We start from the raw sequence: 144,179 nt of genomic DNA on the forward strand, positions 1-144,179 counted from the left end.
GTCAAATTAATTCTATTAACTCATTACATGATTTGACAATACAATTGCTTATTTTCTGATAAATCCTCCAAATTAATCAACCATTTACACTTTATACCACTGAGATTAGCAGGGCAGAAAATGACAAGCAACACTGGAAGAATGAAAAAAAAAAGCCTCAGAACTAAGTCGTCTCCCCGTATTTTTCATAAACAATTACTTGAAAATACTCAAATTCTACATTCATTCAATTGTTCATGTACAGCAGACATTTTTTTTTTTTTTTTTTTTTTAGAAACATTGAGCTTTTGTATTTCCTTCTCTGGAGATGATTCCCTTCGGGAGTCAGATGCCTGGTGTGATGTTTCCTCCTGTCACAGATCTAGGGTCAAATCCCCTCTCCTCCAGTTCCCAACTTCACCATTACAGGGGGAAATGCAAAACCTACCTCGGATCAGCACCCGGGAAATACAACCCTTCCCCATATGAACACTCTGAAGAGGCACAACCATCTTATCCAGAGCTAGTGACAACAGGGTGGGCAGACATTTTCATATATTTATATTTTTATAGATATCCTCAACCGACAGGACACTCCGTCGTCTTTCATGACCATAGAAACATAAAAAGACTGGATGAGTTCTCACTGTATTGCCTTACCCACCTGTCATGTCCATACAAATCAATGGCTGTAGGGGAAAGGACACAAACCATGACCAGGGCTCAAACCCCACCATAGCACTGTCTACGCAGGGTGTTTAGTTACAGTATCGATCCTGTCACGTCCACAACACCCAGGCGCACACACAACCTTCATTCCCTGTGGGTAACCAATGCGTGAACCTGACCAAGAAATCCATATTCCCTAGTGCTAAACCTAACCATACTCTAACCCTAACCCTATACTCAATAACCCAACTTGAATAACCCAAACCTAGTCATGCTGCCTAACCGGAAATACCTAAACAGTAAAAGTAACCCCAAGTTTAACTCTGCGTCCTATTGTCAGTCTTCCCTAAACTTAACTCCTAAGCCGGAAATCAATTTTGCCTACTGGGGACCTACCAAAAAACCTTACAGGGACCGATTTGACAAGTTCTTCTATATTTTTTGGGGACATTTGGTCCCCAAGAGTACGCATTGTGTGGATCACGCTCACTGCCAATTCTGAAAGGAAAAACAAAAACACACCTGTGAGGTCGCCCTGGTTGTGGTTACTGTTTCTTCACAACACACACCTACCAGTCTAGGACTTAATTTGACCATGGGGGAGAAGAGCTGCTACTTAAATACTGCAGACTGGGGTTTGATTACATCTAGCCCTCTGCTTGGGACAGTAGGCAAACGGAGAGGAGCTTCAGAAAGACCAGACAGGCTTGTCAGATCACAACATAAATCCAGGATCTATGACAGAGGAACAACAGGGGTCCGGCCTGGCACAGTGGGGGGGGCCTCCAGCTCAAGAGAGGGCCCTAAATCACCAGTGGTTTGAATTAAAGGGGGACTCCCCAAGTTGGCACCTGCTACACATATGAATGTCACAGAGAATGCTAGACTTTGATAGAAATTACTACAAAACGTTGTCTGTATACAAAAGAAACAAACAATTTTTTTTGTTGTAGAAATCCTGCTTTCAAACAGTGGATATAAGACTCAAAATGGTGGACTGTGATGCGTGTTCAGACACTGTACAGCATGTTCGTTTAAAATAGCATGTCAGTTTTTTATGACGGCCGAACTTTGGCACAGTAAAGGCATTACAGAAGATTAACAATGAGTATTAGGGAGATTTGTCAACATCGATGATTTAAAATGAAATAAATACATATTTTAGGAACTGCCTAGACGTCCTCTTTTTTTTATACAGTTCTTTATTTAACATTTTGGCACTTTGTAAGATTCCTTTTTATAATGACCTGTATGTGGTGGATTTTGATCGACTGGACACGCACACACACACACACGCACGCACGCACATGCACGCACACGCACACACACACACACAAACATTTGACATAAGTGTAATCGACATCAACAGAAAAACAACATCAACCCATTGCTCGGAGTGTTATGGTCTCAAGGTACAGTGTGACGCTCTGAACAGGTGTGTGTGTGTGTGTCTGCGTGTGTGTGTCTGCGTGTGTGTGTCTGCGTGTGAAGTCACTGACTGTGAGAAGGGAACACAAAGGCAGCCTCAAACCGTCCTGCATTTTGAATTCTCCCTTTTGAGTCCCTGTTCAGAAGCATCCCACAGATGCTTCCACCTCGCCAATCCTTTGAGCTCGTTCCCACAATCCTCCAAAAAGTCCCTCTCCCAGAGTGTCGGGCACGGTGAGGTGACACATGTTAACACGTCTACATTTCCACAGGAAACATCTCTACCATCCTACCAAAACTGGAGGCCAACACAATAGACTGTAGTTTTGAGTTATGTGAGCGTTTCAGTGTTGTCCTCGACCCCAGATCAGATCGTCTGGCTGGATTTCCACCTTCAGGGGCGAGTCTGACATTTTCTCGACCGTCTACCGTTCACGCCATGGTCTCCTTGCCCGGCAGCCTCCTGTCGTTGAACGTGTGCATGTTGATGACCTCCTCGGCCTTGGCGATTACCGGCGGCTGGGGCTTCTGCTTGAGGCGCCTCTGACACTTCAGGGAGCCGCGCAGCTCCTCCACCATCGCACTGCAAAAGGAGCGCTAGGAGGAGGTGGGCAGGGGAGGAGGGAGGAGAGAGGAGGTGAGGGTAAAATACATACAGGACTGATGACATTAAAGATGCGGTCTGGGAATTTCGCGGGTAACAAACTATTGTTTTCAAACTGCCATATGTGTAATATGTTGTTTATATGCGCATAATCTATAAGTAGATACACTACCATACCTCAGTTAGCCAAGAAATTCTAAGTTTGATGGCAAATTGTTTTAAAGACACGGGGCTCAAAATGGCAGGCGATTTGTGCCGAACAGTCATGTGAGAACTATGTGCATCCTCTGGAAAGATGTACACCATAGACAAATAAAGGAACTGAAATTAACAAATGACACTGAAAGATTGTACTTTACAATCATCGGTTCATATTATTATTATTTTTTACAAAAAAGCTATTTCATAGTGCAAAATAAACAAGTTTAGCTTTATTCTTTCTTTTTGAGACGTTCTGTTGAAGCTCTGCTTGTGTGTTTTGAATCATTGTCCTGTTGAGGGATGTTCATTTCAGCTTCAGTGTTTATTCACATTCTCCTCAAGAATTATCTGGTACAATAGTGGTTGACTTAAGCAATTTTATTTGATAAAGGTAGGTATGTACTAACCTTTCCTCCATAAGGACACTGCATTTCTGTTTATTTTAATTGCATAAATGCATTTTTTTGTGTGATTTGTAACATTGAGCCATCTTAATCAAAGAGACTGGTCTGGATTTAGCTACAGTATCCATGCAACAAATACGTTTTCACATGACTGTACAAGGTTTAACACGACAGCGCCACCTTTACAACCAGAGGCCATAAATCACAAACTGCATCTTTAACTGACTCACAAAATCAGTTTGTGTGATTCAGGAATTAAACCCACAGATATTAGAGGCAGTATATATCACCATTGGTTGAGGATGGTATTAGAGGCAGTATGTATCACCATTGGTTGAGTATGATATTAGAGGCAGTATATATCACCATGGTTGAGGATGATATTAGAGACAGTATGTATCACCATGGTTGAGGATGATATTACAGGCAGTATGTATCACCATGGTTGAGGATGATATTAGAGGCAGTATGTATCACCATGGTTGCGGATGATATTAGAGGCAGTATGTATCACCATGGTAGAGGATGATATTAGAGGCTATAACAACTACTCTGGCCGAGGATATTAGAATCAATAGGAACTACCCTGGTAGAAAGTAATAAAAGGTGTTAAGAGGACAAGGGGAGCAGGGGGAGCAGGGAAGGAGGCCAGAGGACAGGGGGAGCAGGGAAGGAGGCCAGAGGCGTGGAGTGAGGACAGAGGTCAGATCGGGGGAATGGAGAGAGGAGAGGTGGGAGAGTTGTGAGCGAGGAAGCAGAGGTAGAGGGTGAGGGTGAGAAAGTACAAGAAGGCTTGCTGCCACAGGTTACATTAGTGGAAGGCAACTTCGACTCAAACGTGGCGCAGGAACTTCCTGTTTTAGAGTTTAACAGACCGCCTGTGTTACATCTCAGCAATAACTCTGTTGGTCAGGTGTGGTGCTGGGGTGAAACTGTCCCCGTCAGTACCTGATAACCTGGTCATTACAGGATTGATTAACCAAATTATCCAAAAATTATCCATTATCCACTGTGCTTGTCTTTCTGTCCTAAAATAACATGTCATTTCTTTATGATGGGACATTTATGACACCTGGGGATGGGAAATCATAAAAATAATCCATTGCCGTTCCTGACTAAACAATTTGATGATATAATAGTCTGGGTAAAATAAATAATAATATATAATAAACTAATGTAAACTGAATAAATCTTTGGTACAGTACCCTCCAGAAATATTGACATCCTTGATAAAGATGGTTATGAAAAAATGACATTGATGTAATAAAAAGCAATTATGATTATTTCTTGAAAATTAATATTTGATTATATCATGAAATTAATATTTGTCTTAAATGTGATAATTATTGGCGCCCCAGAAATTGTTATGAACTAAATCGAATAGAAGTATATCCAGTACATGCTGAAGAGTTAATCTCTTTTTTTCTAGGCAAAAGATGAAAATGTACTTCAACTTCCTTCTAGCATTCCTCTAGATCCACAATCTCCATCTCCACAGAATCAAGCTTTTGCAACAGCCATCCCACTCCTCTGACCAAAACCACACTGAAACAGCCATCCCACTCCCCTGACCAAAACCACACTGAAACAGTCATCCCACTCCCCTGACCAAAACCACACTGAAACAGCCATCCCACTCCCCTGACCAAAACCACACTGAAACAGCCATCCCATTCCTCTGACCAAAACCACACTGAAACAGCCATCCCACTCCCCTGACCAAAATCACACTGAAACAGCCATCCCATTCCTCTGACCAAAACCACACTGAAACAGCCATCCCCTGACCAAAACCACACTGAAACAGCCATCCCACTCCTCTGACCAAAACCACACTGAAACAGCCATCCCATTCCTCTGACCAAAACCACACTGAAACAGCCATCCCACTCCCCTGACCAAAATCACACTGAAACAGCCATCCCATTCCTCTGACCAAAACCACACTGAAACAGCCATCCCCTGACCAAAACCACACTGAAACAGCCATCCCACTCCTCTGACCAAAACCACACTGAAACAGTCATCCCACTCCTCTGACCAAAACCACACTGAAACAGCCATCCCACTCCTCTGACCAAAACCACACTGAAACAGCCATCCCATTCCTCTGACCAAAACCACACTGAAACAGCCATCCCATTCCCCTGACCAAAACCACACTTAAACAGCCATCCCACTCCTCTGACCAAAACCACACTGAAACAGTCATCCCACTCCTCTGACCAAAACCACACTGAAACAGCCATCCCACTCCTCTGACCAAAACCACACCGAAACAGCCATCCCATTCCCCTGACCAAAACCACACTGAAACAGCCATGCCATTCCCCTGACCAAAACCACACTTAAACAGCCATCCCACTCCTCTGACCAAAACCCCACTGCAACAGTCATCCCACTCCTCTGACCAAAACCACACTGAAACAGTCATCCCACTCCTCTGACCAAAACCACACTGAAACAGCCATCCCACTCCTCTGACCAAAACCACACTGAAACAGCCATCCCACTCCTCTGACCAAAACCACACTGAAACTCTGTGGGATGACCTGAAAAGGGCGAGTCCAAAAACAGGGTCTCCAGAGATTTATTTTGTGTAAGATGGAGGTGATAAACAATAACAACATTTTCTTGCATCCTTTTTGATCCTCTTTACCCTGGGCGCCAATAATTGTAGAGGGCACCGTATATGAGACTGCACACTACTGTTGTCATCACATCACTTCTGACTCTTTTAATTGCCTTGGTAAACAGTTTATAACCGCAATAAAGCATGTTATGGGTTCGTGATATATTGCTCATATACAACGGTTTTCAAGCACTCGGCAGCAGTGTAATGTCTCAGAAGATCTCATGGTACATAAGCCATACGCCACACCCTCTTGTGCCCCATTGCTTAAAAATGTCTACCTTCTCCAGCTCAGCGTTCTGTTTGGACTTATACAGGACCTCCCCGACGGCCACGAACACAGACAGCACGAGCCCTGCGGCCAGCACGATGAAGATACCGCCAATGTTCTGCACCCCCAGAGCGCTGGCCTCCTTATTCTTCTCGTCCTCGGGACAGCCGTTCCCCCTCCACCACTTCTCCTTCATCATGTGGAGCTTCCCTTCCTCCTGTAGCTGCAGGATCGCTATGGTGATCTTGTCTCTGTACGGAGAGCCTGGAGGGGAAAAAAGGGTTGAGCGTCAGGCGACTACAGTGTCTCGTCACGTGACTACAGTGTCTCGTCAGGTGACTACAGTGTCTCGTCAGGCGACTACCGTGTCTCGTCAGGCGACTACAGTGTCTCGTCAGGCGACTACAGTGTCTCGTCACGTGACTACAGTGTCTCGTCAGGCGACTACAGTGTCTCGTCAGGCGACTACAGTGTCTCGTCACGTGACTACAGTGTCTCGTCACGTGACTACAGTGTCTCGTCACGTGACTACAGTGTCTCGTCAGGCGACTACAGTGTCTCGTCAGGCGACTACAGTGTCTCGTCAGGCGACTACAGTGTCTCGTCACGTGACTACAGTGTCTCGTCACGAGACTACAGTGTCTCGTCAGGCGACTACAGTGTCTCGTCAGGCGACTACAGTGTCTCGTCAGGCGACTACAGTGTCTCGTCACGTGACTACAGTGTCTCGTCACGTGACTACAGTGTCTCGTCAGGCGACTACAGTGTCTCGTCAGGCGACTACAGTGTCTCGTCAGGCGACTACAGTGTCTCGTCACGTGACTACAGTGTCTCGTCAGGCGACTACAGTGTCTCGTCAGGCGACTACAGTGTCTCGTCACGTGACTACAGTGTCTCGTCACGTGACTACAGTGTCTCGTCACGTGACTACAGTGTCTCGTCAGGCGACTACAGTGTCTCGTCAGGCGACTACAGTGTCTCGTCAGGCGACTACAGTGTCTCGTCACGTGACTACAGTGTCTCGTCACGTGACTACAGTGTCTCGTCAGGCGACTACAGTGTCTCGTCAGGCGACTACAGTGTCTCGTCAGGCGACTACAGTGTCTCGTCACGTGACTACAGTGTCTCGTCACGTGACTACAGTGTCTCGTCAGGCGACTACAGTGTCTCGTCAGGCGACTACAGTGTCTCGTCAGGCGACTACAGTGTCTCGTCACGTGACTACAGTGTCTCGTCACGTGACTACAGTGTCTCGTCAGGCGACTACAGTGTTTTGTCACGTGACTACAGTGTCTCGTCATGTGACTACAGTGTCTCGTCAGGCGACTACAGTGTCTCGTCAGGCGACTACAGTGTCTCGTCATGTGACTACAGTGTCTCGTCAGGCGACTACAGTGTCTCGTCAGGCGACTACAGTGTCTCGTCACGTTTCTGTTTTACCAACTCCAGTGACCAGTGTTAGGGGGGTTCGCAGGCCGGGTGTTTTGTATGAGCACATTGCGACAGATGCTGATGTAAAAAGGGCTTCATAAATACATTTGATTGATTGATTGCTACCAACATTACTGAGTCACAAACAGCTGAAGTAGGTCCTTGAAGGACTGCAATTGTACCAGACAAACATACAGTAAGTTAATGTAAGTGTTTTCAGAATGGAACCGTTTCAAAGTATTGGCTGTTGGTGACTCAACAAAGTTGCCAGCAAATCCTGCTAACATTGATTGCTCTTCAGCTCGGGATAAAGCGAGAGCGAGTTGAGGTACTTAGGTAATACCACTGAAATAGAATGCATAGAAAAGGGTTTGTGCCTTTACATGTATTTTAATGGTTAATTGGGAGGCCTGCCCAAAGCCTAAGCAAAGACTCCCTAAGAGCCTAAAGGCTACATAAAGGACAGAAGATCATGATCAAAGCTATAGCTAATAAAGGAAATGTCAAAGTGAATGAATCTGAGGTGAATTAATTCAGAGACTAGGCATTCTTCAGTGCTTATCTATTATATAGCATGCTGTGCTATGGTGATGGCATGTCTGTCCTGTTGCTATGGTGATGTTGTTGCCGTAAGGACTGCCTGAAGGGACAAGATGACAAAAAATCAGAACATTTAAAAATAAAAATAAACCTCATTCATTTTTTCCATTCAATAACCATAGCTTTGATTATGATCTTCTGTTCTTTACGTACCCCCAGGTTCTTTCACCTAGTTTTAGCCTTGGCCATAGAAATGCAAGTAAATAGCACAGAGCAGGCGTACAGTATTTCTGTTTCCATAGTGCAGACAAAATTCCCCTTTAGGGATCAAAAACACTTGTATACTTTCTCATTCGATCTTAATTTATCTCAGTCTGAATGAGCTCTTCAGTGTTTTTTTTGGGAACAGTGGGATTAGGGATCATCTGGTCGCCTGTTTATCACCTAACCTGTCATGTTATTGTGGTCTTAAAAGAAACACTTGGTTGTAAGTCCTCGTTCCTCCTATTCACGGCTAATCCTCCCATCTTGGAGACAGCCTCAGAATTAGCATCTCGTTCTCAAGCAGGCGCTACAACGACATGAGGCACTGGCAAGCAGGCTTTGTGTTCTGGAGTAGCTGCGCTCCCGTCAATTCAGATGCATCAGTGAGTGTGTGTACACTGTGAATTTCTCTTTCTGTGTGTGTGTGTGCGTGCATGTGTGCGTGCGTGCATGTGTGTGTGTACATTGTGAATTTCTCTTTCTGTATGTGTGTGCGCGTATGACCACATTGCTGTGCCAAGATGAGCACAGCTCCCCAAATCTGCAGACAGTGGAAGGAGCTGGCATTAGCGGCAGCGCATTAGGACACAGTGGGAGACTGTGAGATCAAAGGAAGAGTAATGGCTTTGGAGTGGGACCGCTGGGTTCCCGCCTACCCCCGCGGGCCCCACAGCACCTCACTACAGGGGCCCAGGTAGCTCCTGGGTATATGCACCCACACACACACACAAACATATGCACCCACACACCCATGCCCGCACCAACACACACAGACACAGAGACACATGCACACACCAACATGTGCACATTTTCACGCAGACACCCACACACACAGAAATATGCGCAGGCAAGCACGCACGCACGCATGCACACACACACACACAACACAACATAACACACAAACATATGCACCCACACACCCATGCACGCACCAACACACACACACAACACACACAAACATATGCACCCACACACCCTTGCACGCACCAACACACACACACACAACACAACACACACAAACATATGCACCCACACAGCCATGCACGCACCAACACACACACACAACACACACAAACATATGTACCCACACACCCATGCACGCACCAACACACACACACACACACACACACACCGTCACGGTGAACCAGCCAAGACCAGATGAATGCTTACTAGGCGTTTTATTTCCTTGTTTCATTAATACACAACAACTTGAAACCATGTTAGTGTTTTTAGAATATTATACATTATTTAAAAGAGGTCAGAGTAAAGTGTGTGTGTGTGAAATTCAGTGCATTATCCCCCAAGTGGTAAATAATATAAACGTATGCCTAATGAACTTAGTTCAACTGTTGTACTCCACCAAAACCCAACGCTTACAATTGTTGCGCTCCAATGTAAAATTAAAGATTGTACCTTTAAAGATGATTAGGTGTTTTTGAAAAATTGGTTTCACAAGTCTCAGGAAGTCAGTGGACAAAGATGCAGGCACCTCTAATTGCAAAAAAAACATTGGTGGTTACCTTCAATGAAGTGTTTTAGAAAAGAGGGTAAGATGTCATGCAAAACAAAAAAGGTGTGGCCAGAGGTGGTGTAGCGGATTAGTTCCACTACGGTGTGGGCTCGGCTCTTCCCATACCATTCCATTAAATCTACATCAACAATACAGAGTCGCTTTCTTAAAAGTGAAATTCCCCTTTAAGACCGTTTAGTATTGGTTCTGATGGTTCCCTTTTCTCTCCGCCGTCTCTGCATCTCTCTTCATTTCATCTATCACTGCCTGTCATCGTTTCAACTGCTCAGCGGCAGCCTCTCAGATGGATGATAAAGTGATGAATCCAGTGTGGAGAATAGAAAGTGTTCAGAGCATTTCTGAACTCTCACCGGCTGTGTGTATTTCTCTTCGTGAAAAGACCTTGATCGTGTGATTGGTAAACCCAGTGTGCATGCATGTGTTTATGCCTGTGTGTGTGTGTGTGGTGTTTGTATTCATGCCAGTATTTCTAGGTCTGTCTGTGTGTGTGTGTGTGTGTCCTCCTGCAGTGTGAGATTGCTTCATTAGGCTTGTCTGCCAGGGTGTGTGTGTTTGTGTATTTATGCTACTACGCCTAGGTCTGTGTCTGTGTGTGTGTGTGTCAGTTACCGTGTGTTTGTGGCTGTTTATTTACTGAATGTCTATCATCTGATGTCATGGCCACAGCGAGTCTTCCTTGGGGCCTGACGCCAAGGAACATGCTACAGCCAGACAGCGCCATCATTTACACACTCATCTTCGATACATTTAGACAATCCAGACTTTAGCGTGCGCGCTGGCGTGTGTATTAGCGTCTGCCTGCGTCTGAGTGTGCATTTGCATGTGCGTTAGCGTGTGTGATAGCATGTGTTAGCGCGTGCCTTTGTGTTAGCGCGTGTATTAGCATGTGCCTGCGTCTGAGTGTGCATTTGCATGTGCGTTAGCGTGTGTGATAGCATGTGTTAGCGCGTGCCTTTGTGTTAGCGCGTGTATTAGCATGTGCCTGCGTCTGAGTGTGCATTAGAGCGTGTGTTTGTGTGCGCCAGTGTGTGTTAGCGTGTGTGGCTTGCCAGAGTACCCGAACGTTTAACCCCCGCCCCAAGGATCTATAATTTCTCCGCAGTCCCTTGATTCTCCCACCCAGCTCATATTTGGAATGATTAATAACGGCCCAACAAAGCCGGTCCTGGATAACGGTTAATAGGGTGGGTCCCAGGAGAGCCCCGATATGGAAACCGGTCTGGGGCTGACCGGAGGCGGAGCGCTCTGCTAAGTAACGGACAGATGACGCCCATCAGTCACTCAGCCTATGACTGGCCTCAAATATCACCGTGATCACATGGGGTGGAGGGGGGGGGGGGGGGTCGAGGAGGTTAGGGGTGGGGGGGGGGGAGAGATATGACGTAAGTGCGCTTGGGGAATAGGAGGTGTGGATTGAACGGCACTAAAACATTAGCACTTATCAAACCGCGGCCTGCTGTTACCGGGCTGTCGCGGCTTAAAGCGGTGCTAAAACGTGGCTTCGAAGGCTTGGGAGGGTTTCTGAAGGTTAATGAGGCTACGGGTTAGCGTGGTCTGTGACAGATAACCGTTGGAATACAGAGCAAGAGGCGCTGGGCTACGTTTCCGCAAGCTCCCCCTGTGTTGTGTAACTGACTGAAAACCACGCGGCGTTACATCGACGCACAATGATAACGTATCCCCCCGCTCACAGCCAAGTCCACTCATCAGTCGACGCCTGCTTTCGATATACAGCAACGCATGCGTCAGAACTGGCACTGGCGAAGCCCTGGCAGGGTGTTCCATGTCATTCCGGTAGATTGCCGGCACTCGGCAGCGCGTGACGCGTGTGTTCTGCAGTGCACAGGCTTTATTATTATTTATTTTTTTGTTGTTGTGTTTACGAGGGGAGAAATGCCGCCGGTGTGTCCACACATTTCATCAGTGGGGGTGGGGGGGAGGGGGGGAGGGGTGAATGTAATCCAGCGGATCTGGATTGACGAACATCGTTTTCCCCTCATGTCGCTACAGCAATCATGGCATGGAAATAACAGCCCAGCCCCATCAGCAGCCCAGAGTACTCTCACAGACCCATAACCACACAACTAGTAATCAACTGTGGACGGGCCTGGACGTGAAAGGAGAGAATTATTCCTCCGTGTTTTCAAGTTATTACGGTGAAGTATGAGGCCATTATTGGGTAGGTTGGGGGTTTATCATGACTGAACTTACCCTGGTGACCCCCCCCCCCCCACACACACACACCCACCCACTTCTGTCTCCAGGGTGTATTAGATGTTCACCTATTATACACAGCACTTGGGGGGGGGGGGACAACAAAATGGTTCTGGTTTGCTTCTCAGAGACTTCTGAAGACCCTGTCGGCAGTCCTTCAACTGCAGTCCTGTACAGGGGCGTCACATCGCCAAGATCTTGAGTCAGATCTTGTTCATTTTAATTAACAAGTTGGACCTGATTTTAGGTTACAGTGAGCAGATGTGTTCTGGCCACAAAAAACTTGGATGTCTACACAGCCGGTCCACGCTGAGCCCGGGCGGAAGTTGCGTTTCCATCGACCCGAACGGAGTAAAACCACACGCAAGAAATGAGTGCATATCGGAATCTTATCATTGGATTTCCAGAAAACATAATTGTATGTAACCCGTCAAGGTTTTTATGTATGTTTTTTCCTGTTAAATTACATCATATTTTGCACACATAGGTGAAAGAAAGAAAGTTGATGTATACTTTGTCCTCACTGTAACCACTGTATGAACAGTATTTCAATGGGTAGAATGTGTTGCGTTCAATTTCATCCTGCCTCTGACATCACTAGATATAATCTCAGAGCGACAGGGGAAACGAAAAGAGGAAATGAATAGTTGAACATCAAAAAATCGGTTCACCGAACTCTAGAGTACCTGTCCTGTACAGCAGAGCGGCGGTTTTCAAACCTCTCCTTGGGAAGCATGACGCGTTTACTAGTCAGGGGCTTGAGGATTAGTAGACAAGTTGAATCAGGTGTGCTAGCTCAGGAGCAATTCAAATACCCAGACCGGCTGGGGGTCCCAGAGGACAGGTTTGAAAACCACTGCTGTCGAGATTCTCCTGGAATTCTCATCGTCCGGAACATGTACATACCTAATATATTAGTTAGCTCCAAAACAGCCCTGTTTATTGTTTCAGTAAAATACTGGATGTGTCAGGTGGAACAGTGTTAACAAATGCAATATCAGAGAAATATTCCGGAATCAATGTCGGGCATTACATTTTCAAAACTGCACACATTCTAAATGTGTCTAAATCTGTCCAAAGTAGGCACAGCCCACATGCATTTATCCATTATTACAATTTGTACTCATAAAATGTTCCCCTGGCACTGCCAGAAGTGGACTGGACACCCCTCAGAGCCTTGCTCCTCTCTAGATTTCTTCCTAAGTTTCTTCCCGTTTTTCCTGACAACTGTGCATCAACCCGGTTGCTGCTTGCTCTTCCGCCTTTCAGGCTGGGTGTTTTGTAAAAGCACTTTGAAACAGTGCATCAGCCCTATCTGTCTCCAACCATTCAACCATCCAAATATTCTCCTTTGATTGGACGTAGGTGCTACCGGACACATGGATTAAACAGACCCAGCTACGTATCTGATAAGCACATTACCCATGGGCGTTCCTACTCCGTAGGCCTTGGAGTCGATGAGGCCCCCAATCTGCGTCAGGTTGCAGTTGCGCTGCGTGACGAACTCGATGGTCGTGGACTCCATGAGGAACGCATAGTCGGAGGTGAGTACGCGCTGTATGCCCGCCTCAATGTCTTTCACCATCACCGACGAGCGCCGGCTGTTCATGAACTCCCACATCTTGTCGTAGGTCGAGATCTTTGTCTTCTGCAAAAAAGAAATTCCATAGGGAGGAGTGACAGGCGATGACGAAATGCAAACACTTCAAATACGACTAGCAATTAGTCGTGTGGCGTTTAACACTCAACCCTCAAGTCCTTCCTGTATGTTAAAGGACTTAGTAGCGGGTTAACAACTTAACACAAAGTGGGGCTGCTAGTTTAATTGAGGAAGATTAACTGATTGAAACCCTTGGGATTGTCCACAACACAGCCCTTAAAACCAGAATAAACAGGAAAGGATACTGCCTAAAGGAAAGGATACAGAATAAACAGGAAAGGATACAGTCCAACTGTCCTGGAGACCCTAAATCTGGTTTGTCCTCTGCACCCTAAAGACACTATACATAAATGAACTTAATGAACTAAATGAAAAGAAACCCCTAAACTGGGGTCCCCACGGACGCATTTCAGGGAAACTGGAAGCTATTTTCAAGATACTAAATCTGTCAAAACCTGACAGATTTGTTTTCTTATGATGGCACTTCTAGGAGTATGTTGTTATCAAAAGAAATACAAGGAGTTCAATATAGTTATCAGTAATCCTATATTGTTATCACCAGTTTTATATGCAGTGCTATATTGTTATCATTAGTATAAGTAGTCCTATATTGTTACAAACAGTATTAAACGCAGTACTGTTTCGTCTCGTTTGTGGTGTTTCCTTTGGTTATAGTTTATGTTCTTTTACTAAACATCTTCCGTTCTCCCTGAGCTTCTGTCCTGCCTCATCAACTGTTACAAGTATTATATCGTTACCAACAGTATTACAAGTGGTCCTATATTGTTATCAGTGGTCTTATAAATAGTACTATATTGTTACCTGTAGTATTACAAATTATTTTGTTATATTTATTATTATTATTATTATGTCTTACATAGTTATCAGTAGTATTGTAGTCGTAAAACGTAACCATCCGGCAGACTTTTGCTCCAACCCAACATGAACAACCCCTGTGTTTGTATTTTCACCTGACAGGTTTCTAGTCTCGATGTGTTTTCCTATAGCAGATACGGTCTGGGTGATAAGTAAAACCACAACACCTGGAAACGGTGCTCAACTGAGGTCAGGCATTTCGGTTTGCCCCCTGCTAGCTACCTTGAAGAAGGTCATGGTGGCCCCGTCCTCCACCACTCCGTACAGGATCTTGGTCTGCTTGGCCAGATCGTCGGCAGAGTCGATGGGCGACTCCATGCGCTCCACGGTGAGGAAGGCAGCCAGGTTGGCCGTATAGGAGGAGATGATGATGAGGGTGAAGAACCACCAGATTCCGCCCACAATCCGAGTGGACAAAGCCTTGGGCATGAGCTCGGAGCCTGGGTTTTGAGGGGAGGAGAAGGTGTGGAGACAGACACATGGACTTCCAGCAGATGCAACAGGGAGGAGAAATCCCCAATAGGCACCTCCTGCTAAGGCTTGTACCGGGTGGTTTCTGTTATGTGTGTGGATCATCAAAAGGGATTTGAATACGAAATGTTGCTAGGTGTCCCAGATTAGGATTACTTGGTGGGAACAGGGAATATCCATTAACCAATCCCAAAGGTGTGCTAATTCAATTTAAATTCTGTCACCATAAATACACTCCCCCCTTCGAAGTTACTTGTTGGCATTTTACAATAAAAAAACTTAAAATAAAAGACAACCAGGTCGGGTCTCACTGCCATGTACTCAAGGCAACCTCAGGTCCTGACCCCACGTCCCGCTCCTCTCTCTGTGCTGATTGGCTGCGGACAACAGGACAGGACTCTGGGTGGTGGACACCTGAATGCCTTTATGTGCAGAATGGCGATATGATAAAGGATACGCTATAGCAACGGGCTCATTGGCTAACCACAACATAGGGATCCAGCTCAGATCATTTACGTCCACCATTGTGTTTTCTTATACAGTTCCAGGTATGGTAAAATAAAAAAAATAAAAAATAAATATATATATATATATGTGTGAGAGGGCTGGATTACGATCCAGAATGGTTTGGATCTCCCTAGTCATGTGACGGATATATTTTACACAGCAATTCTTTACTTAAAGATTTAGCAAAAAATACTGTGGGCAGGATTGCAAGGCGACCTCATTTAATCTATAAATAGTAACATAATTTCAGTCAAATTCCGTTTCAAGAACAGAGGAACCAATCTATATGGAAATGTCTGTTGCAGTATCAACTGAAATGTTCTACTCCGGTTGGGATAATCATTTCAATGTTAAGTTCAAAGAAAAGGATTCACTTCTCCCTGCAGTTTCTTTCTTAGGCCACCTACCATTGCCCAAAATGTGAAAAATAATAACCATTTATAAATCATACACTTTCTTCAGCTTGCTTGTACACTCCATCAGAAAGCAAAGGGTCATTACTGTCGGTTCCACTTCAAATTTCCTGCAACATCTTAGTCCAAACAAAGCCTTTATAGACGCTTATGAGGCATTTACAAATGCCTCCTAACACTTTTCTTTCTTTCCATCTGGCAGCGCACACCCAGAGGCCGACCCCTACGTGTGGCCCACAGCCATGCCTTCAACCCCGGCCGCTGGCCGCCAGAGAGAGAGAGAGCGGGACACAGAGATGTCAGACCACCGGCAGGCTGAGGTAAATACCTTGCTGCATGAGAGCTCCGACGCCGAACCAGAAACTATTGAGCAGCGTGAAATTGTTTTCCACCACGTCCGAGTCCGGGTTGCAAGGATGGGGGTTGTACCACTCGTATGGGCTGAACCTGTGGCCGAGAGAACACAAACAGACAGGTCAGTCAGACAGAATGACATCGCCGGCCGGGGCGCTCTGCTCTTCACACCCCGGCACGCGTCCGCCGGTGCTCAGAGCTGGCCGACCTTAAGACATGACACGTCGGGAAGAAACTGACGATCTTCCGCACGGATAAGACACGAAAAGAAATCCTCAAAACAGTGAGCCGCACCGTATTATTGCAGAAGTGCTGAAACATAAATCGAAGCCGCTATGATCTTTTATCTCCTGAGGGTTCCACAACTCGTCGAGAGACCAAACACAAATAATTTACCCTTTCCCCCACGCCAAACATATTGACGTATTCAAATGTCGGCAGTTTATTGCGAGAGGGCCCGATCGATGCACTGGAATAACACTGTCACTGGAGATAACGTCCCAATCCCTGATCATCTTTGGCGCTCATTGAGATTCATCAACTGGAGGGTCCTCTGGGTTCCCACGTGGGCTCTGTTACAGGCACAAGCACCTTTACCCAATTCAGCAAGTCTGAGTTGCACCATCCATGGACGTGTGTTTACCAACCTCAAGTCCTGCGACCTTCCTCTCTCTGCTGTCTTCCACTCTATTGCTAAGCAACTCCCTCCTTCCAGTCGTTCCCTTTTACCCTGCCCTGCTCAATTATCTGCTAAGTATCACTTCGGATAATGGCTTTCATTCTCTTAAAGATGCACACCGAGATCTTTGGCACACCGACTTGTTACTCATTTGCACAAAATGATTGTGAAAACAGAAATGATCAGTCAAAACGGGGGGCTCAGTAGACAACTGGATAAGGTGGTACATAAAAAGGGACAGATTATTTGTTGTACAAAATCTGTACAATGGTTATTGGGTTAGAATCAGACATCAGAACCTTACTGTAATTGGGTTAGAATCAGACATCAGAACCTTACTGTAATTGGGTTAGAATCAGACATCAGAACCTTACTGTGATTGGGTTAGAGGAGTGAATGACATGGGTGAGCAGCGCACCCAATATGGTTTGGGGGTGTTTTATAAACTAGGAGGAAGATGACCCGATAAAATACAGGCTCTCATCGCCTTTACAAGCACCAATATCAGTGAACTACACAAATAGCCTTAGGGCGTTGAAGAAAAGCAGGGCTTTGTTCCAATGTACAAGATGGAACGTAATCCACAGTCCAGCTCATCGTTTCACAACAAATTATTGATCATGTTAACTGTCGTTTCACATACAGCCGACAGCAATGTCTTCCAACGAGTCCTCGAGTGCCCCAAAATCACCAAGTTTTTCCAGGAGTGGACTGTTGTGGGCTTGACAAACTCACCTGATTCCACAGGCCGAGTCAGTAAAAACGTGCAGGATTGGTGGAGCTCGAGGACTACAGGAATGATTGGCCTACACAGTCAACCGTTGGAAAGGCTCTTCACACAACTATTATGACAAAGCTGTGCTGTTCTCAAGTCCCGTTGTCTGAATGAAGGAAGAAAAATGGCCAAACTTCATAACTGGTTTCATGGACCCAGATTAAGCCTAGACAAGTGCAATGAAGCTCAAACTCAATGGAATTCTCTTTTCTCACAGACTTAACCTGTGTCTGAGAAATCGCCCCTTACATGCTTGAGTGAAATTAACTGCTAACTTAACTCTTGCATAAGACCTGCCTAAAGGCTTGAAATCACGGCTACACTCAACTCCTCCTTCGCGCCCACCCAACTGATCAATGACCAAAAAACCGACAACCGCTGCTGCCCGCGATCACGCCGTTCTGCTCGAGCCCAGACAGATTCCCGTCGTCCAAAACGCCTCCACCGGGTACACTTTCTCTGATTGGTGCGGGCAGCTCTGTGTCCCTGATTTGCATGCACGGCAAACTGTAAACACACTCCACAGTGCGACATTGCTCAGTGTTTATAGGTCCGCGTAATAAAGGGGACTTTTATTCTACAAACATGACAAACGGTAGGCCATTTAGAAGGCCTTTTTTGACGACACCCACAATGCCATGTAACAGCGCACGGAGGAGTCCCAAACGGCACCCTTACAGAGTGCATTTCTTTGGACCGGAACCCTGTGTAGTCTACTTGAGAGTGAATAGGGCGTCGTTTGAGGAGGGTGTCATTAAGCCTTCTCTTTACCGCTGCCCTCTACACCGTCCACACGGGATTCATTTCTGGGGACCACGATGACACGCTATAATTCTTCCTGTAAGCCCCATCAGGCAGCCTGATTGGCCGGAATGTCAATGAGCTCCGTCTCCTTGTAGCCACGACCGCCGGCTGTGCGCGCCTGCTCAAGGTCTCCTGGGGCACTGTGTGTGTGTGTGTGTGTGTGTGAGACATTGCAGTGTGTGACAGTGTGGACCTCATTGTGTGTGTGTGTGTGTGTGTTTGTGAGAGAGAGACAGACAGGGAGGCACAGATTGTGTGTGTGAGAGGTTGGGCTGTGCGACCTTTCGGTCTGCGTTCCGCCTCTGTATTCCTCTGGGCCGTGTTCTGCACACTGATTACCACAGGAGAGGGGTGTCCAACATGAGAATGTGAGGTCACCTCACACACACACAGACACACACTCACATAGACACACACAAAGAGACACACACAAATACACACAGCCAGACATACATCTCAGACAGGGGACATGCCGAGTTCCACACAGAATAACAAAAGGATTCCTGGGTCTCCTCTACTCCTCATCTCATCTGTTTGGTCTGGTCTGATCTGATCTGGTGTTTTTGTCCTGGTCTTGTCTGATCTGGTCTGTTTGTTCTGGTCTGAGCTGGTCTCTTTTTTCTGGTTTGGTCTGTTTGTTCTGATCTGGTCCGATCTGTTCTAGTCTATTCTGATTGGTCTGGTTTATTTGGCCTGGTCTGATCTGTTCTGGTCTATTCTATTTTGGTGCAGAGGGTTTGGTCCGATCTGATCTGTTTGTTCTGGTCTGTTTGTTCTGGTCTGATCTGGTTAGTTTGTTCTGGTCTGATCTGTTTGTTCTGGTCTGGTCTGGTTTAATCAAGTCTGGTTTATTTGCTCTGGTCTGGTCTGTTTGTTCTGGTCTGGTCTGGTTTGTTCTGGTCTGGTTTGTTTGCTCTGGTCTGGTTTGGTCTGGTTCAATCAAATCTGGTTTATTTGCTCTGGTCTGATCTGTTTGTTCGGGTCTGGTCTGTTTGTTCTCGTCTGGTCTGGTCTGTTTGTTCTGGTCTGGTCTGTTTGTTCTGGTCTAGTCTGGTTTTGTCTCCCTGGACACAACAACCAAACAGGCACCATCTAATTAGCAGTCTGTTGGATTCAATTACTCTCTATAGATCTGTTTCCTCACTTTTCTCATCTGAGGGGAGGTGTGTGTGTGTGTGTGTGTGTGTGTAGGCACAAGCCTGAGGTGAGCCACACTGTGATTTGTGCTTATCTAGTGTGTGATCCATAACCAGGAACGACTCCATATGCTCCCATAGAGCCCCTATTGTGCCTGCATCGGCCCGGGTTCTCTGAAATATCTTTAGAGATTCAGTTCGTGCTTTACGATTGTGAATGCATGTGTGAATAGCAAAAGTTGTAAAAAGGGAAGAGCAAAGAATAAATTTAGCAGAAAACAGAGCTAGACTCCACACGACAGTTGAGGTTAGGAACATAAAAGAAACACAATTTTGTGGAATGTAGAAAAGTACTTTCTTTGGGACCTTCAGGTTGTAGTTTGAACAGGCTCTTAAATCCTTGGCGATCTGAAGGTTTTACTACTTTATTAGTGAGATTTCTTCATGTTTAGCTGCACTACTGACTCACTTTCCAGGGGATTAAAGAATACAATATCCCCAGCATAATAGGGACTTAACAAATCAATGTGTTTGTTGAATGGTCAATACTACAATTATGAGAGAGCTCAACTCAGCAAGTTGACGCCTGGGGGGAAGAATGTACGGCGTCTCTGAGCCGCTGCACATCAGCACTCAGACAGAATACAGAGAACAGGTCATCTAATGAAGCAGTCTAATACATTTACTCGGATCAGAACCTGAGTTTTCTTGGATTTTCTTAAACCCTGGTCACGCTACAAAGACAGTTCCAACAGGGAGGCCCGATGAGGTTGTCTGATTTTGCACCAGCGACTCCTTGTGGGAGGTTAATTGCACACCTGCAATCAGCGAGAATGTGTTCTCCTCCAAGTGTTGAGGTGCTGGCAAGCACTTCCTGGATGAGCAGGCAATGTGTTAAGAAGTGGAAAGGCTTGGCGACATGTGCATCGCAGGACATGTCTCAAGTGTTGATACTCGATTCAAGGCCTTAAGCGGAAATTGGACTTCAAAATGGTGCAAAGTTCAAAATAAATATGTTAATTTGGCAGAATAAAAAATAGCAAAACGAATCTAATATACAAAAGTATCATTTTCATCTTAAGGCCATTAGAAAAATAAATTTAAAACTTACCCGACATACCTTGAAAATTGCTGACAATGAAAGAAAAGTGCATATTCTGAACCAACTTGGGTGGCAGTTGTTGCCTTCATCTCAAGTGATCATAGAGCCAAGTAACATCTGAAAAATTGCATTAACCACAGAACTCTCTGGGCCATACCAAAATGGACCTATCAGCTGTCACCCCAGAGTTCTGGGATTAATGAAACATTTTCTATAAAAGATTAGTAAGCAATGCTTCAAACGAGTTGATGATACTAACCAGCAGGTAAAAAAATAATAATAAACATCACAACATAAAATTCTGATTGGAAACCTGTTTTCTGTAAGGAAAGAGGTGAAATAACGAGATTGTAATCATCTAAAGAAAAACATTTTGGGATGTGAAAGAAAGCTTCTAATAAAGGTACTTTTGCAACCAGTGCCACGAATTACTTACGACATGCAAACAACTTTGAAGTAGTTCTGTAAATGCGAGAAACGAAGGTCCTCTAAGGCTCATGAAAACTTAATACAGGAAATGTAATCTTCTCAGGAAATAGGAAAGACGATGGCTATAATGAACATCAAGTCATAAAACAAAAATGTTGAGCTCATTTTTTCCGCTCCTACAATTGTGAAATGCTCCGACCTGAAGGGAGTCACTGAGATGTGCTGTAGCTACTACTCTTAACATGGTTTTGTTTTATTGACTAAAATTAGATTACGAGGTTTCCATCAGACGTCCACGACAACCTACTTGGACAGTAACTTGGCTTGGCTTCACATTATTGTTCCACGTTTCTCTCTGTCTGGAGTTAAGCCCAGGTGGGTCCACCAGACTCTACATGAGCTTCCCTGGAGCTTAAGGACATATACTCCTCCCTCTGTCAGCCGGACATAATTCACACGCTGTCAAAACTCCCCAGAGAGACACAGACTTTCACTTTCACAGGTATAATAAATTCACACTCTGAGCTGGCACTAGTCTCAAGGCGCGCGGGAGATAAAAGCCACTGTCTGTTTGGTGAAGGGGCGAAGGATGGCATGTTACCTGGCTATGACAAACAGCACACAACTGACACCCAAGTAAGCCAGCAGAATATACATCCAGATATCAGGCGAGAGGGGGTTGAGGAACGAGAAGACGCCCGGGTTGGTTCCGTTGGGCTTGCGGTAGAGGATGCTTATCCCCAGGGTCATGAAGGGCTTGGAGAAGTCGATGACCTTCTCCCTCACGTAGGTGATGGCCAGAGGAGCCACCGCCAGATCCGCTTTCTGTGGACGGAGATGGGGCTCAGTGTCAAGAGTCCACCAATCAGAGACTGTGGTGTGACATCAGAGCCAATTAAATTGGTAGTCCACCAATCAGAGGTCAGCACAGGTCAGCAGTTGGTTAAATGGGGGAAAAGTCAGATGGGGCCTTTCAGAAAGGTTAACCCTCCCACTGTCAAATATGACTTACCTGAATTAGGATCTGCACAGGATTGTGGGGGAAAAAATATGCTCCCTCTTAATCAGCGTTGCACAGTTAAGCCCCGTACGGACGGAACAGAACCTGACCACCGCGGAGATGCCGTGCATCCATTACCCGGCCAACCGTATACTTGTGAGCGCGGTAACCACTAATAACCACAGTTACCATGACAGCGGTACCCTCCAAACTACTTACGTGGTCGATGAGCTCCCTGACCATGCCGTTCCATTGGCCGGTGCTTTCCTCCAGCGCCCCGTACTTGCCATCCTCCACCAGGCGCACCTAATAATAATAATAATAATAATAATAATTGACATATGCCATTTCGGGGCCACTCAGTAATAAATGCACTCAGCTTCGTGCTGGTTTCCCGTAGGGATGAAACCTCGCCCACGCGGCCACTGGAGATGCTGGGGGGGGGGGGGCGCTCACCTCATATCGGAACCCCAGTATTCCAGAGAGCTCACGGAGCAAGTCGATGCAGTAACCCTCAAAGCGGTCGTTGCCGTACAGCGGCTTGTCTGACTTCTTGAACATCACATAAGGCTCCACCTGTTCGGGAAATACAGGGATGGGCGGGGAGTGAGGGAGGGAGGGAGGGAGGGGGAGAAAAGGTTCAGAGAGAGATGGGAGAGATGGGAGAGGGAAAAGGATTGAGAGAGGGAGAGGAAAGAGGAGGTGGATGAAAGCAGAAAGGGAATGATGACTGAAGAGCAGAGAGATACTGTATGTTGAGAGACTGTTTCAGCAACAAACTGGGCTGGTGGGTTACAAATGCCAGTCTGCCACTGTTCACATCCTTGAGAGTACTAATTGGGTTAAGTCTCTCATTGCAATGGCTTCAGCTGCGGTGCGCCTGAGTAGGGCCACAGAGGGAGACCCAGACAGATATGGCTTTACCAGGATGGTGGAGACACGCAGGGATTTGTTAGCCAGGGAGTCGGTGATGTTGGTGGTCTTGGTCTTGTGGTTCTCCGTCATGTTCAGACCGCTGGGAGGGTCCCAAGTTCCGATCTGTTGGTGAGAATGATGTGTCAACCTTGTATCATATGAGGCCTAGCTATCTTTGTATACATTCCCGCTCAGATACACACGCACACGCGCGCGCGCGCGCACACACACACACATACACACAGATGCGCGCACACACACGCATGCACGCGCACAGCATTGCTCTTATTGTAGTCATCTGAAGGCCTGCATTATCATTCAAGCCTTTTGGTATAAAATAACTTGACCTGGACTTGACCTGGACTAGAAATGCTGTTATTTTCCCCAAGGCGACGCCACGCCAGTGTCCTCTCAAACAACAGGAAACAACCAAACATAAAGATCCCTCCAAGAACTGCATTCAAGTAGTGCATCATTATTCAAGCAACGGAACAACCCTGGAATGTTAATTGGCTCATTACACAAGGTGGCATTCACATCGCCATGGAGAATGGAAAGAAAGTACGGGGAGAGTTTGTCAGCGACGGAGCGGCCAGTGCAGGAGAGACACCTCGATGACACCTCACCTTCACATCATAAATGGTGTCCAGGAGCTCCTGATAATCCACAAACGCCCCCACCTCACCCCCAACTCGCCGTGCCACATTGCCCAGACTCAGGGAATATAACCACTTTAATGTCACTCCATGCAGTCTAAAATCTCCCAGAGGACAAGCCACTCTTTCCCCGTCTCAGGCACGCTGGGAGATCCTGGGAACACCAGGAGAAACTCTTCAGGTTGTTCAGGAAGGTTCTGTCTTTGGTCTCTCAAGTCTCTGTGGTTGTTTACTCAGACAGAATACGACTGGCTGTGCTGTCGTTCTGTCTTAGGCTGTGCTCTATTCAGGCCAGGAGACACACACTGACTAGAATCTACTTCAGTTCAGGATCAGGCAACTTTGGTTCCACCAGTGAAGAGTGCTCTCCTCACAGTCACCCTTCTCAGATCGCCCTAAACACCGATCGCAGACCGGTTCGCTTTGGGAGGGAGGCTGAAGAGGTTCTACGGAGATGGAGGGGCTCCTCAGTATGTGAAAGCTCCTTAAGCTTCTCTTCTGCACCACATTGATTTCCTGCTCCAGCTCTTTGGTAAGGCCTTCAGCACGCCTCATTGAGAGCTCTACCTCAATGGAGTGAACCAGGGCAGATGATGCCAACACGCTGACCACGAACTCACTCCCGCTCTGCAACTGCCTTGCCGAGCCCTACTGAGTGTTTGATCTATTCAGCCTTGATCACGACGCTCCTGGATCACCTGCTGCACTTTCGCCTCAGTCTCCCCTAGTTTGGTCAGCTGATGAGGTCGCCGGTGAGTTTCACTGCCAGCGATCAAGCACTCCGGGCAAGACTTCAGGGCCTCAAGCTTCCCCACTTCTCCCGGCTCAGCATGGCTTTGGTCTGGGCTTCTCGTAGCACCGTCTTTTTCTGCCTTCCTGAACTGAGCAGACATCTCTGAAATTAAAGCAGTGATGCATGAACCAGGTCTCTTGGTAGACTCTCCCCTTACATATGGGATGCAGGAACATGCTGCTGCTGTTGGTTGTGCCAGTATTTTCAACAGGATGCATCTGCGCTCAACTTTGGAGTGTCTTAGCCAAGGGTCTGAATACATACTTACATCAGATGTATTTCTGTGTTCATTTTGGATGAATGGAAAGAAACGTGTTTTTGCTCTGCCATCGTGGAGTACCCTGCGTAGATCGATGGCAGACCTTTTTTCCCTTTTAATTTGATCAATTATAAATGAAGCTTACGACACAAAACAATCTGGAGAAAGTGAAGGGGCCTGCATAGTTTCCGAAGGCAATGTGGTGATAAAGCTGTGCTCCCCGCACGGTGCTGCCAGGCAATTTGTTAACACTTTCCGGAAGGCTTGCTCTCACAGCGCCACTTCGTTCTCCCGCTCCGTGGCCACGCAGTTCCAGCGGAATGAAAGCTTGAACATTCTAAACTGGAACTTTTAAATCGTTCAAACTGTTACCTTTTGATAGCTTGAAAACACACTCAATCCTGCTATAATAACTCCAAACCTATAACCACCCACACAACAGGTCCAACGTTTTGGATTTCTTTATATGTGTGACACAAAAGACGTCTTGGTGTGTTCAAACCACAACTCAACCTTACGTAGGAGTAAACTACAAGAACTCATGGAGAAATTCTTGGGAATGTTGAAAGGCAGATAAACAGCCCAAAATGTCTTTGGCTGTCGAACACACAAACACATACTGTACATTTTTGTTTATGGGGAAGATAAAAAGATTTTTCCAGTTCCCTACACCCCAATCCTAAACCTTACCGAAACCCTAACCTCTACTGTATAACTTAACCTGCATGCCTTAACCTAATTCTTAACCCTAGTTTTAGACCTAACCTGTAATGCCTAATCCTAAGAGTAACCGCAACTCTAACACTTACCTCAGTTGTAAGGTGTACTCTAACCTAAGACCCCTAAGTTGGACCTAGCACTTTTCCCAGTGGAGACCACAAAATCTTTGAGGGGACCAACTCAGGTTTTATTATATTTTTGAGGATTTCTGGTCCCAACTTGTATTTTTAGAATATCACAACACACACAAACCTTTTCCAGTCCATCCTCCTTCAGACTGATGACGTCTAGGTCAAAGTCTGTCCTCAGTCCATTGGTTTTGTTGAACAGGACACGTCCAGTCAAACCATCCCAATGGGCCTGTAGAGAGTTGGGTGGACACACATAGACACACATACACACACAGACACAGACAGACATTCAAACACACACGAGTCAAAATGTGTAAACAAAAAATTCCCTCAATTACCCATAAGCCCACATGCTCTTTCGTTTTATTCCCATCCCAAAAACCAAAGCCCCACAATGTGTTCGTTAATTAGCAAGACATTTCATTTGGCTGTCTCATGTATTTCTGCATTCAAACACAGCAGCCAACAATAGAGGGGAGAACCACAGGGCTGTTTGACAGGTAGAAAAAGGTCATTACACTCGCAGAAGTTGCCTATGGTTGAAGTTTCACTTCAAAGTGATTGGAGGATCAGAGAACACATGGGGGGAGATATGGTGTGTCTGTGAGTGTGTTTGTGTGTGTTCGTGTGTGTGTTTCTGTGTGTGCGCGCGTGTGGGGGGTGGGGTGTGTGCAGGACAGTGTCTCATTCTGCAAATTACCCACCCTAACACAGAGAACACAATTACTGGGCTCACATCAGGCACAATGGATCGGACCTCAGAGAAGGCTGTCGGAGAGATGTACAATGTTTTTCATGTGGATGCGCTGAGATACTGTTTAATAGTTATATTTTCATGTTGACAGGCCGAGATACAGTGTGACTATGATTTGATTGTCGTGTTTAGATATTGACATGCCAAAATATGATTGATTTCATAGTTATGCTTTGATGTAGAAATGCTGAATTATGGTCATAAATTGACAGTTTTGGTATGATATAGACATGCTGAGATAGGTTTGTGGGTTGACATTTATCGTTCAAAAGGATGGGGGGGGGGGGGGTCCAGCCAAGGTTGGTGGTTCAGTCTGTTTTGTTTAAACCCTGTCAATTCACAAAGTAACATGAAGGCCCAGTGTTTCACCACAACTGACCGATTTGAAATGGAACCAAGAACTCTGTGTTTATACTGTAGTTGGCCATCCAACACTACAGCACATTAGAATGAATAATCGGTGGGCACAGTGCTGAACAGGAAAAGCCGTTTCAAAGGTCAAGCCAGCACTTTAAAGAAGAGAGGCTTTGTGGGATGCGAATAGACTGGCCTATCAACTTAAAAACTTGCAACAGTCACGCTCACTTGATTACATTAAGTCGTACTCACTCAATTCAGCGTTATGACAATGAGACATAATCACAGAAAGCGCTGAGGTACCTCTTTGATGAGACTGATGAAGCGTGCTCCGAAGCGCCAGGGTTTGTGGCGGTTGCACTGGAGCGAGCTGACGGTGATCTGCTGGGACTGCTGCACCGCCACGGCCACCACGTGCACCGCGTCGTACATCAGCGCCGCGTCCGTCTGCACACAGGGGTCACGACGTTAGAGCGTCACCAGAGAGAATATGCATTCACGGGAACCGCCTGTGTCATGGCTGCTTTTGTTGTGTCCACCGTCTTTAGGACTGACCGCTCTGGCGTGACCATTGAGATACAGGGCAGAATTGTGGTCACTCGAAGATTAAAAGCCGTGCCAAGATCGCTCATTTCACTTCTCCTCATAACCAAAGGGATGTTGAAAAGTTTTAATTACTTGAGCTATGAACTCAATCTCGCTCCTTGAAATATTTTCACGCCACCACAAATCAGCGAACAATCCCTTAGCTAGCTATCTGAAGCTAATCATGTTACTGGTAAAACTAACTAGATTTCTTAACATCCTCTGACATAAACAGCTTGCTCAAGAACTTGTGTTGCAGATATGCTACCACTAAATTAAAACAATTTCACAAAACTAGGTGCACAAACCTTTTTCACAAATATGACTTGTTTGTCTATGTTTTTTATTTTCCATTATCTACATTATTTACAGGTTTATTGTTTAAGATTTGTGTAATTTCAGCCTGCACTTAAGTTAAGTGGAATCCATGGCATTTGATTAAGTCAACATAAGACAAGCTGTATATGTCACAGTTGAGGGTAGGCAGGACACAAGGCGCAGAGCAAGGATCATTTCTCTCTCCCTCTCACCCCCCCCCCCCCCTTTTTATTTAGCTTACTATAACAACAAATAAAATGTGGGTAGCAACCAGCACTTAGAACTTAAATAGGGTCCCCAATGAGAGGCAGCGGGACAGCTGCCTCTAATTGGGGACGGCCAAAAGTGAAGTGCACAGATGCTTAGAGGCACCTCTGCTGTCAGGCCCTGACTATAACCCCCAAGCACACAGTGTTGCCTAGAGGTACCCCATAGTCAGGACCTGACAGTGTGAGGAAAAAAGATGAATACCTCATCATAAGGGACATCATGACGTCACATTATCAAGCTTCTGTGTGTGGGCAACAAATATAACAGTTTAAACAATATAGCAGCTTTTCTTGGCCTCGGCCACTGTGCAACTGTGAAGTCACAGAACCAATAGGACGTCATCATTCTGGCATCCACCAGAAAAACACAATGACCCACTGTAAATTTTTCAAGAAATGAAGCCATCAAATTCATTACATCGTTATTTAATTAAGAGGCAAGACAATTAAGTCAAATGCTCTGATGTCTTTCTGTGTACATTCAATGTACATTAGAAAATATAAAATATACCATTCATAGGCAGATGACACTTATATTTAAAATATTCAATACTTCTGCACATATTGTTCATATTCCCATTCTAAACTCATTGAAATTGCTGCTAGTTTACAATGTTACGTATATTTTTGCTTTAAACATTTCTTAATTCTGACTACGTAGATGTCATGTGACAGGAACTCCATTGCTCAGAATGACGCTGTGCAATTCGGTGCATTTGATAAATAAAGACTTTGACTTTGTATTACATTGTTTTAGGAGACCTTGGTCTCTTCCAGAGGAGCCCTACATCTTAGGTGACCTAGTGGTCAGGGCACCTGCCTAGTGTGGAGAAGGTCACTAGTTCAAATCCCGCAACCATCAAAGTGGAAGCTATATCACTCTGTTCCACAGCAAGACACTTAACCCAAATTGCCTGTAATGTTCACCCAGGTCATAAGTGTGAATAAGAATTTATCCTTTAACAACTTACCTTGTTAAATGACACTCAAAAAAACGTACATATATCACAAATAGGACATAGTTTGTATTGTTGTACACAAAATACTATGAATACAAATTAGATTAATAAAAATAAATCATATCTACAAATGAAAAACAATCATGTTCCTCAGCACAAAGGTCTTGAATCAACTCTGAACTGCCCAAGAGTCTTTCCATATACGAAGAGCAACAAAGCAAAGCAGTGTTTTTCTTAACTCTGAAGCTACAGACAATGTCAGTAACAGACAGTCATCCCTTTGATGTGCCACGGTAAACATTTACTTTCACATGGTTTGGTAAAGATGTCAGGTAATGTGGGAGTTTTGCAAAAGGGCTTTATAAATGAATAAAACGCTGTTTTTCCTCCTACGTTTGGCCATCCTTCACCCTGACAGAGCAAAGAGGGCTGAGTGCAAAACCTGTCACCCGTGATAAAACCAGGTGCACTATGGTAAACTGCATCTAACAAGGGCAACCTGGATAATTCAAATTCACTGTAGATCTGCACAGGGCATAGTTCTGAACACAGCACACTGCAATTCAGCCCATACCTGTTCAACATGGGAACACATGCTGAGCTCTCCCCCCGCCTCCCCTGCCTCCCCCTGGCTCTCACTGTCCTCTGAAGGCATAAGAGGCATGCAGCAGCAGAGGTGTTGGAACATAACCATCAGAATAGTCCAGTCTTGGTCTAAGCCAATGGGAGAGGCTGTTGGCCAGGCTGGCCTGTCGCAGCGGTGACTAATGGCTCCTGATATCAGTGCTCACTCCCTAGAGACCAGGGCAGATGGCACACGTGTGACCGCGGCAGTCCAATATGTTCAGAAACAACAAACTAACCACATCCCATGTGGGCACCTACAGACATGACAGTATCAACCTAGTAGACAGGACATGTGCTAGTATATGATAATATCATCCTATTGGGGCAGGATATATGAAAGTATCATCTTATTGAACAGGTCATATGATAGTATCATCCTATTGGACAGGTTATATGATAGTATCATCCTATTGGACAGGTCATATAATAGTCTCATCCTAATGGACAGGTCACATGATAGTATCATCCTATTGGACAGGTCATATGATAGTATCATCCTATTGGACAGGTCATATGATAGTATCATCCTATTGGACAGGTCACATGATAGTATCATCCTATTGGACAGGTCATATGATGGTATCATCCTATTGGACAGGTCATATGATAGTATCATCCTATTGGACAGGTCATATGATGGTACCATCCTATTGGACAGGTCATATGATAGTATCATCCTATTGGACAGGTCATATGATAGTATCATCCTATTGGACAGGTCATATGATAGTATCATCCTATTGGACAGGTCATATGATGGTATCATCCTAATGGAGAGGTCATATGATAGTATCATCCTATTGGACAGGTCATATGATAGTATCATCCTATTGGACAGGTCATATATCCTTTAGCATGACATATGACCTGTTCATTAGGTTATAAGCAATTTTCTCCCCATTATTGTGACATCCAATTCAAGATTAAGGCCTTGCTACATTGCAACAACCTCCAGCAGATGTTGAGATGTGTCTTCCAAAGCACATCTGATGTCATTTAAATTATTTTCATGCTGCATGCTGAACCAAGAAGTATATACTGGAAGCACCAAAGGAAGTGCAGTCATTGGCCTTCTACCTTGATTGATCTCCCTGGCGATGACAAGGAATCACTAGAGCACAATGATGCTAGACAACCATTTTCAATCTAGAATCCCCAAACCTATTTAACAACTAAACTGGCAAAATCCACCCATTTTGAGAATTAAGAAAATTCAAAATTTTCGCAGAAAACTGACATTATTGCTTCACTCAGATAAATGAATTCGCATTTCATATGGCATTTAGAGACTGAGCCTATGAAGCGATCCCAGAGAATCAACAATTTGTTTAAATGAAGTGTCACTGAATGCTCTGTAATACGGGAGGTATTCCAGTCCATATCGCACATATCAACATCTTCATAAAAAATGTTAAACCAAATCTGACCAGGGCTTTGGAACTGTTTCATTGAGACGTCAATGGTGGCTTAATCAGGCCACGCCTCCTTTTAAAACAAGCAGTGGCTCCTGTCTGTGATCTCACAGGAACTCAAGTGAAATCATTTACTTCCAAACTCCAACTGGACTGAAGTTACTGAGGGCGTAGCTCCTTGGAGCTGTCAGTGTAAATGGATCTGTCAGAGGAGGTCCAGGCAGAAGGCTGAGGCGTACAGCAGGGAGCCGACTCAGTCTCCACACCACCGTGTTACTCTCCATTCTATCTCAGCTGGCACAAAGAAGCCCCTGTGTTATCTGACAGACAGCTTGAGAGAAGAAGAAAGACAGGGGGGGGGTATTGGGTTAGAGGGGGGATGGGAGGAGGAACCAAGAGGAACACGGGGGGAGTAGTGGGAGAGACTGAGATGTATACAAAAAGAGGAAGGGAGGTAATGATGGACTGACAGGGAGAAAGAGAGAGAAACGGAGAGGGGGTGAGAAATAGACATGAAGACACAAGACTAGAGGGGAGGAGCGGGGGAGAGTAGGGAGGGAGAGAGAGAGAGGGGGTGAGAGAAAGGACATGTTGGCACAAGACTAGAGGGAAGGAGAGAGGATATGTTAGGGACAGGAGAAATGAAGACAAGGAAGAAAGAGAAGAAAATGAGAGAGCGTAAGGGAGCAAGGAGCGCAGGGAGAAGGGAAAAATGAAATAGGGGAAGGAAAACAGAAGGGAGGAGACGGACAGGAGAGGGGGGAGAGTAGGGAGGGAGGGAGAGAAAGAGGGGAAGGGAGAGAGTGCTGGAGAGGAGATTTAGAATTCACCCCCTATGGGTTTTGCTTTGGAGTGTGAGCCCTCTTGTGTCGGAGCCCAGATCAGACGATCTGATATCTGTCTCTCTATCTCTCCACTGTCCTCATCTCTCCATCTCTGCTCTGTCCTCATCTCTCCATCTCTGCTCTGTCCTCATCTCTCCATCTCTGCTCTGTCCTCATCTCTCCATCTCTGCTCTGTCCTCATCTCTCCATCTCTGCTCTGTCCTCATCTCTCCATCTCTGCTCTGTTCACATCCCCACTGATTCTTTTATCCCCCAGCTTGCTTTGAGAAGAGGCCAGTGTCAAGCCCACGGCCTGTGAGTGTCTGTGTGTGTGTGTGTGTGCGTGTGTGTAGTCACAGAGCTGTCGTCAAGCTCCTACCACTCCCCCAGTCCTTACACACATCCTCTAGTGTCCTAGGGTTATAGCCAGAAGTGTTTTTTTTCCTCCATTATTTGTGGTGCGTGAATATATATTTAAACAGAGAGTGAGACCACAGCTTTTTTGGCAGGTGAGGTCTACAGAAACAACCAGGCCAGGCCAGACCATTACATAACTTTATAAAATAACAATATTAAACCCACAATAATCACACTGAACAATCCTACTGAATGCTGTAAGGAAAACCCAGAACCCTTAATTAAGAGGTCCCTACATGGACTTAGAGGGAGACATTCTTTAAATGTTAGGGTGTTCTGTAGATTGTTCCACGCGGAAGGTGAGGAAAGAACTCAAGTCATACCCTGGGTCTGGGAGTTGGTACTCCTGTAAATGTTAAATATGATGGGGTACGGTAGACATGTCTGTGAGAGGGATTTGTAAAGAAAGAGTGTAGTGCATCTACTTATGAGCCTTTACAGGGTCGGTCTACTTTCTGATACAAAATGCAGTTGTGTGCAAAAAACACTGGCCATAATAAACGGAGATGTTCCATGGTGATCTGCATCTAATGGCTTCAATTCATTTGCTGCTTCATTCACGTCGATGACGCCGCCACAGCCGATTAGCATAATAAATGCTGACTGAATTATTTGTTATTTGAAAGGCACGATCAGCTCCTGTACAGGAAACCGATTTTAATTAAACATTTCATAACTAACTCATCAATACGTTTTTTTTTTATAGGAAAGCCTATAGTGAACCGTAGTCAGATGTTTATACCTAGGGACATGATTAATATGTGCACCCTTCAAAGTAAGAACGCATGGAACAGCAGGTGAGTAACTACACAGAGTACATGATAACTGCATGGTAAAAATGTCCACACCACGACTGAGGTCATTTAGACAGAGACACTGTCCATCACAAACACACAGCTCCCATGTTAACTGCAAACAAAAATGAAGAATCCAGCACCAAGTGAGATGAGATAGACGGGGTGGCCGTCCAAAATCGGCACCTCATTCCCTTCCTAGTGCGCCACATTTGCCCAGAGTCCTGTGGGCCCCGGTGAAAAGCACAGCACTAGGATGCGATTTAGGTCTCGTCAGGGATCAACAGGGAGAGAATCAGAGATGATGGCTCACAGATCTGGCAGATGGAATTCAATTTCACAACAATCCAGGAACAATCTTGATATTTATTACAGAGGCCTGCTATGGGGTCCTGTGGGGCCCTTTTATAAAACGCCCGGAGTGAAAATAATCCTGGCCCACCAGGGACTCAGGGAGGAGAGAGAGGGGCTTAGAATAACACTAGCTAGCTTTGCCCAAAACCCCAACCTTTGTTCTGCCACAACTCTCTTTTACTGTTGTCTCTGTCTCACACACACTTTTTTTTTATCTGTGTCTCTATCTCGCTCACTCCCTCTCTTGCTTTCTCTCTGTAGTTCTGACTGCATGTTTTTCATAGTTTTTCTCCATCTATCTCATTTCCTTTCCCATCTCTCTCTTTCTCTTTCTAACTTTCCAAACTCTTCTTTCTTTCTGCCTCTCGTAATTTCCTTTGTTGCCTCTATCCATTTTCCTCTCTTTCCTCTTATCTCAGGTTCTTTATCCTTAAATTGATAGAGAGGGTTGAACTCTCCAGCAAATTAGAGACTGTCTCACTTCCCAAAATTCCCAAATTCCACATTTACATTATATGGTCTGGTTTCATACTAACACATGTATGATACAAAAGGCACACACATACAGACACAGACACAGAGTTAAGAAAGTTTGCAAAAGTGCATGACTCTTACTACTGGTGTCTCAATCCTGAAAAATGTGTGTCTGTCTTTGATTAATGCTTACATCCATGGGCATCTGTGAAACAGCTGAGCAAACAGTTACAAAAGCTCTCAGTTAGAAGTTCACGTCACCGCCTGATGGAGCCTGCAGGGATTGCAACCATTCAAACGTGATTGGCCGAGTGAACTTGCTGTTTTCACCCAGTCTTGGCTTGGCTCAACCGTGTCAGTGGGACTCTGGTTTCTTGGCTTGTGCCATTGTGGACAGACAACTGCACTGCCATTTTGGGGACTTCCTGAGGCTTTGGCATCATTTCCAGTGTTTGGGTGAGGCTTGTGTTTCTGTGGGGTCCAGTGGCTCTAAAATGCTTTCTCTTTCCCATCCTTTTTCTTTCTATTCCTCTCTCTCTCTCTCCTCTGTCTTTCCTCTCCTCTCTCATTCTGTTCTTTTCTCTTTCCTCTCCTCTCTCATTCTGTTCTTTTCTCTTTCCTCTCCTCTCTCATTCTATTCATCTCTATTTGCCCTCCTCTCTCTTTCTCTCTTTTCTCTCTCTCTCCTGACGTTCGTTTGAAAATGGTTCAGGTCCGGCTCCGTGAAGAGAGAGGGACGAGAAAGCAACGAGTGTGAACATTATCACCTTCTTTGATTTTTTGGATAATCTTTTATCTTTTTCATCTGTTAGTCTCCGTCTCTCTTTCCCTTTCTCCCATTTGTTTCTCCTTGCTCTCTCCCTCTCTCTCTCTGTCTCTTGCCTTCTCTCTTTCTTTCTCTCTCTCTCCCTGCCTCCCTCTCTTTCTTTCTCTCTCTACACTCCCTCTCCCTTTCTCTCCCTGCTCCCTCCTCTCGCTCCATCCTTTCTTCTAGATGTCTCCAAATCTCTACTGTTCCTTTCAGAAATTCTTCGCAACCGAGAAATGGTCACCGAGACGTGACCCCCTCTGAGATGCCCCACTCAGAGATGCCCCACTCAGAGATGCCCCACTCAGAGATGCCCCACTCAGAGATGCCCCACTCAGAGATGCCCCACTCAGAGGTGCTACATTATGCAGGAGACACACAGTCAGTGTGTCATCATAAAGTTCTGTGAAACACAGCTTCCTTCTGACTAACACACACGTACGATTTGTACTCTGTCTTTGCCAGAGTCTCACACACACACACACACACACATCATTGGCAGCGAGCTCCGGGGGTATGTGGTTCACCTGTTCTAAATGAGGAAACTGCATCCGACTTAGACAGATGAGGCATGCCGCTGGGAAGTGGGCTTAGCTTGCGAGACGAGCCTTCTGTGTGTGTGTGTGTGTGTGTGTGTGTGTCTGTGTGTGGGTGTGTGCCTGTGTGTGTGTGTGTGTGAGACCGACTTGCATCTTTTGTGTTACATGTGCTTATGAAGGTCAGAATATGTACATGAATGTATGTGCACATGTATGCCTGTGTATGTGTGTGTGTGTGTGTGTTCTTTATCACATCCACATTCTCACCCTATTCACACCTGGATGTATAATTCCATTATTCTGTTTGTGTGTGTGTGTGTTTGTGCTAAGTCCCCTGGGTCTGGCCTATTTCCAGTTGGGTTGGCCTTCATCTTTCAGGAGCCGTGGCTCGACACTGAGACAGTGGAGAAAGTCCAGGTTTGATGTGGGTTTTTTCATCCTCACCGATACTTCCTCACAAAAATAACTGTTGCATTAAAACTCTCGTTTTGGCATTCGCGCTCTCGCCAACGGATCGCAAAACAGAGTGCGTGGTCTTGCCGCTCTGCAAGTTCAGATTATCATAATGAGATTATTATGGATGATTTATTTTTATTTTTTAAACAGCAGCCACTCATTAGTCATCACGCCAGAATAAGAGCCTTGATATTTTTTCGTAGTGCAGCGATCACTGTGTGAAAACCAGGTTCACTGGTCGTGGTTTATCTATCAATATTTGCGTATGAATCCATTCGCACATCCATTTTTCACATTATCCCGTCTTACAGAGACAGACCACCCTGTCCAACAAACACAGTTTCTCTCTACATAATTTTACCCGCAATTTCTGTTTCCATCACATCATGTCTTTTTTTTTGTTTGTAGCAGCATGATTTATTGAAACAAGGTTTATGGCGGTGTAATTGTGTTGCCGGTATGCAGTGGAGTAGAACTTTATTAATCCCATCTTGGAAAACTGTTTAATGACTATAGCATCAGCAACCAGTAAATTACAAAGACCTGTAGCCTCAGTGATGGAAGTGTGTGTGTGTGTGTGTGTGTGTGTTTGTGGGGGCATGTGTTTTAGAATGTGTGTTCGCAAGTATCTGTGTGTATGTTTACAATGCAATTATACATCTGTGTGTTTTTTGGAATGTGTGGCTTGGGGTGAATTCCTAATATAATTGAAATTCAGTTAAGATTTGAATTGAACAACCCAAAGGATGATGAATGTTAGATTAATTAGAATTACATTTATATTTTTAAATTACTAAAATATCTTAAAGATATTCAACTGAGACATAATACGAAACGCTCATTAACTTGATAAAATATTTTTACAAAAACACATTTCAGTCATATCCCAACAAGAATACAAATATCAGCCACAGATAAAATAATGTATATTTTTTTAAATGTCAGCCTGTTTCTTCCCTTCTTTTCTGGAGTGCTTGATACTTCCAGGGAAATCAATTTCCTTTCATATTTAATAAATAATTAACCACTATAAACTTAAGACATAATTAAAATTATATATATAAAAACATGAATAAAATGTCTGTTGAAGAAAATGTTGCCTAAAATGCTTTACATGGTATTGGTCAACAAAATAAGTACTTTTCCAACACTGTGGTTAATTGAAACCCTGTTCAAATTCCATAATTGACTTGAAAACAATCTAGAAGTCCCCACAAAGAGAGTACAACCTGAAAAATGCATCCCCAAGTTTTTTTTGGGCTGTTCCCCACTAGGAAAAGTGCTGTTCGTGGCTTAGGTTCAGGGTAAAACTCAAAATTGTGATTAGTGTTAACCTTGAGGTTACTTATAGTTCTACGCATTACCAGCTAGTTTCAGGGATAGGCTTCATGGCTGGGTTGAGTTTAAGCACAAATGTTAGATTGAGGTTAAGCTTAGCGTTAGGTTAGGGTTGGTTAAGTGATAGAAAATATGGATTTCTGAGTTTCAAGTCCCAGCAAGGATCAGGTAACAAACAGTGCGTGTATGTGTCTGTGTTTATACACTGCCATATACATCTGATTAACAGTAATGAGGTCATAGTAAAACATCTGATCAACACTAATGGGATTACTGCTGACCTCCTGTTCACGCTGACTACCCAGCAAGCCAAACACAGCTGTGTAAAACAAACAGGGAAATGCACAGGACATGCAGGGGGGGGGCACCATTAGAAGGTTCACGGTAAAAGGGGGTCATTGTAATAGCGGGGCGCACAGTTTTAGAAATAACACCTAAAGAAAATCCCTTGCAGCCAGGGCCAGTTGAAAATGACTAGATGGAGGCATGAGACACCCTGTCTAGGAGAGGGGGTTTATGTACCCCCACACTGTACCATGATTGGGTATGAAAAGAGCATCCCAGAAAGCATGAGTCTTTTAAAAGTAAAGATGGGGAGGGTTTCACCACTCTGTAAAAGACTGAGCAGGCAAAAAGAGCCACAGTGTAAGAATAACGTTTCTCAATGTAAAGTTGCAAAGTGTTTGGAGATCTCATCATCTACAGTAAATAATATCATTAAAAGATTCAGAGAATCCGGAAAAATCTCAAAATGCAACGGACAAGGCTGAAAACCAATATTGGATGGCCGTGACCTTCGGGCCCTCAGGCGGCACTGCATTAAAAACAGACACAATTCTGTAGTGAACATCACTGCATGGGCTCAGGAACACTTCCAAAAACCATTGTCTATGGACACATGACATCACTGCATCTGAAAATGCAAGTGAAAACTCTGCCGAGCAAAGAAGAAACCATATCTGAACAAGATCCAGATCCATCACCGCCTTCCCTGGGCTCATTTAAGACTGAGGTGAAGTGGAAAACAATCCTGTAGTCTGATGATTCAGAATTAGAAATACTTTTTGGGAATCGTGGATGAAATGTCCTCTGGACTAAAGAGGAGAGGGACCATCCGGCTTCTTGTCAGCGCATAGTTCAAAAGCCAGCATCTGTGTTAGGATGGGGGTGCATTGGTGCACATGGCATGGGTGACTTGCACATCTGTGAAGGCACCATTAATGCTGAACAATATACACAGGTTTTGGAGTAACATTTGCTGCCATTCACACAATGTCTTTTTCAGGGAAGGCCTTGCTTGTTTCAGTAGGACAATGCCAAACCATATTCTGCATGTATCACAACAACATGGTTCTGTTGCAAAAGATTCCGGATACTAAACTGGCCAGATCTGTCACCCATTGAAAACATTTGGCGCATTATGAAACGAAAAATACAAGAAAGGAGAATTGTTGAGCAACTGAAATCCTACTTCAAGAAGGGGAAAACATTCCACTTTCAAAACTACAGCAATTGGTCTCCTCAGTTCCCAAACGCTTAGAGTATTGTTAAAAGAAGAGTTGATGCAACACAGTGGCAAACATGCCCCTGTCCCAACTTTTTTGAAGCATGTTGCTCTCATCAAATTCAAAAGGGGCATGTATCTTTCCAAAAACAATAACATTTCAACATTTGATTTGTTCTCTTTGTACTATTTTCAATTAAGTATAAGGATACATTTGCACATCACTGCATCCTGTTTTTTATTTTTGCATTTTACGCAGCGTCCCAACCTTTTTGTTGTCCAAGGTGCCAGAACGCTCCACAGGGGATCGGCTGCTGATTGGACAATGGGTACATTGACGCTGCAAAATGGCCTGTTACATCACAACCCACAGGAGCACTAGTGGATTCAGAACCGCTTCTTCTTGTTTCTAGCAGAACCGGTGTGGATCCTGTTTTGGACCTCCACTGTAAGAGTCAACCACGTCTGTGTCCTGAGATGTCGCTGCACATTGGTTTGAGGTTTCCACTCATTTTCCGCCCTTTCATGTCACTGTGTCATCCCAGAGAGCCTTTAGTAACGCTGGTGTGGTTCTGTCGTAAGCACAGAGCTGCTGTCCCGAATCAAGGTGAGTTTATCCGGGTCATCTCCATAGGACATGGTGCCGACTTGCTGAGATGTTCCCCTGCTTTAAGTACATAGCTTTTGCTTTTGTTCTGAACGTGGAAAGACTGTTGATGCGACGTGAATCATGTGATTAATGTGATTTATGGAGAATGTCAGAGCTGTTTCAGGCTTGTCAACAGATAACATACAGGAGGCGAAAGCTCTCCCTATTGGCTGTGGTGGATCATTTTGGCGGGAAACAGCCCCAGGGTGACAAGAAGGAGTATTTTTTCCCTGCCAACAATCTCTCTCCCTTTCTGTCCTATCCCCCTCTCTCTCTTTAGCTCTGGCTCCCTCGCTTTCATTCTCTTTCTCCTTCTCTCTGTTTCTCTCACGCTCTCTTTCTCAGCCTTCCTCCCTCCCTCTTCCTCTCTCCCATCTCTCTTTTGTGTTGAGCTCCAGGCTCCGAACGTGGGGATGAGACGACTCTGCCATATCCTTTCCTGTGGTTTTTCTCATGAGTTCCTTTGAGTGTCGGAGGCATAATCCCTTCATAACACTGCATTTCCACACACCGAAGCAATGAAGAAGCCCATCATCGCCTTTGCTTACTAAAATTACTGATTTCCTTTTGCTGACTGAAATTAGGTCTCCACATGAAGGAAAATGAAGGATCAGCAACCATCTCACTGAAGCCCAGAGGGAAGATGTGATTGGCTATATTCTGGATTAACGGAGGTACTGTGACATCAACTCTAGATAGGCTTGTGGATAGGTGGCAAACTCTGCCTGATCAGAAGCATCACGGGCAGAATGAGACTTTCACTGCGGTCTGAGTGAATTTTCAAGACCATAAAACGACAATATCTGTTACCTGGAGGTAAGGGAGAGATAAGTGCGCAGAGAGGGAGAGAACGAAGAAACGAAACCTGACAGACTGAGCGAAAGACGGAGGGGAAAGTGGGGCGGGGTGGCGTGTGTGTGAGTGTGTGTGGGTGGGTGGGGGGCTTCGGTGGGGCGGTTGGGTTGGGCGGTGTTGAATTGGCCGAGAGCGCTCCGAGTGGGTGAGGGATTCCACACTCACCACGGGGGAACAGAGCTCATGTGTTCGTTTGCTTGACAGAGTCAGACAAAGGGTGTTGCCAGATTCCAGAGCTCGTTTCCAGGCCCTTCCGGGGACGGTGGGTTATTGGCAGCGGAGTCCTCTTCCGCGGCATCTGCCCAATTAGCGCCACGTTGCCCAGCCTGTCTCTGATTTAAGAGGGGTATTTAACCAGGCGCCCTCCCTTCCATTTCAATTAACCCTGTGCACCAGGACTTTAAGTAGCTCAGTGTAGGTACCAGGTGCTCCTTCTACTTCCTGTATACTACTCTCCCTCTTGCCTCGCTTGTCCTCCCTCCTCTCCTTCTGCTCCTCCTCTCTCTCGTCCTCTCTCCTGCTTTTTCCCCTTCTCCTTTTCTTGTCTCTCATGCACACTCTTCCTCTCCTCCTCTCTTCTACCTTCTTTTCGCCCCCGTCTGCCTCCTACTCCCCTCTCTTCTCCCTCACCCCTTTCTCTCCGTTCTCTCCCCCACTTCTCTTTCTTTGCCTCACGTTCTTTCGTTGTCACTTTCCTCCTGTCCAGCACTCCCGCTCTCCCTCTGCATGATACCCAATCACTCTTCCTAAATGTCCACATCTGCTAAAGTCACGAAGAGCACAGATTTCCCAATTACAAATTGAGAGGGCGCCAGGGAAACCAGAAGAACAAGCCCAGGCTGGGTTATGTGTTTTCCTTCAAAGGGGAGTCTCCCAATGACTGCTATTTAGTAGGATGAGTACAGGACAGGGGAGAGCTACTGTCATAGGGCTAACAGTTGGTGGTTCATTTCTTATGTCTCTACCATCTGGCTACAGAGACGAAGAATGGAAGTGGGAGAGGCAGTGGGAGCAGAATTAGGCCAATTCCCTCTTTGGATTAACACCCCAAAATGAGCCACCAAATGTTATAATAATTCCAGACCAAGTGACCCCTGTCCGGTGTGCCAAGATGTGACCGTGGAAGGCTGGCTCCGACGCTCATTTCCCTGAAACCAGCCCAACGAAGCACGAGGACAGTACCGATATAATGTCACCCCAAACCAATGACCACAAAGAAAGCTGCCAAATAAATACACCACAAGAAAACATTCTATGTACACTTCAGTGTCTCTAAACAGACGGACAATGGATGAAAACACATTTGGCAGTATGTGTGTGTGTATTCAGGACTACATATGTGTATATCAATTTGGGCATTTGTGTGTTTTATATTGTCACCACAGAATACACAACAGACGACCTGAAAAGATAATTAGACCGCGACTGTGTCCATGACCATAACAATGACTGTAACCGCGACAAATACCACGACCACAGCTGTAACCACGACAACGAACCCAGCTGAAACCACGCCGATGACCACAGCTGTAACCATGACGACCACTAGCTGACTGACTTACATAACACATTTTATAATGACACGGGGAATAGTTACAGGCGATGAATGGTCCAATCAGAGCCAGAGGATGATAACGTGGTCATTAGGCAGGCCAGACAGGAAGCTCAGGGATGACACCCCTAATTCTTATGATCAAACCCGTCCAATCATCCGAACCGAAAGACGGCAGTCTACCACGGGCAACGTCCCCATCACTGCTCTGGAGCATTGGGATGTGATCTTTAGACCAGAGGGAACAGTGCGCCCCACCCCACCCCACTGGCCATCCAACAGCACCTTCAGCAGCATCTGGTCTCCCATCCAGGGAGCAACCAGGACCAAACCGGTGGGAGAAAGGACCGGAAGGAAAGAAGAGAGCAACAGAGGGGGAGGACTGGAGGGGGAGGAATGGACGAACGCAGACGGGGAAGGAGGAGGGAGAGGGGGAGGACCCAGCGGATGACAACACCTCGGTGCTGATGATGACTCCCAGCCAGTCATTGTGGAACCAACACACACCACAGTTCTCCGTAAGACGAGCAGGAGCCTTCTCTGCATACACTTTAAGGTGTGTGTGAGTGCGTGCGTGTGCGTGAGGGGCGCTGGGGTGTTTTGGTATTCTCTTTGATACACTATTTTGTACCACCTGTTTGCCTGGTGCTGAATGCTAAGAGGACTGCAGTTTCTCTGTCTCTCTCCCTTCCCCTCCCTTTTCTCTCACTCCCCCATCTCACTCCTCTCTCTTTCCTTTCCGCTCTCTCTCTCTCTCTCTCTCTCTCTCTCTGTCTTTCGGTTCTCTGTCACACAAAGGTTCATTGCAGCGCGGTGCGTGTGCTGCTAATAACGTTGATGCTCTGCCAAGCCCAGCTGGTGGCGTCCGGCGCAGGGCAGAGCGTGTCTGCTCTCCACAGTCGCTCGCTTTAAAAGGCTGTCTTCTGCCAACTGGAGTCGGAGGAGCCGTAATGGCAGAAAAAGAACCCTCTCTGAAGCTTATCCCCGTCTCCAGCTTTTTACCCTGGTACGGCTAAAAGATCCACGGTGCACGCCGCAATCCACGATGCCACGGCGACTTGGAAAGGGGAGTTTGGTCTGGGTCAGACTCGGTGCAACAGAGCGTGTGTTGCCATGGCAACCAGAGGGCTGCGTTCCATTTCCCCTTCCAAACGTGTTACCGCACGAGGGCCTCAGGCCTGGACGGAAGGACAGTGGCACGGAGAGTTTGGAAGATTGCAGCTAGCCACAAGAGCAACAGGGAGGGTCCACGCCAAATCTCCCACCACTCTGCCTTCAGTGGTAGAACCCAGCGTCTACCAACTGGCTTCGTCCTCCGCCAGAAAACTACGGAGACAGTTCCCGGCCAAATTAGATTTACAATAATCTGGCAGCAATCTGCCTTCATACCAAGCCCCCCAGCACTGCCCCCACCCCCACCCAGTCTGCTGTGGCTAATCAGGGAGACTGCAGCTTTGAACCGGTTTCTTCATCTTCTACTCCATCTCTCACTGGACTGGTTCTTCTCCTCCATCTCTCACTGGACTGGTTCTCCTCCATCTCTCACTGGACTGGTTCTCCTCCCCCATCTCTCACTGGACCGGTTCTCCTCCATCTTTCGCTGGACTGGTTCTCCTCCCCCATCTCTCACTGGACTGGTTCTCCTCCATCTCTCACTGGACCCGGTTCTTCGCCTCCATCTTTCACTGGACTGTTTCTCCTCCCCCATCTCTCACTGGACTGGTTCTCCTCCATCTCTCACTGGACCCGGATCTTCGCCTCCATCTCTTACTAGGCCAGAGCCTCTCCTCCCTCCACCAGCTGTTCACCAGGACTTGACGCACCCCCCCGCCCAGCATACAGCCCCTCCTGGTTTCCCTCCCGGTGGCAGGCACACACACACACACACACACACACACAGAGACATGCATGTGCCTGGTGTCTAAAGAGAGATGTTCACTTCATGTTTATGTTCTGTGTCAATGCGTCCCTTTTACAGTTATTACCGAAGTTGCCACGGCAATGCCATATGGGTGCGTCGGATTGACGGCGCTGTTGACGGGCGTTTATGGCGCGGCCCTGTGTGGGTTTAATGCCGTCGTTTAGCCTCGTTAGCACGGGGCACATGGCTGCGTTGTTTACGACGCCGGGACGACAGGGCGGAGAGCACTGTGGGACAATACCAGCGCCTGGAGGGCGGAGAATAATGTGGCCTCGTGATTCACTATACTGAACGGACACGCACGTTCACTCTCACACACACACACACACACACACACACATACACACACAGGTTTAATTAATTACCCAGCTCTTGTTGTGCATTCAAACATGTCATGAATAAATATCGAAACATGACACTCTGCTAAGGTGGATGAAGATGTGCGCGTGCTTCTAGCCCAGGCTGGGTAACAGGAGAACGTACACCCCGGTCGCTATGCCGAGCGGATTCAGACGCCGTCAGCCTAACCCAGGGGACTCGGGGAGTCAAGGTGCTTTCATACAATATACTGCATTCATCCAGGGGGCCGGTGCAGGGAGCCAGACAGAGTATGCGTGTCTCCGTGTTTTACTGCGACTGACCATGGTCGCCCTCCTCCTGTCCCTGTCCGTCAATCACCCTGCGACAACACAAGGTGACCCTGGGAAGCCGTCGTCCTGGCAACCAGCTGCTACACAACACTTGCCTGGCCACTGGGTAGAGCGAAGCGTTCTGGAGGCTTGTTGGACCAGAGGAGTACAACATGGGAGACGCTGGGTTGAGATGGGAAACAGATGTGCTAGGGATGCTTCAGAAGGTCATGAGATTTATGATTAGATTTTCTCTCTTCCTGTTTGATTGGCCAAAAGCTACTGGCCCAGATAATGGTCATAACCACTTTTATGTACAATTCAAACATTTTGACGACACTGTTATCCAGGGTGACCTGTAGGAACAATCAGAGGGAAGTGTCTTTCTCAAAATCCCCACGACACCTTTCTCTCCTTGTCAAGTGGGGGATTTGAACCAGCAAACCCACCACACACCACGGGCTAGCTGCTGCTTCTTATCTAGATTTTATAATTCTAGAACTATAATTTTGCAGTTCTAGTTTTCTTTTTGGAAAGCAACATGATAATACAGTATGTGAGTAGACACAAAGGACAAGTCTGCATGTATCTATAGGTTTGTTTTGAATGGAGTTGGGTTGTGGTTGTTGCAGCGACCATTTTCTATTCACATTGTTTCTGATTACTGTTGTGTGATAGCGGACATTAAGTAGGTAGATTGTGCAAGTAATCTTAATCTTATGGATTAAAAACTGCTTTGTAATTTGACCTCCCACCTCTTATGAACACGCCAAACGAATAAACTTCGAAATAAACTACCAACAAACTTCCTAAGTGAAAACGTGTGGGAAAAAAACTAGTGTGTTTTTTCTTCCATTGCCATCAGCAATTTTTTTTTCTTTCTTCTCCAGATGCTTATGTAATTTGCATACCATTTAAATCATTTCATATTAATTTGAATTTTCATCCTGAAACTGTATAATATGTTAATTCATTAGATTGTATCCTCTTAGGGGAGAAGAACGTCACGGAGCATCCAAACATGGCATGTCTCTCTATCTAGTGCACTATTTTGGACCACAAATGTTGCCTAAATAGGGTATAGTGAGGCGTTGGGGATTCAGCCTCAGTGGAATATCAATGTTGAATATATCACTAGCTTATAAATAGAACGCACTAATGAAGTAGTTTATCAAGCCTTATAGAGAACCCAATGGACATTATTATTTATTATTTAGCAGAGGCTCTAGTCCAGTGAGATACAATATATCAATATGCATTTTAGCTGCTGACAAAATGATTCATGCCGAGCCTAATTAATCAATTCAACATTCTATTCATTTCCAGAAAAAAAAAATTGCAAAAACAACATCCAGCGTTTAACCTTTTTGTGCATTTCATTAATTCTTGCGTTCATTAATCCTTGTGTACACGAATGACGGCGGTGTTGTTTTATCTCGCATATGAGCTTGTGAGAAATCAAAGAAAACATACGCCATTCTTGTTGCCTTGGGGGGTGGAATGCTTCCTGTATCTGACAATAGGTCCTTCTCTGGAAAGACAGAGCTGATTGCCACCCGAATAAACTCGGGCTTACTGTATCATCCAATTGCGTGTACGTGTATAAAGGCCTATAGCGATTAAGCTTTGAATAATTATACGGAAACCTATAATTCTTCTCAGACATATTTTCAGACATTTCTGTTTTTATTGGATAGGGAACCGGGCAGAAAGGCGGTGGAGGAACGGGTCGGAATTTGATCTACTGCCGCGGCAGAACATGTGCACTGGAGGCAGGGTCGCAGACCCTTGGACCCTGATGTGGACCCTGATGTGGACCCGATGTGGAACCCCGTGACCACTGACAGAACGTCTATAGGGGCTTCGGCTCCCTTGCGCAATCTGGTGCTATGCATGCTACAGTGGGACGACACAGAGCTCGCCGAGCCACCGTAAAGCCCGTAAGCAGAACCGAAGTAAAACTGCCTTCAGCCTCCGACATCGTGCCAGCGCTCCTGTCCCCGCTTGCATCTGTCCGTGTGAAGATTCACCATAGATTTACTGCCATCTTATAAAGAGACACCAAACAGAAAAACCCAGGCATGCGTCTCCCCCGGAGACTTTGCATCGTCCCGGCTAAAGGAAATAATTGGCGGTTTCAGACAAATGGATGCCGCGAAGGACCTTGAATGACCATGCCCGGCCTTCGCTTCTCCCTTTTTTCCCTTCCACTTTCAAATCACCTCCTCGTCGCTGGATTTTCTGGACTGCGCCCCGAAAAAGGCCATAATTTTCGTCCAATTTGCTCTCTCTCCCTCCACACACTGACAGATTGTCATATTCTGGCAGGGTTCCCAGACGATTCTGGGGGAGCGGAGGCGAGTGACGGAGTGCGGGTAAATGGCCATTACTATCCACAGTGTCTCATCAGAGAGCATTTAGACCCAGGAGCTCTAGCCCCAAAGCCCCACACTGGGGGGATACTGCCTGGCCTCTGATGCCCTCCAAGAGAGCCTCTTTGCTGGCTCCCTTGCTCTTACATTTGCCATGTGCCTTGCTGTACTTCTCAAAGGAAGTGCCACTGCAACAAACTGACCGTCGAATGGATGACGGTTGAAATAGTGCCTAAAAAAATAAATCACAAACACGCCATGTGTAGCAATATAATTTACCACTTCCCATCGATTTGTTCATTTGAGACAAACTGGTAGGGGGGGGTGGGGTGGGGGGCACTGCCATAAACATGTTTGTGCATTCACAGCATAACGGAGCCGTAAGCAGATTCAACTGTACCGTCATAAATCCATCCAGCAGGCCTGAGTCTGGCTTGGGCGGGGCCTGTAGGCGTTCCATGGACCACTTCTCAATGATGGATGACACCTGAGAGTTTTCCGTGTTCAGGATCCGGAAACCCGTCATGTTCACTCCGCTGTACCGGTACGGCTCCATGTCCAGGGCGAAGAGGTCCTGAAGTCATAAAACAGGCCTTATTCATGGTTCCGTGCTGGATAAATGGGTGAAACATACGGAATAAGCACTCAATTAGGGGTTTCGTGGAATGAGTGGAGATTGTGTTAGCGGTTTGAGCTGAAAGGAGATAATGAATAGCCCATCATTGATTCTTAAGTGCTTACCATGCACCTGTTCTCAACCTCAGATAAATTAAAGCTGTGTTGGGGCGCCAGATTTAGAGCCGAGCACCGGGGCATGTTCTGAAGTATTTTCAGGAGGCATTTCATCTCGTCTCCCAGGCAGTGGTCCTGATTAAGCTAACGTTCTCAAGGTTACCAGGCAAGGCCTCTGTGCGGCGGCATCCATCATGTTAGAAGTGAAAGGACATCGGAATCGTCAAACGAACCACATGCCAGGATTACGGCCAGGTACTGTAGTGTAGACACCACGTGTATTGGGTTGGGCAGTGCGTGTTTGTGTGTCGTGTATGGAGAAGCATAATGAACACTGTTTCCAGCACTCCTCTATGGGCACCAAGCCCTGGGTACCAGTTGTATTTCAACATTGGCCAGCACCACCGACACTTCCTTGCCAAACCGGCCTATTATGTGTGTGTGTGTGTGTGTGTCTGTCTACACGTGCGTTTGTGTGTGTGTGTGTGTGTGTGTGTGTGTGTCTGTCTGTGTTTCAATGGTGTGTGTGTGTGTGTGTGGACATGCAGGTGTGTTCACTGTTGTTGGATCAGGCTCCAGTGAAGACAGACAAGTAACGGCATGTCTCTGAAACAGCTCGGTAATCTCTATTTCCTGTTTGCCCATAACAACAGATTTGAGAACATGCTTTTCCTAACCTCGTCCCAACCCCATCCATAATGTTTCTGAAGACCCATCAGGCCATGGCTGTTGTCAGCACCCCAGTGCACTGAGAGACAGTAATAGCGAAGACTTTTAAACCCAGAGGTTTAGGCGTATCTTCATGATGTGCTATCTTTGGCCGTCACCTCATACCGTCTGAGCTATTACAGGAGCTCTTTCCTCCATCCAGGAAAGACAGGCTTTATATCCAGTCAGAACAGCAGGACTCTTTGTAGTGTTTGGATCAAAAGAACTTTGGAGGACTTCAATCGCCGCCATGAGACAGAATAGACAAGCATATCGAACTGCTTTTGTTTGCCGTGATCAAAACGCTTGGAGGCTTTGAGACAACAGATTGCGATGGAGTAGAGACCAGCTAAGCATCGTTTAGAGAGGAAACAAAAAGGGCGTTGCAGAAAAAGTTTCAACTGGCACTTAGACAGCTGTAATCATTTCCAACCCTGAAATAGATAGTCCTTAAAGAGTTTTTTTCATAAATGTTTTCAACATTTATAAATAGTCCCTTCAATTATACCTTGTAGACTCATTGTTTGCAATCAGGACAAGGTATTTATGCAGGGGTCAATATGAATAAGATCACAATGTGACCCCTACACTGATTTGACAGTCTCCATGGATGCTGCCCTAGATCACGAAGAACACCTTTAGAACTTGGGTAGTTTTGGTCTCAGATGCAAATTGTCTGTATGACATCACATCTTTTTCACCGTTCTTGCTAAAAATATGTTTTAGTAGCATTAAGCATCTCAGAGGTGTGTGCTATATTGCCAGAGCCGTGTCCAGGCATGAGAACAGCTCTTAGCCATGCTATATTGGCCATATACCATGCCCCTGGGCCTTATTCCTATACACCAGAGGTGTGACACCAAACCCATTGTTTATTTTTCTAATTTGCGTTAGTAACCACTTCATAACACTGATAAGGCTACTTGGGATTTGTGGAATACGTCCAATAGGCTACGAAAAAAGGCTCTATCAAGGCACTCTGCGTCGTGTCGTGCTTAAGAACCGCCCTCCTAGCCATTTTGCAGGTGCATTGGTCCAGAATACGTACCAGAGTGGTGAAGATGTAGTGGTAATACTCCGTCATCATTCCCATGGCCAGAGCCTGTTGATGAACCACAATGCTTAGCGTGGCCAATGAGCTGACACAGACACATCAGCGCCAAGAAAAGACAAAACATTGTGGACACAACCTCAAATAAGATAGCATCATGTCCTTAACACACCTGGTGACTTTCCTGCAAAAAAGGTACACATTTTGTCCAATACAGAAAGCAGAAAGTCAATGTAGTTTTTTAGGGCAGTGATTCAGCATTCATTTTGTATAGGATTTTTCCCATTACGAAGCCATGTTGGTGGCAATGCTCTATAAAATTAGCAATTTGAACACATGGCACAATACCACTGCTGCTACTCTGCCCGAAAACTGGCCTCCTGGTGACGGATATTCGCACTTCTCATTATCAATGTGGCTGAGTTAAATCCTAATGTCTTAAATGCGAGCGGAGTTGCTAATTAAAACGTTATTGTCACATAGAGCATCCATTACAGAAACAGTAATGGAGTTGTGCTACCCTAAAAGAAGACGAATTGAGTGTAATTCAGGTAAGGAATTTATAATGTCCTAAAAAAAGAAATTGGTGCTGGACCTGAAACCATAGCGGTAACTATTCAAAGTGTGAGTCATTATCTTGGAGCTAATTAAAAAAAAAAAACATCTTACAAAGTCCAAGAAATTACAAAGTCAAAAACCTGTTTCAGGATCCAAGCAGCCATTTCGTGGCTGCAGTCAAAAATCACATGGAACTCCTTTGCTTTCTTCATCTCCTTCAGAAGCGGCTTAGCGTCCTTGGTCTCTGCTGGCAACTGTCGGATCTTCAAACGAATATTGTATCGGGACGGCGCCTTGATCAGCTCCTGCAATCGAATAAGACCTGGGGACCAAACATTAACACCTTATAAGAGACATATTTACAAATAAGTATGCAATTGAAATAATTCATTTTTTAAAAGTATTTTCAGTGAATTAGCCCAAAATGGATGTCTTGCTATTGCGTAATTGATTTGATTCGTCCATTTGCCAAACTCGCCCAGCGGTATAATGACTCTTCTGATTGAAAAGTGAGTCATTCAATTGGTGTCAATGGGAAACTTGCTCAATTGTATTTTCAGGCATATCAGTAGGCCACTACTGCAGTGGCTGTGTGGAGCTGACAAGAGAGCTTCGCTCAGACTTAACACAGGCCTTTCGTCAAACACGAGAGAAGCACTTCACTCCAGCACAGTTGAACGTTGTCCCAGACACACGTTAGAAATTTTAAATTCACACACTACTGACTGCTCTGGTGTGGAGTCAATTTATTCACTCCATCCCAAGGTGATGTTTTGATGAGAGAGCCGCTGGTTGGCAGAGTTCTACCCCCTAGGGAAAGAAGGGGTGTGGAACCGTAACACCCTCTCATATTGAGCAACAATCTCCACCTTTCATTTTCCCACAAGGCGCTCAGGTAGAAACCTCTCAGAGAGACATTGATGAGATTACAATGAGTTTCTCTCCTGCACTGAGGACTTCTAAGCCTTTTGATGAAAGAGGGCTGGATTGATGATAGAAATGATTACTTGTCATGGGGTAAAAATGGATGGGGGGTGGGGGGGTGTTGGGAGAGGGGGTATTTGAAGAAGCACAATTATTAACCCTTTTTCTATGGGACGAAGTGCTGGGTGAGCAATTGAATGGTCTCACTGTGATTGGGGGCTGATTCTCCCTTGGGAGCTTCATGGTGATTGCCGTGAGATAAGAATGAGGAATATTTTATCTCATCTAGGAAGTAAATACTGCAGTTGTGTGAGTGTCTGAGGTAGGTACACCAAACTGCGGGATCTTTGCTTCAAGGTAATCCCAGAAGATCCCTACTCCGGGGCAACTCTCCATTCTGTGTTTTGGTCGGTTGTAGATACCTGGGAGTGGTTAAGCAGAGTTCTGGGGGAGCTCAGTGTTTGGGAAACACTGTCAGGGCCAATGTTTGTGGGGCTTTGGATAAAGCCTCACGACTTTTCGCTATCCGACACTGAGACAGCAAAAGACAGCTGTGTGCGAATATTGTAATGCCTCTCATAGACCCTCCCCCCCAGACGTCAGCTAGCCTCCAATCAGGGGTGAATGTTCTAGAGCACAAAACTGTGATAACAAACCAATCGTGTGTGCGTGCGTGTGTGTCTCACTGAGTGAAGAGGAAATATCATCAGGATGACCTGGTTTCCAGTCAGGCTACCTTTTAAAGACCCCCCCCCCCTCCCCCAGAGCACTGGATGGACTGTCACAGTGGGAGGGGTCACGCAGGTGGAAGTGAGGGAAAAATGTCAGCGTCCCAAAGTGCGCCCCAAATACTAAATATTCCCTTGCGTCCCCACACATCCTGGTCAAACAGGGTGCACCAGTTAAGAGAACAGGTTGTCGTTTGGGGACACATCCGACGAGAAAGAGTGGAACTAGCGGTCAATTAAATGAATCGTTGAAGCAGACGGTAAGCTGGACCATTCACCGTGACCTCAGCCAAGGATAATACACTGTCATCGCGCTACAGCGGCGACTCTTGGCATAGAGAAATGTGTGTGACATAGATGTGGTCCGCGGCGGTATTAGCATTTAGCGAGACAATCACCCCGTCGCAGGCCCTTCATCTGAAGGAGCAGCAAAGAATAAAGGTTACTGGTTAATCTGTCTCCTTGGTCTTATCTGTCCATCGACAATCTTTTTTTAAAACCATATTTTACAAGGTAAGTGTGATTGAGAACACATTCTCATTTTCAGCAACGACCTGGGAGCAATTACAGTTAACTGCCTTGTTCAGGGACACCTGTCGGTTTCTGGTAAGATGCTCTAACCACCATGCTACACTGCCACCGTTAAATGTATCATAAATCTATCTTTACTTTAATCTAATGACGCATTAAAATAGTTCTTCACTTGACCAAAAAAAAACATGTACCAAGGGCTGGTAACTGCAATTTTGGTTCTGTGAAGGAACAAGTTACAAGAGGCAGTAACTTGTTCCTTCACCCCCCTCCCCCCACACCTCCACTCTGGGACTTGTTACAACAGACGTTAAATCCAGTCACGTTCCACGATGTGGTCAAAGTTGCCCTTCCAAAGGACCATAAAAATTGCGGACGGACATTTTGATGTGTTGTGTTTTCTGTCAAGACAATGAGCACTCTCACTTTGGACGCCTCTTAAAAATATCACAGTACTCAACGGTATAAAAATATTGCTGTGCTTGTAAAACGCACATCATCGGCCACTCCACAAAGTCACGGCAGACAATCTGGCAGACGGACACAGCTGTGAATGAGGACCCCTCAGAGGACGAGGCTCTGTCTTGTATTAATGGCTGCTGTCAGCTCTTCCGTTCATTCTGCATGGCATCAATCCGAGGAGACTCGAGGTGAGGGTCATTTGGGGGGGTTTCTGAGAGCTGCTCACTCTAATGGAGGCCTCAGGTTGTGACGGGGAGAACACCTGGAGGACTGTGGAGGGGGTGAGAAAGTGGGGGTCACACAGATTTAATGGCGAAATCCTAAACCCTAAAACACATTTCGGGCGGAACCCATTTAATCAGCAACACCCGAGGATCTACAGTATGTAGGTTGGGGTTACGGCATTTCGGGTGGAACCCATTTAATCAGCAGCACCCGAGGATCTACAGTATGTAGGTTGGGGTCACAGCCATGCTGATGCACACAACAATGTGTCATTTGCTGCCTGACACAGATTCAACTGGCAGCCACGGTCCAATTCCCCTGTCCAAGCTTAGGGTCCAATTCCCCTGTTCAAGCTTGGGGTCCACTTCGCCTGTCCAAGCATGGGGTCCCCTCATCCTGTCCAAGCTAGGGGTCCACTGAACCCTAGAATCCTAGATAATCTGAAAACAATGTGGTTGTTTTAGAGTAGCAGTTCTTTTGACATTGAGACCCAGGCTATCAAGTGACTATCCACAAGACTGTGTTGGGACCAAAAATCCACAAAGTAAAATAGCCAGCTGCTAACCTGGCGGTTCGAATGTTATCATTGGATTGAATGGGCGTTATCAGTGGTTATCTGCCTCATAGATATGGGTCAGAAGGGGCCTGCTACGCCTACTGGTAGGCTCAGAAGGCTGTTATCATCCATTCGCATGGGCAATTTAGTACTTAGATCATTTAGTATTGACTTCAGCTTAAAGGCTCTCATTTTAACGGTCTTACCTGTAAACTTCTGGTTAGCGGCGACCTGGATTCGTCTGGGATTGGATCTGGAGTCTTCTTGTGTATTTATCCGTGATTAACCATGTGAATGGATGATAACAGCCTTCTGAGCCTACCAGTAGGCATAGCAGGCCCCTTCTGACCCATATCTATGAGGCAGATAACCACTGATAACGCCCATTCAATCCAATGATAACATTCGAAGTGGGTGCGCTAACAGCTAGCAAGTGAAAATTAAGATGTTTAGTTGTACCACACATGTATTCATTACCTAATGTTACATTTTGTAGCTTATACTTAGTTGATGATTGCGCACATTTCCTCGGGTTAAACAATTATCCTAAATCTGATTCACAGTGTCCTGTGATACTGCAAAAGAAATGCAATTGGCTCTAAAGTACTACTAATAATGATACTAATCGGAGTGCATCACTTTCCCTTCATGCTCGAAGCAAATAGATGACCCAGACTTCTGAAAATTATCCTCTAAAAATAACTTAATACAGAGCTGGCTACTGCTTTCTACATTTCTTGTAGATGAAGATTAACACATCTGCCTTACGTATTGGTTCACTTTTTCAAACTTATACCACTACAATTCTACATTCAAAATCAACTATCCACATGTGTCATTCAATGGATTTTTTATTGATCTATCGCTCTGTTACAGTGCCCAGGCAAGATGAGTAAGAACGATAACAAGCGTCAAGCAAACATTTTCCGATCTCACTACATAACAAGAAAGATGCCGCAGATAAAATCGACAAAGTAGGCAACTAACTACGATGCCGCAAAGACAGACAGATATATTTAGTTCTGGTCTCTAGCCTCAAAAAAAGAACATGACTAAATCGATAGATAAGACAACAATAATTAGCCAACTGGGAATTCTGATACAGACAACTTGTTTGAGAGGAGGGAAGGAAAGACGTGCCTTTAGACGTGGGAATGAACGGACGGGAGCCGTATGTGTGTCTCAAGAGAATGAGATAGAAGGGGTTTGATGCTTGTTTTAATTCAATCTTGGCAGCAAGCTTAACCCGCACCCAACCCGTTTCTTACTAGACAGCCGAGCTAGACAAGCTGTTCTGGTCGTGAACAATTACAACCCATTATTGTAATTGTAGTTGGACGGTTCTCCGTTATCCGTTAGCGTTGACGTTTAATCAGAACGCAGAACGCACGGCACACCCCTCGTTCAGTGTGGAAGAAAACTCTTACATTTAGGAGGACGACATTACAGGAGAGAGAGTCAGCTTGGGCAGTGTGACGAACCTCCACCAGACCCGGGTTATTCAAGCCACATTCACCTGGCCTACCTCAGCTGCCCTTGTGAGCGCCAGCCAGATAGCAAGCAAGTCCAGTAGTGCTAAGTACGAACACCCATTGTCAGCATATCCAGTTGCGGTAGGACGCTATGGCGATGCGAAATCACCTGCATATTTTTCATTTGCATAAAGTTAAGCTTGGCTGAGCTTTCGTTCCTCCCCCTGGGTCGCCCAAACGCCCTCCACCCACCATGGTTTTAATCGCTTTCCTTTCATTGAAAATGACATGTCTTGAAGCCTGGCTGGTAACAGTTGAGGAGATTGTTCTGAGGAAAGAAGAACTCTCCTGTGTTTTGCAGAGGAAAGACAGAATGTATACTGGTCGGTAGTTTTGTTACGTCATAGAAAGGGTCAAGTGTTGCTTTTTTCATTTGCACCGGAAGATCAGATCACCTGCAAATGTGTATATACTACTTCGTTATTTATAAAGCATTTTCTGTTAAAGAATCTCTGGACACAGTACCAGAATTGTTTTCAATCACTAGGCTGCCAGGTCATGGCATTATTTTGAGAAGTTGATGGAAGTGTGAGAGAGATTTGAATCCAGAACCACCGAGGTGGAGGAAACCTACTGAGGATAACCGGCTTGTAAAACTCAACTTTATTCAGGGAGCTTTGAGAGGCCCACAGCTGCGGAGGCATCAACCAGTTGAGTGCCAAAACAAACTGAAGGAGAGAAGTCCAGCGGCTTTAAGAGTCTGACTGTTTCCTAGACTTTCCCTTTACAAGATCATCAGCATGATCTACCATCATCTACGCGTGCGCTGGAGTTTCACTTACTCAAACATGCATTTGAGGCAGCTCCCCCCCTAAGGCAAACATTCAGAGAATACAAATCTCCCAACTCCTCAGCTACCACCCTCACACCACTTCTCCCCCTTTTACGCTGTGACCCGACACACCTCATCTTTCGGGGGATGCAGCGTTCAGCCTTGTGTGTTTTGATATTTACTTTTTGAAGCACCGCCTCAAATTATCTGCAAAGCGTTACAGACCTTCAGTACATTATAATGATAATTGTTTTATATTACTATTATTAACAGTACATCATCCTTGTCATTTCAGTCATTTAGGAGCCATCATCATCAGAGAGGCCCACATGTGCCTGTGCTGTCGTCAAACACCACTCATCATCATCATCATCAGAGAGGCACATATGTACCTGTGCTGTCGTCAAACACCACTCATCATCATCATCATCAAAGAGGTCCACATTGTTAGAAATCAGCCGTTTCGTATAGTGGTTGAAATAATGATTGCGTACCCGGTCGTCAAGGGAGAAAGTAATTCAATTATTTATTGCAGCATATGGTAGTCTTGTTCATGAGGTTACATACTCTGTCTTCATACACAATGTCTTACGAAATCTCACTCAATCTCAAAGAAGCTTCCGGTCGTACCTCAGCTTTGTAGACACCCCAGCCTGCAATACGCATAAGCCCATTGGCTATTTACTGTCGCGCTTTGAATGAACGTGACTTCCTGTGTACGGATAAACGGATGGTCTTTTGTTATCTAAACATAACAAGCATACACTTCAACAACATGTACCTGTGCTGTCGTCGTAGACCACGGTCACTGTCCTCCACTTGAAGAAGTGGACCAGGTCCAGGATGGCCCGGCTGAGTGACTGGAAGTCCGGGTAGAGACTGACGTAGTATGAATCCCTGTTGTCAGACACCTGGTGCTTCCACTTGGTCTGGATGTGAGGCACCCCCAGAGCGTTACAAATGGACTGGACCGCGTTGGCAGACGAGCTGTGGGAGGGGCCAAAGATGGCCGCCACACCCAGGGAGAGCTGGTCACAGGCTGGACAGACAGGGACGGGAACCAATGTGTTTGTCAGATTCACTTTGCTGTTTGGGTAAAGAGCATTAGCTTTTGTCTGCTATGCTAAGTCTAGACAGGAAAACACAGCCTTGAAAATTCATGAATGGCTGTACTGTAAACATTTATGTAAGCAAAAAAAAGATTTTTTAATGGTTAGGGTTGGACATAAGGTTGGCAGTTTGCTGGACCACATAAGCTGAGCCTGCTAAGAAGAGGGAATGTCGCTTATTGAGTGAGTGAGTGAGTGAGTGACTACCCCTTGTCAAATAGCATGGCGCTTAGAGAAGCAGACATGTGAACTATAGATCCCGAATTCGTATATCCTCGCAGGCAAAGCGAAGTACGCATTATGAATTATTCCATACAGGCGAAAACCTGTAACTGTATACGGTTATATTGCGACTGTTTCTGGCATGGAATAGTTCATCTTCAGTCTCGGTAGCAATTGCTCAATTCTTATGATTATTTCTAGGAAGTTAGTAGATACTAGTAAGCCTATTACTGGCTAATAAGCAGTTAAAACGGCCAGTGGCAAAGCAATACAGTTCATAGACGCTATTTGTGATTGAGGTAAACTTAATAAAAAACGTTAATCAGTTTAACACAATCCTCAATGGAGTCTAGCGACTGCTGAAACGTGTAACACCGTGGCGTAGTGGTTAAAGACAGTACCTCTCATGTGGAAGAGCTAAGTTTGAAACTATTGAGAGCAACGGCATTTATTAATTATTTCTCGTAGATTCCACAATTCTCTCATCTTTTCACTCGATGAAAAAGTGAGTTATCGTCGCCTTTATTGATAGTTATTGTATACATGTCATTCATGAAGTATGTTGATTTGCCATGAAATGAAATACCTTGCTCAATTCTTATGACTATTTCGGTAAGCTAGTAGATACCGGTAAAGCTTATTACTGGCTAATACGCCGTTAAGACGGCCAGTGGCAAACGCAATACATAGCCGCTATTTCTGGTGGAGGTAAACTTAGTAAGAAACGTTGTAGGGAACGTTGTTTTACCGTTGAAAACAATCCAATGCATAATGGGAACGTCAATTTGGAACGTTTCTTTGTCATTAGATCAAGGATGGACGCCAGAGGCGTCTCTGATATACTTCACAGTGAGTCTCCGGTGGGAGTTAAGTACATTTCATTTGGATTTAAAACAAACCGTAACACTCACAGAAACATAAAGTTACTTTAGCTTAGACTTCCAAATCTTTTAAGTTCAAATCAATTACATTCCATGTGAATCATGTTTTTTTCTGTATAAGTTAATCGTTTGTGGGCAGCATCAACAACATTTTTCTCAACCCCTATTCAGAGTGAATCATTGTCAGTTAATTTCTATTTCCACATTTCACTCCTGCCAAACAGGCAGGCAGACTTATTTTTAGTCATAATCACCCAGAAGTCAATAAAAAAATTATATAAAGAAATACTCTTAATTATATGCTAATAAGAGATTCAGTTTTCCTACCAACACATCCTTCTGCATGTTCCAAGACCACCCTCTAGCAATTATTTACGATGATAAAGTACCATTTATAAAGGGTTTACAAGGAGTTCATAGATGTCAGACGTCATTATTAATTAATAACCAAGGGGTCTTACGAAATATTTTTTGAATAAATTTTAAAACACAAAGTAAATGTGAAGAAACCCTGATCATCTGGAGTAGTGCCAAACACAAACTGTTCTGTGCAAACCCCCCCCATCATGAATGCTCAAATAAACACTCTGAATTTATTGTATTCTTTAGTACCAAACAAATTGTTTTAGTTTCAAATTATTCCCTCCTCATTTTTATATTAAACATTTGATACAATTAACATAGCCCACGGGTGAATCCGCTTAGGAACCAAACAGAAGCAAAATAGGCAGACTAACGTCAACATGTCTAGTAACAAACGCTCGGCTACGTTGGAAAAGGTTCTACTACATTGTGCTGTGATGAATACAACCCGGGTCTACTTGCTATCGGCCCCGGTTGCTCACCTTTTCTGGAGGCCTCGAAGCTGTCGAATATGTTTATTCTCTGGATGTCATACGTGAGCGTGGTGTTTGGCAGCAGGGTGCGGTTCCTGTTGATGGTGTTCAAGGCAAATTTAAAGGCGAGTTCCTCGGCCCCCGATGGGCCGCTTTCAATGGATTCAAATATTCCCCCTGAAGGACAGACAAAACACAGACAAGATTAAATCTCAATTTCCTCGTTCCGTAATTACAATGGATTCTCCTCCACCATAGCACAGCTGACATTGAAGGGTGGGGGGGGGGGGTGATCGATATAGCAAAGGCAAATATAGCTGTGCTTTACTCTATTTCTTTAACCTTGTAACGATTATATTCACAGTCCCGTTCAGGTCATTTCCTGTCACGTCAACAACCGTGTCATGATTGACATGAAATACTTGACAGGAACAGTGACAAGGCCTGGCTTTACTGAATTGTTCTGGACTGACAACCAGCGAGAGTCAGTTCGATTAATCATCTGTGTAGATTACTAACGATTAAAAGGGACGGGAGAGTTCAGGGGTCATAGCGAGAGAAAGTTCAGGGGTCGTAGCGTGGGTTCATTCCCTCACTCAGTTCCATGAATTTTAATAACGCTGGAGGAGAGAAAGAATGTGTGTGAGTGAGAGAGAGAGAGAGAGACGGAGAGAGAAATATCATCGGTTTTGTGTGTGTTTGAGAAAAAGAAACCAGAAACATAAGGACCAAAGCGAGCTAGCCAAGCAGCAGTTTTTACAGACGAATGAACTGAGGTACCCGTTCAACACAGCCAATACTCCAGGGTGGCACTGCAGATCCAGACATTTACTTTGCAGTGGTTTATCCACTTTAGAACGTATAACTGTCCAGTTACTGGGAGTCTTAGTAACAAAGTGTTAGATGTTTAGAAGCATGAATTAAATCTCCTTTTGAGAGAAAGACAAAAAGAGGTGGAGAAAAAGAGAAGAGAAGAGAGGGGGCCACAAAGAATTCAATTCTATAGGTGTTTTATTAACATGGATGGATGCTTGCCACTATTAATAAAGTAAAGGGAGAAATACAGGAAGAGATAGAAACAGAAAAATACAGGTAGAGATAGAGGTAGAGAAATATAGGACGAGAGACAGAGGTAGAGAAATATGGGAAGAGATTGCGAAAGAGGCAGAGAGACACAAGAAGAGATAGAGACAGAGGTAGAGAGACACAAGAAGAGATAGAGACAGGTCGAGAGATAGAGGAAAAGATAGAGACAGAAAAAAGGAAGAGAAAAAGAGATACAGACAAGAGAGAGACAGAGAGAAACTGCGAAATAAATGTGTGTAAGAACGGAGTGTTTGATTTAAATCCATGGAGTAAAAAAATAAAGGATTCCTGGTGGATCCTTTAGGGGTTCTTCAAAGCCAACTGCAGGGAAACCCCTTGAAGTTCTTCCATGAACATTAATAGGGGTTTCGAGCGTCCTCCAGGAATCTTTTATTTTCTTTAAAGAGTGTAACAACGGCATATTTAGCACTGGAGGCATTTATTGCCAACCACCGGCCCACCTCAGGCAACAGAAATTCAGTGTTTAATTGAAATCGTCCATCAAACCTTCAGTAATGGAGGGATTGATAGATGCTAGCCCTGTCAGCTAAAAAACACAGTGTGTGTTAGCATAGCCACAGCTCACAGTCCAAGAGCCTTACAAAGGAAGTTCAGGGCAAATTGTAGCCCGTTAAGAGCACTACTCCAAACAGCCCAAGGAACGATCCTTCCGCCCACACCGTCCAGACCTCTCAGTGAAGTGCAGTTACCATGGCGATCCTGTCCGGTCTCTCACAACAGTGAACTAAGGCCCTTCTGAACTTTTCCATTATTTAAAATGTTATGGGAAAGGCTGTCTGCATGCCTGCACCTTCGTGCAGTTCAGAATCTAAAAAATAATTGAAAATAGCAAAACACTGACCGCATTGTAGTGAGCGGAGCATAAGTAATAAGACCATTATGATGTACTCCAGTAAATGTGACACAGACCATCTTGGGGATATTAGGCCACACCCCTCACGCCGTGCTGCTAAAAAAAAGACCACATTACCATCGAGCATACACTTTTCCCCTCCTCATAAAATTAGCACATCGACCATTTGGAAAAGCTTTTCCACTGAGCGTGGACTTTGACTAAATCTGACTGGATCTGTTCTGCACCACCCAAAAGCTTAAACCGCAGACTTAAAACAGAATGACTAAAGAGGGAGGATGAATGAAACTCAAAGAAATCGACGGATCGTTCCAGAGTTCAGGAGTCCAGAGCTGCCTCCAGATAACTCTGTTCTCTCGACGAGATGAGAGGTTTATGTGAGCCAAGCTGAAAGAGTTTAACTAATTAAATGAAAATGTCAATAAAATATTGGCCATAAAAAAGCCTGTAAAGATTCAATTATAGCAAAGGAGGGAGACAAGAAAGCAGGGAGCGACAGAAGGGTGACAGCATAAAAGGGCCAGAAAGGGAGAGAAGGAAGAGACGAGTGATGAAGACTGATGAAGAGGGGGGAGGGAGACCAGTCAAAGAAAAGAAGCGACTGAAGGTATGAGATAGTGGGGGAGAAAGACCGAGTGAGAGAGACATAGGGGAAGTCAGGAGTACAGAGTGAGGTTGAATGGGGGGGGGGTGAAGGAGAAAGAGAGGTAGATAGTGATGGATGGAGTGAAGGAGAACGAGAGGTAGATAGTGATGGATGGAGTGAAGGAGAAAGAGAGGTCGGTAGAGAGGCATGGAGTGAAGGAGAGTCCTTAGAATAGAGTCCTCAGAAAGGATCTACATCGGAATGAAAAAGATCAATGATCCCATATTTAGATTCCCGATAGTATGTCTTTGGTGACTGACAAGTAAATCTCTAACTATTGCAGAATGACTAACGACGACTAGATTCACATCACCAGAGCACGCCTCCTCAAAACGGAGTTGACATGCTCAATGAGTGCTGTCGCTGTTCAGTACTCCTTACGCCTTAAAGAGAAAAAAGACTTGGAGGGGCGGAGCTATGCATGGTGGGGAGGAGCTACGAATAGAGGGTAGAAGATATGCATTGAGGGGAGGTGAAATACATGGAGGGGAGGAGCTATGAATGGAGGGTAGAGGCTATGTTTGTAGGGGTGCAATTTGTGTTGAGGGGGAGCTATGCAAGGAGGGGAGAAGCCAAACATGGGGCATACGTATGGGGAGGAGCTATCCATGGAGGGATGGAGTTTAACATGGAGCAGAGAAGGTAGACTGGGTGTAGAGAAGGAGCCATATCTCCATCAACGGATGGCCTGTTATGACAGCCTGAGTCACATTAGAAATTATCAGTGTGTGTGTGTGTGTGTGTGTGTGTGTGAGTGTGTGTGTGTGTGTGTGTGTGAGTGTGTGAGTGTGTGTGTGTGTGTGTGAGTGTGAGTGTGAGTGTGTGTGTGTGAGTGTGTGTGTGTGTGTGTGTGTGAGTGTGTGTGATACAGCACCCCGTCATCAGCCAAGGTGTGAATTATAGAGCAAGTGAAAGCACCAACTGAGTTATGGACTGGATAATCAGTGCGGGGAGCATCCTACTGGGGTGGACGGGTGCGACAGAGACAGGGGAAAAAACACAGAGAGAGAACACAAGTAGAAGGAAACAGCATGAGCGAGAGAGAGAGAGAGAGAGAGAGCTAGACAACGAGAGTGACCGAGATAGACAGAGAGAGCTAGAGAGACAGAGACTATTTTTTACACTGATTTATCTTTCTCCGGTTACAGTAGTGTGAATACATATTGGAAAGAGCATTATAATTATTTGGTCATGGGTTTAATTTCTTTTTGCAGAATCTAGGAGGAAAATGGATAGAAAGCCATTTCTAATCCAGGAAGTTCCTAGACAGGGACCATAACTACTCAACTGTGCGTCCATGTTTCCTCTCGTGATTCACATGGCAGAGAGGACTGGTCTAATGTACTAATTGAAGTGGAAGAACATACTGATTCAAACCCACACTTACTCTCTTTAGCATGGAAACCGAACAATGCATTGATCTCGGTGGAGGAATCGCATTCATTTTAGTTCCCATTAATGTACTTTAGATGATGATCTGAAATCGACTGACGGTAGACGCAATGTAAAGCGAATGGTTACTTAATTATCTCTGTATGAAAGGGAATACAATTAGCTGAATCCACTCCAAGGATGAGCTCCGAATGTGAGAAGGAGGAACCGGGGGATGGGGGTGGGGGTCAGGGAGGTTGCCATGGCGATTTCCTCTGTTTCCACGGCCGCAGCGTTTGCAGGACGGCAGCCGTTTGGGAGTCTTCGAAGCTCATTGGCTGAAGTAGTGCGGTTCCCGGTGGCAGGGATGGATGGTCTGTCCGGGAGACTAATGTGGAACCGATGCAGCTGCGAGACTGCGGTGGTGCAGGGCGCCATGGCAACAGTCGAGCAACTCAGTCGCTAGGTTTGGTGGACAGGTGGCACAGGTAGACCCGGTCGTTACAGCCCCAAACACTAGCAAGCTCCCATTTCCCCCTTTTTACTCACCTTGAACTGGTGAACAGGACGCGCCAATGAGCCGTTACGAGCGAGAACGGCTCTCATTGTGGAAACCCATCCATAAATATCCCAGAAATTCCCTGAGGGGGCTTTCCTGACATGTCTGGTGGCTAATGGGACATGATGCGTGACATAACATCCCGCGGTTGTGCCCGTGGTCATTAATCTACACCCCCCCCCCCCCCCCCCCCCCGTGGAGGCTTGACCTTCTTGGGATGAGCGAGCCAGGCCCGTCATAGACCTTTACCCAATCCTCTCCCTGGGCCCTTTCGGATGTCAGTATTATTTTAAATTTTTTTGTAATGTATGTGATCTCCCAAGCCATTTACCTTTCAATATTTTGTTTTGGTTGGGGTTTCTGAGTGTTTCATTACAAGCTTAGATTTATTCACATTTCGTTATAGTCATTATCAAGTGATGACATCTCAGAATGTGACAGCTCATTGTCTGCAAGGTCCTGTGCAGCTCAGTTGGTAGACAACAGCGCCTTCCAACACCAGAATTGCTGGTTTCACTCGCTTCGAGGACAACAATAATATTGTATGCACTGTAATTTGCCCCGGATGGTGTATACAGTATATAAATAGTTTGACTGGGATGAAACAAAAAAAGAGTAAAAATGGCCAAACTTCCCCTTTAATTTAATGCATGGTTAATGTGGTATTTTCTATAGGAGGGTATTAGTCTGATCTCATTAACTGTAGGAGGAAACTGCAGACGTTTTATCCACGTCTCCCAAATGCCAGCCTACTCCCTGCATAGTGTCCCTATTATTGACCTGGGTCCATACAGCTCTAGTAGTCCACTATATAGGGTGTCATTTGGAACAGAACAACACAGACAATCTTCTCTGGACCAGCTCAGCGGCCGCGGCTGGTTTGACTGCAAAACGCTTCCCGTCAACCATTTGACTAATGCTGTGTTTGTGTGGTCACCACAGTGCTTGTCAGTGAGACTCGGCGACGGAGGGTCTCCGCATAGAGCACGTGCTGCTGAGAGCCCGGTGCACGGACACGGAAAGTCTTTGTCGGGCCGGTGGTTCCTTTGACAGATGACGTTGCGCAGCTCCGCGTTATCGAGGGAACGGTTCAGTCAGGACCTCCGCAACGCCTCGATCTGCACCAGCTACACAGTCTCACAGGGGGAAACTAACAAGGATTTGCATGAAAAGGTCAGACAAAACGCTCAGTTTTAGACGGGACGACATGATATCTCCCATAGCTCATTGCTTTGGTAACGACTGGTATAATTGGAGCCTAAATACAAATAACACAGGCTTCTGTGCAGCATCAAAATCTTTCAACATTTTAACCAAATAATTTAGCAGATACAGTATCTTAAACCATTCTGTCTTAGAGAGAAAAAGCCAAGGAAGAACAGCTACCCCGTAGTGTACCCAACCATAGGTTTTATAACAAATGTTAAGTATATCTTCTTGATTCTAATAACAGATTGGTGTACATTCCCGTTTCCAAAAACGTGTGGACGCTGGGTAAAATGTAATAAAAACAGAATGTCATGATTTGGAAATCATTTTAACCCTATTTTCATAGAAAATAGAATAAAGACAACATATGAAATGTTGAACCTGAGACATTTTATTGTTTCTTGGTAATTATATACCCACTTTGTATTTGATGCCAGCAACACGTTTCAAACAAGATGGGACAGGGGCAACAAAAGACTGAAAAAGTTGTGTAATGCTAAAAAACTATATCTGGTGGAATACCACACAACTAATTAGGTCAATTGGCAAAGGGTCAGTAACATGATTGGGTATTAAAAGATAATTCCAGAGAGGATGGGTCTAACAGAAGTGGGAAGGGGTTCACCACTCTATGAAAGACTGCGTGGGCAAATAGTGCAACAATTCAAGAACAACTTTTCTCAACGTAAATTGCTAAGAGTTTGGGAGAGTTTGGGGATCTCATCATCTACGGTACATAAAATCAGTAAAAATGCAGATAATCCAGAGAAATCTCTGTATACAAGGGACAGGGCCGAAAACCAATATTGGACGGCCATGATCTTCAGGCCCTCAGGCGGCACTGCATTAAAAACAGACACAATTCTGTAGTGGAAATCACTGGATGGGCTTAGGAACACTTCTGAAAACCATTGTCTGTGAACACAGTATGTCCCTGCAACCACAAATGCAAGTTAAAACTCTACCATGTGAAGAAGAAATCATATCTAAACAAGATCCAGAACAGCCACCACTTCTCTGGGCCCAAGCTCATTTAAGATGGACTGAGGCGAAGTGGAAAACTGTCCTATGGTCTGACAAGTCAAAATCAAACTGCTATTTTTGGGAATCGTGGATGCCACGTCCTCTGGACTAAAGAGGAGAGGGACCATTCAGCTTCTTATCAGCGCACAGTTCAAAAGCCAGCATCCGTGATGGTATGGGGGTGCATTAGTGTACATGGCATGAGTGACTTGCAAATCTGTGAAGCCACCATGCTGAACAATATACAGCTCTGGAAAAAATTAAGAGACCACTGCACCTTTTTCTTTCCTTTACAAACAAGTCGAAAAGGAAAGTTTTGAGTGAGGAACAGAAGCGACTTTTTAGGAAAGGAAAGAAAAAGTTGCACTGGTCTCTTAATTTCTTCTGGAGCTGTATACAGGTTTGGAGCAACATATGCTGCCATCCAGACAATTACTTTTTCAGGGACATTAAAATGACATTGTCCTTGCTTATTTCAGCAGGACAATGCCAAACCACATTCAGCACGTATTACAACAGCATAGCTCCATAGTAAAAGAGTTTGGGTGCTAAAGTGGTCTGCCTGCAGTCCAGACCAGTCACCCATTGAAAACATTTGGTGCATTATAAAACAAAAAATACGACACAGGAGACCCAGAACTGTTGAGCAGTTGCAATCCTATATCAAGCAAGAATGGGAAAACATTTCACGTTCAAAACTACAGAAATTGGTCTTCTCAGTTCCCAAACGCTTACAGAGTGTTGTTAAAAGAAGAGGTGATGTAACACAGTGGTAAACATGCCCCTGTCCCAACTTTTGTGAAATGGGTAGCTGGCATCAAATTCAAAATGGGCATGTATTTTTCCAAAACAATAACATTTCCAAATTTGATATGTTGTTTTCGTACAATTTTCAATTAAATATTAGGATAAATTATTGTCACATCATTGCATTCTGTTTTTATTTGCATTTTACGCAGCGTCCCAACTTTCTTGGAAACAGGGTTGTGAGATATCTGTCCCATTTCTTGGCTAAATTCTTGACAGGAAGCTGGGCAATCTAGAGGGTATGATTAACCAACTGAGCATTTCTGAACACTCACCCCAAGGTACAGAACAAGACTGTTATTTCACCCACCGCATTAACAGGTTAATCAAGTACAACGGAACAGAAGTGTGAATTAAATCAGGCTTAAAAACAATGTTGTCTACCTGTAAAACAGCACCATCTACCCTTAAACAGTGGAGTGACACATGCCTGTATAACAGAATGCCCCGAGGCTCAGTGAGCACAATGCTAGGGAGAGTATGCAAGCACGCCCAGATGCACAAACACACACACACACGCAAAGCCTGACTTTAACCAAGCCTGACAGATAGTCGCATTAGAATCCATGGAAACTGTGATTAATTCAGGAATGTACCTCCCCATAGCTGGGTAGCCACACTGGACTGAGGCTTGTGACACACAGTCAGTCGGGACCTGAAGACACCGCAGCAGTTCAACAGAGGACAACGACAGGCTTCAGTAGGCAGGTTATCGATCAAAACCTTCCACGAACAAGGATGGTCCCAACACGCAACCCTGAGGAGGAACACGTCTCCACACTGAGCCGTGATCTGAAGAGAAACCACCGATGAACAATAGATGATAATAGCCTGCTGACATTAGACGTCGTGGCTCATTCGCGCTCACTTCCAAATCAGTGGCACACCAGTGCACTTAAGAGGATTTGGCAGGTTCCAGGACCTTTCCCGAACGCAGCTCGCAGAGCCAGCCCATCACCTGCACTGCTGCCTTAAATAAGGACCCCGTGAGGGCAGTTGTCTAAGCGCCGCAAAGAAAACAGCTTGGGCAGAGGCTGAGGAAGAAGCTGTAAAAAGACGTTGAAGGAGAAATAGGAGAAAAAGAAGCTGAAGAAGATGCTAGAGGTGATAAAGGAGAACAGGAAGCTGCAGAAGGCATGTTGCACCGCCCCAGTGGCAGGGAAGTGGTGAAAAGAGAAAGACTGCCAGGAGACAGGGCTTGGAGGCCACCCAGCTGCCTGCACCCATACCCCCCCCCCCCCCCCCCGAAACCGTTACCCGCTGCCCCAGATGTGCAACCACGCCCTGGCCCAGCAGGCTACCATTTAATTTTACTCAACTTCCTTCTTTTTTTGTGAATAACACCCCCCCCCCCAGGGGGCCCTGAACACTCGTTCTGAGTCCGTTTCCCACGTCTGTCTTCGAGACGATGCGTTAATTTTCCAGACAGTGTCTACTCCATGCTCATTTGCCAGGTTCTCTCCGCAGTACGTGGGCTAATTTGCAGGAGGACTCAGAAGGTGTGCTAAACTACTGTCTGACATTTTGTGTGCTAATTTGCCAAAGAAAAGATTCCCTTTGGCGCTAATAGTTGCAGAATGCTTCTAAGGTTCCCACGAGCTCATTAGAGCCTAGAAAACGCTTGACGTCTCCGAGGATCCTCAAACTCGTCGGCTCCCTGTTTCCGCACCTCTTCTCTGGTTTCTTCGCAATTGCCTCCCTCTTACTGAGCTGAACCACAACGCGAGAAATGAGACTCGCACAAGCGTTTACTCACATACGTTCTCTATTGATCGAAATGTGCAAGCATTGTAAACCATTACCGTCTCGCTGCGGTGTACAGAAACACATATAAATAGATGACAGTGACCTCTTCATTGTACGGTTCAAGGTATCGCAGGCCTGACACAACAATACCACAGGACATATTGACATGTTCCCAAACATTATAACGATTCAAATAACTACCCCTGGTGCGGTCCAACAAACACACGGACACACAGACACACCACAGATCCAGTAATTAATCCTGACTTTGAAGGGTAGATGTGACAAATTACAATGGATATGTCATGAACCACCGTGTCACTTGCCACTAACATCGTTTTTTCTTCACAAATGCGAATGCATTTTGGTCCGGGTCATGTTTCCAGGGTCCCTTTAATGAGCAGATACGTAACACAGAACTCCCATCCTCTTTCCTAGAGGTGTGCTGAGCACACAAAACGAGTGTCATAATGTTTAAGGAGAATTTTGTGGATATGACTAGGATATGACCAGGATACGACTAGGATATGACTAGGATATGACTAGGATATGATTATTTGTGTCACTGTCCATGATCAGGAAGACACATACACGATCAAAAAGACACATACACACACAGTGAGTCTGTTTGGTCACTCAAAGCATATCACCCCTTCTATCTCAAGGGTGATATGCATCCATCAGATGTCCTAATTGGTTAATTATTGTTCTCACTATCGATCTAGTTATCTTTTCTGTCAACTTTCTTGAGGCCATCATTTTAAATAGGAAACAACATGACAAAATTGGATATTTGAATTTGATTGTGCATAAGTTGTTTCATAAGTGTTCAGGACAGAAAGATTTGCTGCTTTCAAAAGTAAAACAATATGGGCAGAAATGTTCATCTTTGTCTGCAATAAATGTCTGTAGGCACCAGTAGGCAGCCATGTGCAACGTCTGGGATTCTGATTTACGAGAGATGGGAGCTGGAGATCAAGACCTAGTTTCTTAGCAGTAAAACCTAATGACTCACTGCAGGAAACCTTGTATATTCAAAAATAGAACAGACGGCACATTTATTCTACAATACACACAAATGACAACTTTTGACAAGACACGTGCAAAATCTGCCTGACACTTTTAAATAAAAATAGAGCTCTGGTTTGAAAAGGCAAAGTATTATAAATGAAATTGTCCCCTTAGTTGTTTTATCTCAAAGGTATCTACCCGGGTATGATAAGACAAAAAATCATGCAGTAATTGTATCTCACACAGCAATAGTGGAATCCCACATCACAGTCACTCTGCATGAAAAGGCCCGAACCTACTGGCCACGTGGTTTCCAATCGTTCCCTCTAGAGCATGTTCAAGGCTGACCACAGTCAAGCTCAATCCTGGATAAGATCAATCTAAAATAAAACCAATCTGCACATAGCAGTACAAAATCAGTAACAATTACTCATGTTAAGATTTAGAAATGAGATCCCATTCATTTATAATAGCCTATATCTCAACCACAGTACCGAATGTATCCTCTTGCTGAAACCAGTAGCGGCTGGGAAACCCCTGCAGCCACCGCGAGGCGGGGGGCCTGCCAAGTCCCAAGGGCCCCGCCAAGTCCCAAGGGCCCCGCCCTCATAGCAAAAAACAAACTAGGCCTATATAAAAATAAATATATATATATATAAAGGAACTTTGAGGGCGCTCATTTAGAGCCCCAAGTTTCAACTGCCAGGTAAAGGAATCCTGTAATATAGGCAACGTAACAGATCTTCATCCACTTCCATTAAATATTCTCTAAAAATATTCTCAAAATCCCTGAATCTGGCAAAAATTGCTTTTGCGTATCTTACGTGCACTACTACGCCATTACGCCTCTTGAACCCGCGAATTTCAAAAATGCTAATCATTACGTTTTGTTAGATGACGGTAGAGACATGAGTAAAAGAAAATATGCAAGTGGTGCTCAAAAGCGCAGCAATAAACTGTTGTCTGAACAAGCTCGAGCAAAACACCCGAAGATGATATCCTTATTTAGACCAGCCAGAGAGGAAGCTATCATCAGCATCTCCACAGATGAAACACTACCGCAGCCAGCAGGTAGCTAGCAGCAGCACGTCTTCACCAGCAACCAGCCTTTCCAACACAACATCCCCTGGCGGCTGGGAAACCCCCGCACTCGTTGAGAGCCCCGGAGTTTCGACTGCCAGGTAAAAAAAAAAACGGGAAGTAGGCAACATAACAGATCTTCCGCCCACATCCAGGCGAAAATGGGGGTAGTCTCAAAATCCCTGAATCTGGCAACAATGTCCTTTGCGTATTTTACTTGCATTACGCCATTACACCGCTTTCAAACTAGATAGCTTATCATTGCATTTTGATAGATGACGGTAGACATTAGAAGAAGAAAAAAAAACTGTGCTTTTGAGCCCTGCTTTGCATTTATGTCTAAACAACCTCACATAAAACACAAATATTACGCCGTTATTTAGACAAGCCAGAGAAAAAGCTATCATCAGCACCTCGAATCACTTCTGCCGGCGGTAGCTAGCAGCAACAGGTCTTCACCAGCAGCCTTCCAAATGCGACATCAGTGTAAATTTAGTCAATAAAGATAGTGACTAAAATATTCGTTAAATACTTATTTTTCAGTGGCAGTTGACGAGAGGATTGCTGACTAAATAGAAACAGAAAGAAAACGAAATTAAAAATATACTTTTCATTTTAGTTGACAAAAACGGGATTAGACAAACATATATTTGTGACAATTTTCAGATGTAACTACCATAGTGTGGATAGGAGGATTTTGGAGAGAGAGGTTCTCAGAGTTTTTTCTTTCCATGATGTGCTTTCAGATGTCATCAGAAGACATCTAAGCGCATCATCACAAAATATACGCGCAGGCAAATTCCGTGCTGTGGTGCCTGGAGACACCTAATTTGTTAACTATCAAACGTTTTTGAATATTAGGTTCTCCCCTTGTTCTTACATTTCAAACTGATATTTCCATCCATGTCACGCTTCCATAATGTGCACAACGCTGTGTCTACAATTGTAATCAATAGGCCTAATTGTAGGCAATATCAACATTGTATGTGAAAAATTACACTCACCTAAAGGATTATTAGGAACACCATACTAATACTGTGTTTGACCCGCTTTCGCCTTCAGAACTGCCTTAATTCTACGTGGCATTGATTCAACAAGGTGCTGAAAGCATTCTTTAGAAATGTTGGCCCATATTGATAGGATAGCATCTTGCAGTTGATGGAGATTTGTGGGATGCACATCCAGGGCACGAAGCTCCCGTTCCACCACATCCCAAAGATGCTCTATTGGGTTGAGATCTGGTGACTGTGGGGGTCATTTCAGTACAGTGAACTCATTGTCATGTTCAAGAAACCAATTTGAAATGATTCGAGCTTTGTGACATGGTGCATTATCCTGCTGGAAGTGGCCATCAGAGGATGGGTACATGGTGGTCATAAAGGGATGGACATGGTCAGAAACAATGCTCAGGTAGGCCGTGGCATTTAAACGATGCCCAATTGGCACTAAGGGGCCTAATTGTGTGCCAAGAAAACATCCCCCACACCATTACACCACCACCAGCCTGCACAGTGGTAAAAAGGCATGATGGATCCATGTTCTCATTCTGTTTACGCCAAATTCTGACTCTACCATCTTAATGTCTCAACAGAAATCGAGACTCATCAGACCAGGCAACATTCTTCCAGTCTTCAACTGTCCAATTTTGGTGAGCTCGTGCAAATTGCCTCTTTTTCCTATTTGTAGTGGAGATGAGTGGTACCCAGTGGGGTCTTCTGCTGTTGTAGCCCATCCGCCTCTATGTTGTGCGTTTTGACGCTTCACAAATGCTTTGCTGCATACCTCGGTTGTAACGAGTGGTTATTTCAGTCAAAGTTGCTCTTCTATCAGCTTGAATCAGTCGGCCCATTCTCCTCTGACCTCTAGCATCAACAAGGCATTTTCGTCCACAGGACTGCCGCATACTGGATGTTTTTCCCTTTTCACACCATTCTTTGTAAACCCTAGAAATGGTTGTGTGTGAAAATCCCAGTAACTGAGCAGATTGTGAAATACTCAGCCTGGCCCATCTGGCACCAACAACCATGCCACGCTCAAAATTGCTTAAATCACCTTTCTTTCCCATTCGGACATTCAGTTTGGAGTTCAGGAGATTGTCTTGACCAGGACCACACCCCTAAATGCATTGAAGCAACTGCCATGTGATTGGTTGATTAGATAATTGCATTAATGAGAAATTGAACAGGTATTCCCAATAATCCTAAGTCTATTCACATAAGAGGCAGTGCTAGCTAATAGATGAAGATACATTTAGAGGGGATTTGAGGGAAGGGCCTCAAGGTCCAACCTCGCGGGGAGGCCTCTGCAATGTCCGGCTGCCACTGGCTGAAACTACAAAATGGCCACGGCAGGATGATTGCTACACAGGACTAAAGAAGAACTAGCAAATTGGAGTATCAAAAGTTTTTAAACGATAGGCTCTACATGTAGGGAGTGGTAGAAACATAAATGAAACATTCACAGCCATTCAGATTGCTGTTGACTTTGCCTCGTTTTGTTTTAACTGAAATGCATATTTGTTTTTTGTACTATTGTTGACTCAGATCAGAATCATAAAACGTGTTTCTCTACACCAGGGCTTAATCCACAGATGAAAGGGGAACCCAATTATGTTTTTTGTAAATTGTATCTATTTGAATAATCCGTCTTGGTTCATCCACGTGGGGTAGAACGTTTGTGTCAACCAATGAGATTGGGACATGCAGGGCGTCAAGTGTCTCAAACAGTGTTAATTTTGAGCGCGTGGCAACGCAGAAGAACAATTTAGGTAAAATAATTTAACAATGTGAACATTTATTTTGCATCGCCCGCGTACGAAGCGCGTCGATGTAGCGTGCATGTAATGTTAATTACTCCAGAAATGCATATTAAGCCACTTCCGTTTTCCCCCGATCATGAGTAAATTAGATTAAGAATACGAAGTTGGATAAACAGATACGATTACGGATACGACATCGGCACACTACAGATTGGTCTAAATTATTACTGTTCTTTCCTCCTCTTTACCGTTCTACGTGTTCTCTCACGTGTTGCAATTCTCTCTCTTAAACTTAAGGTTGGTCCTCCCAACCTTTCTACTGTATTACCTCTTTAGTGTGTCCTCTAGATTTTTGATGTCCTCTATCCCATTTGACTATAATCTCAACCTCTTTGCTATGTTTGCTATCTACCCCCTTTTGCTCTATTTACGCTATTCTCTCCTATTCTCTGTCCTGCCCCCTTCTTTCTCTCTTCGCCGATCTTTCACTTTCTACACCTTTTTCTCAATTACTTGTAAATGTAAATGCTTAATTGGCATGGGAATCAAGGTTTTCATTGCCAAAACAAGTGGAAAATAAAGTAATGAATTGAAAACAAAAATAAGGAAAAGTGTGGCTTATATTTCTTAGTCATTATTCGACACATTTTAAAATGATAAAGGAATGAATGTGCAGTTTTGTGAAAATTAGCTGACAGCTAAGATAATTAATGACATAAAGAGATGAGTATTGGTTTGGTTAACAATTTTGTTTGTGCTTTCCAATGTGTCAAATAGTTTTATCTTTGTTTTCTCATGATTTGGTTGGGTCTGACTGTGTTGCTGTGTTGAGTCTGTGTTTGTGAACAGAGCCCGAAAAACAAGCACTCTTAGAAGGCTCTCCTGTATGTTCATGTGTCTAGATGAAGGCCTTGTTAAGGAAGGTTTGAGATTTGCTTCTGTTAAGGGGGTGTGACATTTTACAGCTCTTTTCTGAATCTTGATAATTAGCGGGCATAGATCTAATTCGGCTCTGGATGAATCTTTCCGTCTTCCAGCTGGGTCTCCCTCCTCACGGCGGAGACTCATCTGATGGTGGCTTCAGCAGGTGACAGATGGTGACCTAGCCATCGTCGCTCACTGTAAAGCAAGTTTTAATCAAGCCTATGCCGTCAGAGATGCTAATTACTGGCTGCAGGCTTGAAGAGCCACAGAGCCCTGCACTGAAATGAAGTGTGTGTGTGTGTGTGTGTGTGTGTGTGGTGGAGTATGTGTGTGTCAGTGTTTTACGCGCATGTGCACACAAGTACATTTACTAGATGGTCCAATGTGTTTCAGTCCGCTACCCCTTTTGCAGGAGTATGTAGGCAATGTAAAACTCAGTGTATTTGGGGTTTAAAAAGGCTTTGTCAGTTTGTAGTTTCAATTGAGACATTTCATACTTAATTTTCTCCTGGAAAAAAACATAAAAATAATCAACCCCCACGAAAATTTTTAAATTGTAATGATCTACATAATAATTCACAGTTCCTGTTGTCGTAAGATTATTTTTCTACAGTCGTACATTTAGATCCTATATTTGTAGTCCATTAAAAATCTGTGAGCTTTCCAGTGTCTTCTGTAAATGGGAAGTCTAACTCCCTATCCCCAACAATGTTAATCTTCATGCTCCATGCTTCAATATTTCTTTACATGCAGCATCAGGGCCTCTATTCACAAATGCTGACATTTTATTGACCGCACAATTCACATTTCTATTTCACTAATCATATAATCTCTGACCAAATATATGATGGGGTTGTTTTAAAGACTAATTAGTGTAGAAAGATGGGAATATGTATGCCTGTCTATACACCCACCAATAGTCCAAGAATGCTGAGGTACGAAAACTGCCTTCTAGATTAATGAATGACAATGACTCTTTTTGATGATGCTGTATAGAAGCTGTTTCAGTCTATAAAACCTGCTCTGGCTTCTCTAATAGTCTCTCTACATAGTTATTTCAAGTCGATGCCCTAGTGTTGACTGAAAGCTGGGAAAATCAGCAGGAAATTAGCTCCTTCTCCAAGAGTAACATACCGTGTTTAGAAACCGTAAGGTGACATACAGTGGATATAAAAAATCTACACACCCCTGTGAAAATGCCAGGTTTGTGTGGTGTAAAAGAATGACACAGATAAATCATGTCAGAACTTTTTCCGCTTTTAATGTGACCTACAGTGGGGAGAACAAGTATTTGATACACTGCCGATTTTGCAGGTGTTCCTACTTACAAAGCGTGTAGAGGACTGTCATTTTTATCATAGGTACACTTCAACTGTGAGTGACGGAATAAAAAATCCAGAAAATCACATTGTATCAATTTTTATAATTAATTTGCATTTCATTGCATGACATAAGGATTTGATCACCTACCAACCAGTAAGAATTCCAGCTCTCACAGACCTGTTCGTTTTTTACCTGTATTACCTGTATTAAGTGCACCTGTTTGAACTCGTTACCTGTATAAAAGACACCTGTCCACACACTCAATCAAACAGACTCCAACCTCTCCACAATGGCCAAGACCAGAGAGTTGTGTACACAGCAGGACCTGGTCAATGACCTGAAGAGAGCTGGGACCATAGTCTCAAAGAAAACCATTAGTAACACACTACGCCATCATGGATTAAAATCCTGCAGCGCACGCAAGGTCCCCCTGCTCAAACCAGCGCATGTCCAGGACTGTCTGAAGTTTGCCAATGACCATCTGGATGATCCCAGAAGAGGAATGGGAGAAGGTCATGTGGTCTGATGAGACAAAAATAGAGTTTTTTGGTCTAAACTCCACTCGCCGTGTTTGGATGAAGAATAAGGATGAGTACAACCCCAAGAACACCATCCCAACCGTGAAGCATGGAGGTGGAAACATCACTCTTTGGGGATGCTTTTCTGCCAAGGGGACAGGACGACTGCACCGTATTGAGGGGAGGATGTATTGGGCCATGGATCACAAGATCTTGGCCAACAACCTTCCCTCAGTAAGAACATTGAAGATGGGTCGTGGCTGGTTCTTCCAGCATGACAACAACCCGAAACACACAGCCAGTTCAACTAAGGAGTGGCTCTGTAAGAAGCATCTCAAGGTCCTTGAGTGGCCTAGTCAGTCTCCAGACCTGAATCCAATAGAAAATCTTTGGAGGGAGCTGAAAGTCCGTATTGCCCAGCGACAGCCACGAAACCTGAAGGATCTGGAGAAGGTCTGTATGGAGGAGTGGGCCAAAATCCCTGCTGCAGTGTGTGCAAACCTGGTCAAGAACTACAGGAAACGTATGATCTCTGTAATTGCAAACAAAGGTTTCCGTACCAAATATAAATTTCTGCTTTTATGATGTATCAAATACTTACGTCATGCAATAACATGCAAATTAATTACTTAAAATGTAAAAATGTAACGCTCCTTGCAACCCGTTGTTCAATATTACAGTTACAGCTTTTTAAATGTCATCGCCATTGAGCTAGTTTTCATAGTAGCACTGAAACATGAGTGGAATCAGTGAATATGCTCTATCCAAACATAGCAGTAGCGTCAGTTTACATCCCGAGCATGTCTAGACAGATACTGTATTGGTTACAGATGTTCTGGTAATATTTGAACAATATATTTATATATATATATATACACTCACCTAAAGGATTATTAGGAACACTGAAATGGCTCCCACAGTCACCAGATCTCAACCCAATAGAGCATCTTTGGGATGTGGTGGAACGGGAGCTTCGGGGCCCTGGATGTGCATCCCACAAATCTCCATCAACTGCAAGATGCTATCCTATCAATATGGGCCAACATTTCTAAAGAATGCTTTCAGCACCTTGTTGAATCAATGCCACATAGAATTAAGGCAGTTCTGAAAGCGAAAGCGGGTCAGTATTAGTATTAGTATGGTGTTCCTAATAATCCTTTAGGTGAGTGTGTATATATATATATATATATATGTGTGTATATATATTCCAGATCTAGTAAAAGTAGGTTTAAAAATCATCCCCAGTAGATGTGGGGCCGAGATGCGGTTGCCCCAGAGAAATGTGTTCACAAACATTTTCAAATATAATGATCTTGAATATTGGCATAAAGTATTGGTTGTCAACCTGCTTGACCCTTCTAAATTGGTATAGGCCGCAGCCATGAAAAAAATCCATCTTCAAAAAATCATAATGATTAAGATAGAACAAGATCAGCACTCTTATTCCAAGATGACTTTTAAATACAGGACTTGAAGAAAGACCAATGGAAAGTATGTAAAACCTGCCTACGGGCCAACACTAGAAATGCATCCCTTGAATCGTATGGAGTGTAAGAATTGTTCACCTCTTCATGGGGAAAATAAAAAAAGACAATATCTGTCGCCAATTAGGTCAGTGTGAATAGCAGGGAAAACAATCTCTCTCTCTCCCAAGGCCAAATGAGCCATTATCATACTCGGGTCCATTGCTAACATTACACAAAGCAACCTGTAAAATTAGACATTCGCGCTTGTCGCCGAGCAGACGTTGTCTGGAGTCTGAGGTAAAGGTCAGGTATTAATTCGTCAGGAAGCTTGTTTAATGTTCACAGCTGGGCCCCGGGCGTTTCCATGGCCGACAGCAAGGGACAAGTGAATAAGGAGAGGAGAGGACTGCAGCGCAGCCTCCCATCTTCACATGAGTGATAATTATCAGATCAGGGGAAAAGGCAATATAGATGGGAAGGACTACAGTTCGAATGGCACTAGCCTTACAGTCCAAAAATGAAGTTATTAGTGGGGATTTACTGAGGGAGGCTACAATAGTTCTATTCATTCAGAATTGTGTTTTGAGTTGAGAGTTTGATGGACTGGACAATTGACGTTGTAATTGTACATCATTCTTACAAAGGAGACGACTTTATAACGGTTAATGGCTGACCTTGTACTCGAGTCCATAACAATGCACTTAAGATCATTAAAGTTTTCTTTACTGGTCTTGAAAATTAAACTGCCAGATGTTCCTCCCAAAATTCAGTCCAATGTCTTCCAGGTGGAATTTCTCATTTTCCTATTTTTCATTTTCCTTCTCAATATTATATATCCAATTATAAAAACTTGTTTCACTTGGTTCTGTATAGTTGAAGATCAGTGCTGGGCCAAGGAGAGTTTGTTCCTGGTCTGCAGGGCCCTTGAAATAAAAAACATGTTATATATAAGCACTCACTCTCTCTCTACCAGACCCTGGCTGTAATGGATGCCTTAGCATTGCGTTGCACTAATTTCCACAGCTAGAGTGACAAGAAAGGGTTGAGCTGAGAACGAAACAGCAGTACAAATATAAAGGAGTGATAGAAAGAGAAAGAGACGGGCAAAAAGTGAGACAGAGATGGAGAATTAGAGACAGAGAGAGAGAGAGAAGGAACGAATGAAAGAGAACGATAGAAAAAGATAAAGAATGAGATACAACCTTTTTCTCAATCCCCAGGGTCATTGATTAACTGATGAAGACTTCTCTCCGTGGTGAAGTCTATTAGCCTGAGGGATGAAGCTGAGTTGATGCCATGAATGTCATGCTTGTACAGAAACAATCCCAGCCCAGTGACTATACGCAGAAAGGGGATTGGCTGTGTTTTTTCAGGAAAAAAAAAAAAAACCCTGGTCAGTGTTTACGGTCGCCTGTCAATACAGACAAACGTTTGGCCTGTTCTTGTCGGCGTGCAGATTTTATGAGTTCTGAGCGGTGGAAGGGGATTGCCGCGCTCTGCGGTATAGGTTGGCTCAACGTGCCGAGCTCGACCGCAATAATCATTCATGCATGTCTGGGCGTTTGAGCCGTGCAGCCTTTGGTGAAGTCGGCTTGTTGAATGCCCTAATGTTAGTGCAATTGGTTTGTGCCACGCCTGGAAAATCAGGTAGCGCCGCCAGCCTTACAGCGTTGGCTCGGATCTACTAGATAGCCCCCTCACTAACACTGGTCAGGAATGAATATGTACGTGTGCAAATGTATGTAACTTGTCAGAACGGCACCTAAACAAGGCTGCCTAATGTGACGCTAACAATGTTAAATGTCCCTATTTGCACCAAGCCTACACAATACATCATGACATGTGCTGCTAATACTACTGATTATAGATCTGGGGCCACCTCTCCATATGTGCACTTGCCTACCCCAGTGGCACCCCATGCAACAAGCCAGTACTGCTACTTCCTGTCTGTAACCAAGTTACTGTTGTTCATTGGAAAACACAGAGTGTTTTTGTGTTTCATTGGGGTCGTCTACGGTACGAACCTCTTCCACCAGCTGGTTTACTGGCACTGTTCACAAAAAGACCCTACACGGACTGCATCACAATTACCTGACAATCAGGAAAAGCTTCAATTATGTACACATTCCATGAGCTTAGCTTTGCTATCCACAGGCAGACCACCACAGGCAGACCTGTTTAAAGATAACATTAATAAACCTATATTCTTGGTGATTTACCTTGATGTGCAATAACAACACTAACATTTGTGATACGTTACCGTGACAAAGGGGCAGGAGAGCACAAAGAACATTTTAAACATAACCAATTTCAATGATTCATTATTTTTCCTTGCCATATAGAATTATTGGCACATTCTTACCATAACACTATAGCTAATATTTTTCAAATAACTTACATTTTGGTGTAATGTTATCAGAGAACTCGTGTTTCACTTTTGCTAATTATAGTTCCTGTGTGAATTTGTGGATGCGTAAGAGAGAGAAAATGTGTGTATGATGAACAGAGAAATACAGGGAACAACAAAACAGTGAAGAGAGAAAATAACTAGGAATAGGCATTAGGTAAAGTAATCAATTAAAGGAGCACATTGATGCCCTATAGGCACAGAGAGGACACCTACATCACCTTCACTTCCTCTCTCTTTCTTCCTCTCTCTTTCTTTCTCTCTCTCCCTCAATCTCTCTACCCACTTCCCCCATCTCTATCTCTTTCTGCATCTCTCAAGGGGAATAAAATGTCATCTTTTGGCCGTGGTTCATCTGTCTCACATCAGAACACTGTTGTACACAACACCTGAGGAACTGTACTGTAAAACCCAATATCTCGCTTTCTCTATTTCTCACTATCTCTCACGCACACACACGCACGCACACGCGCACACACACACACACACACACATTGACACACAAATACTAGGGAGAACTAGTCACTGTGACCTGATGTTCAACCACCCAGGAGCAGTAACAAACCCTCACAGGGGACCAGGGACATGGCGGAGCACTTAACTACCCAGTCACCCTGGGGATGCTCTGTTCCGTACTCTGAAAAAACAGCATAGACCTGCAGTTTATATGCATAGATCTGTTACGTATTGTCTTGTCTGTTCCTTACACCAAACAATGCAGTGTAGATATATATATATATCACACATATAAGCAAGACGTCTATTTATATATATATATATATATATTTATATACAACTAGTTTGGCTAAAATAGTGTCTGTTACGTTAGCCAAACGACACCCTCTCAACTGCATAGAGATATAAAACCCTAGAGTGCCTACGTGGTCTCTGTTACATTAGCTAAACAACACACTAGCTACAATTAAACGTCACTTCCATGCCAACAAGCCATTCGGGCGTCTTGCCAGAAGAAAGCCTCTACTCTCATCAAGACATAAATGTCAGCGCCTGGAGTTTGCTTAACATCATTGGTCAGATGTCTTGATGAGAGTAGAGGGTTTCTTCTGGCAAGACGTCTGTTTGTGGTTTAATTGAGACGGCCTGAAGACTCTGGACACAGCCCACTGGGTAATAATGCAAAATTATTAAGTCCGGATCCCAACAGATATATTACTTTCCTGTTAATTTAAATGTATTCATTATTGACCTAATATTTTCAGGTGTGTACTGTAGATATTTCTGTGTTCTCTGACCTTTCCCAGGTTATTATGTGATAATGCAATTTGGTATGTGTGTCTTATACAAGGCATCGTACAACAATAGCACAGTATTTACTGTAACTACCAATGCTAGTACCACTTCCCAGTATGGTTCTACTGTTTTATACTAAGTACTGCCGCTAGTACCACTCCTTAGTACAGATTTACAGTTTGTAAGAGTAAGTACTGCCACTAGTACCACTCCCTAGTAAAGTATTCCAGTTTGAACAGTAAGTACCACCACTAGTGCCACTCCCTAGAACAGCTTTACTGTTTTCACAGTAACTACCGCCACTAGTGTCACTCCCCAGTAAAGTTTTACTGTTTTCACAGTAAGTACCGCCACTTGTGCCACGCCCCAGTAAGGTTTTACTGTTTTCACAGTAAGTACTGCCACTTGTGCCACTCCCCAGTAAGGTTTTACTGTTTTCACAGTAAGTACTGCCACTTGTGCCACTCCCCAGTAAGGTTTTACTGTTTTCACAGTAAGTACCGCCACTTGTGCCACTCCCCAGTAAGGTTTTACTGTTTTCACAGTAAGTACCGCCACTTGTGCCACTCCCCAGTAAGGTTTTACTGTTTTCACAGTAAGTACCACCGCTAGTGCGACTGCCTAGTAAAGTTTTGGTTCATAAGAATTTCTAGAATACGTTACGTCTTATCATTAAATATGTCTTTCTAGTAAATATCTGTTTTCCAGTAAATTCCCAGTGTCCTCCGGAGCAGGTTTTTTTTTTACTCCACAGTCTGTCTCCATCCATTCGTCATCCTCTTTCTTGCATGACTAGGGACCGTAATGTTCCTTAGTAGGCTGGCGGAACAGTATCCTTCCGTCCTCAAATGCCACATTTCATCAAGAATATTCATGCACACCCTACCACGGGTGTGTTTAGAAATCTGACATAGCCCTTTGAATTAGTATGGTTTAGTTGGATAGTAGCTTGTACACATTAAAACAACACGTTTCTTTCTGTTTACACATCTGTGTGTCTTGCAGAACTAACTTAGTGTATTTCTGTAGATCCACCACTGCTAACCTATTTTTACCTGGAGGTGGAGAAAGGAGTGTGTCATCTCGTACAGGTGCATTTTTTTGTTCACGTTCACTCCCCTCAGGTACCTTTGACCTTTCTGAGATGGGACGGAGAGAGGATGCAGCAGTTGAGTCAATCTAATTGGGAAAAGGCCACAGGCAGTGGTCATTCTACAGTGCAGCGACCAAGTGTCGAGAGAGGGAATATTCTGACTTTCGCCACTCCCCCCTGCTCTATCTCATCCCTCGCTCATTCGGTCCAGGAAAGCTGAGGATGAGTCACTGTTCTAACCCCAGTTGAAAGAGGGATGCAATGTTAGCGTCCCGAATGGCACCCTATCCCCCCTCAGTAGTGCACTACCAGGGATCAATAGACAGCACAGGGTGGAGTGCACTACGAGTAGGGTGCCACTTCGGACGCTAACTCATTATTTACCAGGCACCGGGAGGAGACACGCTTTATTGACTGATCACTGACTCACTCTTCTAGTGTGTTTGTGTGTGTGTGTGTGTGTGGTGTGTTTATATATGCGGGGATAGAAACAAAGGCACTTTTCTGACCAGGTTACTAGGAAATGTGCGACACCACCCGGAGATGCAGGTGAAAGGTAGTCTGTTCCATTATCACATGGCGGATGTTAGACCCAGGCTAGGGAGGGCGGTGGTCTTCTGGGCTTAGCTGCCATCACTGCGACCGGGTACTGCCTGTATTGTTTTAGTCCCATATACAGTCACTCTCAGTACAGATACATATTCATTGTTGCAAAATACTATATTTATATCGGGACAGAAGACTGAAGCGTATAATCCAATAAATGACAATCATAGGATTACGATGCAGGAAATAATTCCTATGATCAAACACACAAAATGCAGTAGATTAGAGGGAATTGTGGGTGTTGATACTTCCCTAACATGCACACACACACGCGCACGCACACAAACACACACACATGAACTGACACACGCAAACACATACACCGACACACACGCGCTCGCAGTTATGATAATCAACTCAGACGGCAAGCTATCTTCTCTGAATTAAATGTTTGTTTCTCTCTTCAGAATGATCACTTCGCTTTTAATTACCACCTCAAAGCTTCTCTACAGAACATACACACGCAGTTGAGTTTGCACACACACACACACACACACACACACACACCTTATACTGTTCACAGACATACCCATACAGGCCCAGTTTTAGGCATAAGCAACATAATGCTTAGAGCCCCCAAAAGGCTAGAACCAGGCCCGCACCCACATGTCCACCCACACCCAGAACCGATGTGAGTTGTGACTGGGTTCCACACAACGCGTCACACAACACGAGCTGCACATAGATCTGTCTACATAGATTACAGAATCAACAAGTCAGAGTTTAAACCTGATCTATATTGCATGAGCAGATCTGGAGGGTTTGAATGCACTTTGTCTGATTTGCTGTCTCTGTGGAGGTGGGTGGCGTTTAAAAACATGGGAGGTAATTTGGCAGAGCAGGGGTAAACAGAAAGTGGTCCTTAACTTACACAGCAGTTTTTTTTTACGATTTATTAATTCACAAGGACATCCTTTATTCATAATCTGTTACACACACACACACACACGCAGTAATGCAACACACAGACACACCTCTCTGCCTCTCTCTCTGGAAAAGGGGGATAAAGGGAGAGGGAGGGGGCATGGAGAGGGAGAAAGAGAGCGAGAGAGAGAGCAAAATAGTCCTTGGTGTGTTCTCACCACTCCTGACCTTCTGTCGAGCCACACAGAGCCACACCTGCAACCATTAAGGGTCCTCGCCAGGGACAGTTTCACAGAAACCAGCACACATTTCCACAGACTCAAAGAAACCACAGGGTCCCTACTAAGTGACATAGAAAAGTAGCGAGGAGTATAATGTGCTCTTTCATAGCACCAAGCTGAACGCCACATTACAAGTTCTAGCCTTGACTGTGTCGCTAGCTGGGGAAGCCCCACGAATTAAAGAAATTGACCAGCATCGACCTGGGAGAGGGGAGAGGTCTTCAGCAGGGATTTTCTGATCTCGTCCCACTCTAGCGCCTCCTTTAGGTGGCTGCAAATCCAAATTAATCACTGACAGAGTTTGCCCGCACAAGAGCTGACACATCTGACCTTCTGTTTGGAAAAGTCAGGGTCCAAGATAAAATTGAGAAAAGGACATTTAAATAATAATAACAATAAGATAGTAAGAATATAAAAAGAATATCAAGAAGAATACACAAGTAAATAAATAATGCAAAAAATACATCATAGAACAACAGAAGGGTCAACAGGATGACACAGATTTTGAGTCTGGACAGAGAGAAGGTCTTGAGGAAGTTGAGACATCAAGTCCTGCAGGTGACCTTTCAACCCAATAGAGGGTCCTCTGACTTACACACCGATTTATGAAACAATAGCCTATACATTCTCTGCTGTACCATTTGCATGTAACATTGTGTTCTCATCTCTCTAGATGGAAAGAACAAATGGACTGAAACAGTGAGGGACTACCTTGATTCAATTCTGAAAACATTTTGTGCTCCGCCCATTTCCTTGACATAATACCAAAACTAACCAGAATAACCACATCGCACATATTTTTGCAATTCAACTCCACCTAATTCATATTCAAACGAAAAAATCCCCCCAAAATAAAACATTCACTTATAGTTTTCTAATTTCACAGCTCACAGATATTTCCCACTGAAAAGAGCGCCGCCTTGAATTAATCATTGTAGAAAAAGGCCTCTCATTTTCGTATCCGAATTTATGGCAACACACACACACATACACACACACAAACCAAAAGTCCCTTCAAAGACACAGGCCTATAAACACGTTTATAGAGAAATCAATTTCAATAGTTCCTGTTCTCTTAGCTTCAAAACCCTGGCGTGTGGACCGGCATTTTAATGCAACACAGATCCTCCTCTTTGTTCTTGAATGCCTCGACCGGGGTATTTTTAAACCGTGGTAATCATTTTGTGAGCGGAATGAGGAGATAGTTTCACATTTCTATAAGCAAGTGAGCTGCGAGTGCGGGTACGCGCAGAGTACGAAGTGACACATGAATATTTTAAGCAGCTTTGTGCCTATTTAAATGTATTTTGCTGTGAAAGTGCTGGCTGTGCGCCACGACGCGGGGTAATATCCATAATGCCTGCAATCTCAAACTAAACTCCAACGAGCAGCTGATAATTCAGACTGGCAGCGCAAAACCAAATAAAGTTAATTCACTATCAACTCCTTCTCCCCCCCCTGCCCACCCCCCGCCCTCGCCCCTCGACCAGCCACACCAAACGCAACCTTCTTACTCTCTAACCCTGATGTAGTCTAGCTCTTGATGTCTTTACAGAAATAATGTAGAACAGGTAGTTAGAAAATTGCCTGTACATTGCAGGTACACAATTGACTGTACAGTTGGCTGTGCAATGCAACGTGGTCGCTTTAAAAAGGCAACCCTTTGAATCGGACCCTAGTGCGTTTAATGTGACTTTTGAATGGCATGTAGACGTTTTGCTGTTTCTAGGTGGAGTTATGCTCTCATTGTGTCAATCTTGACTTCTATTCATGTGACTACACATAAAGCCGCGACGAAACGACGTCAGAAACGTTCATCGCTGGACCCTTTGTTTCTGGATACAACCAAATGTGGGCTTGGCGGAAATCAAAAGAACGCAAGCAACACTGACGGAAATCAGCAGACAAAATTAGTTTTGGGACTTCTTGGGAGACAAAGCGATGCCTTGAAACGACATGATGTTTCACAAAGTAAACATGGCTCCCAGCCCTAGCTGAGCTCCTGGGGATGTGCTTTGGGTACTGAAGTTAGATGGATAATAGTGTAATAGCAGCACTCTCCGGCTCTACAGGAGCCGATCCACTTTCCCTGATTATAGAAATTACTGCACTTGCTCAATGTCATTTAATCACGTTTTTTCCACGTTAAGAGATGTGATGAATAGCAAATGTGTCTACCAATAAAATGGTGATCAGGACTTTAGAGTACATGTCAAATGGTTAATGGAATTTAATAGGGAGTGTTACACTGATAGCATTACAAAACACTTATTATGGTGATAGCTAATGTAGGTATTCCAAGCAGCTACACAAAATGGATCATAAATGCATCTCACAGGGACCAGTGAAGTCACGTTTGCATTAAATTTTGTCATGTCCGCCATCTTTAGGGTGGCTAACAATTGAGTTTTGGGGTCAACTGAGGTCACAAGGATGGTTAGATAGCTGATCTAATTCCCCGTGAAAATCAAATATATCTTGACGAGATTAAACTACGCCGTTGTGATCCATATCTAATTTCTACAGAGCATTCTACATCACTTGAATTGAAGAATTGACACAGCAAGCTAGCTTCCAGATAACTACTTCTGTCTATTCTGACATTAACAGCTTGTTTAGCTCACCATAAACTTGTGGAGATGTGGCCCCTGCATTTAAAGCAACCGTTAATGGATGTCAGTCAGTAGATCAACATGTTTCTCTGCAATTAGCCTACTGCTGCAGACTCTGCCGTTGATACATCTGATCAGATGTGCACAACAGCAGCGGACTGATTCGAGATGTAGGCGCTGAGTCGTGATAACAGGCAGAACGGCTTCGTGGGAACTAATACCATTGTTGGCTAGCTACTGACTTATTAATGGTAGCTAAATCGCTGGTTAGTCGTAGAGCGGTATCCCTTTGATTTAATGTGAAGTGGCTGGCTCAGCCACATCCATGTGCTAGCTAATGTTGGTGCACCAAACACGTTAGCTAGCTGTACGGTGGTGTGAGTAAGACTCACCCACAGTACAATGTCAACATTATTTACCAAAGCCCTGTTTGAAACGTTTATTAATTCGTCCTGTTTAAGGCAGTGGACGTAATGGAATGATCCACAATGCTGTGTTACATCACTTGAGATCAATGAATACGGATTATGCTTCTCTTTACATCATCCACGTTGAATGGAACTGTTTGTTTGTGTTTGAGACTGTGTGTGTGTGTGTGTTTGAGTGTGTGATTTTTTTATGTGTGTGTTTGTAGACGTGTGTGTTGTAGTAGTAGTAGTGGTAGTAGTTCTAGTAGCAGTAGTAGTAGTAGCGGTGATAGTAGTAGTAGCAGTAATAGCAATAGTAGTGGTAGTTGTAGTAGTAGTAGTAGTAGTGGTGGTGTTGGTGGTGGTGGTAGTGGTATTAGTAGTAGTAGTAGCAGTAGTAGTAGTATTAGTAGTGGTGGTTGTAGTAGTAGTAGTAGTGGTCTTAGTAGTAGTAGTAGTAATGATAGTAGTAGTGGTATTAGTAGTAGTAGTGGCAGCAGTAGTAGTAACAGTAGTAGTGGTAGTAGTTGTAGTAGTAATGACCTTAGTAGTGGTAGTAGCATTAGTAGTAGTTGTAGTAGTAATGACCGTAGTAGAGGTAGTAGCATTAGTAGTAGTAGTGGTAGCAGTAGTAGTAACAGTAGTAGTAGTAGTAGTCGTGGTAGTAGTAGTGGTAGTAGATGTAGTAGTAATGATAGTAGTAGAGGTAGTAGCATTAGTAGTAGTAGTTGTGGTAGTAGTAGTAGTAGTAGTAGTAGTAATGATAGTTGTAGTATTAGTAGTAGTAGTAGTAGTGGTATTATTAGTAGTAGTGGTAGCAGTAGTAGTAGTGGTAGTAGTTGTAGTTGTAATGACCATAGTAGTAGTGGTATTAGTAGTAGTTGTGGTTGTAGTGGTAGTAGTTGTAGTAGTAATGATAGTAGTAGTAGTGGTAGTAGTGTTTTGGATCCAAAGTCCTTGCAAGAAAGTCATGGCAGAGGGTTATCCCGAAACAAGGCGGTTGAGTAGAATTACAACTGTACAAACTCACATCCGGTTACCAGACTTGCGTCTGCATTGCACTTCAGCTTTGTTTTTGCCAAACATTCTGTAGAGTCATTATGCATGGATTTGGTTCTCTGTACATTTTGAAGTTTCAGCATAGTTCAGTTTATCGGAAATTGCCCACAGTACTTTGTCATTTCAGTAAACAGTATGCAAGACAGATTTCAGACACCACCATACATTCCAAGTTCTTGGAATCTATAAAACATTTTTTTTCTCCCAACAACATGCAAACCATTCCAGCCTTTTCCATTCAGATGCCGTTAGGTCTTTTAGCAGGCATTCTTCACCACAGCTCCATACAGCCAGATGCCAACACCTTCAGCCCTGTTTTGTAATTGACCCCCGCTGGGAGTTGAACCAACGACCCTGGAGGTCGAAGCGCCACACTTGGCCGACTGGGTTCAATCAGACATGACAGCGAAACGAGTGCACGTGACCCACACCAAAATAAACGCCACGCTATATTGTTACCAGTCCCATTATCCCAACCCAACAAGCCACTGCCAACACAACAGCGTGGCACAATGACGGTTACAGCACATGGCAACAGTCCTCTCTGCCCTTATCCGGCGAAGAGTGCAGTTCTAATTTTAGACGTCCTCAAAGCTGCACAGGCTTCTGTGAAACAACAGCTGAGGGCCAGAGCGGGCAGGACTTATTGCACTTGTCACTCCATTTTCTACAGAGGAAGAGGGAATACACAGAGCGGAATTTGCATTCGTGTTCTTTAGTGAGAAGGTTGTGACCCCGGCCGTCACACCACTGGTGTTACAAGGGTCCGGTCAGGCCCTGTGAGCACGGACAGTATGTGTGTATCTACGCATGTGTGTGTGTCTGTGTGTATTTGTGTGAATGGGTGCAGTGATGTATATGTGTGTGTGTGTGTTTTGGGGGGTGTGACCAGGAACACTAGCCAGGCTAAAAGTGCCAAACAGGAAGAGAGTATGGGATCAAGAATGGGAAATCATTTATGGGATAACCTTACAAAAAGAGTGACTATAATGTAGCACTAATACAGTATGGCCAGCAAATTGACGAATAAGAAAGCTAAAACGACTGTGATAAATATGGCCACAAATATAGAACTATATATTACCGAGAAATGTTCTCAAGGGAAATGACAACTCGTTTCACATATCCTGACTCTTTAGTTGTTGGCTCAAAATGACTAAACATCGGCAGAAATAGGGCTGGTGGTCTCCCGAGGCGAGTCGCTGCCCATGGTGCTGAACTGACATTTCACACTTGTGGCTCACTGTATCAAACCGCTCCAGCGGCACTGTATGCGTCGTGGGGAAATGTGCGCTCTGACCCTGTCCATAGGGACAGTGACGCGTCTGTCTGACGCTGCAGAGCCGAAATCCAAACGAGCACGCCGCTTGGCCCTGAGCAAAATATCTCGAGAGATAGGCATGAATCACCCGCGTCGCCGGACAAGTATCTTCACTCCGTATCTCTCCGGAGCTATTGATGCGAGCATCCGCGCGCGCTGCCTGCAGAGCCAGCGTCTCTGTCAGACCGTGTACAAGACGGGAAATCGGTGAGCGCGTGAGGACATGTAGAAGGCTGCGCAAGGCAGCGCGGCTAGCAGCAGTAACACCAGCACATCCCGTTACCATAGTCGCGGCTCGTGCGGACGCGGGATGACTTTTAAACAGGAGCTTCTGACTGAGTCTGTTTTCAAGTTCAATATTAGATGATATACGCTTTAAGGAAGGGCTTGACTCCGCAATCACGAGGTTGGAATTGAGACCACGCAAACAATGACTGTCCAGGCATTGGCTATTAATAGGCCTGTCCTAAATGTTATCAAATGGTAGTAGGCAGCATCTTTATAAATAAGAATATTTGAATAGATGCTACTGCCTGGTGCACACATACAGATTGGCATTGTGAGTGATTGATAGAGACCCGACTCACGGGCAATGCATGTAAACATTTACTGCGGAGGACATGTTGGGGGTGTCAGCAGTTTAAAAGGCCATAGAGATAGCGAAGCCCCCTGTGTGTTCTAGGCCAACTGATGCTCGAAGATTGTGTCTGTGCAGACCCACAGGGATTGTAAAACCGAACCAATCCAAATCAAGCAACAACTATTTTTAAGAGACCCCGAAAATAAAAGATAGCTATTGTAAACCATTTATCTGGAGCGTTTTTATAGTCTAGTTGCTATAGCCTACAGTTTATTTGAAGTAGGTGAAAGCTATATTACCAAGAGGATAATGCTACGCCAACTTCTCTATAAATCAAACCCTTTTATCTTAAGTAACCAAATGTTATACATCGCCGAGACTAAGCTCAACCAATAGGCTGTCTGACAAGAGTAGCCATGTTAACGTTTGTTTTTGTTTCAGGCACTCTGCCTCAAGCTGTTGCATATAGATGTTTACAATTTGGATTAAACTTCTCCGCGACACAGCTAGCAATATGAGGTGCCCATGCTATTAACTTGGTCTTGTTTTACTAAAGCTGACCCGTTCTTCATGGAAGGGCCCTTATAGGTCATTTGCTGATTATGTCGGTTTGTTTGAAAACAAGGTTCCTAAAATGGGCAATTCCGTAATACATCTTTGGATTTAAAAACGATGTGAACGTAGTGTAGGGTAAATCTAATGTGGTTTCAAATCATGTTTTTTTTTAAAATCCGGAACTTAATGTATTTTAAGAAAGTGGCAACAGGGTGCACCGTCAAAGGGTCAAATCAACAAAGTCATGAAGTGTTAACAGAGCCATCCATTTAAAACAACAGCATGCCCAGGTAACCATACAACGACAGTGGGTTCACTCTTTATGTCTCGTAATTTGCTTATAAACAAATGTCTCACCGAATCGTAGAACGTGCGGCATCCCTCGAGAGTGTCCTAGTAGCAGCAGAAGAGGGAGCAGCAGGCTGAGGTTGGACCTGAAAACGAGACTAGTTATCAGCGGGGAGGTAATCTTCATGTTGTTTGTAAAATGCACCGTGGTGATCCCCCGTACGCTTTTGATTCCCCCGGAATTACGGTCTACGGTCGTTAAGTCAGGGTGACGGCAGCCCGCGCGCAGGATCACGGCATGGTCACTCGCGCTACCCCTAAATCCATTGACAGTCCCGGCATGATTCCCTACTTTACTGCGCCAAGAAACGGCCCTTTGGATCAAGAGATGGTGGGACATCCATGTCGTTCGGTACAAATCCGGTAGGGGCCCATACATGGGCTGGCGCCCGGCAGAGGTAAGACGAGGGGAGTCGGATATCCAGGAAGTAGTGTCGTTAGGGGAGTAGCGGAGAGTGCCAAGCTGAGCTGAATCGCGATAGCAGCCTATGAGGCACTTCGGGTTGCCTACGCTCCCATTATACTGCACTGCTACACAGCCTCTGACGTCGAGGCAAGGTTAGTGTGAGCGCGCGCGCCAGAGACAGAACTGGAGGCAGCGGAAGGGTGAGAGGCAGAGAGACAGCGCGAGAGAGGGACTGGGACAGAGTGAGTGAGAGAGTGAATGGTTCACAGGTATCGGCGACAACAATGTGGCACAGATCTTTATCTTCATCCCTAAGGAGCTGCTCTTTCTCAACGGGACAGGATTTCCTCAGACTAATGCCATCCACCCGTTTCATTGATGTAACGCTTGTGATGCTCGCTCTGTGAGGAGACTAGACAGACCAATACCGGTTTCTTGCGATCATAATCAATGTTGTGATTTGACTGCGAGATAAATTGCTGCTGCATTCTGCTGCTGTTCTGGAACATCTAATAACATTCATTAAAAATATGTGGTTTTGTTATAGCTTATAAAAATTCCCACGTTTAATATAAGTGTTAGTGCACGCCTTCTGTATAGTAGCTTGTTTCTCTAACTGCAAATCAGTTCGGCTGCCCGTTACATATGAAATTATTTTATTCTCTTATCGAATGTGATGGTAGGCTATTCGATAATAAACATGACGGTCTGATTACAACTGCATTTTAGAATCCACATTTAAACAAAAGTGGATTTGCATGTAGCCTACAAACATGCCTTGGGCCTCTTTAGTTATTTAAACAACCCTCGCTCCCTCTATTTGAATGTCAGTACCATGGACAGCGATGCAGTGACCCAGGAAACTGACTCTACTAGGTCGTTTTTACGCTGCTCCTAAGTTCGAAGCTGCTTTTATTAGTTTTTACAGTATGGTTTTTTTTGTTGGTTGGATTGGTTTTACATATACTAAAGCCTACAAAAAAAACGTGTCTATATCAATCAATGGTTTATTGGAGAGATGATTATCAACATGCAGAACATGAGTTTCCCAAACGTTCTTATAGTCTAGTTCCGCTTTGGTCTTCCAATGACGCCGGAAGAAACTTATTGTTTTTATCATCAAAATGCGAAACAGTCAATGCACTGTGGTTCCTTCAGGAATGATGGCCTCAGTCTGGCTCCATGATGCTCTCGACACTTAGCCTACTGTAATTTTATTATGGGCTGCTAAAACCACAATTTGTCCAAAACACAGGATTGCGTTGTTATGATAATTTGTTTAATGTGTGTAGCCTACCATGTCTCTGTTTTGCTGGAGTCTGCTGTATGCTTATTAACAAGGCACTATCCTCCCACCACGTTCGCTGTAGAGAAAATGGTTCCTGACTGTATGACATTTCAAAATAAAATTGCCGGAAAAACTCAGCTTTGCAAACCGCCTGGGTACTCCTCGGCCTACAACTAACTACGACTTTTTTTGGACGGTACATTTAAGATACTTTTGGATCAATAGGATGTGTTGGTAGTTATCAACAGTTGTTCTAACAGAAATAATAGGCCTAATGCTCAAGACAGGCTGATAACAAATATAAGCACAGTGGCTGCCGAGAAGATGACGAGGCTGTTAGCACAACGGGGAGGCAGAATGGCCAGAGCAGTGGTTTCTGTCATAGCGGTGAGTTGTATCTCCTTTGGTGTTTATTGTATTTGTTTTACATGAGCTGGTTTAAACCGAGGGCCATGCCTTGACAGTCACTGGGACCCAAATCTTTGAGTAACAACTGTACTGCTAGTCTACTGCCAATTTAGCGTGTCAGCACCGCTGCCTTAGTGTTCGGTCTGGTCAGGATGTAGGCATATTCGGATGGTTGGATCTGGGAAAGAGTAGTCGGGGTTACTTGGACAATTAATATTTGGAGACATAGCGGACTTGACCTAACTACTACACCTTATTGTTTTTATATTAAATGTATGAATCGCTGTAGACTATATTGTTGGTGGATGTTTACAGAATTTAACATTTTCTTCGTGTGGTAAACCAACGCTGTTGTTAGCTGAGCGTACTAACAGTAGTCCAACCATTACAATTATAATTGAAACCAACGCTAACAGGCAGCAGCTAACAGCTGAGCTTCCTCCACTGATATTTCACTTGGCCCAACACCGGGCCTGAGCTCGCGGACCTCTGCCTCACAACACGTGACCGCCACCCATGACCACCGTTTGAGTGCCAGTTGTGCGGACGGTGTAGCCCCACAGCATACATTTCAAGCTAGCTGTGTGGTTAGCTCATAGTAAATTCTTAACTCCGTCGTAGCAACTAGTATGATAAGGTACTCAATCTCGCTTGGTTTTGCTGTTCTCTAAACGGCCTACGACTAGTTTTACTGTTTCGCTGTAGGAAGGAGTTTATATTCTGATGACTTACATTGACATGATGTTGCGGACTCGTATAGGCTGTATGTCCAAAGGCTCTTATGTATTTTCCAATGTAGACTGTTACATGTATTTTTAAAGATCTCCATACATTACGATGTCATACTGCTGAGGTGAATGAACTGGTCTGTAATTGTTGACTGATATGTACAAAACATTTAAAATGCTTATTCCAGGCCTAGTAATGGGTATTTAATGCGAGAACTGTGTCCCACTTTACACAACAATGTGTCCCACTCAACCTGAAACTTCATAGACAATAAAGAGGGCGTCAGATGGTGTTTGAAAGGGATGTAGCATTCATTGAAAAATGAATAATCACTTTATTTCACCATAAATATTTAGCTAAGACCTTATTTAAATTAAATAAAACAAATTTGAGTAGCAATCAACTTATTTTGATTGTCTGTGTTGCGTTGAGGTGAATAAGCTGGCCTACATGCGGTCTGTCACACAGCGCATACTCGCATTCATATGTTCATAGACCCACGCTAAACTGTAGTTGGGGTCCACACCATTCTACAACAGAAAAATGCTATAAAAAAACATATTTACTTTAAAAGATATGGAAGTAAAACTATTTCACTAATGGTTTAAATAATTATTATTTGTAAATATTTGACAGAAAACTGGAAACATTGGTAAGCAAAAATTAGACCTCGATTTATTACTTAAAACCTCAGGCCTCGATAGAGCTCCTCGGAGCCTAATCCGCCACTAGGTGTCACTAGTGCGCAACAAGGCTAAGCAACCATTTTTGTTTACTAACCTCCCAAACCTAGACTGGCCAGCTGTCTCACCCTTCTCTGGACCACTGGGATAATCCTTGAGCAGGATTTGAACACCGGTGTCCCAATGACGCGGGTAAACAAGAAGCAGTGGGTTAGGGTTCCGTTCCACCATTTAAAGACACTAACATACACTTGATTGATATTAGTTGTCTGGGAACTTAAACATAATTTCCTGTTGCTGTATATCTAATGCCATTAAGGACTGGTCTGTTACAAGAGAGGTTCTCCAAGACCCCTTTGTTGTTTGTTGAACCAGAAACCGATGCTTTTGCTTATTTTTAATATAGAATACTGGGCTTTTTACATGTAAATTAAGATTTGCTTTCACAGAGTGATTGGCCTTTCTTTTACACTGTGCTGCGTGTCATCAGAAACAATTCAGGACCGAGACACATTCTCCATCTAGGCTTCAGAATCCAATCAATAAAACTGAATCCAATATGGATTATCTAATGACACAGGCCACTAGCATTTGATTCTTGGCTCCGGGAGACCATACCCGCAAGAGCCTAACTAACACATTAACCCACTGTTAGCTTACTTTTCTGCTCCTCATAATAGTTAATATGTATTCTCGCTAAATGCTGAATGATGGTCTCTGTGTACAAAAGTGAGAAGGAAAGGTTTGAGAGAGTGGTGAGAATTGAAATTGGCAGAGGGAGGCAAATCCGTAACGCCAGCTATCAACACTATCTGCTCAGAGGCCCGAATATTTAACCTATGCAAATAACTTCACATTGGAGTTGAAAGCCTCCCAAGATCTGATCGCTCGGCGCGTATTAACTGCATTACAAAACACTCCTCCAGCAACAAGCGAAGATTCACACACCAACAGCAGGAAGAGACATCGCCCTGACCACCAGTGATAATCGCACAGCCATAATGTAACCAAGCTATAATTGCTTAGCCTTATAGCAGGTAACGGTATTTCAGACATGACGTTTCCACGTGAATATGGCTGCAGTCGGAACGGCAGATTGCTCTGTCGTCATGCGGTGGCAGCACGAGGGGTTATCAGGTTTTCCACCGTGCCCATTATCAGCAGCCAAGCCTCGGGGCATTCAGTCAAGGCCGATGATGCAGCCCCGCTATGCTGGGTCGAGTGGCTGAGAAAAGATCTCATCTTCCGCACCGAACGGACAGAGATGAGTAAGAACTCTTTGATCCTTCCACCAACACCTCCGCTGTGGACCGAACCCAGGGGATGAACAGTGCCATTGTTTATGGCGAGAATGAGTAAATGCCTGGCGTGTGTGATGTGTGACAAGGTTAGGTGTGAGGTGAAGGTTAGGGTTAAGATTGGAGTTAGGGGATGGGACAAAATATGGAATAATTTTTCCATGAGGATAGAAAACACTGTGTGTTTGTGGCATGCTTGCGTCTGCATGTTTTACCCAAGAACCACCGCCAAGGTGCAAAGATTGTTTGGGTTAATTAGATGCAAATCTACTTACAGCCAGCCAAGGCCCCTTATATTAACCCTTGAGCATTGGGGAAGTCAATGAGCCTCCACCCAAGCATATTCTCAATATATAAACACACATGGACACCAAAAAGGCAAATAAACTTTGGCTAACAGCGTTTCCACACCGACAATGATGCTGAGACTGTGGTTTTGTTATTTCTGCTGTCATTCCATTACCAGAGTTAGCATCCATGAATGTCTAGTAAATGTTTTTTTGTCAAATTGGCAGTGGAAGTTGTTAAAGGTAGTCAGTACACATTTTTCATGTTTTTTATGGTTTAGTTCCTTCCAGAATGATTGGCCCCTTGGTGGATGGGAGCCAGAGATGAGCAAAGAATTCAATAAAACGTCAGTGTTGTTTACGAGCTCAATCTTACACTCAGCATATGAGACAAATCTAACCTTTAATTAAGGTAAAAATGTGGAAAGGAAAAACATTCTTATTGAAGAGGTAAACTTTTTTCTCAAAAACGCCACTACCATGCATCACGATGGGGTGTGTGTTTTGTCTGCACGACCATACCGATTTTTTTAATGCCAAACCCACCTCTGGCCATTGTTGCAGAAAGATGTGGTGCTGGGGACCCCTTTACGAGATTCCTAAATGGATTCGGCCCGTCACTGATGTGTGCACGTGGTCTGTCTGTTGGTCGCCGAGGGTGACATGCTTGCGTTTCCCATCCATTCAATTTCTGTTCAATGCAAGTATAATCAGCACCCCTGATCAAAATAACCCCCCACGGCCATGCCTCTGGCTTTTCCTGCTAAAAAGCTCTATTTTGTTCTCATATGACCATCAACTCCAATCAAAGTTCCAATGACAATTACCAAACTTCAGGCACTGACGATTATGTCTCAGAGCAGAGTCTTTTTCTCTAAAATAGCTTGTTGGCATGGAGGTATGCCTAAGATTAGTTCTGGAGACTTGGCGATCCCAAAGATTCAACAATGTTCTGCAATTCTCCAACTTTGATCCCTGTAGAATTATTTACCTCTTAATCCATCAATGTGAGTGGGAGCAGAATACACTTGCATCTTCTTTCAGACAGGTTAATCCCTGCTTCTTGTTATTTTAGTAATAGTGAAGATGGGCATTTTCATGTGTGTGGCTATTGTTTAATAGCAATTGCCCTATTTATAAAGGTCAACTAACTTTTGTCTCGTTTAATTTGTGAGTTTTCTGACCTTCCCCATGTTGATAAATTGACGAAATGAGCTTGGGATGTGTGTCACCTCATATTTATATCATAGTGAAACAGGAAGTCATAAAAGACAGCTGAAGAGTTTCTCATGACTCCGGGAAAAACATAAATCAAACAAAGGTATTTTTTTTAAATACATTTTGACATCAGCAGTTGTCACAAAGTGCTTATTCATTTTCAGCAATGAGAAGATACTTAGATTTGTCATTAAAAAGGCTGTGTGGTGCAAATGTTCCTACTCCTCCTTGACATTTTCCCTCCATCACGCAGCTGGCCCTCGTCAGGATCCCGTCAAGGCCGCTACTCATTAGGGAGGGTATATCAAGCCTCCAGACGAGCAGCTCAACAGGGCACATAAAGGCCCCTAGAAGAGCGGCTCAGCAGGGTATATAAAGGCCCCAGAGAACCAGCTCTGGGCTGAGAGAGAAGGAGAAGCTGAAGGAGAGAAAGAAGCACGAGGATAACAAGAACACCAGAGAGAGCGACACCAAACCATGCCGCCCTCACCGTTGCTCTGTCCAAGTGAGGTGGGAAACGGAGAGGGAGAAAGACACCTGGCACTGACCGCACCTGTACCTCCAACCGTAAGGTGGCCTTTGACTACACCGTCCAATCTGGCCCCAGCAGTTTCCCTTCCAGAGGTTTCCACCAGGCCCTCCGCTTCTGTTAACTGAACGTCCACTTAACTGTGAAATGCTTGTTTTTGAAAAAGGTCAAGATGTGATTTAGAAATTGACTTTTATTTTAAAATGTTCCTTCAATACAATGGTTAGATTTGTCTCATATTTATTGGGTAAAATAAAGCTCATAAACCACAATAACCTTTTTTTGGTGACTTTTTTTGGTCATCTTTACAGAGCATTTCTGTTTGGCATCATTTTACAGTGAAAATGCTCAGTGTCCCTGACAATGTGGAATAGCCCATTATCAGGGATAATGTACACTTAAGTTCACTTAAACACAACCACAAGATGGATTCACCCGATAGTGTGAACGATTCAACATCGGCCTTGGGTGTGTCTACACAGACCAACACTCTGACTCCAGTGTGAGAATTCAAACACACCAAAGCACTCACAATCCCACCATCTGTGCCATTAGCATAATTATGGAGAAATGCAGGGTTTCACTAAGCCTGCGGAGCCTCACACCCAGCATGAAAGGAATGCTTATTGAGCTGAGGTGAGAAGACAGAGTGACTGAAAGAAAAAGGCTGAAACTGCTTCTGGTGTGTCACTGCTGGTGAAACATCGCCCCCTGTCATGAAACAGAAGTACTGCAGGGAGATGGTCATGAAGCCATATAGAGACCTGTAGAGGAACGTGCCACTGTGCATCCTTTTAGCCGTTGTGGGATTGATGGATGCTGGTTTTAAATGAGGGAGACGGAATGGTGTTGATTGAGCAGAGTAAAATGTAACAGCAGAGGGTCCTTGGGTTTTGTAGTTTTAATTGCTACAGGGCCTACAGGAATCCAGGGTGCATTCTTGGACTGTCATAGTTATTCCAAATTCCAAATGAAAGTTTCAGACTAGGACATGTCACCCTAACGTCCTATTTACAAGTATTAAACCCAGATTTCTTTCTTTTAATGTTCTCTCTGTCCTACTCTCCACTTTTCCTCAAAACCCATTGGGGGAGAATATCCGAGAGCAGGAACCTCTGTCATCTTATTCAGTGGGTTTTGAGAAGGAGACAAAGAGGTTGGAACAGAGGACAGAAGCATGTGTGTTACCTGACATTTTTGCTTTTCAAACAAGAGGACAACAATTTAGTGTTTGACAATTACAGACATATTACTGTTAGTGGAATGCATGTAGATTCATATACAGTACATATTTTAGAAGAGTTCAATAAGATCTGTTTGTACCAACCCACTTGCCGGTGCTTTCATACTGAAGAGTGGCTTTATAGTCAGTGGGCCAATTATGGGTTTTAATTTTCCGTCATTTGTTTTGTGGAGAGCTTTTAGTCTACTGTATGCAAAGGGAAAGATAATATTCACATAAAGCCCTGTCCCCCCCCCCCCCCTCCATCTCTCTCCCTTTCTCCAGTGGAAACACAGCAATGACAGAGGCTAGGAAACCATGGAAACGGGAGTCTGATGCGCTGTGAATGGTGAAAAGACCCTGAAATAGAGCATGCTCATTCACGTTAGCCACACAATTTGCTAAATGGGCTCTTGTAGTGCTACTGCTACAGTGTTCTGTTCAGTACACACGGCAGCAATTGTGATGCTAAAGAGGGGCATTCAGACATTTGTACAAATGCTCAGAGTTATATTGTACCACTGTTACTGAGCAACACGTGAGGCAATATTTTATTTATCACATTAATGATGACCACAATGAAAACAAGTATCTGGTTCTTATTGTGTTTGGATCTTTGACTATTTGTTTTATGCATATATGTTGCAAAGGAGAAAGTTATACATTTATTTTAAATTAGGTATCAATTCAGTCCTGCCCATGGTAGGTTTGGGTATACAATTAAATGTTTGGGGAGGGAGTTACTCAAACCAACTCTTAAATATCTAAAACTAGACTGAAGTCATGTAGAAATTATTATGGACCTAGAAACATTTTAATAACTGCCATGTCTGGCCCACAAATACATTTGGGAATTTGCTATTTGGACCACAGGAAATCATGCCTCATACTGGCCTTCCAACACCAGTTGAGGATCATTAGGAAAAAAACAAAAACGAATAATAACATTGGCCCAAATCAGTTGCCCTGCCGTACACCAAATTTAACTGTGCAGTACACCAATTTAACTGTGCAGTACACCAATTTAACTGTGCAGTACACCAATTTAACTGTGCCTCAGAGAGATAGAAACTTGTATTAGATAGGTAACTCTTAATCCACGGTATGACCAAGGGTGTCAGTTCATAGAGTTTATTTAAAGAAATGTTTTGCTGGTTCTGATATTTAGGACGATAAGGTGACATATCACCACACAGGTTATAACAACAACGTCTCTCCTTCAGAAATATGGCCGGCCTTCACGACTACTGACAGCATTGCCCAGATTGAATTCCACACCAATTGAAAATGGACGTGGCATTGCGGCTATCACACATTTTCTGTGAGAGCCCTAACACGTACTACACATTATTTCAGCAAATGGTTATGACCAATGACATGAAAAAGATACACTGAAGTCCAACAAAACAGCTCAGACAAAACAGCTCCCTACACAAGGTCAACCATGCTGAAAGTCTTTTGTTAATTTGTTTTCATGTGAAACGGTGTTGTGTTTGGTTAAGTACCATTTTTTTCCAAAAGATTGCGAAGCACGCGTTGCAGGCTGATTAGTCAGCTGTTTGAACCAGAAAAGCATGCGTTTGCTGTTCTTGGGCACTGAAATGACATTGCTTGCTTCCAGGCCTCAGTGTCTTCAAGGCTTAAATTGAAGAAGTGGCAAAGGGGAGTCAGAAGGTATTCTACCACCATCCCCAGTAATATACCGTCCAGATTGTCCGTACCAAGTGGTTTGTCTTTATTGATCGACAGTAATAATCTTTCTCTAACCTCTCCCACGCAAAAAAAAAAGTCAAAACTACAGTGCTTATCCTTCATTATCTGGCCTATTATGCATGAAAGTGAAGACTCAGCTATTTTTGTTGGCATGTCATACTGATTTTGTCAACAAAAAATGTAATTAAAGTGGTTGGCAATATCAAATGGTTTTGTTATGAACGAGCCACCTGCCTCAATGAGGAATGGAGCTGAGTTGGCATTTTAGCCTAAAATTTAAGGTACTCCAAAGCTTGTTCCATCATTCCGTATTCATCTTTGTTTCATACAGTAGTACAGTTTACTCTTCTTTTTGTCTAGTTGGGTGATTTCTCAGTTAACTGTATCTTTCAGCATCAGACTTATTTGCTATTCATTTAGTGCTATCCCTCTGTTCCATAAATGTTTTCAGCTCCTCGTCTATCCACAGGGATTTGGCAGTTCTCACAGTCAGTTTCTTAATGGATTATCGGTAACTGGAAGAAGCAATTTCATAAATGCTTCAAGAGCAGTGACTGGTTGCTCCTGATTATACACAACAGATCAGTAAACGTCTCTAATATCCATAACATGGGAAGTGCTGTAGGCTATTGTTGTAGAATGTTGATTAATGTATTCTCCCTGAGGATGTAAGGCTTAATGTAAAAAAAAAGACCTATTTAGAGGGGGTCCTGAACGATGCAGTGGTCTAAGTCACCCCTCCACAGTGCAGCTGCCGCATTTCAATCAGACAGTTTGAATCTCGGCTTACCGACATTTTCTCTAAGTCGCGCGAAGGGCGGTGGGAATTGGCTCAGCGTCACCTGACACAGATGGTAGGCACAGCCGACAGGGTCGCTTCACTTGATTCTTACTCTTTGTGGGTAGTCGGGAACCCGGCATGCTCATTTGCGGTTGTTAGCCAGAGAAGGCTCCTCCGCCTGTGCTTTAGCGAAAACCTCCAGGTTGAGCAAGCGGTGCAATACAGATCATGAAATCTTGGCAGGAAGTGCTTAGGAGGACGTGTGTCCTGATTGTCTCATCATGTTTATAAACTCTCTGAAATGTTTTCTTTGTGTAAACATGTAGTTTGAGGGACCGTTGCTATCTAGCTTTTAAACAGTTGCTAACTAGCATTAGCGCAACGACTCGAAGTCCATTGAAACAACTGTTGGCTTCCAGTTGTTACGCTAATGCTGGTTAGCTTCGGCTAGCAGAGCAACGTCTAACTTCCCTCATTCTGGATGCAGAGAAATAAATGTTTATCCAAAAGTTTATCTGACTCTGGGGAAGAAGATAAAGGGCTTAATTGGCAAAATCCCAAACAACGACTTTGCTATTTCAAATCCCTTGGATGTTGCAAGTTCACTACTGACTGAATGCGTAAAGACTGGTGTGCGATGTATAATGGATATGGCTGTAACAACATAATTTATGTATGTACTTATTTATTTGCCTTAGTAACTGAACAGGATACATTACTGAGAAGAATTCAAATTTACAAAAATGAAATCTTTAAGAGATCTTTAATTAAACAAAAAGTAATTGTCACAATTCCATTTTTCAGTGACAGTGGATGTATTTGAAATGGTGGATGTCATGGGTAATACGCCATGGTATAGAGATGTCAGTATAACCTAGATGTCTACCCACTCATAACCTTGTCTATGGCACTTAGCACATGGTTTTAGCGTAGCACAACAAAACATTTTAATTCGGCCTCTGTGGGGTGACGTATCATTTTATCATTGCTTGGTGATTTGATGTTTGTGTTTTCAAAATACTGAGAGGCGTGACTCCAAATTAATCAGTGCATCTGACGTTTTATAACATAAATGAACACCTGTCCACTACATCCAGTCTCGCCCATGGGAACAATATCGTTCTTAAACGATGTATGAGCTGGAAGCAGAGTACAGCGATTGGCTGCACCAAGGGGACTGATTTGAGGGAAATGTCCCCAAGCTTTTCTTTCAGTCGTTTGATGAAATCAAAGCTTTACTGGAAAGTAACAGCAGTATTTATGGATAGAAAATGTCTCACCAATTGGACCTTTTTTGTGGACATCACGGGCTGCCTCAATCATCTTAATTTCCAGCCTCAGGGTGGAGAACGTCTGATCCACCAAATAACAGCATCAAGTAAGGCCCGTCAGCAGGGCATCCCAGCCAGGAACACTGGGATCAATTGTGATACGTCAGGGAGGGGGCCCCCTATTTCACGCAGGGAGGGGGCCCCCTATTTCACGCAGGGAGGGGGCCCCCTATTTCACGCAGGGAGGTGGGCCCATTTAACAGGCTGTGGGATTCCTTGTGTGGGGCCTGATGAAAGTCTTTCAAACAGCATTTCTGTCATCAGTACAGTTTTACCTAAAAGTATATTCAATGCATATGAATATTAATAATCGGCCTTCCTTTCCTGCCAGTTGACTTTTTGGTTTAGAGTTTGATTTGAGTGAAAAACATTTGATTGCACTGCAAATGTAAAGCAATGTAAGAAAGATTCCATGCACAATGATTAATAACAAAGGTGAAAGAAGTGTTTTAGAAGTGGGAACACTACGCGGACAACATTTTTGAATGCATTTTTAAAGGCATTTTACATTTCATATTTAGCTATATACAGTGTTGTAACAATATGCAAGTAGTTGAAGTGTGAAAAGAAAAAAGATAAATATATTTATTTTTACACTGTGCTCCACTGATTGCCCTTTTGTTATGGCAACAGGTCACATATCTTACTGCTGCATTTGCACAATTCGGTATTTCACATAACAGATACGGGAGTTTCACAAGGATTAATTTGTGAAAATTATTTGTTGGTATGATTTGAGTGATATGTGTCTCTAGTGGTATTATCCACTTGGCAAGAGGTTAGGAAGTGCAGCTTGGTTTCCACCTGATTAGGAAGTGCAGCTTGGTTTCCACCTGCTTTCGTGGAATCGTCTTGCTCACCGAGCCTGTACATAGTCAAGAATTGTCATAATTTTGGGTCCATCACAGTGCGTTGGTGTTGTTATCCTTGGGCTCTGTATGTGTTTGTGAAACCATCTTGCTTATGGGCTCCACTCTAGGTTCCTCCAATATTCTTTCTTTCTCTCTGTCTCTCTCTGTGCAAAGACCCCATTACAAGTTTATGGATTAACTGTGGCTGGTTCTTTAATTAATGAATTGCTCTGAATTAGGAATAGTGACAATATTCTTTATGGAGTTTTGGGAAATGGGTGGGCCATAAATGTTTTACTAATCATCAATAACTTTGTTCTCAAAGTTATTTTAACAATTTAACCTTCAAAATCTAACCAGACATGGTACAATAATTAATAGTAATTAATTGAGGACATAGTTTGCAACTCCCAAACCTTAAGTGCCTATCAATATGTAACCCTGTATTTTTTACTTATTGTCAGAAATTTTTTTATTCAAGCATGTCTCTGAAATTGTATTATTCAAACATGTCTCTGAAATGGTACTATTCAAGCATGTCTCGGAAATTCCTTCTCAACCATGTTTCTGAAATATTTCATATGTAAGGCTTATGAGCTTCTATCCCTATTCTGAGCATGTCTCTTCCTAGTAGCATGCTGTGAATGTGTACATGAATAATGTTTGAGCCATTAATATATGTTATTCTAGCTGGACTAGACATGAGTAAATAATAAAAAATAAAAATGAATAAATCAAAATGAATGCAACTCTTGACTGCAGATGATGTTCCCGAGGTGTCCTACCTCATTAAGTTCAGATGCTGCAGAGTATGCAGGTGTGGCATATCAGCAGAGCTCTGAAGCTGTGAGCTCGTGGGACCCAGCAATATTTTCTGGAGCTCTGTTGTAGTGTTCTGTTCAATGGGACCTGTGGGTTCTCCCTTGGATGCTACTGTAGCTTAACTGCCCCTGTGCTTATGCTGTCGAGGGGCATGGGTGTCGAGTTGTCTCGGGGTACTTGTGTATTATTGCATTGCTTTAGGGTCCCTCCGAGGTTGTTGGTGGATGTCTGTTGTGGTTGTTTTACTTTCGGTGTGGTTGTTGGTTAATTTAAAGTCTCCTGCTAGAGGCGGCACAGGATTATAGCACAAGCATTTTGTTATTCGGGTTTTAGGTTTTACCAGGTATTACATCTGACTGAAGCAATCGGGCCCAGGTAGTGCAGGGCCTCGGTGCTACTGGCTTAAATTACGTAGGGCTCTGTCTTAAAATTCATGCCTGTGCTGATCTCTAATCTAGGGTGCTTTCCAAGCCTGAGAGAGGTGGACCACTCTCAAGCATCCTTAGGGAGAAACGTGATATGCTTCAAGGACTACAAGGACAGCGAAACCAACTTGGCATTGTTTGGGGAATATGCACAAAGGATGCTCTCCCTCTTCAGGGTCTGTGAGACTTTTGGTCTCATGAACTTGAGAAGAGTCGAAGGGGATCCCTGAGTGGCTGTCTGTGCTAGCTGCGGCCTGATGTCCACAAACTTTTGAAAACCAAGCCTCCTATGCGTTAGGCACATGTCGATATCAGGCCTGGTGTTTGGTACACAACTGAGAATTATTGTAAAATCATAACTGTTAAAATGAAAATTAAGCAGATTAATTAACAAAAACAGAAAAATGTAATACTTACATAGGAAATAAAATGAGATAAAACAGGTGATGGAAGGTAATGCTGTGACACAACATGTACTGTGGATATCAGAGATCTACACACCCCTTTTGGAAATGCAACTTCTGTTGATGTAAAGGCTGAGATCAAGTCTGTTGTGGAAATTCTTGAACTGATGCATACTTGGTCCTATACATGTATAAATGGGTTACTAGGGAGTGTCGATCGAAGGAATTACCATCACAAGCCCCACAGCATGATGCTGACGCCACCATGCTTGACATTGGCTACTGCATACTTTCAGTGATGATCCGTACGGCATTTGTGGCAAATGTTTTTTTTTTAAATTAAGGCTAAAAGATCATCCAACCGTAACACCAGCTTGAATCTGTGTGGCAGTTGATCGAGGTGCTTCCTCCACCAACCAAACAATCCTTTGCTGCAATCATTCATCAAGTTTTGACTTGGGGCTACATCTGGGGAGGTTGGACACAGTGGCATGTGCCTTTAACCACTTGACAACATTATGTACGTTCGACACAGGAACATCAAGGTCTCTGGACATGGACTTGTAGCCTGGAGATTGTCCATGCTTTACTACAATCTTGAACAGAAGCAGCCCCACAGCATGATGCTGCTGCCATCCTGCTTAACAGTTGGTACTACAGGTAGGTACTTTGAGTGGAGCCAAGATGGATTGGACCCAAACATGTCTGGAATCAATGCCAAAATATTCTACCTTGGTATTGTCAGACTGTAACACATTTCCACATAGTTTTAGGAGATTGAATGTGTCTTTTTGCTAAATTGATACAAGGTAGGATGTACTTTTTTGCAAGAAATGGCTTCTCTCTTGACGTCTTTTGCGCCAAACATGTATTTTGGAATCTCAACCAATTCTTTACAAATGTTGGTGTCGTCAGACCAGTTTCCCACATGACTTGAGGAAATTAAATGTTTGTTTGTGCAAAACATACTTAAGCTTCTTCAGTTTTGCCACCTACCTCACCGCTCATGCTTGTGGGTAATTCAAGCACTAGTTGTAATATGCAGGGAATGCCCAATTCATGAGAAACATTCCTGAAGCTGCTTTAAAGCTGCCGTCGGCCTCTTGGCAGCTTCCCTGTTGAGCTTTCTCATTGCCGTATCATACATTTTGAAGATGTTCTGATCTTAGCAATGTCCTGGTGGTCCCGTCTTGCCTCCACTTCTTAATGATGGTCTCCACAGTGTTCCAAGATACATATAATGTTTTAGAAATAAATACTATATACCTGTTCTGATCTGTACCTTTCAACAGTAAGATCCCGTAGACCATTGGTTAACCTGCTTGTGGTCTATCTCTTGCTGTATGCAACCAAGGAACCTTCAAGGAAATCCTACAGGAACAGCCAGTTTAATGTAGGGCTGATCAGATCCACTTCAGTTGATGTGTGGTGAGGGCAAATTACCATATTTATTTGCTGTATATGTTATTTTGATATTTGCTGTACATAAGTCACATTTAAAAAAATAACAAGGAATGAATACAAAAGGATATACTAAATAATATTATGGCTGCTATTTACTGGAAGCGCTAGGGCTGGGCTGCTGTGCAGGGGTATGAGGTAAATTAGATTTATTTACATAAAAGTGGTTGCAGAGGATTTATAATAAACAGAAGCAGCTGTAACACATTATGTATGTGTGTGTGTGTGTGTGCGCGCACACGACCTGTTACGTACGAATGAGTGTGTGAAATATACCGAGCCGTTTTGAAAGAGATGCAACTCATATCCATACACATGCGTGTGCTTAGCTTGTGAGCGTGTTCCTGTGAAAGACAGCGCGGAGTACGGGTTCTTTGAAGGAGGCAGTCATGTAGTGAGAGTGACCCTGGTTTTATAATCACGGAATTCTACCGAGGCACTTGAGCACCAATAAGCTCATTAAAATCACACTCATCAAGATATGTCGCACATGCCTATAGAATACCCCGCTCTCATCATTTTCCATTGTGAGAATTATCCCGAGCGGAAGATTATCGCCTTACACAAAGGTGCTCGTTCTGTAGCCTAAAGTTAGATCAAAGCTGAGTCTGTCTTGCATATTAATTACGTAGGTCTAGATTAATAAGTATTTTACCAGAAGCAAAGAGCTTACAATAGCGATGCAGTTTTGATGTTTTGCAAGAAGAATCGTTCACAGTAATGACGGCCTATTTTGAATGCCTGGTTGTTTCTAATCTGTCTAAATACTGAATTCAAAAAGGAGGTGGAAAGGAGGTGGAATAAAAATATTATACATCCTGCCTCTTTATCAATCAATATATGGGAAATTCAGCATTTCGTAAGCACCGACAACCCCTTTTGCATACATAAAAAAATCCTTCTACATCGACTGAAACCCCCGCAGTTGTTTTAACGGGGAAAAAAATAATACATATTCAAGAGAAACTTTCGGAGTACCTCTCTTATGGTTATACATTTCAAGACTTCCTCTGCACTATGATAGTTACATTTTGGTTAATCTTCCAAGACCCTCCAAACACCGGTTATCGGTGTAGATGCATTACTTTTCACGGTTTTGCCACGGTCGTGGTGTTGAGTCTTCGTATTTCTACAGTGTCTTTTCAGAGCATGCCGACTGCTGAAGTAGTGCCTTCGAACACACGGCTGTTGAGCCCATATGTCTGAGGCGACACTGTAAATGAGCTTGTCCACTGAGAGGACGTCAGCCGCTCCACAGAAACGACAATCAGTCAGCTGAGACAGTAATTAGGACCTCTCTGCAAACTGTCACTTTGAGTTAGCACTGACTGATGCTACCTCATACCCTGTCTCTCTCTATCTCTCTGTGTGTGTGTGTGTGTGTGTGTGTGTGTGTGTGTGTGTGTGTGTGTGACAGCATATGCAAATGTGGAGGGCATCTGAAACTTCACAGACCAACAGGCTTTCAATTTAGTGTTAGCGGAGTGCGGAGATGGAGAGAGTCTTCCAATTAAATTGCATAGTGTTGCTGAAATTTGCAGCAATAGATCGTTTTATATGTTATTATTTTTTTTGTGCGGGGGTGTTGATCACACATATTTGTAGATTTTACACACACTGACGCACAGACAGACCTACAGACACAAACACACACACACACGTCAACTATGCAAATGGGGACATCAAAACGGATTCTTCTTAATAATTTGATTTCTATTAATCCTGAAACCAAACCTTAACGCCAAATATAAAACCCTTACCTTAACTCCCAACAGACTTACCCATAAATATATAAGCCTTCAAAATACCTTTTTTGTTTTGTCCAAATTAATCACATTTTCGTGGTTTAAACACAGTTTGGGAAAATATTTGTCCCCATTTATATAATGCAACCTGTTCACACACACACACACGCGGGCGCACGGAGGAGCCCGGGCGATTGAACGTTGGCATGCTGAAGTTGAGTTATTGCTGAGCCACCACCAGTGTCTGGTTTGCAGGATAAGACCGCTGCACAGCACTCTCCTCAATGTGAATGATGAGAAAACACATTGCCAATGTGTGTGTGGGGGTGTGTGTGTGTGCGTGCGCATGTGTAAATACACAGTTTGTGTATTTGTGCATCTGTGTATGTACAATATGTGTGTGAATTGCATGTACAGTATGTGTGTGTACCATTGTAGTGTGTGTGTGTGTGTGTGTGTGTGTGTGAAGTCGGGACTTCAAACCCTATCCTTGTAGAGCTGTCGAAAAAAACAACCAGCCTCGCTAACCAGCTGCATTTAAAACCAAGGCCAGCTGTGAAGGAGAGAAAAAGGGACTCTGTCACGTCGACTGGGTTGTCTTAGAACGGAAAGCCTTCCCTGGATGTCTGCTTAATGGCCTATTCTCTGTATCACACGCCAGTGTCCATCCATGAGCACAGCTCTGTACGCCTGGTCTCAGATCTGTTTGGGAGAGTTCTCAAAGTGACCAGCCCGCCCCTCTCTATGGCAGCTTTCACGCAGGGGTTAGCTTGGAACCCTGGGTAAGATAAAAACCTTAATTTAATTTGAGGTCTGACGTGCTGATTGAACGATTGAGACAGTGTACCATATTAAAATGTATTAAATTATATTGGCCAGCCTCTGAGGAAAGATCCTCTAAACCAAGTGATGTGTTGGAGCTGACTATGTCATGTGTTGTTTCGTTGGAGCTGACTATGTCATGTGTTGTTTCGTTGGAGCTGACTATGTCATGTGTTGTTTCGTTGGAGCTAACAGTGTCAGCACCCCAGAGGACGGACTAACTCCTCAAACAAACGCACCTGCCTAAATAAGAAACAGCTGTGAAGCCTATTGTCCAAATTCCTTTCCCCACATGGGTGACAGATTGGAAGGATCAGTCGTGACACCGCATTGTGTTCTTGATTAGAATGTTGTCTTTATGTTGTGTTCTTGATCAGAACGTTGTCGCGTGTTCTTGACAAGACATTTTCAACATTTGGAAAGCAAAGAGTTACTATGGCTACCGGGTAATGTAAGAGTGAGTAAGCCATTCAGACCGCCCTCCTGATTAAACTTACATTATCAACTACACAGGGGAAAAACGGAGACGGAGTGCAATATGAAAATGTATTCAATTATCTTTGAGATCGTCAAAGGAATGATCCCCTGAGCCAAATGATGAGATGGCAGGTAGCCAGCCTTGTGGGGGACAACTGGCGTCAGGAACCAACAGTTATATGAAGTTACTCACCAGGAAGCTGGAATGCACTGAAACATCACTGTTTACAACTTGTGTCGATGCAGGGCTCATTCGCAAAAGAGACCACTGGTCTCAGCATGACCTCCCCTGCTAAAGTAAAGGTTCAATAAATCAGTTTATGTAGTATTATTCTGTTTATGTTGAAAATAAGTTGAAAGGTGCTTTGTGAAAAACGGAATTATGGTTCTTTTACAATGGACTGACACATTTGTGAACATTTTTGGGGATCGACTGGGGATGAGATGAGCAGAGCGTTTAACCCGATACGGATGAGGCAGACTGGGAACACACTCTGGCAAGTGGGCACTGATGCCATGCGAGCCAGCATCTTCAGCAGTGGTAAGTGCCTCTACCGCGGGGTGTGTGAGCGGATACTCTTTCAGTAATATAGCTGGGAACGGCCATGATCGGGAGTCCATTTAGCTTACAGGATGACGGATTGATTTGGCCTAATGTATGATGAAGGCAAGAGCCTCGCTTGAGTCCAAGAAAGAAAGGTACTTAGAATAGCCCCTGGATTAATCAAACGTTACCTGAAAGTGTTAGATGTACTTTTTGCTTGTACAGAGAATCCAATGGATGCATTGACAAAATGTTTAATTAAGCTATTAGGCATTAGGGGGTGTGGTATATTGCCAATATACCACGGCTAAGAGCTGTTCATAGGTACAACGCGTCATGGAGTACCTGGACATAGCTTGACATATTACCACAAACCCAGCACTGGAGCTATTATCAACTGGTTACAAATGTAATTAGAGCAGTAAAAAGTGGTTTGATGACATAAACGTGGAATACGGTTTCATACACCACAGCAATCAGCCAATCAGCATTCATGATTCGAAGCACCCAGTTTACAATGTTTATGAAACAAACCGTGATAAGTAATGTCCCAAATAGTGCACGAGGAGCGTAATACATTCCTATCTGAGAATGTATCTGGGAAAATGTTGGTGTGCTATGTTCTATTGCAATGAGGATAAGCTATCAAACCGCTAATGGCTCTCTTGCAGAGAGGAGTGAAACAGAATTGAACGTGGGTAGGAGAGAGCGACATAAGAGCAGGTTTATGAGGGTAATTAAAAGGCATAACAGTGTTGAGTGAGAGTGAGCGATGTTATGATACAGCTGCTGGAATCCTGATTTGAATGCTTGAGAGTGAAGCCATAGCAACAGAACACATAAACCAGGTGAGAAGAATGAAAGTAGTGGAATGAGTGGAGAAATCCACCTAACAGAATAAAACCCTGTGACACCAGCATGAAGACAGCTTGTGCAACGTAGTTAGCGTAACAACAGGGAGTATGGGCAGCTCAGTCTTTAATAAATTGAATAAGTATAGATTTTTTATGCATTGGCCAGAGTGTGAGATAAAGTGGTGAAACGTAATGGGGTGAGACAGGTTCAAAAGCTCTCACGTCGCGTCCCTGGCAACAGCTTCAGTCCCGCCCTCACGAAGGGGTAAAGGAAGAACAAGCTCTCGTTGTAAGGCATTAACTTCAGTGCAGCTTTTGATTGCTCAAAACATAACAATTGAATATAATGATGTATTCTTCTTACAACGAGATGGATTTCTGACCATCCAATAGGGACCTTTTGCATTTAGAACGGCAACGTGGTGCCATGGGACCCTGGGTACACGTTCAGCCATGCTCAACTGTTGGGTTAGCGACTGTAGAAAGGGTCAGTGTAGCAGGGTTAAGCTCACACCACAGGTAGCTCAAAATGTTGCTGACGGGGCTACGGAGTTTGGCACATCTCGGATCCGCTCAAATGATCTGAAAGTCGTGGCAGAGGAAAGCCGCCATGTATCTCTACTGGTGCTAACCCACACAACAGCCCGCCATCCAGTACCCTTCACATTTGGCATCAACCAGCTGGCTATGGGAAGCTATTCAGATAAGTATCTATAATAGAGCAGAGATACTCTTCCTTTCGCCGTTGGATATTTGCAGTGCTATGGAAAACAATTAGTTGTATCACCAGTCGAGATACACCTGAGACATTTTAAATCCCCCCCAAATAGCATGTTCGTTTCAGTGAATGCGTAAGTGAATGGGTTTTCCAAAGCTCTGAAGCTTTCTTCACGCTTCGTGGTCGTTGCTTAGGTAAAAAAGGCGTGCCATGTCATTGGGGACAAAGGACCATGTCTTCAGTGCTTCAGGGCCGTGCACAGTCTTTCCGGGAGACATGCTATGCATTCTTAGTCTGGAAAATACCTCAAATGCTGAGAACGAACTCAACAAACCATGGCCCTACTGTATGTAATGTCAATTAAAAGACGAGTGAATAGAGGCTTGTAGTGGATCGCCTTGGATTGGGAGCCTTGCCTTGACTGCTCCGAAGCTCCTGTCGCTGTTTTTGGAATCGAAAGTGCTCGACTGGCAACAAATTAGTTGAGTGACGAGAATATTTATTCTCGAAGCACTGGGCCCAAATGAGGCCGGTGTTTCACGCCTCACGCTACAGCCTCATCCCAATTTCTTTGACATTGTGTAGCCAATACATTGTTTTGGGACTCAACCCGGGAGGGAAATCTGTGAACTCAACCAGAATCTGGTAAACCCAACTTGGCGGGAAAACGTTTGAGGCCAAAATGTGCACGAAGAAGCATTCCCCCCCGATCCAATCCTGAAACACTTGGCCTCCAGTGCTTTGAATGCGGAAGTACCGACCGTGACAAACAAGGCAGTTGTTAGAATGACAACGCGAACAGGAAAAATAAGCTGCATCTTCAGCCAACTCCACAATCCCCTAATTGATCGTTGCCTCCGCCCTGCCCCTTGTTTTACTATGGGGGGACTGGAGAATTTAACCGGAATTGGAGAAGAACCATGGGTGCAAGGATAGATTTAACATAGCAACGTGTTACATCATATGAGGATACAGCCTATGACAGCAACACCCCAGAGACATAGGTTTCCATAGTAGCATGCTGTGCTCATGAATCATTACTGAAATAATTCTCCCAGAAGAGTAACATGATGAAAACCCGAGATTGTGCAAAGCAACATTAAAAGCGGGCATTGGTGAGCATGTGTGTCCCCAACTTAAATCTATCCATTTTTTATTATGTATTGTTGTATTTACCTTCATTTAATGTTTAGAGAAAGTTATTTTACTCAAGAACTGCTTGTACACAGTGCACATGATGAAACAAGAATGATCTATATAGGATAGAAGGTCTGAAAAAAGTATGAATTAATCAGCAATTAAAAACAAACACATAACCATCCATCACAAATAGGCCAGTTTTTTCCAGTAGTGCCTTACATCCAAACAACGATGCGAGGCATTCACGCTGGAGGTAGTTCTGCATCCTATTCCACATCGTTTGTGGAAGAAAAGAGAAGGTGGGTTTGTCTATTTCAGAAACTACCCTTGTTAAATCAAGTTTTAACCAATCATGTGTTGTTCTACTATAACTAATTGTTTTAGCTTTGATACACTGGATGTTTCTGGCTGCTTTGTGAATAAACAGAAGATGGTGATCATCTCAACGGTATTCTCATCCAAATTGGATGAACCATTCAGAAATTACAGCACATTATGTACATTGACTAAAATCATTTGTACAATTGCCTTCACAGCTGGTTCTTATTAGCCAGATGTGCTTGTTTTCATTGTTAGTGCTCAACAGAGCGGTCAATGTCTCGTCTTGATTCGAGGTTTGGCATGTTGAGTCAGTTGCTGGTGTCAAGTCCAGCCGGCCATGATGAGGCAGATAAAACCTAAATGAAATGATCCATTAAAACTGTCCAAATACTTTAGGAGTTCATTGTAGATTGTATTGCCTTAATCAAAGATATACTTGATTTTCAGTTACTTTACTAATTGAATAATGTTTTTTAAATGATAACTTGTTGTGAAGGCGAATACGAATATATAAGAGGGAACTTTTTGCATGACCACATAAGTGGAGCTGGACAATAAGAGCAAATGTCTCTTACTGAGTGAGTGAGTGAATTGTGACAGTGTGAGTGAGTGAGTGTGTTGTGACAGTGTGAGTGAGTGAGTGTGTTGTGACAGTGTGAGTGAGTGTGTTGTGACAGTGTGAGTGAGTGAGTTGTGACAGTGTGAGTGAGTGTGTTGTGACAGTGTGAGTGAGTGAGTTGTGACAGTGTGAGTGGGTGAGTTGTGACAGTGTGAGTGGGTGAGTTGTGACAGTGTGAGTGGGTGAGTTGTGACAGTGTGAGTGGGTGAGTGAGTTGTGACAGTGTGAGTGGGTGAGTGAGTTGTGACAGTGTGAGTGAGTGAGTTGTGACAGTGTGAGTGGGTGAGTGAGTTGTGACAGTGTGAGTGAGTGAGTTGTGACAGTGTGAGTGGGTGAGTGTGTTGTGACAGTGTGAGTGGGTGAGTTGTGACAGTGTGAGTGGGTGATAGAGTTACTGGCTGGCTGGCTGGCTGGCTGGGCATTGTTAAATAGCGTAGTGGTTAGAAACACAGACAGTCATGTTGACAACCTGGGTTCAATCCTCACCACAGACCAAACAAATTAGGCATTAGGATTTGTTCAGGATGGACTAGAACTTCTTTGGCTACAAGCTTCAGTAGCTACATTATAGTAAGCCTAAAGGAAAACTGTTGATATTGCGATGGACAAACAGCAGCAACAAGCATATCGCTCTTGACTTACATAGCGTAGTGGTTGGCTGTTCAACTGTCATTGTTTTGTTAAGAAACGAACCAGCCATGTAGTGACTGGAGTCAATGTATAGTTATTAGCTAGCCATCTACAGTAATCTCTTTCTAATTTAACATGTTGAATGTAGTGTAGCGATCCTGTTATACCAGTTGTTGGTTTGGATGTTAACTAATGTAGGGAACTAGTTTTAACAGCTGTGAAGTTTCAACTAATTGGTTTGACAATGCGAGAAGTAAACAGACACCACATCTTATCACGTGCACCCACACTTATCACGTGCACCCACACTTATCACGTGCACCCAAACTTATCACGTGCACTCACACTTATCAGGTGCACCCACACTTATCACATGCACTCATACCTGCTGTTTAAACAGCGTAGTGGTTATAGACACAGTCTGTCACAGTAAACCGTGGATCGAATCCAGCAACGTTCATCCCTTCTTATCGTGGGCCGGCAGAACTGGGCTTGCCTGGTTCCTTTTCATGTTTATTGAAGTTTTTCTATCAAGCACTTATCTAAAATCCAAGAGTGACTTCATGAATGCTTGGAAGACATCACGAGCCAGAGCCTGGTTCATAAATTATCATACCTACGGATCTGTAAGATATGCTACTGTAGACACTGACCTGTACTCAGCCGGGGGTGAGTGTCTGGAAGTGGTTGGATGAGCTTCTCTCTGGTTAACCCCATGAAGCATGGTTCAGCACGGCTGCAGCAAAAGCCAGGTATTTCACAGTGCCGAACGATCAGGAGAATGAACACCTGTGTTGTAAGGCCTTTCGAAATAGATCGAAAGAGACGAGAGAGGGGATAGAAAAACCTGAAAACAGCACTTTACTGGAAAAATCTATGACACCTGGACTTCACCAAGCTGTGTTAGCTATGCACAGGCTGCACAGATGCCCAATTGACATGACAACATTACAGTTTTAGCAGTGTAATGAGTGATTAAAATTGCTACCAATTGTGTAGGTTGATGCTGCAACATTAGCAAAACGGACATGATACAGCCTAACAACTAAAACGTATTTGCATTGCGCTGGCTACAGCCCATTTAAAGAATAAATATGAATGTTGGGTAAAATTTGCATGAATTATATACTTACCAACAATGTGTCAATTTTTCCGGGGAGAAAAACATAAGGGGGGAAAAGCAGTGATTTCTTAGTGAAGTTCCCGAAAACTAAGGGCGCACAGTATTTTTCATGATGAGGGGATATCGTGTCTATTGTGAAACTGACCTAACAGAACCCAACACCTCTGTCATGCCTAGGAGAACATGCATGTCAAAGTCCCATGCTGAGGAACAACAGACAGTGATGAGGAACAACCACAATGATGAAGAACAAGAGACAGTGATGAGGAACAAGATACAGTAATGAGGAACAACAGACAATGATGAGGAACAATAGACAGTGATGAGGAACAAGATACAGTAATGAGGAACAACAGACAATGATGAGGAAAGACAGACAGTGATGAGGAACAACAGACATTGATGAGGAACAACAGACAGTGATGAGGAAAGACAGACAGTGATGAGGAACAAGATACAGTAATGAGGAACAACAGACAATGATGAGGAAAGACAGACAGTGATGAGGAACGTCAGACAGTGATGAGGAACAACAGACAGTGAAAAGCCAATGAGAATGTGAATGTAGAATAGCTGTTTCCAGGGAGATGTCAGACTCACAGACTGAGACACACTACCGTTCAAAAGTTTGGGGTCACTTAGAAATGTCCTTGTTTTCAAACAAAAAGCACATTTTCTGTCCATTAAAATGACATCACATTGATCAGAAATACAGTGTAGACATTGTTAATGGTGTTAATGACCATGGTGGCTGGAAAGAGACGATTTTTTATGGAATATCTACATAGGCGTACAGAGGCCCATTATCAGCAAAAATCAGTCCTGTGTTCCAATGGCATATTGTGTTTGCTAATCCAAGTTAATATTTTAAAAGGCAGTGTGATCATTAGAAAACCCTTTTGCAATTACATTAGCACAGCTGAAACCTGTTGTGCTGATTAAAGAAGCAATTTTTCATGATTATATATATTTTTATTTTTCACATTATTTGCATGCTACTTGTCCGTGTTTGGACTAAAAAATATATTTCCATTTAACATACCATTTTCGCTAAACCTAAACTGGCAAAAATGACAAAGGACACGAGGACTACATTTCTTTTCTAAAAAGACCACAAAAATATTTTCTTTCATTAATATTTTTCAATAGTTGTATCTATATATTCTTTCTTCGAACTAATATGAAGCAATTATTTCAGCAGCTCTTAATCCCTCAGTGGGACCTTTCATTACTCATGTAATTTCCTTATTTTACTATTGATTAACCTTGCATGCTTTATAATGACATTTTAATTGTTGATTTATTTACCCTAAGCACTTAATTTAGCTTTGTCTTCATTTGATTCAGTTGCAGTGGGTAGCCCCCCTGAGCCTACAGCCTTGTCAGTCCAACCAGTGACTGCCTGCCTCACGGTCCCTTGAATTCCCCTGACTAGAATCACTGACTCCAGACGGTAAATTTTTAGACGAGAGGGAAAGGCACCATAGCCCACTGTTGCTCAGTGTTTTATGCTAGCACAATCTGAACGCCTATTAACCCTAACCGCTAACTGTAACCTTTACCATAAACCTAACCCTTCAGCCGAAAAATAGCCTTTTACCTCTTGGGGACCGGCAACCTTTTCCCGCAAGGTCAACCTCTCCTTGTTTTACTCTCTGCGTTGAGATTTTTTTGTTCTCGCAGGATCGTACACGCACACACACATGCAAACACACAGACACACACACATGCGCACGCACACACACACACCTATGCAGTCATACGCAAGGACACATTCCCAGAATGGGGTGGTGACTCACTCTGAGTATTGAATAAACCACAACAGATCCCACTGAGTCTTCCTGTCTGACACTAAAAGAGACTGACAGCACCTGGCCAGAGAGATCCAGGGCTTAGCTCCCCTGACGGGGAACGACAAGGCCCTAACTCACAGCCTGAGACACACCGAAATCATCTCCCTTTATTGGGGCCGAAGCAGCCCAACATCCCAACCTGAGGGATAGATTGAATCCATATTGCAAGATCCGTGTTACAGCGCAATTTACATTTAAATGCATTTTTCTGATTGAGCCGACATATGCAGCGTTTACCGTGAATGGAGTATCTGCGAACGTGGGAACACTGCCTATAAATTTAGGCCGCAGGCCAATATAGGCCTTTGATAACAATGAATCAGTGCCATGAAACGGGAATGACTGAAAACGATTCCAAAGTGATCCGGGATCGGTTCCAAAAGACGGGGACTGAAGAATTCCAACAGCCAGCCTTAGGGCTCAGTTCAATCAAACCATTGCAGTATTCTTGAAGTGGATGTTTTTCCCATGGTCAAATTAACTTACAATACTGTTCTGGCCTACTGAATACTGTACAACATCTTCCAGGCTGAACTCCCCCAACCCCTCAAGGTATTCTTTACGGCAATGAACATTGTCTATTTTTATATCTAATCTTATTTATTGCAAAGTGATTTGAATGTGTCTGATTTTGGCTTTTTCATATTTGTCTCATGGATTGTGTGACGGACTCATTGAAGAAAGTATCCCAGAGGAGCCAAAAGGTATCCATTGATTGTTTCCACCAACTGGGCCTGAAAGAGCCCAACACCTAGCCTTAGACAGCCCAGAATCAATTCCATCAATATGGGATAACATGGACCAAACACGGCCAGAAAACAACTCCACAAACTGGGCCTGAAAGAGCCCAACACCTAGCCTTAGACAGCCCAGAATCAATTCCATCAATATGGGATAACATGGACCAAACACGGCCAGAAAACAACTCCACAAACTGGGCCTGAAAGAGCCCAACACCTAGCTTTAGACAGCCCAGAATCAATTCCATCAACATAACATGGACCAAACACGGCCAGAAAACAACTCCACAAACTTGGCCTGAAAGAACCCAACACCTAGCTTCAAACAGTCAGTTGTTCTACATTATAGTGTCACATCTCAAATGACTGGCGATAGTTTTTCTCTGGATCAACTCTGTTGACTGGAAACCAAACAGCCTGGACAGGCGTCAAACGGCAATGACGACAAACACAAGCTGGCAAGAGTAATATCACTGTCAGATTGTAAATAGCCTGAGATTTTTCACACCCGCCCCTTACGTTACAAGCCCAAAGTGTTTGTCCCATTTATCTCTCAGCATCCATGCTCTAATAGCTTTTCAGACCCATATTGCCCTGGTAAGCAGAATTCTTCCAAGGTTGTGGCTGTGACGGGCATAAGAGCTGCTTGGCCCTGGTTTGCATCTAACCACACTGGCCCAGCATGCTTTGCTGCGTCAAGGTTGTTTCGTGAGGGGTTTCATGTTTTTTTTATTTTCAGATCAAAGGGCGAGGGTGTAGGGAAATGATTTGATTTATCTAGCTGAGCCGAGTGGAGATGGGAATATGGATCTTAGAAAAGTTTGGGCCGCACCAATCTCCTTCTCTTGAGGTTTTATGGGGCTTGTTGGTCCATCACCAAGTGAGATCAGATTGTTGACAATTGTGGTCATACAGCATACCACTTCAGCGGTAGTCTTCATTCACATGTCAACAGAAAGACATTTTCAACAACATATTACCCTAATATCCAGAATGTCTATACCCTACTTCCCTTTTATATAAAGGAATATCGATATGGAATTTAGACCATAAATGTGGATAAAATGAAAATAATTCCACAGTCTCTGCTGATTCTTTACTACGTTATTAAGTAAACTGCACAGTACTGGGTAATGTGGTCGTTCCACCAAGCTTCTGAAGAGGAGGCCCCTAGCTAAAAGTCAATCCGGACAAGAGCACCTGCGAGTTCACTAAAATGTTATATGTAAAACTGAGCGAGAAAAGTTAGAAACAAAGAAAATGTAGAAAAGGTTACAGAAGGAAATAAGAAGAAAGGAAAAAGTAAAAGAATGGTTGACATAGCTAAGGAACTAAGAACAAAGAGAAGCTTGTTTTTGGTCTGATCTTGTCTTATCCTCTTCATTCTGAATGTGCTCTAACGAGGTCAGTTGAGTCTTGTGAGGCCGGCACTCTCTTAGTTTCTTTCTCTCTCTCAATTCCTCCATAAATCACCTCTGCATGTGTGCGTCTGTCCAACGGCAGGTTAGCATTTTTCATCATGAATCTTCTTCTGATGGCGTCTCTGCCTCGAACAGGCTGTGAGCTCGGAAAGGACATTTGCCTGGGATTAGTGCCTGTTCCAAGCCTCAACCTTAACCCTTTACCATAACCTTCAGAATTAGGACGCCACCTCTGCACCAATGATTCATCGCACCAATCAAATAATGTCTGCCTTTCACAGCTTCCCGGGGAAAGATGCGTGAGGGGGAAAGGCTGGCCTGTGGTCCACGATTGACAGACTTTGTAACTTTCTCTGTCGTTTGCTCTTCCCCTCCTCATTCAGTGTGCTGCTCCACTTTCCAATGAGGACACCTTGCTGTAATAGAAAAATTTAGTCTTTACACGTGTGTGTGTGTGTGCGTGCATGAGTGAGTGTGTGAACAAGTTTAACTATTTACATGGACCAAAGATGTCTCAGAGCTTTTTGTCAAAACAAGGCACATTTAATTCACACAGACATTTTTAATATCTGTGTTAGGTTTAGGTAACGTGTGAGGTGAGGGTGAGGGTTATAAATAAGGTTAGGTTTTAGGGATTAGGTTAAGGAATAATAGTTCAAGCTAGGCCTTGAGGGCTAAGATTAGGGTTATGTTAGGGTTAGGTTAGGATTGTATTAGTGCTAGGATTAGTAAAAAGGGAAATATATTTTATGTCATCAGTGATATCCTATGACCTTTGTAAGTGTGTATATGAGTGTGTGTGTGTGTGTATGTGTGTGTTCATGCATGTGATTTGCATATGTATCAGTGTATTTTCCCTGCAGCTTTCACTGGTAAATGCTTCAATCACTCATTGACAATTTCTCATGGCGGGGGAGTCGGCTGCTGGGTTCTCCCTAACCCCTCTCTGATAATGACCATTTCCATAAACCCTTTTGTGAGCTGCTTAACAGAAAAAAGGGTTTGAATGCCTTATCCTCACCCACGAGTCAAACATAATTAGACTGAGAATAGAACCACAAAACCATGCCTGACTGTAAGATACAACAGCACAGAGAGAGGGCAGAGAGAGAGCAGATAGAGAGAGAGAGAGAGAGAGAGAGAGAGAGTGAGAGAATGTCAGAGAGAATGAGAGTGAAAGACACACAGAGAGAGGGACCAAGGTAAATGTAAGAGAGTAGAGAGACTGAGAAGAAGAGGGAGAGGAGAAGTGTAAGATTGGGTGTGTGGAGAGAAAGAGGTGGTGGAGAGCGAAGAGCGAAGGCAGAGAGAAGGAAGAGAGCGGGAGAAACAGATAAAAAAGAGAGAAACAGAAAATAAAACCAGAGAGACGGAGGGAGAATATGAGGGAAACACAACCAAAAGGGGGGTGCAATCTCTTTTGTGGTACAGTATTTGGGCAGTTAGTCATTAAGCGTTCTATAAATAAGCCTCAGCAGCCATGGAATATTGGGAACAGATTAATGGAACCATAGACTAGAACACTGTGATGTTCCAAAGCCTGTTGGCTTCCTTCCTCCTCCCTCTCCCACTCTCCTCCTCTCTGTCTCCCACTCTCCTACATCTCCCCCCCTCTCTATATATCTCCCACTCTCCTCCACTCTGTCTCCCACTCTCCTACATCTCCCCCCTCTCTATATATCTCCCACACTCCTCCTCTCTGTCTCCCACTCTCCTACATCTCCCCCCCTCTCTATATATCTCCCACTCTCCTCCTCTCTGTCTCCCACTCTCCTACATCTCCCCCCCTCTCTATATATCTCCCACTCTCCTCCTCTCTGTCTCCCACTCTCCTACATCTCCCCCTTCTCTATATATCTCCCACTCTCCTCCTCTCTGTCTCCCACTCTCCTACATCCCCCCCCTCTCTATATATCTCCCACTCTCTTCCTCTCTGTCTCCCACTCTCCTACATCTCCCCCCTCTCTATATATCTCCCACTCTCCTCCTCTCTGTCTCCCACTCTCCTACATCTCCCCCCCTCTCTATATATCTCCCACTCTCCTCCTCTCTGTCTCCCACTCTCCTACATCTCCCCCCCTCTCTATATATCTCCCACTCTCTTCCTCTCTGTCTCCCACTCTCCTACATCTCCCCCTGTCTATATATCTCTCACTCTCTTCTCTCTCCACTTTTTATCATTTTGTCTTTCTCTCATCTCCACTCCCCCATTTTCTCTTTGGATATCTCTGGATATATCCAGACTTGGACGAAGATTATTCTTTCAACTTAACAACGACCCAAAGCACACAGCCAAGACAATGCCGGAGTCCTTGAGTGGCCCAGCCAAAGCCCAGACTTGAAACCCATGGAACATCTGTGGGGAGACCTGAAGATTGCAGTTTACTGACGCTCCCCATCCAATCTGACAGACGTTGAGAGGACCTACAAGGAAGAATGGGAGAAAGTGCCCAAATCCAGAGGTAAAAAGCTGGCAGAGGTCCACAAAAGAAGATTCAAATCTGTGATCGCTTCCAAAAGCAATTCAACAAAGTACTGATTAAAGGGTCTGAATATTGTACTGTACTGTATTGAGAATTATTTTTTTCACAAATAATTGGCACACAGTTTTTGCTTAGTCATTTTGTGTGTATTGTGTGTAGAAATAAATAAATATAATCATTGACCAAATTAAATTGACAACACAACAAAACGTGGAGAAAGTGACGTGGTTGTACAGTACTTTCCAAAAGCCCCACTCACACGTCTCTGGACATCTTTCCCTCTGCTCTCTCTACCCTGTGTTTATTTTCATGGTGTGGAAGTCCGTTCATTTGTCGTCTCTCACTCAGATTGTTAACATCCGTATTGAAGTGTCGGTGTTTAGGCCGAGTTAAGTGAAATTCTTAGTTTGCTCAGGGGCAACGTTATCTGGGTAGAATTTTGTGTTTGCGGTTTTAGCATCTGGACTGTTAATGGAGCACTGTTATGTGTCTCACTGAGATTCACTGTCAGGGTTCAAGTCTGACAGAATGTGTGGATGGTCGAGGTTCTCCTGTAGGCCTTAGTGGACTGGGAACAGTAGCACCAGATCATCAGTAAAAAAGTTGACGTTAGATTTAAGCGAGTCAATCATCACACGGAGTGACTGAATTTGGTCATAACACTAACACTCAAGCCCTGAGGGAGGCCTCCTCCCTGTCTCACCCACCCGGGCCTTGAGGGAGGCCGCCTCCCTGTCTCACCCCCGGGCCTTGAGGGAGGCCGCCTCCCTGTCTCACCCCCGGGCCTTGAGGGAGGCCGCCTCCCTGTCTCACCCCCGGGCCTTGAGGGAGGCCGCCTCCCTGTCTTACCCCTGGGGCCCTGAGAGACGCTGCCTCCCTGTCTCACCCCTGGGGCCCTGAGAGACGCTGCATCCCTGTCTCACCCCTGGGCCCTGAGGGAGAGTGCCTCTCTGTCTCATCCCTGGGCCCTGAGGGAAGGTGCATCCCTGTCTCATCCCTGGGGCCCTGAGAGATGCTGCATCCCTGTCTCACCCCTGGGCCTTGTGTGAGAGTGCCTCCCTGTCTCACCCCTGGGGCCCTGAGAGACGCTGCATCCCTGTCTCACCCCTGGGCCCTGAGGGAGAGTGCCTCCCAGTCTAACCCCTGGGGCCCAGATGGACGCTGCATCCCTGTCTCACCCCTGGGGTCCAGAGGGACGCTGCCTCCCTGTTTCACCACCTGGGCTGTGAGGGAAGACTTCTGCGTTAATTGTTCATTTTGACTGCAAACTTGTTGGTTGGGTACATGTATTTTTTTACTGGGGGTTTACCAACTTCTCTGGTAAACTTTTGGTAAAAATACAAAATAAGTAATATTTACAGTATTACCTCAAACCCGCTTTCTATTAATTTTATTTTGTTTGTTTGTACAGACACCATACATGGTCTGTCATACATACTTTTTGTAAAGGAGCCAATCTGACATTTGCAAATACGGCAACATAATATCACAAGCCTGCTGTTCACACACACCCCAGTAAATTACTGTGTACCAACTGAATTGGGGTGATCAGACCTTGGTTCCAAATATTGGGAAGATGCCAAAGCTGAGGATGTTGTTTAAGAGTTTAAGAATTGCTCATTGGAATGTGTGGTGTGTAAACTTTATTATTTTTGTTTAGCGTACCATCAACCCCACAGGCAGGTAGTGTCTACTGAATATAATTGGAAAATCCAGTTGGTCCTGGTAGTACTTAAGCACTGATTCTGAAGTTTAATAAATGATCTCGTATTTGTTTTAGTTTATTTTATTTTTGTGAGAGATCAGTGGGCGAGACTTCCACCCATGCTACGCATTTACATGTGTCCCGGATGACCAACCCAAGGACAGACCAACTGAAGGACAAACCAACCCAAGGATAGACCAACCCAAGGACAGACCAACCCAAGGACAGACCAACTGAAGGACAGACCAACCCAAGGACAGACCAACTGAAGGACAGACCAACCGAAGGACAAACCAACCCAAGGACAGACCAACCCAAGGACAAACCAACCCAAGGACAGACCAACCCAAGGACAGACCAACTGAAGGACAGACCAACCCAAGGACAGACCAACTGAAGGACAAACCAACCCAAGGACAGACCAACCCAAGGACAAGCCAACTGAAGGACAGACCAACCCAAGGACAAACCAACCCAAGGACAGACCAACCCAAGGACAGACCAACTGAAGGACAGACCAACCCAAGGACAGACCAATTGAAGGACAAACCAACCCAAGGACAAACCAACTGAAGGACAGACCAACCCAAGGACAAACCAACCCAAGGACAGACCAACCCAAGGACAGACCAACCCAACGACAGACCAACTGAAGGACAGACCAACCCAAGGACAGACCAACCCAAGGACAGACCAAACCAAGGACAGACCAGCCCAAGGACAGACCAGCCCAAGGACAGACCAACCCAAGGACAGACCAGCCCAAGGCCATGTATTTGTTTTTGCTATTACATGGCCACTGACTATTGGGGCGAGAAGGTCAGAGCAGTGGTTTATCCATGCATCTGTATTTTGTATAGCTAGCTCTTTGTATTGTTTGTTTAGTGTTTTCCAATTTTCCCAGAAGGGATTTGATTGTATGCATTCTTCAATCACATTCTGTGTTTTTCTTACATGCTGTCCTTTCTTTTTTCTAAGGGTATTTTCATATTGTTTTTCTGTTTCTCCATGGGATGGCATATCTCCTCTTCAAGTCCCTTCTGTCTTGTCTTATTTCACCCTCTCTCACTCTTCTACCTCTCTATCTCTCACACTCACACTCCCTCTCTCACTCTTCTACCTCTCTATCTCTCACACTCACACTCCCTCTCTCACTCTTCTACCTCTCTATCTCTCACACTCACACTCCCTCTCTCACTCTTCTACCTCTCTATCTCTCCCACTCACACTCCCTCTCTCATACTTTCTTTCTCTGTCTGTTTTATTGTTTCCGCATCTCCCCTGTTCTACCTCGAGGAGTCCCACTGAGGTTCCTGTGATCTCTACTGGTTGAATGTCGTTCATATGACTTAGCATCACAGTTACACACACACACACACACAGGCATGCAAGCGGACACACAAAGACAGGAAGACAAATTCGCACAAACAGGCACCCACACACACATTCACCATCAGTTCCATCTGACATGGTAACATGGTAACATGGTAACCAGCACTGATGGAAGAAGAAAAAAGCGCGGACACATTGTGTACTCACCACGGTCATGTCAAAATAAAAGCCTGTGGTCTGAGGTGATACGCCTCTTCTGCTCTGCAGTGAGGTTGTCTGAACAAATCAACCCCCCCGCCCCCCCCAACCAATAGAAACTCACAGATAAAACTCTGCGACCCCCCCCCCCCAACCCCGTTATTCATACATCAACATTAAACTTTGTCATCTGAAGTGGCCGGTCTCATATTTTACACTAAATTGTGCCTTGGACTCGATGCCAGGCCGCAAATGACAGCGTGCTGTATACTCATTTATCATTCACCCCCAACCCTCCCCCCTCCCTCCCCCCAGCCCCCCCCCCCCCCCCCCCCTTCAACGTTCCGTCCCTATCTCTCTGTCTCTATGGAAATCAGCAGTGCCCTCTCACTGTGCTGAAGAACCTTATTTTCAGAGATGGGCTCTGCGAATTTCGTTTTGGAAGAGTGAACATACACGCACACACACACACACACAAATACACACACACACTCCTTCTGACCTACAACAAAGCCCTTCATCTTGCTCTCCACCCACCCCCCAAACCCCCCCCCCCCCCCCCACACACACACACACTCCTTAGCGGTATCACACTGCACCCAGAACACTCCTCACCCCCCCCCTGCCCGTAGATGGAGGCGTGTACTGGAACTGTAAATCGGTACAAAATGTAACACGTCACACGGGATGTTCCCCTGTAACGTTCTGCTACGTCATAACGCCGGTTCACCCGTAATCTTCCATTACGTCATAGGGTGGGGTCACCTCCACACACTGGTCATATGCTGCAATGTCAAACTCTCACGCCAGCCGCTGGCAGCAGGGGGGGAAATCACCAAGTTAAATGCAGGCTATGTTGTCTGGGTAGTTGGCCGGCTAAACCGATTCTGATTCTCGCCTCGTTCTCGAACCACCAACACAAAGGCTCACACTCCGTTCCACCCCAGCAGGCCACCTTGTCCTCCCAAGGCCCCAGTGACACGGCCGCTCTCCAGGGATGTTCCTGGGCCCTGAAAGTCCCTATCTCCAGCCATCCATGAGTCCATGAGTCCATCAGCAGCCCCCCCCCCCCCCCCCCCCCCCCACACACACACACACACACACACACACACACACACACACACACACACACACACACACACACACACACACACACACACACACACACACACACACACACACACAAAACACACTCACTCTCTCTCAATCTGCCGCTCACCCACACACACCTGCTCAGTCATTCACACGCTGAAAAGTGTTTACCACCCCCGTCTTGGACTTCTGTTGGGTTATTTCTTCTACAGTTTTATTTCTGCCATTGTCGTGTGAGCTTGTGTCCTTAAATGTGTTATTGATTGACACACTCTCTAAAACTGAAACACACACACTCACCCACACTCACTCACTCGCTCAATCACTCTCAATCTCTCACTCTCTCTCTCTGTCTCTCTCTCTCTCTCACTCTGTCACTGTCACTCGTTCATTGATGTCACAGATGCATTTTAAAGGACACATTGACACTTTTACTGGAAGACATCAAAGATGTTGTGAATTACCGTGTGAAACGTAACCTCCACACTGATCAGACACACAGCAGAAACATGGGAGGCCCTGTGATGTTTGGACTCCTCAGCAAAAAAAAAACATCTTTGTTCAAAGAGAGGACGTCTACAGTAATTGGTTCTATGGAGAAAAGAGTGGTTTCGACGATCAGCCTGGCTTTCTTCTCCTTTTTCCCTGAGACTCCACAGTGTAATGAATACGAATAGAAGCCCATTAGAGGGACCATGGACAGTAAGAAACCTTTAAAATCAGTGCAAAAGCAAAAAAAAAAAAAAGTGTGGTGTAATCTCCTGCAAGAGGTGACATTCCATATTTCAACTTTCTGCGTTGGCACCCAGCCAACTGTGCCACTTCTTTACACGACAGAAAATGGAGGACCATCAGGCCTTGTGATGCCAGGACTCACGTTCAGTTCACCTGTTAGCATACCGCGGGAATCCCTCTGTAGCGCACCTCATGGCTGCCCCTCGCATAAACTGAATGCAATACTTACTTTAAGTGATTTCAATAGAAAGAGTTTAATTACTTTTAAGTTAAGGTGGTCATAACTGTCTTTGGCTCTGACGTCAGGGTCGGGTTGACTCTTATTGATGGTGTGTTTGATGCGTGGTCAAGTGCGCTCGGTCACTGCCTCCAGTGCACAGACTCTGCTGCAGTGCAGGTTTGAATCCAGCCCACTGATCTGTCAAGAAATACTCTGTCTCTCACCACTCACCTGTTCAGTAAATTATGAAGTTCCCGGGTGAAAACCAAAAAAGATGTAACTGTCAGTTTGAGGCCAGTCTGGGTTGAGGACAAATTATCTGTAAATCTGTAATTACTGATGTAGTCTGACCCACATCGTGTTGCCATGGTCACTCACACTGTTGACCCCCTGTAGCCATGGTCACTGACACAGTTGACCCCTGGTAGTCATGGTCACTGACACAGTAGAGCTCACGGTCACCTCTGATAATATCAGAGGTCAACATTTAGTTGAGGGGACGATTGCGATAAACAGTATAATTCCCAAATATTTTTAGTTCAATATTGTCCTGCGGTACTCCAGTCATAAAATTCTGCGATCATACTTCTAACAGTTTAATCAGTCTTTATTTTTGTCTAACTTTGAATACTTCAAAGTTGCTATCTAGATTGACAGCAGAATGCCAGGTGCTTTCGAGTTTTCCTGTGAAGTCTGTTCCAGATATGACACTCACTATTCATATCCCCAACCCAGAAACCCCCCAACCACCCCCCCCCCACCCCCAAAATAAAAAAATAATAAACCAAATCAAAAGCTGGCCTCCGGGATCAAGACCGAACCTTCTCCCCACAGGGACTGGCGTTACTGTGGCAACTGGGGAGCTGTGTGATCCTGTGAGAAGACGGCATTGCCTTATATTTTCCCAGAAGAAACAAAATAAACGTTTTGTTACTTTCTCATCCTCCTCTTCTCCCTTTGGATGTAAATGCTCCTCTCACCAACAGTAAGAGAAACGCAGAGAGGTGTAGGATGGTTGATCTCCGTGTACAGGTAGTCTACTCATATGCTAATGCTGCCCCACATTTCGTGTCAGTCAAAGAAATGACCTGCATATCTCTAATAATGCTGTTATATTACCATATCTCTAATCATATCTAACCATATCTCTAATAATTATGTTATATTATCATATCTAACTCTGTCTAACCATATCTCTAATAATTATGTTATATTATCATATCTCTAATCAAATCTAACCATATCTCTAATAATTGTTATATTATCATATCTCTAATAATATCTAACCATATCTCTAATAATTGTTATATTATCATATCTCTAATAATATCTAACCCTATCAAACCATATCTCTAATAATGATGTTATATTATCAGTCATAGTATCTGTCTTAGTACCTTCAGTAGTATCTGATAGTGTATATTATATTATGTCTGTTATAGTATCTGTTATAGGATCTGATATAGTGTATATTATATTATGTCTGTTACAGTATCTGATATAGTGTATATTATATTGTCTGTTACAGTATCTGATATAGTGTATATTATATTGTCTGTTACAGTATCTGATATAGTGTATGTTATATTGTCTGATATAGTGTATATTATATTGTCTGTTACAGTATCTGATATAGTGTATGTTATATTGTCTGATATAGTGTATATTATATTGTCTGTTACAGTATCTGATATAGTGTATGTTGTAGTATTTGTCATAGTATGTGTTGTATTTTTGTTGTACATTGCTCAAAACAGGTGCACTGGAGGCAACAGCGAGACAACCCCCAAAAATGGACAGGTTTTGCAGGTGGTGGCTAAAGACTATTGTTCTCGCCTTATCTTTTCTGACTGATTCTTCTCTAGTTTAGTGTTTCGCTAGTTTCCTAGCGAACCTGCAGCCCATTCAGGTTGCTCAGGTGGTCCAGCTCCTCCAGGATGGCACATCCATACATGCCATCGCAAGAAGGTTTGCTGTTTCTCCCAGTACATTCTCAAGAGCATGGAGGAGTTACCAGGAGACGGGCCGTTACACGAGGAGAGCTGGAATGGGCCGTAGAAGGGCATCAACCCAGCAGCAGGACAAGTATCTTCTCTTTTGTGTGAGGAGGTGTAGGAGGAGCACTGCCAGAGCCCTACAAAATGACCTCCAGCGGGCTACTGGTGTGCATGTTTCTAACTAAACTGTCAGAGACAGACTCCATGAAGGTGGCATGAGGATCCAACATCCAGTAGTGGGACCGATGCTCACAGCCCAGCACTATGCAGCTCGACTGGCATTCGCCAGAGAACACCAGTATTGGCAGGTCTGCCACAGGCACCCAATTCTCTTCACAGCTAAGAGCAGTTTCACACTGAGCCCATGTGACAGATGTGAAAGAGTCTGGAGACGCTGTGTTGAACGTTATGCTGCCTGCAACATCATCCAGCATGACCAGTTTGGCGGTGGGTCAGTGATGGTCTGGGGAGGCATAACCTTGGAGAGTCGCACAGACCTCCACGTGCTAGCCAACGGTACCCTGACTGCTGTTAGGTACCGAGATAAAATCCTCAGACCCATCGTCAGACCTTACGTCGGTTTCCACTGACCGTTGTTACGTCATTTTGTTCTCAACAAATTACACAATGTACAGTAAAGATTTGGATCTTTAATATATTTAGTTCATCAACACCCGATGTGTGACTTAAGTGTTCCCTTCATTTTTGGTGCAGTATCTGTTTATTAACTGTCATAGTATCAGTTATGAATACAGGCACGATGGCTCCCAACACTGATCTATAGTATACAGAGTGAGTTCTTGTATGCAGCTCTTTTCTGACACCAAAACAGTTTTTGGCTTTACCTGGAACTGAAAAGAGTTTCTAAATGTAACCAAAAAAAGGGGAAAGCCTGATCACCCATTTGGGTTGTTTTATTTCTGAGAACGTAACAGGTGAAAGAGGACAGTATATAGTGTACTGTATGCATTTCTCCAATAATATTGTTTTTCCAGTGTAATTAAACAGAGGGGGGTTAGGAGCATGGAGTGACATGAGGCCCATGGAGATAGCCAGTAGTCTAATTAAAACCACATATCTGTGCTCTGTTCTCCAGCGGTACTTCACCACACTGATTTAAACACCTGCCGAACGGCCATTTAATTACTTTTTTTTGTTCTTACTTTTGTTCTACTTATATATATATATATATATATATATATACATATATACACACACACATATATATATATATTCTCCTTCTCTCTTTTTGAGTATTTTCTTCCCCACATTGGGTGTTCAAGAGGAATCAAAGCCCTGTGACAACTCTCCAGGGAAAGAAAGTGACAATCCCTCTATACTTTTGTGTTCTTAAAATGATGATGAATCACTGTGAAACCGGTAAAGTACAGTAGTGCTAAAAATGGACTTGATTTAGCTACTGTATGTTGCAGTGAAAACTAAAAGGACAAAATCCCTTGACAGGATGAGAGCAGGGAGACAGTGGGTTGAAGTAGGTTTGTACAGTAATCAGGTTTACGTTAGTCCATATTCAATGCCCTTAATATGCGATTACCACTAAGTTAACATATTTACGTGTTTTAACATGGTCATGCCATGAATAATTGAGCTATTTCATTTAGTTTCCAAACGTATGCAACTAAATATATATTTTTTTAACATTATTTAAAACAGAAATTTGCCTTTGCAGTCATTGTGCATAGCAATGTGTTGAAAATAATATACGTACTTGGCTAAATAGATTTTTTTAAATCAATAGTCAGTTTGGTTTGAAGTGTACAGTATTTCCTATATCTGAGAAATATAACGAACTGAGGAAAAATTGTATGTTCTTTTAGAAGTGTTTTTATCACCATTTCGCATTACTCCAGCACCAAACAGCCCCAACATGCACTTCACCGTAACAGAACAGTTAGTAGCTCACGCTTGGATCACTGTTTTTTATGGGGACACACTGAATTGAAGCTGTTTCTTTTTTCTACCAACAGCCCAAGTCTCAACCATGTTTGTTTTTCCACTTTAAAAAGATATTGTGAGCCCATACCTGATATACAGGGTTCTCAGTCACACGTGTCCCCCCATAGAACAGAACGGATGAGACCAGACCTTACATCATCCCTGAGGGAGTGTCTCCCCCCGTAGAACAGAATAGATGGGACTAGGACTGATGTCATCCCTGAGGGTGTGTCTCCCCGTAGAACAGAATGGATGAGACCAGACCATACATCATCCCTGAGGGCGTGTCTCCCCTTAGAACAGAATGGATGAGACCAGACCGTACGTCATTCCTGAGGGAGTGTCTCCCCACGTAGAACAGAATGGATGAGACCAGACCGTACGTCATTCCTGAGGGAGTGTATCCCCCGTAGAACAGAATGGATGAGACCAGACCTTACATCATCCCTGAGGGCGTGTCTCCCCGTAGAACAGAATGGATGAGACCAGACCGTACGTCATTCCTGAGGGAGTGTCTCCCCACGTAGAACAGAATGGATGAGACCAGACCATACGTCATCCCTGAGGGAGTGTCTCCCCCGTAGGACAGAATGGATGAGACCAGACCATACGTCATTCCTTAGGGAGTGTCTCCCCACGTAGAACAGAATGGATGAGACCAGACCATACGTCATCCCTGAGGGAGTGTCTCCCCCGTAGGACAGAATGGATGAGACCAGACCATACATCATTCCTTAGGGAGTGTCTCCCCCGTAGGACAGAATGGATGAGACCAGACCATACGTCATTCCTTAGGGAGTGTCTCCCCACGTAGAACAGAATGGATGAGACCAGACCGTACATCATTCCTGAGGGAGTGTCTCCCCACGTAGAACAGAATGGATGAGACCAGACCGTACATCATTCCTGAGGGAGTGTCTCCCCCGTAGAACAGAATGGATGAGACCAGACCTTACGTCATCCCTGAGGGAGTGTCTCCCCCGTAGGACAGAATGGATGAGACCAGACCTTACGTCATTCCTGAGGGAGTGTCTCCCCCATAGAACAGAATGGATGAGACCAGACCATACGTCATTCCTGAGGGAGTGTCTCCCCCGTAGAACAAAACGGATGAGACCAGGCACCATTTGACTCCATTAATCTAAAGCTGTGCTAAATATTGCAAGTCTAAGCTGTTACTGTCAGATTCACAACAGCCTGCCGGGCACTGTGAAACAAAACAGGACGCTGCTTCCATTAACACACACAGCAATGTTAATGGAATGCCACCATATCATGGCTGTCATAGGGATGCGACCTTGATGACCTCTGAGACTTCAGTAAGCACCATTTAAGGAATACCAGGACCCCAAAAAACCTCAGCAAATCCCACATTCCTATGAAAAGGGCACTATTATACCAAGGTCTCCATACATTTTCACTGGCTGGTTTCACTGCAACTAGGGGTGCAGCCTTTTTCACAGAGCAATGGATTCATTTTGGATGTTTTCCTTATATGGCCCCAGTCAATTTGACAACGACAGACAAGTTCTTATGTCATTGAAAAACATGGATCAGAATATCATTTTGTGTGGGCCAAATGACAGTCATTTGGTTAAAAAAAAATTAATAATAATAATTGTGAAACAACATTATTCCAAAGCTTCTCTTGAGGTTTTAATTAAAGGCAACTGCTGAAATGTACAAGGGAAAACTGTTGCGCATAGTACCTTTAAGCTCCATCCAATTGCCATGTAGCACATCACCTCACATTCACAATGACACATGGGTGGTCTGTGTGTCTGTTCGGTGGGGGACTGCATCCCAGCTGCCTGCTAGGGTAACCTTGAAGCTGCATGCCTATGTGTGTGTTTCTGTGTCTGTGTGTGTGTCTGTGGGCTTGCTGGTGAAAAATGGCCCATAGCAGGCACCCAAGGAGAGCTAGTCAGATCCAATCAGCATTGTGCAGCAGCAGCAGTCTGAGAAGTGAGGAGTGAGAAGACCCTGTTAGGCCCCGGGCAAGGAAAAGATGCATGGCTATGTGATCATTGAGGAACATGTAGGAGGAAAAAAACCGCAAACGGGTTAAAAAACCCCATTGGTTTTCGTTCGCATGCTTTGCCCGCGCTGGATCGAGACGATTGGAAGAGAAACGATTGCAGCGTGAACCCACGCGCGATGGAGACTCAACGCAACAACAACAAAAAAATGCACAAAAAAATAAATAAAAAACCTTACTTCACAGCCGCACAGTTTGAGAAAACTCCAGCCGACAGGGGCTGGATGGTACAGTAAGTAATTGTTTGGGGGAAGTGAGGTTCTGCGTATGCATTATGCATGAGCGAAATGGGAAAACAACCCACTGTGGATGGTGAACAACCCAACTTGAATGGGGAGAAATCCCCAGAGGTGCATAGCAAATGTTGTCTGTGAATACAATGTGTCGCGGGTGGCTTGCTTCATAACACGGGTTGCAAAGCTGCCCATATAGTTCACCAAAGCTACAGTGCGGTAATCCAACGCTTCTGGTAATTATGACAAAACACATGGCTGCGGATCGTAACTTAAAGAAATATATATATATATATATACTACTGTGTACGTGTGTTAATATCTGGATGTTGCGGTGGAAAGGAGTGGGCATTTAAAATCTAGTGGGCGGAGACAATAAAACTAAAAAACAACTGGCATGAACCAAAACAATATTGCATTTTCAGGACTGTATTGTTTGATTGCGTTTTTACACAGGTCTCTAAGGAGTGCCTAATGCATTTTTCCTCATTTGAAAAATTCCAAAAGCCCATAAGGTCACCTCTTCTAATTTTCAATTATTTTAAGTACACTGCCTACGTGCCACACTGTGTGGGTAGCCCGACAAGAGGCAGTTCCGTTTAGTACGGAGAAAACAGAGTCCGTGCTTCCGGATTTAGAACGTTCAAAAAGCTGTACTGTGTTACTGGATTTGTTGAACACTGCAGAATAGAACCTCCCCAGACCGTTATATCCTCTCCTCTACTCCAGAATAGTACATGGGGGATATATAATCAGTTATTTCGCTATTTCCTGCTACATCGGGTTACCTAAGTAACCACATCTCCTCATCTCCTTTCATCCTCAGGCCAAGTAGCCAGACTCAACCTTGACACTGTCACTGCTCACTAAAGAGTTTGAGAGTTGATAGTGTACATGTTTGCGTGAAAATGATGTTACATTGTCTTTGTTTTATGCAGTACATAATCCTAACACACTGTGACACTGAAGGCCCTTACTTGACTCTAAAACGTGTTATATACCCATTAGAGGAGAAGGAGTTTTCATGCATTTGATAAGATTACAGATTCTCTCGGGGGACACCATTTCAATTTCTGGGAATTCACACGTTACTGGCCCATTTACCCCTCTCCGCTTGCTTCTCTCTCCATACGTGTCTTTCTTGGCTTGTGAATCGTAGCCCAAGCAACAATTTCAAGGCAAATATATTGGTTTGTTATGAGATTTAGAAGTATCTACCTTTTGTTCAAATTACAGTTAGCTTTATTAAATTCAGTCAAATGCCCCTACTACTTGAGGTCAGGCTCCATTTTGCAATGACCAACATCTCCATTCTATCTAGCCAGCAGCTTTAGTTATAGCGAGTTGGTTGCCATTTGCCAGACTGCAATGCCTGCTCACCAATCTAACATCATCGCTTCATTTGCATCTCCATGCTGATGATATAAGTTCCCATCACCAACAAAACTGGTCCTTACATTTTAAACAATCTAATGGTATAAGCTTAGCTAACTGGTAGACAGCTCATGCTGGACAAATCATTATATATTTTTGGCGGCATTAGCAAAGCTTCAGAAATAATCATTATTATGTCGGTCTGAGGCAGAGATCATTTGTTTCATTTCTGGGCTTGTGCCATGGGCTAAATTTGCCATTGAGGATGAATGACTAACAAGGCAAATCCCGGGAAAGCAGCAGAACATTACAAGCATACCTGGCTCACACTTGTGAGTACACAGAGGTGTACTCGGAGCACTTGAATCACAATAATAAATAAATACAAATAATAGAAGATGAGTAAACGCTATGAAAAGGTGAGTCAATATAATTTAAAGAAATTTAACGAGCATGAAAGTCAGTTTCCTCCTGTGTTTACCCATCATGCAATGCCTAGATTTTGTTTTGGCCATGCATATTGTCCCTGGGTTGGGGTGGTTTTGGCAAATGATAGCTACATAAATTCCTCCACCTTTAGACTCCAAACCACTGAAAACAAATCATCCTGACATAGTACTGACATAGTACTGACATAGTACTTACATAGTACTTACATAGTACTGACGATTACCTTCTGGTCTGCAATTGTGCAGTAAGGAAGTGATCATTATTCATGACACGGGGTATCCAGAGGATAAAGCCCCCCGAAAACATGAAAATGGATGACCCTCCCCTAAGGAAAATATATTTTCATATTGCCCTCCCATAGTCTTCAGGGGAAAAAACATAACTCTCCCCATTCAAAACACACTAAAAAGTAGATTGAGCGCATTTGGTCTCAAAGACAAACTCTCCTGCTCAACAAAAACATGTTGCTGCAGTTTTGCTGGTCTCCATGCAACTAGACCTTTCTATAGTACCCATTTACCATAAAGTAAATCACCCGATGTACAAGTTCAGCATAGAGTTGGGACTTCTTCTGTTCTTTGTCGTCCTTTTCCACTATGCGAAGCAATATGTTTTTCAGTGATGCTGTGCTGTTGTTGAGAACAAGCTGTGTCCCTGATAATCATCGGTAAATCAAAATATGAATGCCGTAATCAGCATTCAGCTTTAAATTCTGAAATCATTCTTTCTACATGATGTTGGGAAGCCAACTCGTAGGCATACTGATGGTCAAACCATCCACATGGACTGTTCTCTACATTCATTCATACTGATGGTCAAACCATCCACATGGACTGTTCTCTACATTCATACTGATGGTCAAACCATCCACATGGACTGTTCTCTACATTCATACTGATGGTCAAACCATCCACATGGACTGTTCTTTACATTCATTCATACTGATAGTCAAACCATCCACATGGACTGTTCTCTACATTCATACTGATGGTCTTACCATCTTACCATCCACATGGACTGTTCTCTACTTTAACTACATTTAAATACAATCTACAGTGAACAGAGACTACACAGAAACTCTTAAAATCTTGAATAGAGAACTTAGTTCACGATTGCGTTCCTTCTTTAATTCTGCAATGCCACAAAGTTCTCTTTGAATTAGCTTTTCAATCCTTTTTTCCACTATATATTGCTCTATATCCACGATCTGGATATGCCCAGTGCAAAGAGGGACTGATCAAATGGCCAGTAGATAGGTGATATAGAAATAAGGTTTGTTCCACCAGTCAATACGTAAATTCCAAAGGTCTAACAGTCTACTGAGGCCACTGAAATGTAATTGATTATACAATTACATGACCCTCCCCTGGGACTTCATAAAAACCCAAAAAACCCTCCCAAAGTCTGAAATTAAAAAAGCATGACCCCTCCCCCCTTTCCCTCCGTTACCTCATCTTTTTTTAAATTCTGATCTCTATCGAAACCATAAGGTTTTCATGAGCGAATGCGTCGCTAGACATTGGCCGTGATCGGGTCGAAAGCTTGAGAGAGTGAGAGAAAGAAGCCGGCGACACGACACGCACTCCAGTGTACGCCGTGAACCTTGGTGAATGACATCCACGACATTAACGGATATGCGAGGCATTAACCTGCGCTGTGTGTAATTGAAAAGCTGTCCACATTGGTTTGATTTACAGCCTTATTGGCTGATTATCTCAAAACGCTGACTCAGGCCATAATCCCACGAGGTGGTGCGTGTGCGACAGAAAGTGAGCGTGAGAAAGAGTGAAACTGAAAAGAGGGAGGCGAAGAGAGTGAGAAATAAGGCACAGACAATATGGGGAGAACGGTGTTGAGGACAGTGGAGCACACACCTTTCACTGGAAAACAAGGTGCTGCAAGGAAAAGGGGGACGATCGTAATGTGTGTGTGTGTGTGTGTATGCGTGTCAGTGTGTGTCAGTGTATGTGTGTGTGTGAGCGTGCATGCGTGGGCGAGGATTAAAAAACAAATTACTGAACACCAACCTCACGTGTACCTAATTTCCCCCGCTTCAAAGAAATAGCTCGGGGGGATGAAAAGGGGAGTTTAGGAGAAGGTCAAAACAGATGCTCCTCCAGAGGATAACTTGATTTCGTTGGCATCTTTGTTTATCGCAGCGACAGATTTGTTTGTTTACCCATTTGGAAAGCGAGGTCCTCACAGTACACCCAAAAAGACAGCTGTGTCTCCAGGCTGAACTATGACTTGCAGCAGACACAACGCTTCGGCTCCAGCAATCAAACCCATGTTAGCCCCCTGCAGCGTGTACCGTGGAGCCCCATTTAGGTCCGCGGGGGTCGAGGGTGGAATAGCGGCCAGAGGCTGCGTGGTTTTTACTGGAAATACCACATGAATACAGTGTTTCACATTAGGAAGACAAATGTCTACTTTAGACGCTGAGTGAAACGGTGGGCGTGATGTGTCCAAAGTGAAAACGACGCTCCCGTACGCTCACGCTCGTGTGCTGTCTCCTACATATAAATCCAGCACTCATATTTCTAATATCGACTCAGCACCTGTGTGTGTGTGTGTGTGTGTGTGTGTGTGTGTGTGTGTGTGTGTGTGCACGCGCGCGCGCGCGCGCGTGGGTGCGCGTGTGTAATGCTGTCTTGTTTTTTCTAAATACTATCTCCCACTAGCAGTGCTATTCCACCAAGCAATATTCTGAGTTTGTGTAAATGTACTTAGCGAATAAAGATGATTCTCTCCCCTCACCCACACTTTCTTTCCCCATTCCTCCAATCCACCCCCCCTCCCTCCCTCCCTCCCTCTCTCCCTCTCGATCCTAACCCCCTGTAAAGGAGATATCTCGCTCTCTGCTGGGCCGCAGTATTGCATTGTCAGATGTGTCTGTGACAGATATTAATGTCACCGTGGCGACCGTGATGGATGGAAATCCTTTATGATGCCGCTGCGTTCAATCTCTGTCTCCAGCTCAACCGGAGAGGCTGGCACCTGGCAGACAGCCCCTTTAATGAGTTCTGGAAGCGTCCGTATCCGCTGACAACCAAGCGTTCCTTTGCGGCCTCTTTGGTTAAAACGCTCGGATGAATACGTTGGCTCCCGGGGGGTGCAGAAGTATCTAGGGGCTGCATCTCAAAATGGCTCTGTATTCCCTACGCAATTCACTACTTTTGACAGAAAGTGCACACTTTAAAGGGAATAGGTTGCCATTTGGGACACGTTAAATGAACTGAGCGGGTCTATCTCTCTGGTCAGGAGAGAGGCACACTGTTAATATTGGGATACAGGTGATTTGAAATGTTGCGTTTGTTTCTTGTATTAGCAAACGAATAGTAAGCAGATGTAATGTGTAGCCACACCTACAAACAAGTCATTGTCACGTCTCCCTTTGAGGTCTGGGTAATTTTATATGAGCCCAAACAGTTTCAGTATTATTGGATGTTTCATTTCCAGAATGCCCATTGGTGCAAGCAGTTCAGTTAGCTGCTTTTTTCACACTGGCCATGAGACATTTTGCAGAGGGTTCCATATACTAGCTTGTAACACTGCGGAAAATGTCGGATGAAAAACCGAGATGTTTTTCGCCAGACAAATGCTCAAACACACAAACACTGTGAACAGCTGTCCTGAACTGGTCCATGACACCCTTTCTGAAGCGGAGCTGGAATTAGCCGGTCTTCAACGGTGTCACGCAGATTGTGACCTGGGGCAAGGCACTGAATCCAAAGTTGATGGACTGTTTGTTTTCATGTCAATCAAGACAGCCGCAAGCCTGTCACTATACTGTTTAAATCTAGTTTGGACCTAGAGTCTGTTTTCACGCACAGTAAAGAGAGTTGCCCAGCGCAACAGTTCTGGCTAACCAAGTCACTGAGGTTGAGGTACCCAAATTCTACATTGACCATCATGTCTGGATTTTAGCCATTCAAGCTTTTAACAAGACCTTCCCAGATACAATCCACTGGTTAAATGTCCAACAAGACACGATAAAAATCCGGCGCCATGTTGACAGCCTTATTTAAGGGACATACCATGCTGCCAACCACAGCCCCCCCTGGGGGACGTCAGACCATGTGGTGCTCCAACTCATTCCTGCATATGGACAGGAGCTGGAAAGAATCCTGTCAAACACACGGCGAGGAAATGGACTGATGAGGCCCTTGGGGAGCTTTAGGACAGCCTTGTCACCGCAGATTGGGACGGTTTCAACGATGCCAACATACACGACTAAACTAACAGGGTCACATCCTGCATCAGTGCATGTGAGGATATCAGCATCCCAAAAAAATGCAAAGAATGTTAGTGTCACCAAGTAATAAGAAGCAATTGTTTTTCTGGTGAACTTAGTACCCTCCACAGTGACAAGGGGTGAGCCCACAGGCTATCAGCACTGCTATGGAGGACGAGGGAACTCAAGAACAGGTAACCCAAGAAAAGGCTGAAGCCAGGAATTATGCAGGAAAAGCAATTTTCTAGTAACGTCTGCTCTTCTGTCCGGAAAGGCATGAAATAGACAGTATAACCAAATGTGGAATCGCCACTGATGAATTAAACTGTATGTCTATACACAATGTGTATTTGGACCCCTCTGAGTGTTGTCTTATTTAGGGGTACCATTCACACTAAATGTTAATGGAAAAAATTGTTTGGCATTGGGCATTTTTGACAGTGGTGAGAATGTTTTGGACTATTGTGAAAATATTTTTTTTCTACTCTAATATAAGGATATCATTTTGGAAGGCTATTTCTACAGCCTACTATATCTTTCAGGTTTTTGTTTTCTAGATACCCCAGGGAATATTCTTACTGAACAGTGCAACTTCATCAGGTAAGATTTATCTGTGTTTTCATTTTCTCTCAGGATGTATTGAAGATTTCCTTATTTTTTGAATATCTTACCAGGACTCAAATGTCTTACATCAAGGACAGAGATTCTATTTGCATTTTCTTTGTTTTTGAAAAACTGATGCATAAATTAGAATTATTATGGATGCTGGTTTGATACTCTATGAAGGCCACCTGCTATATTAGTGAAATATATGTATATCTTTTAGTGGCATTTAGAGCATCCTGACTGTTAAGCCAAAAGTAACAGTTTTAATGCATATTTGACTCACAAAGTCCCCTCAATCACCACGTCACTTCATTACCCAGACAAAAAACATAACTGTGATCTACGGATACTATCTACAGTATCTACAGATACTGCTTAAAACTTGATCCATGTTAATTTCTGTGGCTCTAAAACAATCCATGGCTGAAGGCTATTAGAAAGGCAACATTTGAATGAGTCAGTCTGTGTTTTACTTATTGCGATTTTGCGTGAGGATTCACAAGGGATGCAAGGTTTGAAACACTCCATTTGGTGGGTGATAACAGGCTACAGATACAACTTGGCCTTTTGTACTTAACATGATGTCACTCAAACTGGTACTCCATCAATAGCTGGCCTCCAGAGAGAACAGTATCTAGCCGGCATTCAGAGAGAACAGTATCTAGCCGGCATTCAGAGAGAACAGTATCTAGCCGGCATTCAGAGAGAACAGTATCTAGCCGGCATTCAGAGAGAACAGTATCTGGCCGGCATTCAGAGAGTACAGTACGTATGCAATTGTCAGCAAAAGCTGCTTCATGTGATGGCAGCCCACTCCTTAAATCAGCCACTCCTGAAATCAGCCACTCCTTAAATCAGCCACTCCTTAAATCAGCCACTCCTGAAATCAGCCACTCCTGAAATCAGCCACTCCTGAAATCAGCCACTCCTTAAATCAGCCACTTCTGAAATCAGCCACTCCTGAAATCAGCCACTCCTTAAATCAGCCACTTCTGAAATCAGCCACTCCTGAAATCAGCCACTCCTGAAATCAGCCAGTCCCTCTGCCTTCCCCTACAACAGCAAAGTCTCACAGGCTGCATCTTCTTAGTGTTTTTTAAAAGTCATTTTTCCCCGGTCACCTATAGACAGCATTGATGGATATTTCACTTACAAATGCCGGTGCCAAAAAATCCTGCGGTAAAACCATAAATTCAACACTCAAGTTTATCTTTTTTTTTATGCATGAAGTTCAGTTACAAAACAGTAGTTTACTTTTTATTCATGTGCTCACCGATAGCCAGCAACGGCGTTGAAATGGCCACGCATGGCGAAAGGAGAACATCCTATTAACGTGAAACAAAATCTTTGAGGGGGAGGGGACATACGTCTCACCTCAGTGGCTACCCGGTCGACAAGGCGGAAGTCATTAACATGTGCAACAGACTTCATTACATTTGACCCATGTAGAATACTAAATTGGTCATGGTTTTGCAGGAGATGTGGATTTAATTTTGATGAGAGACCCTGTAACCTTAGTATGTAGGTGTATGTGTATAATGTGTGATAATGCCCTTACCAGCAGCGTTCTGGGACATGAAACGGGGAAGTCTACATGTATCATACAGGACAAAGCGTCAATATCCAGAAAACCTCTCAAGCTTTATGGGACAAAACCTCTGACCTCTCTGAAGAGCATAAGGTATGCTAATACAAGATGTTGTTATACACGACTGGGTTTGAAAGTCATATTTCCCAGCACAGTGTCTTGCCTCGCTCAGATCAGTGAGACCATAGCATGAACCTTAAGCGACATCTAGTGGCCAAGGCGAGACATGACCGCAAGAGGGAGCCCACGGCATCAGCCCAGCCGACGTGTGCCAGTTGCACGATGGGCACACTGGGGGGCGCTAGAGCGCCGCCGGTGATCTCGCCATAATCACAGCTCCATGCTCGAACAAGCAGGGACGCAACATGGTCCAGTCTTGAAACGTTTCTGTAGTTCTGTACAATCAAACCTACATTCAGTGAAACATTTTACTCCACATAAGTGCAGACTTTGCAACATCGTAGTGACGCACTGAAAACACGCGGCCGCGTTTGGCGTGTGTGCCACTTATTCGGGGTGATCTCCTCGCCCCTTACGGTTGCCGTGGCGATGACTATACGTGCCGGCGGGCCCCTGATGATCGTGAAGGATGGGCCCCTTTCCAGTTCACGCGGTAACCACGCTGTTGCTCCCTGATCATTCCAGTGTAGTTCCAGCAGGTATGGTAGCTGCGTAAACCACTTAGCGGACAGCTCAGCTCGACAGATCTCCTGGCTGAACAGGACTCCGTTGTCACACGCACACACACGCACACCCTTTGTCGTCCGTCCGTCCCCCCCCCCCCCCCGTATCCTGGTCACCTTTCTCCTTCTTTATTGTTCATCTCTTATGTGCGGCTGCATGCATCTGAGAATGTGTCTGCGCCGACGAACGATTGGCTCAGGCCCCCTGCAGTGCCGTGCCGCTTCAGGAAGTGAATGCGTCTCCACCCGGGCGCTGGTCTTCCTCTGTGACCCCTCAGTCAAACATGTGCATATTAACGCCAGGGGAGCGCAGGCCGGAGACACTTTAAATTCAGTCTTAGTTTGAGGCCCTAATTACTACATTGGAGGGAAAGGGATGTCCGCTGATTTCTGCTCAATCGAATTAGCGAAGCGTGGAGGCTTTGTGGCTTTGCAGGAGCACGACGGGACAGTGAAGGCAGAGCGAGTTGTGAGAAGACGCAGGGCTCAGATGTGTCAACCATGTCTTTGTTTTGTCACTGGGCTAGTTGGTCCGTGTTCAGTAGGAACCGAACGGAAGGTCAAGGTCAGTTACTGGTCCTGTCCGATAACAAGACACTTCTACTACGCCCGTTGCCAAGCATGGCTTTAATGAACATGACCTTGATGCACCTTGGTGAGTCAGTACACCACTTGATTGGTTGGTGAGTCAGTATACCACTTGATTAATTGGCAACTGAATATTCTGCTTGATTATTTGACGACTGAATATTCTGCTTGATCAGTTGGTAACTCAGTATTCCGCTTGATTAATTGGTGACTGAATATTCCACTTGATTAATTGATGACTGAATATTCCACTTGATTAATTGGTGACTGAGTATTCTTCAGGACTTGTTGGTGTCTCAGTGTTCCACTTGAGTGATTGGTGACTTAATAATCTGCCTAATTGATTGGTGCCTGAGTATTCTGCTACATTGATTGGAGCCTGAGTGTTCTGCTACATTGATTGGTGCCTGAGTATTCTGCTACATTGATTGGTGCCTGAGTATTCTGCTACACTGATTGGTGCCTGAGTATTCTGCTACATTGATTGGTGCCTGAGTATTCTGCTACATTGATTGGTGCCTGAGTATTCTGCTACATTGATTGGTGCCTGAGTATTCTGCTACACTGATTGGTGCCTGAGTATTCTGCTTAAGTTCGACTTGTCAAAGTGAGGTATGATGTGGACATTCACACTAGCTGATTATTGAAGTGTCAGTTAATGGCTTAATTATTGACATGTCGGGTTGAAACCCTCAACAGAGACCAAGATCCCCTGACACTAAACAGCCGTCCAGTCCTAAAACAGACTATAACATCTTAGGTTGATGAGACAGGTGGCGTTCTAGATTGTCATTTCTGTGGTAAATTATGTAGAAAATGTCCTCCAGACTGTAGCGTTGGTCAACAATTAACACTGTATAACTGCACACAGTCAAACAACATAGTTTCATGACATAGAGTGTGAAACCTCAGGGTTGGCACAACATAGAACATAGAGTTTCACAACATAGAGTGTAAAAGCATAGTGTAATAAGGTATTTCTACAACAGACACTGAACTGGATGACGTTTTGGGATGATAACAGATATACTTGAGCCGTGATTGACCTTGTTAGCACGATAAAACTGAGCCGCTGGAATCTTCAGGTGCACCTAAAATATGCTTCAAAAATAATTTCTATCAAACCAGATACCAAGAGCACTTGATTGAGCACTTTTGGGACTGTTCTGTTTGACCCACTGTTTCAAACGATCTGAGCGCAGAATTGAATCAGATCATTCTTGGCCAACAGCACTCCATTTCCAGTTAATGTAAATTATAATATGCTGAATGCTGATTGGCTGATAGCCATGGTATATAAGTCTGTATACCTCGTATATGACATCACAGCACTTTTTACTGCTCTAATTGTATTGGCAACCAGTTTATAAGGGGCAATAAGGCATCTCGGAGGGTTTGTGACATGTTGCCAAAATACCACAGATAAGCGCTGTGTCCGGGCACTCTGTGTTGCGTCGTGTCTATGAACGGACCTTAGCCGTGATATATTGGCCATATACCACCCCCCCCCCCGGTGCCTCATTGCTTAAACGAACCGTTACCTGCCGTGTGTTTACAGTTAATGCAGAGTGTGCAAA

At 44.2% G+C, this 144,179-nt stretch overlaps 1 protein-coding gene across 3 annotated transcripts; it reads right to left on the reverse strand.

Moving 5' to 3' along the window:
* Positions 1-241: 241 nt before the first annotated feature.
* Positions 242-90,766, reverse strand: LOC105021682 (glutamate receptor ionotropic, kainate 2). Of its 3 annotated transcripts, none has more exons than XM_010889493.5 (17): positions 90,237-90,766; positions 58,452-58,619; positions 56,176-56,433; positions 49,805-49,986; positions 49,104-49,157; positions 47,016-47,189; positions 27,263-27,406; positions 25,970-26,077; positions 23,299-23,412; positions 22,831-22,950; positions 22,594-22,680; positions 21,976-22,199; positions 16,424-16,542; positions 14,927-15,144; positions 13,591-13,816; positions 6,199-6,452; positions 242-2,673 (listed from the first exon to the last, which is right to left on the reverse strand). In XM_010889493.5, the coding sequence occupies exons 1-17, from the start codon at positions 90,604-90,606 to the stop codon at positions 2,509-2,511; spliced, it is 2,985 nt and encodes a 994-aa protein (XP_010887795.1). In that variant the 5' UTR covers positions 90,607-90,766; the 3' UTR covers positions 242-2,508. The 3 variants fall into 3 exon arrangements, 2 of the variants coding, with proteins under 2 accessions (XP_010887795.1, XP_034152922.1); XM_034297031.1 differs by lacking the exon at positions 242-2,673 and adding an exon at positions 2,680-3,871; XR_002197841.3 differs by lacking the exons at positions 242-2,673; positions 6,199-6,452; positions 13,591-13,816; positions 14,927-15,144 and having other exon boundaries at positions 16,465-17,462; positions 17,498-22,199.
* Positions 90,767-144,179: the final 53,413 nt, after the last annotated feature.

Source organism: Esox lucius, chromosome 14, assembly GCF_011004845.1.
Source record: "Esox lucius isolate fEsoLuc1 chromosome 14, fEsoLuc1.pri, whole genome shotgun sequence".
Lineage (NCBI taxonomy): Eukaryota > Metazoa > Chordata > Actinopteri > Esociformes > Esocidae > Esox > Esox lucius.

What these genes read in the sequence shown, in the direction of transcription:
- LOC105021682 (XM_010889493.5), bottom strand. Translation starts at nt 90,606, where the DNA reads ATGTATGGGCCCCTACCGGATTTGTACCGAACGACATGGATGTCCCAC. An exon ending in ACTACATCTTCACCACTCTG is followed by an intron (nt 47,190 to 49,103) that starts GTACGTATTCTG and finishes TTATGACTTCAG; the next exon opens with GACCTCTTCGCCCTGGACAT. An exon ending in GTGCTGTTTGTCATAGCCAG is followed by an intron (nt 16,543 to 21,975) that starts GTAACATGCCAT and finishes TCTCGGCCACAG; the next exon opens with GTTCAGCCCATACGAGTGGT.